Source organism: Ochotona curzoniae, unplaced genomic scaffold (assembly GCF_017591425.1).
Source record: "Ochotona curzoniae isolate NIBS_2020 unplaced genomic scaffold, NIBS_Ocur_1.0 contig_3190, whole genome shotgun sequence".
Taxonomy (NCBI): domain Eukaryota; kingdom Metazoa; phylum Chordata; class Mammalia; order Lagomorpha; family Ochotonidae; genus Ochotona; species Ochotona curzoniae.
Genome location: NW_024465751.1, coordinates 14,796,253 through 14,940,431, shown reverse-complemented (window position 1 = coordinate 14,940,431; position 144,179 = coordinate 14,796,253). Strand labels below are relative to the sequence as shown.

General features: G+C 42.0%; 1 protein-coding gene across 1 annotated transcript; it reads right to left on the bottom strand.

Annotated features, from left to right (window-relative positions):
* Positions 1 to 51,062: 51,062 nt before the first annotated feature.
* On the bottom strand, positions 51,063 to 138,880 carry EIF3H (eukaryotic translation initiation factor 3 subunit H). The gene is made up of 8 exons (XM_040979388.1): positions 138,710 to 138,880; positions 113,545 to 113,701; positions 66,193 to 66,360; positions 64,553 to 64,652; positions 63,302 to 63,451; positions 55,247 to 55,367; positions 52,931 to 53,063; positions 51,063 to 51,319 (listed from the first exon to the last, which is right to left on the bottom strand). The coding sequence occupies exons 1-8, from the start codon at positions 138,839 to 138,841 to the stop codon at positions 51,222 to 51,224; spliced, it is 1,059 nt and encodes a 352-aa protein (XP_040835322.1). The 5' UTR covers positions 138,842 to 138,880; the 3' UTR covers positions 51,063 to 51,221.
* Between the last annotated feature and the right edge of the window lie 5,299 nt (positions 138,881 to 144,179).

Here is a 144,179-nt window from a genome sequence, read left to right as displayed (position 1 = left end):
GCCTAGACATCAAGCAAGCATCAAATGTGTATTTATTGAGAATCAAAAATCATGACTTCCAAAGTAGCTATCCCTAGAAAAGAATAAGCCAGGAGTAACTTGCAGTGTTTGTACTTTGGGTCCTCTCCAGGGTGGGATAGGTACAGGAGAAAGTCTACCACGTCTGCTTCACACCAAAGTTACACAAAAGAGAGACTTAGAGGCACATACTCTAGAACCAATCAGTGTAGAGTCGATTCCTAGTTCTGTCTGCTACCATTTGTAAGTCATATGTTGCTCTTCCTTCCTCAGGATCGGCAGAGAGGGGGCTCTTCATAATGCCTTGAGAAAATTAAATAGGATGGAACAAGCAAACCCTGAGCAAGCCCTTGCCAATGCTCACTAGTCCCATATATTATTGCAGCAACATAAACAGTCCTACAGTAAATGATGTTACTTCTTATCTTTGCCACCACAGCATACCAAGTAGACCATTACATGAGTCATATACCCCTTTTCCAGGCCAATCTAGGGTGTAATGCAACTTCAGCTCATTAAATGATCTGGACATCAATCCAAATCTTCCCAAACAAGCTCAATAGCATTTCCAAAACAAGGTCACCCTGCTAGAATACACAACCATCATCTGTGATTGACACATTAGACTAGCATGACTTGAACATCTTCTTGAAGATGAACTGTATTGGGATAAGGGGTGGGAGTTGGAAGAGCCAGGATACAGAATTGAGAGCACGTGGGCAGAAATTTGGAAGGGCAGCTGTGCTCTGATCAGATCCACTTCAAAAGAACTGTCTATGATTTCCTTTCTGATTTTTGAGAGCCAAAGTAAGGACGATGATTGCATCACTTTGGGGTATTAAATTTGTCTTTTCTCTGGGTGAACACGATGCATGAACTGCTCACAGGGAAGCCCACTTTCTAGGTGCTACAAGTTCAATGGAACTTTCACAGCCTGTCTCTCTCTAGAATCCCTTTGGGTATTTTCTTCACATTCTAACACCCCACTCATTTTCTAAGAGCATCACATTTCTAGTATAGAGTCATGCACCACTTACCAATAAGAATGTATCCTGAAAATTTTCTGCTAATGCAATTTCTTCATTGTGCAAATATCATGGCATGTACTTATACAAATTAAAATCACTCTTTTGCCACTACAGGGGAGTTTATCTTATGGAATTATCATCAAGTATGTGATCAGTTGTTGACCAATTTCCTTACACCATGCATGAATACACCTCCATACCTTAGTCTGTTCAAGCTGCTATAACATTTTATGTCTTAGGTGGCTTAAACAATAGATAGTTACATTCTCATAGTTCTCAGGAGAGACAAATCCTAGGCCAAATTATTGACCAATATGATATCTAGTAAAGAACTCCTCCTGGCTAACAGAGAGCCATCTACTTCCTGTGCCCTCATGTGGCAGAGAGGTCTCACCTTCTCTTATTTTTTAATTGATTTTATGTATCCATTTAAAAGATTTACTTATCCATTTAAAAGTCATGCTTACAGAGATACGGAGAGACAGAGAGAGATCTTCCAACCTCTGGTTCATTCTCCAAGTGGCCACAATGGTCACAGCTGAGCCAGACTGAAGCCTGGAGCTTCCTCCTTGTCTCATGTAGGTGGCAGGAGCCCAAGCACTTGGACCTTCTTTCTTTGATTTTCTCAGGCCATTAGCAGGGAGCTGGATAGGAAGTGGAATAGCCAGAACATGAACCAGTACCCATATGGGATACTGTTAAAGGTAGCAATTCTACCTGCTATGCCACAATGTCACCCCTCTTCCTCCACTTACAAAGCCACTAATCTCTTACTCTTAAAGGTCAACCTCCAAATATCATCAGATTTGGAATTAGGGCTTCAACATAAGAATTTCGAGAGAAGTAAACATTCATTCCATAGCTCTCTTTGAGGACTGAAAATTGATCTTCAAGGTTTAAGAACTCTGGGTGTCATCACTTAGATTAGTGTTAAGATACCCATGTCACACACTAGAGTGCCTGGGTTCCATTCCCAGCCCTAGTTCCTGACACCAGCTCACATCATTTGGTCCCTACCATGCATTCCCAGTTTCCAGCTTCAGCCCAAACCCAATCTCAGCCCTCCAGGCATTTGGAAGGTGAATCAGCATATGAGAACACTTCACTGCCTCCCTATCTCTCAAATAGGAAATAGGAAGAGCCAGGCATGATGACTCAATTGGCTAATTCTCTTCTCAAGCACTAGATTCCCATACGGGCACCAGTTTGTGTACTGGCTGCTCCCTCCACGTCCCACCCAGCTCCCTGCTTGTGGCCTGGGAAAGCAGTCGAGGATGGCCCAAAGTCTTGAGGACCTGCACTCTCATGAAAGACCCAGAAGAAAACTCCTGGATCCTGGTTTCAAACCAGCTGAGCTCCTGTCATTGCAGCCATCCGGGGAGTGACCAACAGATTGGAGATCTTTCTGTCTCTCCTCTCTGTGAATCTGCCTTTCCAATAAAAATAAAACACATCTTTCAAAAAATAGCAAAATTATTTTTTTTAAGATTTATTTTATTTTTATTGGAAAGGCGGATATACAGAGAGGAGAGACAGAAAGGAAGATCTTCCGTCCAATGAGTCACTCCCCAAGTGAGCGCAACGGCCGATGCTATGCAGATCTGAAGCCAGGAGCCTCTTCCGGGTCTCCCACACAGGTGCAGGGTCCCAAAGCTTTGGGCCGTCCTCGACTGTTTTCCTGGGCCACAGGCAGGGAGCTGGAAGGGAAATGGGGCCGCGGGGATTAGAACCAGCGACCATATGGGATCCCGGGCGTGCAAGGCGAGGACTTTAACCACTGCGCCACCGCGCCGGACCCAGAAAAATAGCAAAATTATTAAAGTCTCTTTGAACATGATTTGGAAAGTCTAGTTGATTTAAAGTAATCTATTTTCTTCTTTACTCTCCAAGTATTTATAGGTATTGAGTTTGTGAATGATACTATGCTAGAAATGAAAGGGATACACTATGAAGGAAACATGATATTTGCTCTATTAAAGCTTTACCACTGAATTGAAAACCAGAGACAGATGCTAAAAATGCTAACAATTTCAAATTAAAAGGAAATTTATTCACGTAGCAAAGGAGTGAAGCGTGGGTACTCCAGTAGCTTCAAAGGAAAAAGAATTCAGGCACAATGGGTGGGAACTGGGGGCGGCAGGGGGAGTTGGATGGAAATGGGCTGACATCCTGGCTCTACTATTCCTTTGCTATGTGATCTTGAGAAAATTAATTAGCCATTCTAAACCTGTTTCTCCACCTGTAAAATGGTGATAATAGCATTACCTACATCATAGGGCTGTTATTATAATATCCATGAAGCACTTAACACAGTGACAGGCCTAGAGTAATCACTCAATAACCAGTAATTACAAAACAAGTGTAGGTGGGGACTCATTTCCAAATGAGACCTGGAGAGGGAGGGGAGTGACTCCCAGAAGATGGCAAGATTTTATCTGAATGTGAGATTCAAGATTAAATCCGGTAGGGGTGCAGGAGGGGGGCATTGTAGAGTAGTTGGCTGGAAACACAGGGGGTGGGAACTGACTACACGTGTCCAGATAGAATGGATGGTAAGGCTAGACTGGGGTGTTTTTCCCACAGTCCTCTCTTAATAGAATGAGGTGCCTAAAATTCAGTGCTTATGAAAAATATTTTAATTCAAAGTACATTTTCCTAATAAACACAGTTTGATCGTGAAAAAAATTACTTTTTTTTCCATTCACATGGTAGGAGCAAATCCAAATTTGATTTTATATTCAGAAGCTTATTCTATCCTAATGTTAAAAAAACATATAATGGGACTCAAGTGGTACATAAAACTATTTCAAAAGAATTCTAATCTTAAAAATTTCTAATGAAGTCCTTTATTGGCCCTTAAAACACCAAAGGTGAGTGAATTCTGGCACTTTCCTTCTATTTTGCTTCTTCTACAATAAAAGCTTCTCTAGCACAATAAATATTTACATCATGTTTGTTTAATTTGTACAAGCTATTTTGAGTTACTGAAATCTCTGAATTGTTCAGTATGCTTAACAACACCTTAATACTTATTTGATAAGTGTGAATCATAGATTAACAAAGAGCTTTTCAGGTGGGCATCCTAATGAACAGAAAATCATTGGAAAGTGTGCTTTAAAGAGTTCTATATAAAAACGTTGTGTCAATGCTTTGAAGAATAAATAGAAAAGTTCCTTGCCCCTAGAATATGACCACTTACCCTGCTCGTCAGTAATAGTCACAATAATGAATGAAACAGAATCATTGCAGGCAAATCGTACCAATAAGCTTCAGAGAGGCCCATTGGCTGTTTGGATTATTACTTTTAATAAACCTCACCTTTACAAGGTGATGCTAGTATTCTAAGATTTTATATCCTTATCATAAATTCCAAATAAGTGGATGCAAAGCATGTAATCTCAACATGTCTAATATAAAGGGCTTCAAGAAGTTCATGGAAATTTCATGTTATCTTTTCATCCCATCTTTCCATGAAGTTTTTGAAGGCTCTTCATATATCACATCCATATTTTTAAAAATCTCACCAAAAGAAATACTCTTTTGCTCAACACTTCTATGTTTCTTTCTTGTCTGAGACCTTTGACTTCGACAGCTTAGAAGAAAAATAAGGGTTTACATGTCACCAAGAGTTTCATGATGAGACCATTGCAGTGTCAGTCTCCCTTCATTCCCTAGAAACAACTGACGGATCGGAGAAAAAAGAAATGATAGGTTTGAGTGAGGAAGTGAGTCACTGGGGAGGGGCACAAGGCTTTGTCCAGAGAATAGCCAGTTAGCTAAGAAAATTTCACCTAATAACATTATCATCAGCATAAGTGTTAACGACAATTCAGTGTTCATTGTATGCTTTATTTTCTTCTTTGTGCTTTATTCCTCTCCGCTTCATTATACACAGGGTGCCTTCATTTTGCAAGTGAGAGAAACGGATACAGAGACCTTGTACTATACTAAAGAGTTTGTCAGGCAGCTGCACGGTCTCATGAGGCTTGAAAAAACTCACACCTAAGCCTGTACACAGTTGTTTGTGTGTTTCCTAGGGAGACGAGGCATACATTATTCAGATATCACAAGCGATATTTGCTTTCTCAAAAAAAAAGTTGATATTTTACATGTTTCAATTCAAATCAGTAATTGTTGAATGAATAAAATAATCACCACACGAAACTAACTATACATCTGACAGTGGAGTAAAATAAAAGCTTTCTAGACTCCAACTAAATTTACTCCAGGCTGTCTCTGAAAAAAATAAATGCAAAGACCAGAAAGAGCCTTGTAGTTCAGCCCAATTTCTCCAAATGTCTTATCAGACATCCCCACACTACAGGACAAAGGAGAACATGATCAAGAAGAGCACACCTGTGGGCGGAGGGGCCCAAGGCCTGCCTGCATCTCCTCAGGTCTCCCTTGTGTCTCAGCAGTACCACAGACCTGACCCCTAGCCAGAGACCCCACTGTCCCTCACTCACCAGCCCTATTCCTGTCTCCAATTGTTCTGTTTCATTCCTGTTTTCTTAAATGAAAAGTGATCGTCAAATCCCGGTCCTTAACAATGTCTTCTTTACATTTTGTCAAAACTCTTATCTGGTCAACAGCATGAGCCGCTCTAACCCAGCAACTCCCAACAAAAATCTTTGAGGGTCATTTCTGACCTTTTTCCTAAGAGAGGGGGTCTCCTACGACCTTTCAAAGGCATACTTGAAACCTCCAATCAATCTCATATTCCAAAATCAAACCCAGTACTTCCGAAACTAAACTCAACTTAAACCAACTCCCTTTTTCCTTTTCTATTTCATCAATAACGCCACCATTATTGAGACTGTGCTTCAATTCAAGAAACTGCCTGGTGTGAATTTTTAATTCATTTCTACATATCAAAGATACACCTTTCACATTCACTCTAATCCAGAACTTTCTCATAGCTGTCAATCTCTACTCTGATTTCTTGGATGTGTATGTTTTCTCCGTGCCTCTTTTGGGATTCAGCTCTTGTCTCACCTTTTTCAAAGGTTTTCTCAAAGAATTCTGCAAAGACACCTTTTCCACTAAATGAGCGAGCTACTCCATGAAGTTTGGAGAAGATTGGGCTTCAACCTTTACGACCTTGGGCTGGTGCTATGGCTCAACTGGCTAATCCTCTCCCTGAAGCGCTGGCATCGACACCAGTTCAGGTCCTGGCTTCTACACTTTCCAACCCACTTCGTGCTTATGGGAAAGCAACAGAGAAAGCTGGATGGGAGTCCCAGAAGAGGTTCCCAGTTTTGGATGGACTCAGCTCCAGCCCTTGTGGCCATCCGGGGAGTCAATCAGCGGATGGAAGATCCTTCTCTCTCCTTCTCTGTAAATCTGCTTTTTCAATAAAAATAAATATCTTAACAATAGCAACAAAAAGCTTGTATGATCTCCTATTTTACAGATGACTTAACAAAGGAAAAAAAAAAATTAGTGACTTGTCCGAAGTCATACCACTGATTAGTGACAGAAAATTTTGAAACCAAAAGTGCTGTACTCCTGGTCCAGGATGCAGTCCCCAATCCCAAACTGTAAATTCCACGGAGGGTAAAAACAAGTGCTAACTTCTTTGTAGCCTCCAATATTCCCAGCACAGCATTCAGTAAATGGGAATGATAAGGAGTGGGAGAGAGGGATCCGGAACAGGGAAAAGAAGAAGAGAGACAACAAAGACCATGGCAAAGCTAAGATCCCCACAGGGAACCTCGCTGGCCAGGCAGCCAAGACCCACCACCCAGGCTAGCACTGTCCCGAGAAGACAAGGACAGCTAGCATCTGGATCGCACCTGGAGACCACAGGAACATCATGTCCCTGCCTCGGAGTTGCTGCCTGCCTCGGCCCAGCACAGGGACTTTCCCAAACCTCTGGCTTGCTCTGCGGTTGGTGACTCAAAACTGTGGCTGTTGGCGGAAGGGTCATTTGTAAAGTAATTTCTTGGAAGAGACGCTGTTTGGGACAGCTGGATGGGGTGTCCTGCGTGCGGGCCACAGGGGCCTTGTTGTGCGCTCTGTGAGAACACAGCCTTCTTATTTCCCTGTCTCTTCCCCTGGGCTGTGTTTATTTAAAGCTCCCCCTCCCACTGTGGGGGTGCATGGCCAGGACTTGAGGCAGTGCCCTTGGAAGCACCAGGGAGCAGGCCCGGCACTTACTGGAGGGACCGCAGCAGTCCTGGACACAGGCCTGGGGCCAGGCGTCAGGGAGTGCAGCCAGGACAGTGGGAGGCATTGGGAAAGACTCGTTATTGTGTCTTTGGCAATCCTGTAATTATTGTGTTTGCTGTTACAATTTCTGTCTCTGTTGCCATTTTTCTTTGTAAATCTGTTCCCACTTGTGTCTCCTGCAAAGGGACCTTTCAAAATATATATGGAAAAAAAAAAAAAAGAAGAAGAAATGAAAAGATAAGTTTCTTTGGGTGCAAAAACATTGTGAAACCCATGCCTATAGGGAGTCTTCCAAAACTCCATGACAAATGTATATGATGAAAAAAAACCACAAATGGATTTCAAAAAACAATAATTGCATGGATAAGAAAAAATGAGGACCTCAGCTGGTCTGGTGTCCCCCCAACTCCCAGCCCCTTCTGCTCAGCGAGCACCACCCAGTAGATTTACTGCCACCCACACCGTACAGGCAGGGGACATGCCAAGGGTCTAGGCATCCTTACCACATTTTGTTCTCAGTAAGGAAATGAGAAGGGGCACAGGAGGGGTCAGGGTCTCTTTTTGCACCCCAGCACAAAGGGACCTCAACAAAAGGGCCCAGGTGGGACAAGCAGCAGCCGGTCACTCTTCCCCTGTCAGTCTCTCCCCATGACACCAATCATATTTGTAAAACCCTCACCTGGGCTCCTTCCTGGGCCACCTCTGCTTGCCAGTGGCAAATATTACTGAGGCTTGGTTTTCCTTTCATCATTTTTTCTTTTTCTGTTCCAAGAGACGCTCCAACAGTAAGCAGGATGAAGGCTTTTTAGAGTGAGGAAAATAGTCTTCAATAATCACCATAGTTCACTTTCCAGCCCGGGGCAGGAAAAGAAACTTATGTTTAGATAAAAAATGACCTGATGTCCCAGCGTCAGAGATGGTCAACAACAGCCAGACTTTGCCTCCACTTTTCCTGGTGAGTTTAAAACAAAATGACACTCTTTTTTCAGTTTTACTATGCCAATAGCTCTTGAAAATGTTGGGTATACAAAAAGGAAATATTAACGATAATTTATTAAGCATTTCTCAACTTAGCATCAGTGCTTTTTTCTTATTAAGGTGAATAATGCAATGAACATATCCTTATGTATAAGTTATTCTTTGAATTTAATTTTCTCCCGGAAATAAAATGTTAGGATCAGTGTTACTGGGCCAAAGGATAGAAACATTTTCCAGATCCTGATTTTATACACTGAAATGCACGTGTGAGGCATGCATAGCTTTTACATGATAGACATTTTCCATGAACTTTTTGAAGACTAGTCATATGCATGGATTTCAGAAAATGTTGAACCAAAAACCTTGCCATCAATTCCACTCCCCACCAACTTCTGAGATATCCCCATCCGCGTCTCCTCACACAGCTTTCTCAAAGAGTTCTACCAAATAACAATACCACCAGTTGAGTATGCATTTACAAATTTTTCTAGGAGGTCATCAAGGGCATTAAATGTATCTCAGGTATGTTATTTTACATTCCTAGCTAATATCTATTGGGAGCTGATTTCCCCTACTAGGTGTTCTTGCCTGAAATTGTCTCAGTCATATGTGTTATTATTTTATTAAATCATTATTTAGAAAATTTGAATGATTCCCAGGGCAAGAAAACTATCACAATTAAAATTATATACTTATAAATTAAGAATATAAATCTATAGACTCTTTAAAATTAAAACAAGTCTTGAAGACCTCCTGTTCCCATTCAACAGCAGCGTGGAGCCATCACATTCATTTTTGTTCCTGCTGCCTTCACTGCCATGTCTAGAGAAGGCCGATGTAATAAGGGTGCTACACAAAAACCCAATGGCCTCTGCTCAACCTGCTTCTCCTCTTTTCTGGGTTCCCCAGAAACACAGCCTGCTCAAACACCTACTTCCCTCTTACTTCCCAGCCAGATGCAGAAGTGCAGGTCCAGGGGCCCCAGAATGACAGACCCGGACGCCTATCACCACAAACCAGCCGGCATGGCAGCACTACAATGGACCATCATACAAGTAGGGAAAGACATTTTGTTTTTAAAGATTTATTTTTATTATGTTTTTATTGGAAAGGCGGATATACAGAGAGGAGAGACAGAGAGGAAGTGAGCACAACAGCCCATACTATGCCGATCAGAAGCCAGGAGACTCTTCCGGGTCTCCCACGCGGGTGCAGGGTCCCAAAGCCTTGGGCCATCCTTGACTGCTTTCCCAGGCCACAGGCAGGGAGCTGGAAGGGAAGCGGGGCTGCCTGGATAGAACCGGCGCCCATATGGGATCCCGGGCGTGCAAGGCGAGGACCTTAACCACTGCGCCACCGCGCCAGGCCCGGGGAAAGACATTTTTAAGAGGTTATATTTGGAGGATATTAAAGTAGGTGACTTGCTCTAATACAGTAGGATGAATCCCTATCATCCAAGCTGAAAATTCAAATTCTCTTATAGACGGCTCTCCAGAGAAAGTTAGTGGAGGACAGGAGTCAGGGCTGGGCAGCTTATAAATAACTGGCTCAGGTACTTATGGGGACTGGAGAATTTGAACTCTGCAGGCAGTCTAGCAAGCTGGAATTAACTAAGCATTGATGTTGCAGGTCTTGAGTCTGAAATCTGCAGAGCAAGCCGGAAGGCTGGAAATACAGTCAAGTTTCTATATCGCAATCTGGAAACACAATTCCATTTTGTGGAAACCTCAGGCTTTGCTCTTCGGCCTTCAAATGATTAGATGAGAACCACTCACATAATGCAGAGTAACCCGCTTCACACCACTGATCAGAAATGTTACCCACCACAGCAACATATAGACTACTGCTTGGCTTAAACAACTGGGATCTAGAACCTAACAAAATGAACATTAAGTTAACCGTGACAGTGCCCAAGTCAGAAGCACCTTCAGAAAGAAATTAGAGACCCCATTGTGTAGTAAAAATAGTATCAGGTTTTCACACAGGCATATCCATTTGAATTTGAACTCAAGACCTTTTTATTATATCATCAGTTTTCTCATCTATAAAATAGGGATAATGCAATATAGCATGAAACTGTAGGTAAGAAAATTAAAGGGGATTCTGATTGCAAAGTCATAGCACAGTGTTTATGAAAACAGGGGCCCCTCCTCTTCCTCTCAGGAGGAGCACGGTGTCCTCTCAGCCAGCAGAAGCCCCAGGTTGTACCTTTGCCCTCAGTCCTCTCATGTGCTTGTTCTGTTCAGGCTGCCAGAGCTTCGCTGATGCGCAAAGAACCATGACAATACCAGAGCAGAAAGCCTTGTAGGGCTATATGGCAGTAAAATTTACAAGCTCTTAACTCCATCAGCATAAGTATGTCTTGAACCCAAACACCTTACACGGTTGTATCAGCTTCCTGTCTGTTCTAGTTTGCTGGGATAACAAAGTACTGCCCATGAGGAGGGTGGCTTAAAGGACAGAAATTCATTTTCCTACAATTCTGGAAGCTGACATCCAAGATCAAGACAGTGGCAGGGTTGGTATGTTCTGACGCCTGTCTTTTGCTTCTAGAAGCTCATCTTCCCCCTGTCATCACAAGCTCAGCTCTGTGTCCGTGTCCCAGCACCCTCCTCTTGGAAGGAGCAGGCGGATCGGATGAGGGCCTGACCATAACAACTCGATTTTTAACTTCACTACCTCTTTAAAGGTCCCATCCCAAATGCTGTCACATTCTCCAGTACGGGAGGTTAAGACTCCTGAATTTATGCAAGCTGTAATACCAGCTCATTTCCTAACCACGTCCACCCCTACCATCCTCACACAGTGCAAAGGCATGAAGCTCTGTTCTTAACCCCTGGTGGTACAAGGGCTCCTGACCACGCTTTTTTTTTTTTTTTTTTTTTGGCCATCTGCTCATTACAGGATCTAATAAAGACCTGAACTGATACAAGTGTATTTTCCTCTCTCCCTTCCCCTGACTCTCTCTCTCTCTTTCACACACAGCCTCCTGTGATCAGCATCCCACATGATAGACTTTGCATTGCAGGGCTCAGAACCTGACCATGGAATTGAGCCATGGAGGAGTTAAATTGGTGACCTTGTTAGCAGGATTTGCCAACAACTCGCAAATTGAAAGGGAGCATATTGCAAAATAATAAGAGCAGGTCAGAACATTCCTCTGAGCCCACTTATGCAGGGACACCAGCCATATTGCAGCTTACTAGAAATAACCAATACCTAAATTAAATGGTTCAGAGTGCATGAACTATACCAATAACGAGCATGCACTTTGGATGAAAAACACATACACATTTAATTATCACAAAAGGCAAAAGGAAAAGCGTCCAAAGACTGTGCTAACAAAGAGGGAGACTCCAATCAGAATTTTGAACAGGTTTCTAAATCAAAAAGGGCAGTAAATCATGTTACTTATCATTTAAAAATAACTAGGATTTAAGAAATGAAATTAGACAAGTGATTAATGCATCAACTTCAGCCAGAGTCCCTTTGATAGTTGGAAGAAAATAAAAGCCAGCCAAGAAATAAACATTTCAAATTCAGGTGCTTTGCAATCTGTGCCCCAAATGTTTTCCCTGAGCTTGTGAAGGGGCGCCTGTCTCTGCATAGACAGCAGTCAGATTGCTGGCTCGAGCCGGTTCGCTTCAAAATAAGAGCTCTAGCACCAAAGAGAAACCACAGTACTCAGTGGACACAGGTCCACTGGAGAAGAAAGGCCTTTACAGGAGAAAAGATAAGCACAGCGAAACATATTGGCTAAGCAGAGGGATTGTCAAGATGAACCTGAGAGATGCTTGAGGTTTGCTTTTTCCTTTGCTATTTCATTTATATTGAGAATTCAAGAACGTGGTAGTGCCTTCTGTGCTGAAATTGAAAAATGCTGAAGGTAGAGTAACAAAAAAAAAAAAAAAGTAGGTGACAGGACAATGTGTAGAGAGACAGCAAGAAAGAGACAGAAAGTGAGAAAAGAGCATCATGCATTGTGACGGATTACAGCAATGTCCTAGGCATAAACTTCCAGGGTTCTAATCCCAGCTCTGCCCCTTACTAGCTGTGTCATCCTGAATGCTTTTTAAATTAGTTAGTTGGTTAGTTAATTAGTTAGCTAGCCAGCTATCTTGAAAGAGTTTCAAAGAGAAGGAGAGACAGAGAGAGACATCTTCCACTGGTGACAACAGCCAACGGCAGGATCCAGGAGCTTCATCTGGATCTCCCAGAAGGAGTGGCAGGGATTCAAATAAATGGATCATCTCTGGTACTTTCCCCAGGTCATTATCAGGGAGCTGGATTGAAATGGAGACAGCATCACAGGCAGTGGCTTTGCCCACTATGCCATAACAGCAGCCCCAGCTATGGGCACTTTAAATCTATGTTTCAGATTTTCGATTTACAAGGATGAAATAATGTAAACAATATCTACATCATAGGAGTTAGGAAATTTGAACTGATACATGTAAAGCAGGAATGGTGATTCCACTGAATTATATACTAAATGTTATACCAGTGTAAACTACTCTAATCATAATGTTTTTTAAATTTTATTGTCTTATTTTTATTTTTAAAGGCAGGGAAACAAAGAGAGAGAGAGAGAGAGAGATCATCCACCTGCTGTTTTACTTCCCAAATGCCCATAAAACTACAGCTGGGCAAGGTGGAAGCCAAGATCCAGGATCTGCATCTGGGTCTCCTGTGTCAAAGGCAGAAATCCAACCACATGGACCACCATCTACCCCATTCCAGGCACCTTAGCAGGAAGCTGGATGGCAAGCACACAGAGAACTCGATCCCAAGAACTCTGATAAGCCATATGAGTGTTCCAAGTTGCTGAACCACAATCTCTGCCCCTCAATGAAATGTTTTAGAAGTAAATTCAATTTTAAAGTACTCATAATTTTAAAAAATCAAAATTTTCAGCAGACATGATCAACATTATTGATTATTTTCTATAGTCTCAGGATTGAGCATTGTATATTCATTCATATTTAGTAATAAAGTCACAAAATCACACCCCAAGCTTTTACTTACAGAGAGGGAAATTACATAGGATTTCTTGGTGTTTTACATTCAGTGGTTTTGTTGTGTTGTGGTTGGTTTGTTGCTGGTGTTGCTGTTTGGTTTTTTACTTTTTTACCATGAAAATGTATATTAAAAAGTTAATGTTCTTTCTTGTTTTCATTTATTACTTTATTTCAGAGACCAAGAAAAAGAGGCAGTGAGATGGATAGAGAGTTCTCATCCTTGTGATTTATTCTCCAACTGCCCTGGGCAGCCATGACTTGGCCTGGCAGGAGTCAGAAGCCGGGAACCAAATGCAGGTCTGCCCTATATGGTCCATATATACGAGAGTCAAATATATTTAATCTTTCCAGATTGTAAGTGGAAGGAACAGGCTGGCCTGCAGGCTCTGTTCGGTGTTTCTCTCATGCTGAGTGAAGGTTGGCCTTGGGCCTGCTGGTGTAGCCCATCTCACAGAGGCCCACAACCTGGTAGCTGAGGAGCCTCGGAGCCTGGACTTGTGAACCATTGGCAGAAGCTTAATGACACCTTCTCTGTTCAAAGGGACGCTAGTAAATCCTGCCTGCACCTGCACAGCTGCTTGACTCTGAAACTTTCCCGGAATCTCTTGGATTGTTTCCCCATCTGCAGATGAACACTGTAACTCTCACCTCACACTGTAGCCATGAGGATCAGGTGACAGGATACATGTAAAGCACTCAGTACACTGAGGCCCTCTCTACCTAGAATTCCATCCCTTTCTTCTTGGGTCAGAGTTTTAAAACACTGCAATGCAACAACTTTTGCTGTTTTAGGGGAACCACAGCAAGTCAATATGCAGTGGGAAGAACTGAAAAGAGATTGAAATTTCACATTGGAGAAGCTGTGTAGTTTCTCATTTGCAGTAAGTTTTCCTTCCTAACCACAATTCCTTTGGACAGTCAGTGCACACAAATGCTGATCTGAGAGTGACACAGGAGCCTGCTGCTAACAGAACTTGGGCTAGGATTACTAATTTGCTGTTTGGGGCTAGCATGGTGGCACAACAAGTGGATCCTCTACCCTGCAGTGCAGGCATACCATATGGGTGCCTGTTCATGTCTCAGCTGCTCCACTTCCCATCCAGCTCTCTGCTAAGGGCCTGGGAAAGTAGCAGAGGATGGCCCAAGTCCTTGGGAGCCTGCATCCAGGTGAAGGGACTAGAAAAAGCTCCTGGCTCCCAGGAACAGCTGAGCTCTGTCTGTTGTAGCTTTTTGGGGAATGAGACAATAGATAGACTCACTCTCTCTCTCTCTCTCTCTCTCTCTCTCGCTCTCTCTCTTCTGCTTTCTTTGTAAAATACAGCTTTCAACTAAAAATAAATAAATCTTTGTAAAAATAACTTGATATCTGTTTAATCCCTAAAGCTGATCAACAGAATGCAACTGGTCAGATGTTGACAGTATCTGGGTTCCCCTCTCTTTTCTGCATTACTTCCAATGAAGAAACTATCCTACCTTAGGTCACCTGTCCGGTAACATTTACTAAATCAAAATCAGACCAGCAAAACCTAGGGATATTGATTATGCAACTTTATTTCACGTTTTTTTCAGAAACCACTTATATGCCATAACACAACTAAAACCAGGAGAAAATTCACCAAGAATCCTTAAATCTCCCCACTTATGTGCTGTTTTTACTGTTTTCATTGTTTCTTTTCTAGGATATAAATTTTAATACTGATATTATTTATGTAGCTCTCCAGTAGAAAAGTGAAAAGCAAAAATTAAAATAGGCATGATACATATGTTATTGAAGGATTGCAGTAATAAATCATAAGCAATGTTTCCATGTGATTTTTAAATATAAAAAGGCATGAAAAGTAAAAAATGGGAGTTGTCTTCAACTCCACACCAGTTTCTTTGTTTTTTTACACTAGAAATAAATCTGCTCAAGAGTTCGTTGGACAGCTTTGTGGACAAAAGTTCAATGCATATGCCAACCTTCACATATTTTCCAAAAGTATGCCTAAAAGGTGACCCCAATCCCAAATTACCCACCTTTATTTCTTTCCTATTATACCCTAAAATGTGAACCCACTAAAATTGATTTACTATAGTCCTAACTCCCCTCAAAATGTGAGCATACTTGAAAAGAGGGTATTAACAAGACAAACAAAATTAAGATCATTAGGGTAAACCGTAATCTAATCTGCATTTTAAAAAAAAAGAAAAATTTATTTTACTTGGAAAGTTCGAGAGAGACACAGAGAGAGAGAGAGAGAGAGATCTTCCAATTGCTGGTTCACTCCTCAAATGTCTCCAACAGCCAGAGCTGGGCCAGTCCCAAGCTGAGAACCAGAAGTTTGTTCGAGGTCTCCCATGTGGGTGCAGGGACACCAGCTTCTGAGTCATCTTCCGCTGCTTTCCCAGGCCACAAGCAGGGGGCAAGATGGGAAATGGAGCAGCTGGGACAGAAATGGGCACCCACATGGGTTCTGGCACCTGCAGACAGAGGATTTGCCTATTATGCCACCATCCCAGCTTTCTAATCTACCTTATTAGCAGAGATGAGGGCCCAGAAAAAAGACACTAAGTGTGTGGGACAGTCAGAGAGGCCAGAGAAGGAGCAACAAGCCCAGCAGAGAGGCTTCAGAGGAGCACGACCCAGCCAAGCATCTTGATCCTGAACTTTCAGCCTCCAGACTGTCACAATCAGATTTCTGTTGAAACTACTCCTTCATCCACTCTGTGGTATGTTGTTATGGAAACCACTACAAGTTAAGGTACTTTATTAGAACATGTTTGTGATCTATCTGCATCCGTGCTCGTGGACCTCACTTCATCAAACGAGTTAACCTGGTTAACTTTCATCACTGTCATGTCCATTAACATTTACACTGACTCCACTTTCTAGTTTTCAAACAGCGTCAGAATGAACTTTCTTATGCTGATATCTTGGTACAATTCTGTAAGAATATATCTAAAGTAGATTACCAGAAGTAGAATTGTTACCATCCCATGTACAAATGCAAGCATAGTTCATTCCAAAAGGATCAAACTGACCCTGAAGATTTTTCACCTCTAGCAATGGACATGTGGGAGAGCAGTTCAGTGACTGCTTGGGAGGTCACACAGCACACTGCAGTTCCTGGGCTCTGATTGGGATCTGGCCCACTGCTAATGCAAAGTCTGGGAGGCAGCAGGTAACGGTTCACGTACTTGGGCTCCTGCAACTCACATGGGAGACCTATGTTGAGTTCTGGATTCCAGGCTTGGTCTGGCACAGACCTGGCTGCTATAGGTATTGGGATCTGAATCAGAAAATGAAAGATATCTGTGTGTGTGTGTGTGTGTGTGTGTGTGTGTATTTCAAATAAAATAAAAACAGATTTAAAAAAATTCTTCCCAAGTGTATAAAAGTGATATTTTTTGAGGCAAGAGTTTGGACTATTAGTTCATATGCCATGTCTCATACTGTAAGTGCCCGAGCTCAGTTCCAAACCCAGTTCCTGATTCCAGCTTCCTACTAAAGCAGACCCTGGAGGCAGCAATGGATCAAGAAATTGAATTTGTGCCACCCGCATGGGAGGCCTGGACTGTGTTCTCGGCTCCTGGCATCAGCTCCAGGCTTTGCTGGCCTCTGAGTAATGGTACAGTCTGCAAGGGCATGCTTGCTCGCTCCTGCTCCCCTCTTCACCTCTCACATATTTTTAAATATCATTTTCCCCACATGCTTGATGCACTATACATATTAAGTTTTTCAATTTTTAACAATCCATAATTAAAAACAATGCTGGTATTAGTCTAGTAGGTGCATGTGAATAGCTCTGAGCATCTCAGAGAACTGACATCACAGGCTCAAGAATCAGTCTTTGAACTTGAATTCTAACACTGTCATTTCCTTGCCTAACTTGCATCCAGTTCTTTACCTGGCTAACAAAGAAATGCAAGCCATCAAAGAGTTCTTGCAAGGTATACATGAGGAATAAATGTCAAGGGCTTAGACCAAACCTTGAAATGCAGTAAGCCCCAAATTAGTGTTGGCTATTACTGTGGTTCTTAAAAATAATAATAATACACATTGACTGACCATTTGTATTGCTCTTTTTGTGGATATAGCGTGCTATGGACTGAATGTTTGTAGGAGGCCACAAGATCAAAATTACTCATGGCCTTACCATGGTGACCTTCAGATTGACCTATACGTAGCCAATGTGTATTCTTCCACAAGAACTGACCTAGGCAAAGCTGCTGAACAAGGATATGGTTAATTGAATGAAACTGGATGTTTGCAGTAGCATGGAACCTTTAACATGCCATTCATCTAGCACAGACTCTGACAAAATTATCGAGACTGTGGAAGCCAAATATACATGGTTTAAGTATACTCCTTCACACATAACTATAACACTCTGAGATCACAAGTAGCAACGGGGCCCAGATTTGCCACATTTGAAGCTACCATGTGATAATACCTTCTCACAAACAGTAAAATGGGGGGGGGGGCAATCATCTGTAAGCCCTTCTCTCCTTGTCTGAGCCCTTTTATTTCTAAGATTGTATGATCCATCTAAGAATCATAAAATTAGTACTCAATTCTAAGAACCCACTACCACCCTTAAAAGACACGAAAGAGAAGAACATGGCCTTCAAGAAACCTGTAGGTAGGGACCGACATCAGGGTGCAGCAGGTTAAGCTGCTGCTTGGAATGGTAGCATTGCCAATCGAAGAGCCTGACCAAAGTCCCAGCGCTGCTACTAAGCATGCAGACTTGGAAGCAGCAGTTGATGACTTAGGTACTCGGATTCCTTGCCAGCCTTGTGTGAGACTCACATGGTGATCCTGGCACTTCAGCTTAGCCCCGTCCTTGCTACTACAGCCAGTTGGGAGAGAACCAGAGGATGGAAGAGTCTTTCTCCTCACACCTTTCATCTTTTATGTCACTCTACCTTTCAAATAAGTTAACAAACTTTTGAAAATAAAATTGCTTCTAAAAGAAAAAGAAAGGTATGGCATGGTAGCCTAGCAGCTTAAGTCCTCACCTTGCATGCGCCAGGATCCCATATGGGCACCAGTGTGTGTTCTGGAGGTCCCACTTCCCATTCAGCTCCCTGATTGTGCCCTGGGAGAGCAGTCGAGAATGGCCCAAAGCCTTGGGATCCTGCCCCCACATGGGGGACCCAAAAGAAGCTCTTGACTCCTGGCTTTGGATTGGCTCAGCCTTGGCTGTTGTGGTTACCTGGGGAGTGAATCATTGGATGGAAGATCTTCCTCTCTGTCTCTCCTCCTCTCTGCATGTCTGACTTTCCAATAAAATAATAAGAAGAATAAAGAAAAAGAAACATGTACCTAACCCAGGAGAGTATACAAAAAGTAACTGATGAACAATGAAAGGCAGTGAAAATCAAACAGGTCAACACATAAACGCCACTGGAGCTTGAGCCTGGAGGTGTCTGGGTGCAGAAGGAGGGAGAGTGCTTTCAAACAGTCCAGGCAGCAGTCACTCACTCACGCTGCCTCCTCACCAGGCTGTGCCTGAGCTCAGGGGGCTGCAAAGTCCCATCCTTGTGATCACAGAGCAGCACTCCTTCCTCAGAATGGCAGGATGGGCACAGCAAGTTAGAGCCCCTGGAGGGTGTGTGTGTTTTGTGTTTTTACTTATTTGTTTTTGGCAGATGGCCTGGGAGAGGGGTGGAGGCATGCTTTCACTGAACCTATCCTGTCTCTTCTTCCCATGGTATGACCATGCAGGCTTATGCACTGCTCTCTGCACAAGCCGCCTGAGCAGCGGCAAGGCTCTCAAGGCTGCCCTGGGCTTTGGCTTGGAGTTCCCGTGGCCAGGAGTCTTGAGCTCTCAGTCACCGTCACACTTACACTGAACAGTCAAAAGAACACACAACACATGGGAGTCATATGTTTCCATGCACCCTGTGTCAAAGAGAGGCAGCAAAAATCATAAAAAGAAACCAAACCTGCATGTAACATTTGGACAGGACCAAAAAGAAAATCTATCAGAATGGGAATCATGATACATCCATATTCTTTAATTCTCTGTGGCTATAGATCATGGAAATAGAATTGTAAAAAGCAAAAGAGCATTCGGCTACCAACAGGCTCTTCTTTGCAAAAAAAAAATAGCAGAGAGTGTTTTAGTTATGACCACCCAAAACATAATGGTTAAAAATAGCAATATATTTTCTCTTCTAGTTCTGCAGGTTGACTGGCACAGCTGGGCCGGTCTGCCTTAGGAGTTATAGTAGTCAGTTTGTGATTACCTAAAATACCTGAGAGGGGTAGGGGTTCCTAAGGAACATATGTTTTTGTCCCAGTGAGATGGGACAGCCCCATTATCTGGCATCTTGTGGAGGCTGGCCACGGTGTGCTCAGACGAACAATCACTTGGTAGGCTCAGCAAGCACACCTGGCTTAAATTACCAACTTCTGGGCCCAGCGTGATAACCTAGTGGCTAAATCTTCAACTTGCCTCCACCAGGATCCCATATGGGCACCAGTTTATGTCCCACATGCTCCACTTCCCATCCACCTCCCTGCCTGTGGCCTGGGAAAGCAGTAGAGGATAGTCCAAAGTCTTGGAATCCTACACCCACATTGGAAACTCGGAAGAAGCTCCTGACTCCTGGCTTTGGATCAGCTCAGCTCCGGCCATTGCAGCCATTTGGGGAGTGAACCAGCAAATGGAAGATCTTTCTCTCTGTATCTCCTCTCTGTATATCTGCCTTTCCAATAAAAAATAAAATAAAAATAAATCTTAAATTACCAACTCCTGCGAGAACTACCTACATAGGGGTCACTCCCAATGACCTAAAGACCTTCCACCCAGCTAACCTCTCAGATTCCTTTAGGAATCCAAGTTTCAACCCTTCACCTATCAACTGTTAATGTAATATTTCAGGATCTTAGCCTCTGTATGAGTTTGAGGAGCCCAGTCCTATTTAAATCATAACAAGGGCTCTGAAGCATATGCAGTCACAGAGCTGGTGGAATGATGCGCGCTGGAAGGTATGATGATGGGACCACCTCACCAGAATGTCTCCTACAATCAGGGGTCCGCACTTGCTCCCTGGCCTCTCTCACATGGCATCTCATCCTCCAGCACCTTCCCACTTGGCTTGGACATCTCCCAACATGGTGGCCTCAAGGGAGTTTCATTTTCCCCATGGCAACTGATCCCCGTGAGTATACAAATGGACACTGCTTGGCCAGGTAGGTACTATGCCTGGAGTGTTAGTGTTGCATCTGCCATATTTTATTGCTCAAAGGACAAAAAGAACAAATTAGAATCAAGGGAGCAGAGAAATGGCATCCACCTTCAGAAAAGGCAGAGGCAAGTTCATGTTTTCCGAGAGCGTGCAGGTGAAGATGCTGCAGCAATCAGCTCTGAAACATGCCATGGGCCATGGTTTGTTATCACCATCATCGATGCTGCTGTTGTCCACAAGAATCTTTGCTTATACAAAGTGATGCATGAAAAAGCAGAAAATCCTTGCAACTTTAAATCCCAATGCCATGATGACTGGTGGCTGAATCACAGTGAGACAAGGATGTTCCCTGGGACTCAGGCTGTCCCATGCACCCTCAGTATCCTAACCAGAACCCTTTTCCCACTAATGAGGGTGTTGGTATAAATGAGACATGGGAAAGCAAGACAAGCAGCCTGAGGCAAGGTGCACCTACACAGGTCAAGCCTTGCTCCCAGCACGCTGCTCCACACATACCAAGTCTGCAGTAACAAGCTGGTAATTAAACGAGCGGATCACAGGAACCCCTATGTCATCCATTCTACAGAGTGGCCTACAGAGTGGACAAAGTTACACGGGCAGCGGCTGAAAGATAGGCTCCTTAAGTCGCTCAGCTCCAAGATGAACGGCAGAAATCTACTCCCGAAAATGTCCCTTAAGGGTGATGGCAGGGACAAATGACAGAACATGTGCAGCTGAATGGAAGGCAGTCCACCTGCAGCCTGGAAACAGGCTAGTGGCAACTAGTTAATCTCAGAGAATCAAAGAAGGAAGGACCAAGTTATTTACTACCTTAGTGGGGTGACATGGCCATAAAAATAGTACCTTCAGCTTTACCAGACACATAATTTTTCAGATACATAGTTACTTTTTCAGAATCATATAAATCACTGGGATGATTTTAAAGCATGGCCCTTTGCAACTGCAAATTACCATTTGTGGGTGTTTGACTTATCTGTTGCCTTATTAAATCAGACTTTCTTTTTCTCCCTTTCCAAGCTACAGTTATCAGTTCATGATTAAACATTGACAGGGCGTTTGCCTTGTCTTCATAACAGCCCAGAAAGCTAACCAGCTGCAAGGAGAAATTTTTAGAAGTGGCATGCCTTTAAAATTCCTTTTCTTATAAACAGAAAAATCAATGTTACTACATACATTTTTTTTCTCCCCATTCTTGTATCTAAAGCTCAAGTTAGCATCCACTGAAAGTGTCTGCAGCCTCTATCCCAGCTCCTTCCATGACAAGTGTGGTCTCCAGGCCCCAAGGAGAAGAGCCTAGCTACAGAAACGTGCTCTGCATCAAGCCCAGGGTACCTATGTGCATCAGGTGGAGCTAAATCAGAAACCCCAGTGTCGCTTGGACTTGGAAATCCACCAAATCTCTCTACCCACCCAGTATTTCCGGGTACATAAAAATGTAAATATTCCATTTCACAATTTATATGGGGTGTTTTATAGCACGGAAAAATTAGAACGCCCCTTCTGTAGTACTATAAACTCGTGCTGCTTTCATATCCCTCAGCTGTAGTCCCCCTTCCTGCCCTTATCAGTGGCTCTGGGGAACTCCTCTATGCGTGAAAGCTGCTCACATTCCTCACCAGAAGTTCCTGGGAAGACTGAGTCCTGAGGGTGAACCTGTGAGTGCGAAGGAAGGCTCAGTGTCTTCCCTCCCCTGAACTGACAAGCATCAGCTAAAGCAGGTGGCGCAGAATTCAGTGCAGCAGCCTTACGTGCAAGGACCTACACGGTGACCTACAAAATGGGCACGCTGGCTACTCTATCAACAGTAAATATGCACGCAGTGTGGGTGGGAGGGTACCCTGGCTATTAGCTCACAGAATCTCCTCAACAACTACATGAGGCGAGAAGACCATTAAGATCTTAATCTGAGGAGGAAAACGTAAGTGCAGGGAGCTGTAACAATTTGTTCAAACTTACACACATGGGAAGTCAAGGGATCAGATTCTTACAGCCAGTAACTTTTAACCATTATTCTAACTCACTTTCCAGGTGAGGAAACCAAGGGAAAAAATAAAAGCAGTGTGACCACTGTTGGTATCTTGATAAGGCATCGTATGGCATCCACACCAAGTAATCCTGGCTCTGGAGAATAAGTTCTACTGTTAGTGACACACTGACAGAACAACTCAACTGCCTTTCAATTTGAATGATTCCCTGGCTTTGGCTGCCTGTGGACCTGCTGCTGCCATGTGGACCTGCCTTACTCCTGCCAGGCTGTCAGTACCAAGCACAGCACTAAGAAGGAACAGCTTTCAGCATGGCTGAAAGGAGCAGTTGCCTGTGCTACATAACTTCAAGAGTATCCAACCACATGCCCCTCCCCAAACTTAAAGAGTCACTCCCTCTATTTATGCCTTTGTCTCTTACAGATGTAAAACACTACATTACTTGAGCAATCCCTATCTCCAATGTCTTTTCCAGAAGAGAACGCAGAGGAAGAGAAAAAACAGAAAGTCGCCACAGCCTAAGCTATGGCCCCTCTGGGATTCAAAAACATCTAAACAGATTTAATGAGCTGGTCAGGCTGGGCTGCCAGCAGGACATTTGCATAAGGGACTGAGAAGCCTCCTGGGAAGGTTCTCACCCTAAGAGGAAAGAGGGTCAGCAGACAAGCTTGGCCCAGTGACAAAGCCTTGTCACAGGGAAACAGACACCATTGTGAGCATAGTACTGGGTTCCATCACTTACATATGTCTCCACTTGGCACCTGAGAGAGGTGGGTTGCAAAGGGAACCAAGGGACTACTGTAGTTGAGGTTGGCCAGATATTAGTAAGGGAAGGAAGGTTAATTTACCAGTTATGAAACAGTCCAGCACAAAGAGAGGGGAGGAGGGCTCTAAAACTGGGTTGCCCAGATTCCTTAAGGCTCCAACTTACTGGTCCTGTCCCTGAACACGAGGCAGCCCAGGCTGACAGGACTGGTGCCATTCTGAGAAGATGGTAAGAGCACTAAGACCCAACAATGCAGTTGCTCCAGAAGCAATGAAAACCTGTGATGGGGAAAAGTGATAAGAGCCAACAAACCCTGCCCAGGCAGTGATTGCTCACGTTACCTGCTCTCCACTAGAATAGGCCTATAGGTCTGTTGCTCAAAACAAGCACACTGGTAAGAAGATAAAATCAACAAGGTTGCTGATTCTTGATTCTTCAATAAAAGCTGCAGGGCACTGAGCAAAACAATACACAGACATGGTCCCTGCCCTCTGAGTGACGCTGGCTAATTGAGGCTTATGGACAAAAGATTGAAGATTTTCTGGAGGACTCATTAGAGAAGATCACATGGAGGAAAATTAAGGTTCCCCTGTTTGCCCACAGAAAACAGGCAGATGGGAGATGGGTGAGGCAGCCTGTCCTGTGTGTGCCAGCCACGGGTATGCCTGCTGCTACCCACACACACTCAGAGCAGCCCAGTAGAGACCATCTGCCCTTGACCAATGCAGAGAAACCTCAAAGGTAACGCACAGAACCTTGAGCTCAATGAAAAGTTTGTTTCCAGCCAGTTAGTCCTGGGAATGGTTTGTAACTAAGCAAAAGCTGAATTAGCAACATAGGTTTATAGTGCGAGATGCTGCTGTGCTCCTCTCTACCAAAAACAAACAAACAAAAAAAAAACAAGACACTGACTTCAATCATGCTGTCAATATGACATGTCATTGACCAAAATGAATTCTCCGGAGAGGCACCAAAAGTTGCTATGGTGGCATGGAAGACCACAAGGTTAATTCTGTCCATAGAGGTTGGTGGGAAAGAGCAAGTGTAGTGAGGGTGGAGGCACAGGTACATCACCAGGCAGATGCTAGTGAGGGAGCGTCAGTCATCTGGAATCTTCATGTGAACCCCCTGTTCTGGTCTCACCTGTTGCCACCCTACTAACCCCTTCAGCAGGCCTTGACTTAGACCTCAGGTCCTCTGGAAGCCTTCCATCATGGACTAAATTACAACTACCCCTCACCTGTTCATGTTAGAGCACTAGCCCCCAATGTGATGGTGTCTGTAGAAAAACTGGATTTAATGAGGTCACCAGGGTGGGTTCCCTATAATTAGGACTCAAGTAAGAAGAGACACCAGAGCTGCCTCCTCCACCTTTCTGCCAGGAAAGACACAGTCAGAAGGCACCACTGACAAGCCAGGATTAGAACCCTCACAAGGAACTGAATCGGGCAGCACCTTGATTGTGTAGTTCTGGTTTCCGGCTGTGAGGTACTGTTTGCTAAAGTCACCCACTGTATGTCTTGTCATGCAGCCAGAACAGACTCAGTCACCCTCATTGACATGCTCACTTCCACCTTGCTACCAGGCACTCTCCTCTTAACTTCTCTCTAGAACTGCTTCCTGCATTGGATGACGACTCTCTCTTCCTTGTCTATATCTCCCATCAGACTGGGCTCTCAATGAGTGCAGTGACCTTGTCCAACTGCTCCTCTTTCCACAGTGACCCGGACTAGGTGTTGAATAAATGTGTGTTGAACAGATGCCCCAAATGTGCCTTTCCATACAGCAGCCAAGGAACACATGAAATAAAACATTAGCTAACTTTTTGCAAAGTTTACTATTTCTGCTATTTAAACCAAGATAACTGATTTAGGAACATGTCCTAATTTGCTGTTTAAAAGGACAATATTTAGCTTGTAACCTAAACCAACCCACTCTTGAATAGTTTGTTTTATGATCCATAGTAACCTGATCTCTAAACCCTCCAGGTGGCTTTCCTTACTCTAAACATAATCTTTATCTATCCACTTGCATATACAAGCTTTATAGACTTCTCGGAGTTCTAGAATATTCAGCAGTATTTATATCATTCTCATCAGTCATTTTTTTTTTTTTCAGATAATGAAACTGAAGCTCCACAAAGCTAAAGGCAAAAGAAGAAAGGCCAGAATCTGGGCCTCCATCTGTTGTTGAGTATATTTGTTGGGAGGACCCTGATTTAAAATATAGAACATGTGTATCTCTCTGTTATAATGGTTAATTTGGGACTAGTACCAAGGAATAGTAGGTTAAGCTTCTACTTGTAGTGCGGGCATCCCATGTGGGTACCAGTTCTAGTTCTAGCTGTGCTGTTTCTAATCCAGCTCCTTCTGATGCGCCTGGGAAAGAAATGCAGGATGGTCCAAGTCCCTGGACTTCTGAACCCACAGGGTAGATTCAAATGAAGCTTCAAGCTCTTGGCTTTAGACGGGCCAAACTGCAGCCATTGCAGCTATTTAGGGAATGAAGCAGTGGATGGAGGATCTCTCTCTCTGTACTTCCTTCTCTCCCTAAAAACTCTGTCTTTCAAATAAAAATAAGTAAATCTTTTTTAAAAATTAATTTTATTAATTAAATTTATACAAGATTATATTTTAATGATTTTTATGTGAGGCCCAGTGTGATGGCTCAAAGGGTTAAGTCCTCCTATAAGTCCCAGGAAACCATATGAACATTGGTTCATGTCCCAGCTGCTCCACTTCAAATCCAGCTCCCATACTGTGACCTACAAAAGCAACAAAGGATGGCCCAAAGCCTCGGGGACCCTGCACTCACATGGAAGACCTGGAAGAATCTCCTGGCTCCAAGTTTCAGATCAGCTCAGCTCTAGCCACTGCAGCCACCTGGGAGTGAATTAGCAAACGGAAGATTTTTCTGTCTCTCCTTCTCTCTATAAATATGACTTTCCAATAAAAACAAAAAATATTTTTTAAAGATTTTATGTATGTGTATTTACATAAGCATATATGCATGGAAGGAGTGAGAAACGCCTATTAGCTTTTTTCCCAGCATGGCAGCCTAGTAGCTAAAGTCCTCACCTTGCATGCACCAGGATCCCATATGGGCACCAGTTCTAATACCGACAGCCCCGCTTCCCATCCAGCTCCCTGCTTGTGGCCTGGGAGAGCAGTCAAGAACGGCCCAAAGCCTTGGGATCCTGCCCCCACATGGGGGACCCAAAAGAATCTCCTGACTCCTGGCTTTGGATCAGCGCAGCTCCGGCCGTTGCTGCCACTTGGGGAGTGAATCATTAGATGGAAGATCTTCCTCTCTGTCTCTCCTCCTTTCTGTATGTCTGACTTTCCAATAAAAATAAATAATAACTCTTAGAGAGAGAGAGACTGAGCATGACTGTATTTCTCTAACCTCTCGCCGATGTCAGCGCACTGACACTGCTGACTCTTCTGAGATGAGGACACCATACTTCACGTGCCAGGGCAAGCATTGTGCAGATCTGTTCACAGGGCAAACTGCCAACCTCCCTCCTACCCTCCATGTCATAGATTCCAAGGTGATCTACTTCATTTCTTTTCTTAAATTTTATTTGATATTTCATGTATTTGAAAGGCAGAAAGAAAGAGGGGGAGTGTATGAGAGATTTTCTACACACTGGATCACTCCCAAAATGACCACAAAGCCAGGGCTGACCCTCATGAAATTGGCATCCTGGGACTCAATCTGGGTCTCCAACATGAGGGCAAGGACCCCACTGCCTGAGCTGTCATCTGCTTTCCAGCAGGGTGAGCACTGGCAGGAAGCTGGAGTCCAAAGCAAGGTAACACTTGAACCCAAACATTCCAATACAGCAGGTGTATCAGGCAGCATCTTAAATCTAAGAGTCACACTCACTCTGCTCCAGGACAGAAAACAGAGACAAAAAAGGACAAAAGTGGTTTTTTTAAAAAATCTGTTGCTGTACAATGTAATAACTGTCTCTATACTACCTTCTTGCTACAAGTTGGTGGCTAGATTAATGAAGCACTCAGAAGGCAGCATGCCCCCTTGTTTCCCTCCCCCACAGAGGCAGGACCAAGTGCTTCTGTCAGGTCAGGTGCAGGGGTTCCGTTGGTCAGACTCCTGTCTTTATCAGTGAAGACTGTCTTGTTTACCTTTTCACGGAAAGTCCCAGAAAGCAATGGTCTCATGGGAAATGTTACTCATGGGAGACTCATCTTTTCTGTGATTCAGCCAGCCATGAGAAACACTTCATCTTTATAGGCCAGATCATCCAACTTTAGTCAAATCTAAGAAGTAAAACAAGGAGATGAACAGCGCCAACGCAGAACAAAAGCAGAGATGACACAGCTGACTGAAAGGGTGTTCAGCCAGTACATTGCCCAGCATGTCTGCATGCCTGTTGGAACTCTAGATGTCAAGTGCATCTGCTGTGTCGCTGCCTCACCTCTGTCACTGGTGGGTTCTCTCATCCAGGCAGGGGCTCCAAATGGCCCCTCTATATTCACGATCCCAGAGCTACTGTCCAGCCCTGACCTCCCACTATGAGCTCAGACAGTTATTTAGCCAACTGCCTCCCCGAAAGCTCCACTGCGTCTCTCGGAGACAAATCCAAATTCAGCATTTCCAAAAGGAAGTTAAGGATTTCTTGCTCTGCTTCCAAATCTGCCATTCTCTCATCCAAAAATCTAGGAGCCATCCTGGGTCACTCTCTTCTCATTGACCCCAACCTCTCACCTATACCAAATATACACTGAGTCTGTCTTCTGGACCCATATGCATATTCTGCAATGTCAAGAACAGAATAATTCACGCCTGCCTCTCCAGCTGTTGTCCTAATCCTGAACACCATCCTGTTTCCCTGAACCATCATAAAAAAGCTGAATGGGTCTCCCTGCTCCCATTCCAGACTTTCTGTGGGCCATTCTCCACAGAGCAGTCAGAGCAATATTCTCAAACAGAGCTCAGAACATTTCTTCCCTCTATGAAAAATCCAGCGACTTCTCCCTACACATAAAATAAAATTCAAACTCCTCATTTTGCTTTTACATTGTGCAAAGGCAAGGTCCCATCCTGCTTGCCTACCTGCTTCTATCCACCATGCTGCTTGCTCCTTGCTCTATGGCTCTAGCCACAGTGGGGTTCTTTCTCATCCTCAAACAAATTCATTCTGGCTCTGGCTTTTGGCCCTAGCTGCTTCTTCTCCTTGGTACTCTCATACGTAAATCTCTCCAACTCCTCAATGGACTGGCTCTTTCTCAGCCTTCAAGTCATGACTTACATATTACTTGTTCAGAGAAATGATTTCCCTGGTCCTTTTCACACAATGACACTTCAATCCACCCTGAATGGCATCGTTACGTTCAGCCCCTTCACAGAATGCTGGCATCACAACGTGATGGGCTAAAGTGGCATGTCAGTTTACTGGCTAAGCGGCCTTCTTTCTCAGTAAAATTTAACAGCAGGAGGGCGGAGGCCATACCTGCTGTCAGTAAGTACATGGCGCCGGCATCCCAAATGAGCACCAGTTTGAGTCCCAGCTATTCACTCCACTTCCAATCCAGCTCCCTGCTAAGGCACCCGGGAAAGCAGTGCAAGTAGTTACAAGTGCTTGGGTCCCTGAATCCATATGGGAGACCTGGAACAACCTCCTAGTCCAGCTCAACTCCAGCTATGGCAGCCATTAGGTGAGTGGACTAATGGGTAGATTTTTCTCTGTGTCTCTCTTTGCTACTCTTTCAAATAAATAATCTTTCTTAAAACTTAAATAATCTATATATTTATAAATCAATCTACAAATGCCTTCAATAATTTCCACTTTATTATTAAAATAAAATAATGGCAAAATACAGAAAGGCAAATCCCTCTGGGGGCAGTAGAGTAAGATTTGAGTGCACATAGGGCTCCAAAATACCTATCCTTAGTCACAACACGCACCACATGAAAAGCTCCTGTCACAGATTTCATGAGGAGGAAATCAGCTGCAGGCGGAGCTGGCTCGCAGACAGCTCTGAGAGGCATCTGTCTTGGTTCTCAGCCAAACACTAGGGGAACACGTGAGAGATTCAGAACAGCTGGAAGTCAAAGATGGGTGTATTAGTTTCCTGCAGCTACTATCAACAATCACCATAGTCTTAGCCACATAAAACAACAGGCCTATATTATCTTGTAATTCTCTAGGTTAGAAGAGTGGGAAATGATCTCCTGAATTAAAACCAACATGTCAGCAGGGCCACTCTCTTGGGAGGCTCCAATGGGGAATCTGTTTTCTTGCCTCTCAGTTCCTAGTCGCCATGCATGCCCCATCTCCTGGCATAGCCCTCCATCCTCACAGCACATCATTCTCGCCTCCATTCCCACCATTTTAGCTCTGCCTCATTTGGACCCACCCATAACCCAGGGTAATCTTCTTAACCATTTACGCAAAGCTTCTTTTGCAATTTGATGGAACCTCCTGACACTCTCAAAGCATCATTGAAATTCCAAAAAACTACTGCTCATTTGTATTCTGTGAAGTCACTACATCAGAAATTAAAACAAAATTTCCACAGATTTCAAAATAATAATAAATCCATGGCATGTCAAATTAATAAAATATTTTATGAAAAATAGCTATGTTACCAAACTGCAAAAAAGTCCACAATGAATGATATTGCTTTACATTATTACAAATATTGTAATTGTCGGGCAAAATAGCATACAGCTCAACTCCCCGATCTGCTTCTGCATTTAATCAGTTGTGAGCTCATGTTTCATGTCACACTTGGAACACTCCATTATAAATCTATGAAAGCCTGAGATGATACAAACCCTCTGAAAAGACCCTAGGGACCTGTGACGGTTCCCTTACGATGTTTTTCCAAAGCAGTGAGTGGACCCCTTTCCATTCATCTTCAACTTAAGCACTTCTGCTTCAAGATTTAGATATGGATTCTTCTAGAAAGTTCTTCCTGAGTCCTACAAACAGGCTTGTTAGATGTCCTCGTTCAGGTTTCTGTTAGCATCTTCTGCTTCTCATTGCTCCTGCCCTCACTTCATTCACATTACCCTGTCCCACTGGATTTAGTTCCATTTAGAAGGCTATTAACCCCCACATTGTGAATTACCTGAGGACAAAAAAATATATTTTTTTTCTATTCATCTCTCTGGCCCCATAGAAGGGTGCGCAACACATATTTATTGATTGTAAAATAATGAATCCTTCCTTCTGGCAATCAGCACGGAAGACAGAAAGCAGGATTCGGTAGGCAGTATGTGCTATTTCAGACTTTACTTCTGCCTCTTGGGGCACATCCCAACTAAAAGGCTTTAGCACTTTCACGGGGCACCTACAGCTCTGGAGAACTCTGGGCTATTGCTGAGCAGAAGAAATTTTTTCAACCCCTTACAAAGTTTGGATCCTTGTCTTGCCAGATGTTCTGTAGCATTCTGAATCTCACATGAAGGTCAGAGGGCATGGCACACAACACATGCTTATGTCCCCTGTAATGGCTTACAACGAGAAGAGGAACATATGTATACCTAGTTATGAAGAGCGTGAAAGAAAGAAATTATTGAATGGCACTTGTTGATGCACAGTAAGGCAGGCCTTAGGCTTTATTCAGGATCCTCTTAATAGCAGTAGAGCCTATTGCAATGGGATTTTTTTTTTGCGATGGAGAAGAGAGACTGGGCTCAATTCCAAATATAGCATTGAGAAGAAAGAAGTTACAGCCAAGCAGTAGGGAAGGGGTTAGTAGATGGAAAATTACTAAAAGGTAGCATGCACAGTATAGGGGGTTCTGGCTAAGCCATCCTCACAGCATGCCTTCTGAACAAAGCCTGGCCAGTATCGGGGGAGGAGGAAGAAGGTAGAAGATGAAAAACCTGAGCAGAAAGCAAGAGTGGCAAATTCTTGCAAACTAATTTAGCAGGATTCTGGCTAAAAGCAGCTCATACAAAGAAGCGCACTGATGGCCTACGAGAAGGTTCAGGAGCCTGGTTAGTTTGGTCAAGAAAACAATCTTTATCAAGAGTTTTCTGCATGCCTACTTGCTACCAGTATTTGCATAAATTGCATATACCCTGTGGATTTGCCCCCAAACAAGTGTAGAAAAGACAGATATAGCACAACTGCTTTTCTTCTGTGGTCCATCTATAGGGCCATGTCCAGAGGTTCAATGACTGGATATCTCCCTATCATAGGGTGTCTCAGTGGCTTCAACTCTGTGATTCAAAACCCACTGTTAAGTCCTAGGAAATGTAAGCCTCAGCTGTGTCGATCCCCATGGAAAGAGGGGATCTGAGTAAGCACTCATGACTAAGAGATGTCCCGTACTGCTCTGTCCCTTCTTCTCTATGAAAACACTGAGCAGGTGCACATATAATAAATTACATAAACAAGGCGACAGATAATCAATGCCGGACATGATAGCCATTAGCCTACACCTTGCAAACCTTCAACTACAGGATGCACAACTGTTGCTACATGCTAATTTAATTACAGTTCTCGAGCTCCTGCAGATATTTAGAAGTTGAAGTCTTAGGTAAGAGCTGGCACGGTGGTATGGCAAGCTAATATTCCACCTGCGGTACTGGCATCCCATGTAGGTGCTATTTTGTATTCAGTTCCAATCCAGTTCCCTGCTTATGATCTGGAAAATCATCAGAGAGTGGCCTACATCTGTGAGCCATCTGTGTAGCCAGGTGGGGAGCCCAGAAAAAGCAGCTGGCTCCCAGTTTTTTGGAATGGCTCAGCTCCAACCATTATAACCATTTGGGGAGTAAACCAACAGATGGAAGATCAATCTCTCTCTCTCTCTCTTTCTCTCTCTCCCTCTGTAAATCTACCTTTCAAATAAAAAGTAAATAAACTTTAAAGAAAAAGTCCTAGGCAAGTGATGCTAAAAGGATAGACCCTTAATCCAGCTCTGATGGTTAGAGGCAGTGCCTTCGGACAGTGACCGACTGGATTAGGACACTGGGTTGCCGTTCTTTGTACGTAGACAGACACAGACATGCGCACTCCCTCTTGCTAAGCAATGCTCTGTATCACCTCGAGACTCCACCGGAGCAGCGTCCTTTCCAGAAACCACCACAGTAAATTCTGGGAGTATCTAGAGAGGATTTGAGGGAACTCACCGTCTTCACCAACTAGCCTCACAGAAGGGAAGTCCTTCGTATTTGATGAGTGACCCCACACTCATCAAAGACCTAGGTTCCACTCATTTGATTTTGGACAGAGGGAGCTGCCAGAACTCCGGCTATCATGGCTGTTTCAGACCGCAGAACACAGAAGAGGAAAAGGGACCAAACTTTCCCCTTAAGCACATTTCCTAGATTTGTTTCCTGATCCCCTAGCTTGGTGATTGCAGAGAGGAGGTGAGACCCTAACTGGGTTAATTATTTGTTGCTATCTGGAAGTTTTTCTGGAAACCCTATTCTTCCTGTCTAGCCATCCAACAACTATATGAGCACTTCATTTCCTTTCCAATTTGAAATAACTTGAGTAGTGTATGTTAGCTGCAACCAAATCTTTTCTTTAACGGAAAACAAATATCTAGGAGCATTAAGTGATTCACCCAAGTTCACCCCAAAAGTGAATTCACTGCAGGGTTAGGACCTAAACCCCGTTCTTTCAACACCGAGTCCGCCTGGTTTGGTGTCTACTCAACTGCATCTATACAGGATGAAAACAAGAGAGTATCAAGTCAAAGGAAATATTAAGACAAATTTGGGATGATGAGGGATGCTCAAATCTATCCCCGAAGTTCCTTCTCTCTTCCAGACTTCTTGCTAAGGAAGCATTCCCATGGGGAACAATATAAAGTAACAGAATGTTGTTCTTTATAAGCGAACCAGCCTTGCACTCCCATGAAAGGGGGCTTGTACAGAAAGCTAAAGGACATGAAGTGAGGGCCTCTCCCCTCTGAGAGATGATGAAACCCCTAAGGCAGACCCCAGGCTTCTGATCCCAGCAGCCAAATGAGTAAAGAGGTCAACCTGGATCAGGGGTCTCCAAGTATGGTTACTTCGTGGGAATAAAAACTGCAGGAGGGCTTATCATAGACATGGGATGCAGAGACAATGGATAATAGGTACTGCTACTAAAGTCTCTGGCTGCTCAGATGGGCAGATCTTTCTCTGGCACGGACACAGGGGGACAAGGAAGAACACTTCACCTCTTCTGGGTGGAGGTGAGATCCTAAGGAGAAGATGCTGAACTGTTTTCTCTTTCTCATCAAAGTAGACCTCAGGCTCACTGCAGGTTCTAGAGGGTAAGGTCCCCGGAGCAGCAGGGAAACCAGCAGGGACCATATCTTGGGAGAACTGGGAAAGAATTCAAGAGAAACATTGGCAAAAAAAAAAAAAAAAACACCAGGTATTTTGTCCTTCAGAATTTGGGGTGCTTGCACAGGATTAGCTGTGCCCTATGGACAGATACTGAAGGAGGCCAAGGACTCAAGCCTCTTGCTGGGCTGGTTCAGCTCCATCCCCTGCTCAGTGGGGCCTGTTAATAAGATGGCATCCATCTTACTCTGCTGAGTTTATTTTATCTCAGACTCACTGAGGAGGGGAAAAAAACAAAACATTGCAACTTCCCACAAGAAAGCAAATATCACAAGATAAATGACAATGTTGGAATGGAACCCACTTAGGGACCCAGAACGGTCAGATGCAAACAGTTTCAAGACTATTAGCTGTTAGAGGTTATGCCTTATGTCACCCGAAAGGGTTCTACCCTAGATTTATAGCGTGATCTAATGGAAGATTTATTGCCATCTTAATTTTCCCCCACTTTAGCTTTATGAACAGTCAGCTTGGAATTCCTCTTAGGTCATTTTGGAATGAGGAGTTTCTGGTTTTCAGGAAATGCTTTGTGGTATATTTTCTGCAATAGAAATACTTGTATTATGAATCAAATTATGACTAAAGCATCTCAATTGATTGTAGATTCCTTCTCTGCCCTGTCCCCTTGTTCTCTGTCCTAGGAAAATGACCTAGAGAGAACAGAGAATAAGCTCTGGGGTCTTTAGCTTCCACTTGGCTACAGGCACAGGGAGAAGTGATCAGAAATTGGTGGGTGGGATAAGGACTTGGGGCATGTATTCCCAGGCATCCCATCTCCCCAGCTGGATGCAGCCTGTGGCTTACTCTCAGATCTCAGCTCCTGCCAGCCAGCCGCCTCCTCCCAGCTCGTCTGCCTCTCTACCACTAATCCCTCTCTGTGATAGTCTGCAACATTTGTTCACAAAAACTTACATTTTTCATGATTGTATCTGCTTTATTTTGAGTTTGAGTGTGGGAGAAGCCACACCCAGCCTTCCACCCATCCCAGGGTCCCCGACGTGGGGCGTGCTCCAAGGGTCCTACTCAAGTGGTTTCAATAGCTCAACAGTTCTGAATTGTTGCCAATCTCGTCATTACAAACACAATGAAATCTCTCCAGAATCCACCGGCTTTCATAGTTCACCTTAGAGTCTCTGTTTGCCAAAAACTCATTCCTTTACTCTGGCAGCAGAATACCACACACAGCTTCCTGAAGGGTGGACTTGGTTTTCGACCTGTATGGTCTGTGGAATGTGAGCATGCGAGAGCACCTCACCAGAGCAGCAGCTTTAAATGTGCTGTGGTGTGGGTGGCTTAGCCACTCTCATTTGTGCCCTCCATCAGCAGGTGCCAACAAGAGAATCCCATCAGCCAGAGTCCCAAATGAGGGACCCACTGGTACCTGTCATGCAAAGAACAGACCTGAATAGGAGGCTACCTGATCAAATATGTCACAACCTCAGCTCCAGCTCTGGGTTCAATTTTGCCTCACTTTCATGAGTCAGGATACAAATCCAGATAATGGATGGACAAGTAAATATCCAAGGTTACCCTTCTACAGGCCATCTCGTGGTCCTAGGATTTTGTCTGCATGGAAGGAATGTTTTTGAAAAATGGCTCACAAGTCTTGGGAACCTGCACCTGCGTGGGAGACCCAGCAGAGGCTCCTGACTCCTGGCTTTGAATTGACTCAGCTCCAGCTGTTGCAGTCACTTGGGGAGTGAATCATGAGATGGAAGATCTTCCTCCCTATCTCTCCTCCCCTGTGTATATCTGATTTTCAAAAAAAATCTTAAAAAAAAAAAGGTAAGTTACAAAAGCATCTACCTGCAGCACCTGTAGAAGGAGTCTTTAAATTTCCATCTTCCATCTCTAATACGATGCAGACACTGCCTTAGACATTGTGTTTTCAAGAGGAGGGGTACTAAGGAGAGAGGAGAGGCGACAAAGTGAACAGAAGGTGAGAGCTGGCCCGCCCATCTTCTCTGGATCCAGCCATCCTTCCTCCTAAATCGTATCTAAACCACAGTTTACATGACGTGCCATGCTACAAAAACAGGAGTGCCCCTCCTCACCCACTCTTCCCTTTGCTTTTAGGATTCTTGCTCTTAAAGGATTAAGAACAACTGAGGCTAAGAAAAAGAAAATCAGAATTGCCCTCGTCAGCACTCTGAATAAGGAATACACAGGGCCAGGCTCTGGGTCTGCAGGATCAACTGAGCAAGCACAAGCCCGGCCTATTACTTCTTCACAGCTCTAACAAAGCTTCTTCCTCTCTTGCCCTTAGCTGATTTATCTTTCTCCCTCTTTCTTTTTTCCTTCCCTTTCTTATTCGTTTTTTTTTTTCATACATATTCTTGGAAACATTCTTCCACCCATCACTGTCAGCAGCCATGGGGGCCTGATGAGGGCCCTGGCAGATGCTACACAAGATGTGTAGCCTTGGCAGTGAGCCTCAGGGGGTGTGTGGGAGGAAGCGCTCCTGGGAAAGAGCAGATAAAGCACTCAGCACTCACACAGCCCCAAATTCTAATCTAATCAGAATCAGAGAGTGGACAGAGAATGGAATTGAATGCTTCATCATACAGAACTGATCGCTTTTAAGTGATATTAGGAATGCAATTCACCTCCAAGAGAAGGCTGCTGAGATTTATACAAATTGCTAATATAGTTAAGGTTGGAGTGGAAAAAGACAACAGTTCTGAAATTGAAGGGAAACAGACCATGCCAGGGCTCAACCGAAGCTCCAGCCCCCAGAGGAAGATTCCTGCGGGGATTCAGATGGTGGGAGTCTGTCCTGCCATCCCTCACTCCACACCGGTCAGGGCACACAGGGCTCCCCAGGCTGTCTCCACAATGACTGGCACCACGGAGCCCGCCACGCCATGACAACACTGCATGAGGTGGCAGCACGGGACAGGGAGACTCGTGTAGTTAATCTATGGACATTAAGGTGCTGTGTGGAGTCCTTGAGACACATTCACTGGAAGGTTCTGTTACCTGTTTGAGCATTTAGGCTTTTCTTAAATACAGTGCAGATGACTGGGAAGCCTCTTCATCTCAGACAGGCCCTTGGTATCCATGTCTTGAACAAAGTTTACACCACTGAGGCCAGCAGGTCCCACTCCTCCTTAAGGAGCAAATACATCTCAATGACTTCTTCCTCCTCCTTTTCCTCTTCTTCCCTTTCTTCCTCCTCCTCTTCAATTTGTTCAGAAGACTCAGATCTCCTTAGATTGTAGGTTTTGAGACAGTTGAGTGGGAAATTTTTCTTCTTACAAAACTTTATGCAATCGCTGAATTAAAAAAAAAATTAATAACAGAAGTCAGACTTTAAACATGCGTTTGTTTATTTGAGAGGCAAATAGGACAGAGATCTTCCATGTGCCAAGTCACTGCTCAAATGGCCACCTCAACCATGGCTGGGTTTGGCAGGGCCCAGGGGCCATTAGTGCTGAGTGGAGGGTCCGTCTCACAGGCCCCTTGGTCTCGAGGACCCCCTTCTCACTAGGCCAGAACACCTTCCCAACTGCTCCTCCTGGTCCTCTCTCCTTCCCAGGGTAGATCTGTATGGCAGGCTGAAGGCTCCCTCCACTCTCGCCAGCCACCTTCCCTTTTCACTGGCTGGGAACCTGGAGGACCTGCCTTGAGTCATTCCTATTGCTTCTCCTGGTACGGAACACGTGCTCACAGACATGGTGAAACCAAGAGGGTGTGGGTGACTCAGAGCACGTTAGACACAGTCTCTGGGAAGCCAATTCCAAGGGCATGCCCTACAGAATCATTCTGAGGAGGCTGTGCAGCCCAAAAGTGACAGTTGTAATGGCTGAAGACAGTAACACAGTAACACCACCATCAGCACAGCAGCCATTCAGTGAGCACTTGTTATGTGTTAGGCATTGAATGGCAAAATTTACAAGCATTGATTCATTTAGTTCTCATTATAACAGTATGACATCAATTGCACTCCCATTTTACAGATGAGAAAACTGAGGCATCGTAAATCAGATTCATTTCCTGTGGTGACAAAAATCACCAAATTTTGGTGGCTTGAAACTCTCCTACATTAACACAAGTCCTGTTTAACATCCTGCACCCACCTTATCTTTCAAGGAAAGATGCTCTTGCACACGAGTATAAAGCAGGTGTAGCTCTAGTTGGCATGCAACTCCCACCACACAGAAACATCACTGGTACACTTGCTGGGATTGAGATTAAGGGACCTGCAGGCATGTCCTTGTATGTAAGCTCCCTTCTGCCTTCACTTCTCCAGATTTCCAAATGCGTGGGCTTTTCAAGCACAACACAAATCCCAGTGGCTGGTGCATCCTTAGCCTGATGAGAACTGGCATTTGGCCCCTTCAGAGATGGCCTTGCCTCTGTGACTGTGGCCAGAATTTCTGCGCTTATTGTTTCAGCCAGGCAAGTAGAGACTATTTCTAATCCATTCCTCCTCCATTTTTTAAAAATTTCATGTTCCCTTTCAACATACAGTAAAATTGTCCCATCTCCCAACAATTTTAAGAATTGCCAGCTATCCCAAGAGACAGAAAAACTTGGACGGCACTTCAAGACAGGCCAAATTGGAAAACCGATAGTTTCTCTTTTTTGCTTTTAATTCCAAAAAGACGAAATCAAAGCATCATGTAAGCTGTGCCTAGCACTGTGGCCGTCCCAACTGCTCCATCGTGTTTGGAAGCTCTGGTGTGCCATCTCAGGCAGTGAACACAGCCAAGGACTAGAGACAGGAAATAAAACCACTGCTTCCACTCTGGGCGCTCTTGCCAAAACTGAGAGCAACAAACGATTCCTACTATCTAGACAGGAATCCATTTTTGGTTGGAGGACACTTTCTCCACTGAGACAGCATTTATACAGGCCACTCAAGGGACAGAATAACAGCCGGTGAAGAGAAGAAGAGAGATACTGTTTCCGGCCTGTGCAACTTGTCCCTGATGGACTGCAGCCTTCCCGCTCAGCACAGACGCTGCCAGACATCGTTTGCCCTGCACGGCATCTGGTTTCCTGCTTCAAGCCCCTCCTTTGTCCACACAGTTCTCCCCCAGCAGGATCTCCAGGCCCCCTAATACTTCTTAAGCTGAACTAGAGTCGTGGGTCTGAGATGTCTCAGCTGCCTTGGAGACCCAGGGAGTCCCAGGGAGGGAGACCGTGGTTTTGTTCCTACGCCCACCGGTTTTGTTGGCCTGGATCCTGCGGCCAGCATCCAGCAAGCTGTGATTCGAGCCAATCCCATAACCACTTCAGTACCTCAGTTTCCCCACCCATAAAACTTAGCTCTGGGACTTGGGAGTCTTAATGAGCATGGGCTTTTCCTGGATAAGTTTGCCAGGTGCCGGAAACATCTGTGGCTGGAAGCGGAATCTGCTCTATAAACAGAATATAGTATTCGTATACACAAGACTGTAGCTAAAGTCCAAACGTGAACCAAGCCTTACTGCATCCAATTCTGTTCAGTATAGGTACAGAGGGAAAATTCCACCGCTTCTCTTGCAGTGTAGGTTATATTAGAAGAGCTCTATTTTTTTTTTTCCTTAAACATTTTTAAAGATTTGCTATTTCTTTCCTGAAAAGCAGAGTTACACAGAAAGAGGGAGAAAGAGAGAGAATCTTCCATCTGCTGGTTCACTGCTTAAATGGCTGCAACAGCTAGGTCTAGGCCAAGCCAAAGCCAGGAGCCGGAGACTTGTTTAGGATGTCCCATGTGAGAGCAGGGATTTAGGAATTTAGGCCATCTTCTGCTTTCCCAAGCTATCAGCAGCTTAACCCACTACACAATGATGCCAGCCTCTATCATGCTCTTTTGCTAAGACAAAGGTTTTCAATTAGAAAGCAGAAGAACCCATAGGTCACACAGCAACTCCTTTAAGTCATATAAAAGACTCCAAAACTATAAATACTCCAGAAAGAAGGTATGTCATATTTATTACAAGATTCCTAAGCTCAACACAGTAACGCTTCACACTGAAAGAAGAATTCTTCATGAAGTCACCGAGAGAAGCATTGTGGCATAGCACGGTAAGCCGCTTGGGACACCTGCAGCAGAGTGCCAGATGGAGTCCTGACGACTCTGTTTCCAATTCAGCTTCCTGTTCATGAAACTAGGAGGTACAGGATGACGACTCGTGTTCTTGGGTACCTGCCATCCCTGTGAGAAACCAGAATGGAGTTTCTGGTTCTGGGCTTTGGCCTGGTCCAATCCTGACTATTAGAGCATTAGCGAACAAGTAAGCAGAAGCACCCTCCATTTCCTCTCACTCCCCCAACTGCCATGCCAGTCTGCCTTCCAAATAACACAAGTAAAGCTTTAAAAAAAAAGTGTTTGGCCAGTGTTTGATACAGTAGTAGGATGCTGCTCCGGACACCTGTGTCCCATATGGAGTGCCTGGGATAAAGTTTTAGCTCGTCTTCCAAACTGGCTTCCTGGCAATGTGCACCTGAGCGGTAACAATTACTGCCCTAAACACTCGGGTCCATGCCACCCACAGGAGAGCAGATGGTGATTCTGGCTCCTGCCTTCAGCCCGGCCGTTGTGGGTACTCAGAGACTCAATCAGTGCATGGGAGAGGGCTGTCTGTTTTTCTGCCTTTCAGATACATAAAAATAGAAAAATACAATTTTTTTTTTTTAAAAAAGACAATTACAGCTTGGGACCAGATACTGACCAATATTTGATTTTGCCAAACCAATGCATTTACATAGTGTGTATAAAGACCACAAAGTCCCCAAATATTTACTGCCCAGCATTTTACTGAGAGAAGAAAAAGGGGGGGGGGCGGGTTGGGGAGCCTCCCTCCCTGAGAACGTCCTCTTAGCCCTTGGGCTATTGCGGGAAAGCAGACTCTGTGGTTGCACTGTGTCAGTCATGCAGCCTTCCTCAACAATGCTTTAATGAATGCCTGATACTGTGAGTGCAAAGTGCTTCACCGTATCAGTTTACTTTTATTCCTTCAGGAATCCTGCATTGTATAGAATTACATGTGTACATCATGTGATCATAGATTAATATAAAATTGCCAGATTTCTTTAGAGTGAAAACTAGCAATTTCATATAAATCAAACTAGTGCTATTTCCTTTGTTTTACAGATGAGAAAACAGGTGCAACTCCTAGGTACTTGGTTCCTAGGTGAGGGAGCCACCTGACAGCCACTTCCCACCCTGCTTCTTCCTAAGCACTGTACAAGTCCCTCTATGGAACACAACTTTTGCTAATTTTCAAGAACCCAGTCTAATATTGTTTAAGCAAGACTCACCAAATTTAATTGACCACAAAATGATTTCTTTTTTTCCCCTTTCTAAATTAGCACCTAAGAACATGGCACAAAGCAGGTGTATTTCTGACAGGTCCACTGCCTCCATCTGCATCTAAAGAGCCTGGAAAGTGTACCTAGGCACCCCCATCTCTGTCTGCCTGGCTCCAGTCCTCTCCTGCCTTCACACAACTGCTCTGAGCATGCCCAAGTGAGACGCATTGCACATTACTCCATGGGCAAATCAAACTCCATTTTCACTAAAACAGCCTGCGTAGCCTACGCTATTGCTGCAGGCTATTTTCACTTACAGGCATAACGCAACTCCTTCCTTGTGTGGTGCTGCCTGGGTGTTCACTTCATATACTCCAACTACCCCAGTACCTCCTAGTTGTGATGTAAGTAAACTACGTTCCATCAAACTGCCTAACCTCCCTCTATGCTGAAGTATTTGGATTTATGCAGACTATTGCCAATGGATTTTTTTATCCAAAATTTGACATGACCTTCTAGTCCAGGTCAATACTCATGCAGCTGCGAGTTATTTTCTTTTAATCATCAATACCCTTTGTTCCTTGGGGAAAATATTTCAGTACATAACATATTAGAAGCGTCCTCACCTGCCCTCTCGTTAAATATCGACTTGGTAGGGTGGTTAGAAATCTATCACAACCAATGACAGACATTCATGCACAAAAATAGCACATCTCAAGCTTAATATTTTATTGCCATATTTTGAAACAACTGGTTAGGCAGCTGCTACTGTTATCTTCCAATTACTTTTCATTTTCCCAAAGTTTCAGATGCAAACTGTAATGAATTAAATTTCTATAAGCTCTTTTTGAAAGGAAATAAAGATCATTCCAGAAAGGACGGAAAAGAATGGGGAGGGGAGGAAGGGAGAAGGAAGCTGAGGGGAAGAAGGGGATATTTGCAGAAGGAAAGCGGAGGCTTCTATCCCAGTGCCTCCACTGACGGCTTCAGTTGCCCTGGGGTGTGCATACACGGTCCTCCTCCGTGTGATGTAGGGCCTCTCCATTTTCAACAGATTGAGCACTGAGAGCTTGCAGCTTGTTAAAAGCTATCTCCCCATAATTTTGTAAGTGTACTCAAAGAAATTCTTGCACCAAAGGGTGGATTCTTGGTAAGGTGCTGTTACATTTGATCAGCGTTGCTCAAATACATGAGAAATCTCTTAAAAAGACCAGAGGTCATATTTGGGGGGAATGTCAGCTGAACAAAACTGCCCATGATTCTGATGCAACAGCAATGCAGAGAATGATGTGAATTCCTCCCCATGTATCAGCGTGTTTCTGCTTTATAAAGTATGAGGTTTGTGCTTAGACATTCTATTTTATTTAAAAACTATAAACTGTCTTCATTTTTGTTTGAGACACTGGCAGTGGAAAAAGTACAGTCTCCTCACTAGTTCAATAACCAAAGACCTTTTAAGGGTTAGAACCCATACAAGGTCCCAGGCAGGCTGCAGGAACACAATCCAGGTCCCTCCCCTCAGGGGAGGAAGTCTCTGACCTGAGCCGTCAGGTGCGTGGGCAGGGAACTGGAGTCAGGAGGCAGCGGAGTCAAACCAAGGAAGCACGGCGTGCAACACAAGCAACTGTCACATCTCATCTGACTCACTGATCCTAATTTTTTGGAGTTTAGCGTGAGGATAGGAGGCAGCTTGTCATAATTTCCCTTCCTTGCCTTTGCCAGAATTCAGCATAGATGTGACAAAAGAATTAACAGCATAGAGGCTGTTGTTGTGTAGTGACATGCATTTGCTAATTTTTTTCACTACACACAGGCTCTGTCCAGCTAACAAAGCCCTACTGTTGTTTCAGGCTTGGGGCATAAAAGCTCTGTGCAGCCATGGGTCTTGCCAGCCTCTTGCCTTCCTCCTCCTCCTCTTCCTCCATGTCCTGACAGAGTTCTAGAACTCCTAACCTCTACATCCAGGTGGCTAGTTATAATGCTTTATTGCATTCTGTCTCACTAATATCATCTGGCAACTTAAATAACACTAATAAAATAAAAATTTTCCAGGCCTTATTTCTGACCTTAATTTTTTAAAAGCTCCCCAAGCTACACCACCAGATTCCTGAAGCATTGCACAGAGCAAAGTTGGGCAAGCAACACCATGGCAGGGGTGCCGGTGATACTGTGCCTCCAAGCCCCCGACTGAGAAGGTCTGAATGGAGGCCTGAGACATATTTAATTTCTACCTGATTTGCAGCTGATGCTCACTCAGGGGCCACATTCAGAGCAGCTCTTGTGGAAGCTGCTGGAGGATCAGGACTTACCACCCTCTCATCTTCGCACGGTTTGGTCCCATTTGAGGAGCAGACATAATGTCCTCGCAGGCACACATGGTACAGAGTGACACCCCTGGTGATGAAGACCCTAAAAAATGCCAGTCTGTCATTCCACCGAGGGCCTATGATAGTGCTTCAACAGCAACGCTGAAAACCACTTATGTATTACAGATGGGGACAGACTTTACCTTCAAAGCATCAGAAAGTTGGGGAAAAAAAAGCCAAATCCAGAAGCACTGAAATGACAAGTACACACCATAGGTATTTTCAGGTACAAGTGCCACTCCCGGGGTCTGACTGATTGGTCTTTTCTCCTCAAGGCAATGAGGGACAAGAGTCTGGTATGTACCAGCATCAGAGGAAGAGAATCCTGAAATTGGGAGCAATGACTAACTACTAACACTGAATACATCCAAAATCCGTGCAGGGTTTCATCAGCAGCCTCTAACAGCTTCCCGGCAGAAACCCCCAAAACCGCTGCAGTCCGTCAGTCCAAGATGGGAAGACTATCATCTGAGACTTGCCACATCAGGGCTTCATCAAAATGCAAAATCAACACCTTCCCTTTCTCCCTCTCCTACACCAGATGATTTCTGAATTTCTGTGCATTTGTGAATTCACAGAAGCATCAACAGAATGACAGGAACATCACAAATGCAAATGTCTTTGTTCCCTTAAAAATGACTGCAGTTCCCCTTCTCACTGAAGTGAACAGGGAACGGACTCCACAGTAGGATTGCCTTGAAGCCACAAAACAACGAACTGGAATTTTCCCAAATAAGGTGAGCCTGTGCTACTCACACGCCTTCAGTCTTTTCTTTTTCCAATGTAGATTTGTACTTTAATAAAACTGACATCTGCATCTCTCAAGAAATACGTGTCAAAAGGATCCAGCTTAATTTTGTTTGCCTGAAATGTTTTCATCCCAGACCAAATTTAGAATAACCCGCCACCTGTTTTCCTCACCAATCCCAGCAGAGCAGCAAAAGCTCCCCTTTTACATCCACTTGCCAGGTGGAAGAGCCAGCCTGGGCGGGGGGTGGGGGGAGGATTCCAGAGATGCTTAATTAGCTTCTGAGACCATGTTTCTTCTGGAGCTGGTGTGAATCTTCATGCTCTACATGCAACAAAGAACACATCTCATCCATGGTATAGCATAGTGTGTTTCAAAAACACCGTTCAAGAAATGCTGAGGCACAGACTAATTCAAAAAAGGGTAAATGACCTAAACTGTTCTGGACACAGCGTTTATCAGTAGCTGATTCGGCACTGATGTCAAGTGCAGTGCAGGGTCTGTTAGTGGTAACAGACAAGGGGGCTAGGCCATCTCCTGCTCTATTATCATATTTACATAATCACTTTTATCCTCCTAGTGCTTCTTCAGACTGTAGCCTTCATCTACTGAATCTGTTGTAGTCTTGAATCTACTGAGGCCTAATGGCAAATAAGTCTTGGCACATACATGGGTTTGGTTAGATTCTTTTGAAGTGGAAAACAAAACCAACAGCAACCAACTCAAAAATCGCTGAAGGCCAAAAACGAGGAAGGGAGGGAAGGACAGATGACAGTGTTCTTTAGATGATTCAAAAGTGTTTTTGTGAGATGCTAGGGCAGAGTCTGAACAGGCCTCAGAAAGGGACTCTAACAAAACCCAAGTGTGTAGGAATCCAGGAAGAATTCTGTTTCTGGTTTCTGCCGCCTCTTCCGCTAACCTAGGGTGGAGAACCTTCACTCCCCCCGCTCCCCCGCGGGTCATTTGGATATTTATAATATCATGAGGGACAAATTATCAACTTTAATAATTGCCCTGCTATAGATGAACTGAATTTTGACCCTTTCTTGCAGTTGCCTTGGCAGGGACAGACCAGACGATCTCCAGGGCCGTATGCAGCCAGCAAGCTGTATGCTGCCCCCTACCGCAGACCTTGCTTTTCTACTCAATCCAGAACCAAAAGTCAGAGTTCAGATAGTGTCAATTTAAGAAATCTGCCAGACACTAAAGACTCAAGTCTCCATTCTAACTTATCAGAAAAGGGTCACGGATTGGGTATGGTGTTAGCCTGATCCAATTATAATAACAGCCGCTTGCGGCTCACACTGGGATCTCATGAATCCAGGGGATCAGGTGGATTAGGAGAGAAAAAGTCCCTTGGCAAGGGGAAAGCAGGGAAGAGTTCACAATGGAAATGATGCTTTCTCATCAAGAGGAAGATACGTTGAACTGTTTTCAGAGGGTCAAGGTAAGGAGGCAGGCTACACTGTGCAGAGGCTGAGTTCCGGTCCTAATCCTATATTCAGGGCTGGCTTAGCTTTTTCCTGATATCACTTTTTGACATTTGGTTTCATCAGCACCAAGCAAGAATGGTGCTGTCTCGTTCTCTTAGTATTTATTTTCAGTACCAAGCACACTGGCTTCACAATGCATTTATATTCCAGATGAGAAAATAGGTGAGCATGCACTATAGGAAATGTAAAATTATATATTAATGGAGATCTCTCTTACACAAGCTGCCTTAAGATATGGTGTAATGTGTCTATTTTGTTTTTTTTTTTTCTCCAAGTACCTGGGTCTTTTGCCTCCAATTACAACAGGGCTCCCCTTCAGCAGGTGTAGAATGTCAGAGACCACAAGCCCGCTCATTAAGACCAGAACAGAGGTTTCACTTAGCACACGCATTTTGTACTTCTTTGGCCCATTGCCTCCTCAGAGTGCATTCCTGTCATAGTACAGTGGGTTAGAAGTGGAAATCATCAGTAGCAATTCCTCTCTGTATCTCATTAGAGGTCTAGCTTCTCCATAATGCACATGAAGACCTTTCATTAGCAATAACAGGAGCTACATGCATCACTGAGAAAAATAGCCTTACCACTGCGATCCAGATGAGGTTATTGGGACACGTGCCTGCCTGATTGCAGAATTATGACACGCAGAGGCACATGATTAGATTATGGAACAAGTTAAGATCTTTGTGACTATCTTAAAAATGAAATGCAATTATGAAAATTTCAAAATGGAAAATGGCAAGAATCAAAACTAAAGTATTACAAGCAGATGGAAATGAGAAATGAGTTAAGCAAGGGAAAGCCAAATGACAAGATAAACAAAGGTGGAGAGATCACCCGAGGACCTGACAAAATAAAAACTCTCCAGTACACACAAAAGGAAGATATTGGTAGGAAAAACTTGAGTACAAGAGAAGGCAAGGATCATTTACCGTCTGAAGTGGTAAACACTGCTCAATGAAAGTTAAACAAATCCTTTGCCTCCATGTCCACAAAATATGGAAAGTGCCAGAAATGGCTGTGCCCTGAAGAAGGGTCAAGGAAAAATTACTGAAGGAAACAAAAGCAATACCTGAGTTTGTGTCTTATAGGATAACATAATTGCCAGAGTAATAGGAATATTTTTTGCTACTGTAGTCAAGTTTAAATAAGCGAGCTGAGAAAAAAGCCATGTTATGCCAATTCTAATCGTGGCAGCTCCACTTCCCATCCAGCTCCCTGCTTGTGGCCTAGGAAAGCAGTCGAGAACAGCCCAAAGCCTTAGGACCATGCACCCGCACAGGAGACCTGGAGGAACTTCCTGGCTCCTGGCTTTGGATCGGCACAGCACCAGCCGCTGCAATCCCTTGGGGAGTAAATCAGTAGATGGAAGATATTCCTCTCTGTCTCTCCTCCTCTCTGTATATGACTTTCTAATAAAAATAAATCTTAAAAAAAAAGAGCCACGTTAAAATTTAGTCTGATGAAAAAGTTGTAGTCTTTCACTTTTGTTCAAAAGAATGAATTATTGGATAAGAGAAACCATCTTTTCCTTTTTCTTGCAAGACAGCCTCAGAAAAATTGGATTTATGCTAGTTTTGGAGAATGATAACACATATGGAAATATACCTGAAACCTTTTTAAAAGTACTTCTAGCAAACCCTAGAATCGTCATGAACTAGTCATTACCTATATGATCCCCTCACTCATGACAATTCCAGGGCATACTGAAGTTAGTAAGCCTGAGGTTATAGCCAATCTTTACCAGACTTCTTGCCACTGATTCAATGAAATGATTAAAACAAAGAAAAAACAAAGGTTGCATAACCCATTCATAAGCAGATACAAGTGATCTCAACATCTAATCCCACATAATAAATTTGTGATTCTACGAAACTGCTCATATGATCATGAATGCTGAAGGCTTAACTGTCTATGAGAATAAGGAAGACACAGTGCAAAAATGTCTGGCCTTGAACAAAATCCTTTGCAATAGCCCAAATTCTTCAGACTTGGGGTCATGGCTCGTGGAGACCACTGTTTGCATTGATGAACTGTATTCCTATAATTAAGGCTCCCACATATCCATTCTGAGTTCTAGAAGTGCTGTGGTGCCAGACAAACTTGGGACATGTTATGCACTTACGGAAAATTCATCTCAAGACAACGGGCACCATGGGTTGCACTCTGCTCCAGCAAGATACGATTCCCCAGCACCTTTGGCTCTTTCTCCACTGCCTTACCTCAAGAAAAAACGAGGAGTCAAACCAACACATTCGAATCCATTCAAACGGGTTTGGACTCCAACTAGGGAGTTACCACTTAGCAGGTGCCAACTCCAATATGGCAGCACTATGGGATCCAGAAACCATGTACTGCTTTTCCCTTTCCTTTCTCAGTTTTAACAGAGCCAGGTATGTATCTATCCTTCCTTTACCCTTTCCATTCTGTCCAATTGAGAAAGGATCCTCTGTTGAGATGGCCTAAAGCTCTCTTGCAAGGAATTAATCTGGCATTTGGCTTGGTTTTATTTTCGGCTCCTGCAGCATTTGGCATTAGATTAAAGAGTTCAAGGACAGAACCTGTATCTTGTCTGTTTATATAACCCCGCGAGTGCTTACCATTACCTGTACTTGAATTAGCTGTTAAAAGAGAAACAAACAAAAAAAAGAAGGGTTATCATTTGTGTGTGTGTGTGTATATATATATTCATATATACATATATATATATATTCATTCCATGAGAAAAAAAATGTGACCAATGGTGTTGAGAAAAAGTAACACTGGAGCATACAATAAAAAACAAACTCATAACTTTATGGTATCTACACAGAATTCAACACTAGCACAGTGAAAAACTGGCCAATTTCCTAAAGGATGTTATAAAAACCACAGCGTAGTAACAATTGGGAAGACACTAAACTTCAAATATTGAGATATTGTAAATGAGAAATCAAATCACTCTTCATTTTAGTTATCAGATATCTGTATGTACATTTCCAAATGTCCAAAAATGGAAAAAAATACTTAGTTTACATTGATACCAAAGGCATTAGGGATCCGGGTCAAGTTATGGAATCAATCTAAGGGTTTATCAACAGATGAATGGATTTTTTCTTAAGTCCGAAAACCACACAAAATTGAATACTACAGTCTTTTAAAAATGGATGGAATTGCAGAGTACACAGCTAACTGAATTAAGACAAACTGAACTGCACTCACAGACAGAAAGGATGACGACAAGCAGAGGCCGAGGTATTGGGAAATGGGGAGATGACAAAAGGCATAAACCCTGTTGGACAGCAGAGTAAGCAATTTGTGGGTTTTCCTTTTTTGAAAGACATACTGCACAAAGTGGCAAATACAGCCTTACAGCTGAGTACTATAACATCTCAACGTTGCTTAGAGATGTTGAATATTCTCATCACGGATGTCAAATGTCCAAATGACAGCTAAGTTGGCTGGCTTGACATGGTCACTTCACATTGGATCCTAACACCACTTTGTGTCCCATAAATATGTACAACTACAATCTGCCAATACACTTTGAAAATTAAATAAATCTCAAATAAGAATAAGGTATTTCAGGCAAGCTAAAGTCATATCTCTCAGATAATTAAAGCGTTCTTTATTTTCCAGAACTTTTTATACAGCACTACCAATGACTACAGAATTAATGTTAAGATGTTTTACTTTCTTGCTTTTTAACATCCAATTTACCATTAGAATAACATATTAACTTTTCTGGTCTTATGCTTTTAAGTAAGTGAATGATTTACTAGAACTGGTACTTCATTTATGGGCTGCTCTCATCCTAATCTGAAGGAACTGCAAATATTTATAGAAGATGAGCCACATATATTTTGTTCCTGAAAAATGTCAGAATACAACACCCCAATCCAATGCTGAACAGAAGTTCTTTCCTAACAGCACAGACTGTGGCAAATTCAACTTCCATTGACATGTTTTCCTAAACAGGTTTTTTTCCCCAGTACAATAGTTCCTCAATCAAAAACTACTGAAATCTTCCATTAAACATGTACTCACATATCATCACTGAATTATGGAGACTGAATAAATCAAAAGGAATTCAAGAACTACAACTTTTAAAAACTAGATTATTAATCTTATGAGAAAACAGTAATGAAGGCCATGTGTGAACAGATTTTCTTTCCTTTCATTTTGCTGTGATTAAAAATACTTTAACTCAACAATAAGATTTCAAATCTAGGCAATCAGAATGCCAGGAAATGAACCATCATAGCATGGCGTCCACAGTACGAGAAGTTTGACTTCTCACACACATCTCCTTAGTTCAAAGTCACACACATAAGGAGTCAGTACTAGCAGAGGTGCAAAGAGCAGCACCTTTTCTGAATGCAAGTTAGCAATACACCTAAAATCCCTTAAATTTCACATACCCATTGACCTCTAAGTCCACATTTAGAAATATGCCCAAGGAAAATGGTTACACTGGCAAGCAAGTATTTGGATACTGGAAAGCTCAAGGAACTCAAATTAAGAACAACCCAGTTTAATATCCTGGGTAGACTGCCTGCTTACAACCCCTCATGATAAACATACAGCAAATGTCTGTGTCACAAAACCACTACAGTATAATACTGTAAACCTCACGATGAGGACGCTCACTCGTTCCCACTTCTCAGCTCAGAAAAGTGAGGAATTTGTTTCAATCTGATCTGATTGCTGATTCCAGACTCAGGGGTGCTTTCAAACAACGTTGCCTCAATGTCGCGGAGCCTCTATCTCCCTCTGTGAGTCCTTCACGGGTTTCTACCCGAGAGTCTCCCAGGCACACCCCCACCAGCTGCTAGACCCTCAGCAATCTTAGGTGTTAACATACACAGCAACATCTGTGATAGTCTTTCAAATACAAAATCATTAAATCCCATCTTTTTTCCAATTCTTTCTTGGTTCCATTCAAAACACTGACAGCAGAATCTATTTTTAATTTTGCTTTCAAAGTTCATTTATTGAATTGAAAGGCAGGGTTACAGAAAGTGGGTGGAAGAAACAGAGAGACTTTCTATCCACTGATCCATTCCCCAAATGTCCTCAATAGCCAGAGCTGGACCAGTCTGAAGGTAGGAGCCAGGAACTTCACCAAGGTCTCCGTAAGTGCAGGGGCCCAAGCACTTGGGCTTTCCTCCAATGTTTTCCCAGGCCATCAGCAGGGAATTGGACTGGAAGTGGTGCAGTCAAAACTCAAACCAGCATTTATATGCTATGTTGGTACCCATAAGTAGCAGTTTCACCTGCTAACACCACAGAGCTGGCCTCAGCAGTATTTTTCATGGTAAAGAAAGACCAAAAAAAAAAATGATTTCTAAATAAAATATATTAAAGTGGGTTTTATTTTTACATAATTTCTGGCACTTTTTAAAAAATTCCTGTGGCCAGTCAGTATTGGGACTGGCTGGCTGTCACCTGAATAAATGAACAGTTCAACCTATGGAATACAGGTCAAATGATTCCAGGGCCAGGATTCCAGAGGTATTCATTTAAGAACAGCAAAGTATAAAAACTGACAGTGGTGGCCTCCAGGGAAGGAGTTGAAATACACAGTGCTGGACAAAGACTGAAATGCGGCCCCCGAAGAGTAATCAGGTCAGTGAAGTCTTTGGCCTCAGCCTCTGGTAAACTTCTGTTTCACCTTTTGCAAACAAGTTAAGTATAAGCAAAACAACACCCAACTATATAGAAAAGATATCTAAATATCAAACAAGAAATCAAGATTTTGCTTTATTTTATTTTATTTTGGATTACAAAGACAGTATCAGCAAAAACAACAGTAAAGCAATTCTCTGTGCTTCTGATTATGCGAGTGTATTTCTCCTCAGGGTTGCCAAAGAGTCCGTGTTAACTCCTTTTCTGGAAACTTCATTTTCTTAGTTGTTGTATTCTTGGAGAGCCTGCGCCATGAAGAGTTTGCCCAAGTTCTGGGCAGTGAACTCCTTGATGTTCTGGCAGTAAGTGTTGATCTGGCCTGTGCATTTGAGAGAGGGAGACAGTCGGAATGTTGCACAAATGGTAACACGAGCCTGACAACTGCTTCATATACGATCAGTACTATTTTGCTTGGTTTCTGAATGCAGAGTTCACAGTAAGAATCAAATTTTCAATTTTACCATTAGGAATGAAAAAGAGAGTAAGTTTTGGTTTGTTTAAATAAGCTACCTTCCACTCTTGCTAACAATAAGAATGGAGGGAGAGCAGCAGCATTTGAAAATGGCAATCAGTCCTGAGAACATGTTAACCGCCCATGACTTCGCAATGCCTAGGCAGATGAGAGCAACTCTGAAGGAAGACAACGGAGAAAAGGGAACTGGCTCTCCTCAGCAGGCTGCAGGCAGCTGCCCACACGAACACACGTCAGCAGTGTTGAGCACGTGCTTTGAAAATACGTAAGTGCTTCCAGGCAAGACAGCAAGAACGAAGAATTCACTCAGGAGCAGGGAACTAGAACTGATTTCAAAATCAGTGATTTCCTCTGACACCGCAGGTACATAGTTCCTGAAGATACAAGCATAATTCTTCCTGGAATGGACCTTGAGAAGGGAGATTTGTCTCAGCTTCCCAAATTTAATTGATAGAAGTACTAGCAAGTTTTAAGATTTTCCATATACACACTAAAAATGTTTCAACAAAACCAAGAAAACTGTGAAAAATTCGATTTTTCTTTGAGAAGGATTTTCACTCTGATAAAACTAGCTGAAAGAACCAAATTGTGCTTGATAACATTTGTACAGAAACTGAGTTCTCACTGAAACAGTTGCATAAATGCTATATACCCAAATCAAGTCTTAGGACACAAGATCACTTAAAAGAGGTGATAAGGGCCAGTGCATGGTCAAATGGGCTAATAATCCTCCATCTACCAGCACCAGCCCCTCTTATTTGGCACCATTTCATGTCCCAGCTGTTGCATTTCCAATCCAGCTCCCTGTTTGTGGCTTGGGAAGGCAGCGGAGAATGGCTCAAGTCGTTGGGACCCTGACTCCTTGCCCTTGGCCTTGGCTTGACTCAGCTCCAGTTACAGCAGCCATTTGGGAAGTGAACAAGCAGGAAAATCTGTCTCTCCTTCTCTCTGTAAATCTGTCTTTCCAATAAAAACAAATGCATCTTAAAAAAAAAAATAGTTGATAAAGGTTATGTATCTTTAGGCAATGTTTATTCAGAATTATCTCCACAATGTCACCATTTAACTCAAAGTAAGGGAAAAATTGGAAAAATCAACAGAAGTACCCACTGTGCAGTGTTATAAAGAGTAAACAGGCTTCAGCTACATGATCTTCTGTTATAATCTTTCTCAGCATCTTTTTGATTCAATGGAAGATGAGTCAAAAAAAAGTTCTCTTTAAAACAGCTTATATTACCCATCTCAAAAAAAAAAGTGAAAAGGCAACTCGTGTGAAGCACGAGTAACAAAAAATCTCCAGTTGCAGAAATTTAAGTACTAAATTCAAATTAATTGTTTAGCCATCTTAAATATACTGGCTTTCATGCAAAGCATATTCTTGTGTTTATCTGTTTCTCAGTGTCTCCTGCTTCCTAAGGAACAGAGAGAGGGAGCTGTGTTTTACAAGGTTAACAGTACCTGCAATAAGCAGCGAGTCCATCCTCGCAGGCGGCTGGGGTGGCTTGAAGAGTTTGGACAAGTCCTCTTCTGGGAGTGGGGGTTCACCTCGACTCTGACGCTGCATGTTCTCCTGCTGGCGCCGCTGCTGATACTAAAATTCAAAAAAGAGGGGGAAAAAGACCTCCTTTCTACATCAGCAAAATCTCACTGATCTCAATCCTATTTCGTAATTTGCTAACTTGTTTAAAGACAAGCTATGTTACCTGAATATATCATTTTGAGCTCTAAGTTTATTTAACTAATGACCTAGAAAGCCAAACGGGTTATGTAATTACCAGAGGTCTTAGAGGCAAGGAAGCTCTTAACTAGTGAGTCAAAGGGAGTACCTTCATTATTAAGACCAATGGGATAAATGCCTCAAATTAACTGTAGCAAGAAAGAGCATACTGAGCAACTACTCCCTTCTGACTTAGAGCAACAGTATCGATCATGTTATCTCTGCAGCTTTTACACACAACCACCTGTGCCTTCACTCTATAGTCAAGGATCAATGCTAGCTCAGAAAAAGACTCAGGGGCTTAAGTGTCATGACTTGGTGGCTAAATCCTTGCCTTGTCACTATCCAGATCCCATATGGGCAATGGTTTGTATTCCGGCTGTTCCATTTCCCATCCAGCTTCCTGTCTGTGGCCTGTGAAAGCAGCAGAGAATAGCCCAAAGCTTTTGGACCTGTCCCCAAGTGGAAGAACCAGAAGAAACACTTGACTGCTGACTCTGGATCAGCTTAATTCCAGTCATTGCAGGCCCCTTTGGGAGTGAATCAGTGGATGGAAGATTTTTCTTTCTGTATCTCCTTCTGTCTCTAAATCTGCCTTTCCAAGAAAAAAAAGAAAAAAAAAAAAAACTTTAAAAAAGAAAAAGACTCAATATTTCCAACCTCTGGATGTCTGTGATTCTCTGAAGAGAAGATGGGGAGAGCCATACTCAAAGGCACATATCAATGCAAACATGTACATACCAATTACAATTATGGACCTTTCCCACCAGTGACAGAGCTATCATTCCATAAACAAGTTTAAAAGGTCAGGCAATAAGAAAACAAATTGAGCTTGTAGAGTCCCTGGATTCCAATGAAAATTAAGAAAAATTACAGTTCTTCCTAAAAAGGGGGGAGTAGTTTAGCTTGTTTTGTGAAGATTTCAGTACTTACTACAGGGTACAAGACTGGAAATAAGACAACTCTAAAAAGGATTATAAAGGTTACAAGGTGGGAGTAAATATCAAATACAAAATTTTAAGACATCAGAATTTTGAATGGTACCTATAAGAGCATTTTCAGATCTAATTGTCTCATAGGTAACTGATACTCAATTTGATCCCTTAAGCAAATGTCCTTTCTATGGAAGAATATGACCAAATCAATCTGGAGCGGCCCTCTTACCTCACGAGGTTACCAAAGATTTCTAACAACCATCTTTTAGTTTAAAAGATACTTTACAGATTTACATACTCAAACATAGCAAAATCAAAGTTTTAAAATTTTCATTCTATACAAACTCCAGTGTTAAAAAAAAATGCAACCCAGTACTCTCAGATCAATGTAGTTATGCTAAGAAGTCTATATTTAATAACATGTTTAAAGCAGATTTTAATGAACACAGAGTAGTTACACATACAAACACTACTTCCACAGATAAGCATTTCAGAACCAATGTATCTCTTAAGTCAAGTACTAAGAATATTCCGAACATTACAGTCCCAAAATAATACTCCAGGAACTGTGCAAAATATCTAGGCTTCAGGCAACACTAATAAGGAAAAGGTTAAATGGCCATAGCAGGACATGTGTGCTACGTTAGAATATTCAGGTAATTCTAACTTTTTTGTCTGTATTATACTATCTATTTTTCACAGCAGTTGGTCTACTATTTCCTATCAACATTACCTACTCTTAATCACAATCGCTGAGTTTTTTTTAATGAACAGAAGATTGCTAACTATGCTGCAATGAGCCTATACCAAACCAATTATAGTTAGTAAAGAAATGGAGCTGTGACACTCTGAAATCTCTTTGCTTCTGATTTTCTCAATAAATGTATCTCTTATTTGCATAACTTTGGCATTATCCTTAGCTTAATATACCACTTCTCTTTAAGAAAAGCTATTTTTTAAGTTATAATGTAAATAATCTATCAGAAACACATTGTGTAAAAATAATGTGAAATATGATAGTTACCAGGGCACAATGCTTCACCAAAAGTAATTTAGATAATTCTGAATATGACCCCTGAAGCATACTATTTAGAATACTTGAATTTTCCCATTAATACCAACCTGATGCTTCTGCTGCTGCTGTTTACTTGTATTCCTCATGTAGGTGTTGTATTTAACAATATCTTGGCTCATTTCATCCACTCTGTCCATCAGCAACTGTAGATTCTTCCCCAAGTGATTGCTGAAACATAAAGGAACTAGAATGGCAAATTCTGCTTTAATCCATGGCTTGTCAGGACTGTGAAGTCCTGAAATGTTAACTTGATCTCCCTTTTGCTAAAAAATGAAGGCACCCAAACGTGTATAGTCAGCATGGGGGAGAGAACACAGCCTGTTTAAATTTTTCATTTTGAACCAACAACTGCAATGCGAGAAGCACCTAAAATAGCTTAATTTTTCATGGTGACATAATAAGTATGTCAAGATAGGAACTGCCACACACACCACTGAGAAGTCCCACTAAAACCTGAATTGTTCCCCTCAACACCTCCTCGCCTGCAATATATTCCAGAGCCTAGGCAAGTCATGCAGACACCTCACACCTGACTACTATGCTCACCAGGTGCTACATAGGCAACAATGGTGTTAATTCTGCAAAGCCATAAGAGGTTCCTTTCTTCCTGTCTTTTTTCTTCTAATGGTAGCAGAAAACTTCTGTCTAGAAGTTTCTGTTGTGTCTCACATACTGTAATCTCTTTATAAAGTGAGGCTGATTATTGTTACAATGGCTACTACCATCACTAATTTCAGCCTACAACTACTCCACTTTGGGAAAGACTGAGCAGCCACCACACTTGTGTGCTAAAAATAGCTTTCAAACAAAAGTAGTGGCACATTCATTAATTTAAGACATATTTAGTAACCTCCTATGATGTGCCAGCTTTGGTATTATGAAACAGAGGGAGAACAGTGAATGACACAGGATGGTCTCTATCTTCACTGAGCATGTAACTAATTAGAGTTGGAGAAGAGGAGCAGCTTTCGTTAAAGCACAGTCACATCTCCTGCTTGACAAGAGAACAGGCTGAAAGTGAGACTGAGAATCAGTCACACCAAAGTATTCTTAGTAGAAAACACCAAGTGAAGAAGGTCTCTGATGGGCAAGTAAGCACATCTGCTACCAGAAAAGGCCACCACATTAGGTGCACATGGGAAGCCCATCAGCATCACACACCTCCACACACTAAACAACGGAGATTTCCCAATTCTGATGCGAATGACTGTTTTGTTTTCAATTTTGAGATCATCACTCTGCTACAATATAGAGAGACAATGAAATCAAAACCTGGAACCTTTCTGTAGGATTCCACTGATAAAGTTCAGAACAGACAAATCTACAGGGACAGAAAATAACTACTGTCTGTAAGGGACAGGGAAGAGTGTCTGCTTAATGGTGACAAGGTGGTGAAAAGATTCTGGAATTAGTTAACATTGTCAAACACCGTAATATGCTACAAATCACTGCCTTGGGACAGTTTAAAAAGGTAAAATTGGTGAATTTATCTCTATTTAAATAACTGTAGTTCCTTAATACTACTGTGACACGCCAAAGATAAGAAGTGGTAGCTTCAACTAGGTTTGTGGGCAGTGCCCAGAGTGAAGGGAGAAGAACTGATCTGGAGGCAAGCTGGTGATCTCTGACAGGGAGGGGAAGTCACAATGAATGCTTCATTTCCTGGCCTGAACAGCCAACTGGGTGGTTATCACATTTACAAAAAAGGAAAGGCCTAAGGAATAAATGGCTTTAAAATAACAGGCATGAATATAAATAAGTCTACTTAAAATATGGATTCTGTCTGTAACCTCAACAAAATCAGAAAGCTCTGCCTTCTTCTCAAAGTGAAGAAAGAGCACAGACCTGATATGGAGGAGAAATTTATCTCCTCATCCCCGTCCACCATTTCCTCAGTAACTAGGGCCCAACAATCATGCTTAACGACTTCAACTGTCTAAAAAACTAAGTTTTAATGTTTAGCTGTATTTCATATTTATCTTATTTCAACAGTTTTATGAACCAATTTTAATGTTAAAACATTAACCCCCACCTAGGATGGCAGGTGAGTACTTATTCCTATCTCCTTCCAGTTAACAGTTCACCGTTTTACAGGAAACTCTAGGAAGAGTTTAATAATACCACATCTCACATTGTTTCGGCCCATATTACTCAGGACATACTTTCAAGTCACTGCAATATAAACCAAGCATTAAATTATAAAAGATATTGTTGACCTTAACGCTACAAGAAGAAAGGAATGCAAACATAAAAATACAACAGAAAACCAGTAAAAGCTACAAGAATTGTACCACAGAAGAATAAAGAATACTTCGGTAGCATTATGTCAAAACTTTTCCTGATTATAAGATCACTAAATTTTGGGATTTTGAGGAGGGGTTAGAGACAGACGGGCAAGAATGGAAAAGAATATATCAAAGATAATGGTCACAAACCCCATGTTCCCACTTAGAGAACACCCCATGAAAAGTGTCAATAATTAAATACAGCAGGAACCCTACTGGGAACACTGAGAAGAACTAGGAAAAGCAGAAATACAAAGTAAGGGAGGCAAACAAAGACCACGGTCTACAGACCTGGAAGCTGGACTGTATGTTTAGCTCTTACTCTAAGAACAACAAGGAAACACAAAGATTTTAAGCAAAAGAGCAGTATGAGCACACAACTTGAATTTACTAAGATCACTTAACTCAGGGGAAAAAAAAGAAAACTCTAAAAATAATCAGCAAGAAAAAATTAAAAGGTCCCAGCCTAAGATAGCGAAGGACACAGCAGACAAAAATTACCCCAGTAATGCATATGGGTTGGAGTAGGAGAGAAAACAGGTCCTGAAATATCTAGGGATTGGCAACAAAGTTCACTCAGTTAGAGAGAGAGAGAGAGAGAGAGAGAGAGAGAGAGCCAATCTACAGAGCAAAATTTTGAGAGAAAAAAACAACCAGGTTGGAAGATTGGGTTATCAATGAGATAAGGCCTGAGAAACAACAACTGTGACAAGGAAGCACATAAGAGGGAAGTAAAGGTTAAAGGCACTCCTGTAATTTGGTGAGAGGTCAATGCTGCACAATGGTATATGGTGTAGTACGAAGTGTTGGGGACAAGTGGCAAATAAGGAAATATGGTGATGTATAGAAATTCCTATGAAAAGTTCATCTTAAAAAAAAAAAAACAGGTGAAAATACAGCAAAATGGCAGGAGATCAAAAGTTATTTTTTGAGTGTTTAAGTTTTAAAATGAGGTAGGCTTACAAGTTTACATGTCCTTACTTTATGAAATGTGCACTTAAGAATTTAGAACTTGAAAGTCATATCTAAAATTTACTTCAAATGGTTCAGAAAAAGTTATCTAGATAGATAAAGAGGTGTGGCTGTAGCAAACATACAACTGATGAATTCATGTAAAGGTTTTAGGTTGGGTGGTCACTGTATTCTTTCTTCATGTCTAAGGAGCTGAACATAAAAAACAACGATTTTAGTGAGAAAAGTCTAAGAAATAAACAAACAAAAAAGAGAAACAAAATCTGAGGGAAGGCAGGGAGGATCAATAGGGCAGGAAGAGAGGATGCCACTGGCCTGCAGAGGCATGGGCCAATCAAAGAACTAAGGCCTATAAAGCTTCATGAAGTCAAAGAAATGCCCCTAGCCACAGGATGAGTTTCTTATGTTGAGTAAGTTACTTATGGCCATTTAATACAAAAGGAAATCAAAGAAAAAGTTGAACTCTGTGGTTGGGAGGCTATATAAAGATAAATGACAGAAGAGAAAAACAAGGGAGAGAGTGCAGCAAAGTGCAGAGGAAAAGCTATTATTTGTACCAATTTTTAACAGACAACAGACACTAATTTTAGCAATGATGTAGTATTAAAACAGATCCACCCTTTCCACTAAAAATGCTTTAAATATAAGGTGTACCCAACCTTGCTCTCCCGCTATACAGTTCACATGCAGACCAACAGGTGTTGTAGCCCTGCCTGGCCTGCTTTGTCCCAGTCATATTCCCATGGTTCCCAGTGAGAGCAGTTGACCAGCAGCAGAGCCCATGCTGCCTGCCTACCAGGCTCACACTCTTTCCACAATATTTCAGATGGACTGGTGGGTGCTGCGGGCCAGTCTGGCATGGCCAACCTTACCTCAGCATTTGCTGGCAGGTAACCTGGCCTGGTCTGCACTTGCTGCCAGCTCATACAGGGGGGTGCTGCCACCCAACCTGGCTCAGCCCTAATGTGAACTAGGCTAGTGCTGTGGCCTGACCCAGCTGTCCTGCACCTTATCCTGCCCCCAGACATGACCCGCACATATGCCAGCTGGTACTGTACCCAGCCTTCATTCTTGCACTCAGCTGCAGGAACCGATCCTTGACAAACGAGTTCCCCAAGCTCCTCTATCAGCTTTCCTCTTATCCACAGATGTCGCACACACCAGTGGGTGCTTGGCCCAGCCTGACTTGGCATACATCTTGGGCTGGAAAGTACCACGGCTCTGTTCAACCAGCCATCCATCCCAGTTCTTACTGCTGGGAGTTACAGCCCAACCACACCTGATCCACGCCCCAACACAACTCTGAAGCAGTTCAGTGGGAGCCAAGACCTATCGCAGCCTGTTTTACACCCATCCTGGCTCTCCTGAGCACCAGTGAGTGCTGGAGTCTAGCCTAGTCTGGCACATCCCAAACTCAGTCCAAACCTATATTGAGGGACACTACAGCCATGTCCAGACCAGACAGCAGTTCCCATTCCAACTCTCACACTCACCAGTGGGAACCACAATCCAACCTGGGCATCCCCTTAGCTCCCCAATAAGGCCTGTTCCCAGCCACAGATCTCATGCATGCCAATGGTTGCCTGGCACAGCTCAGCAGAGCCCACTCCCTCTCTCAGCCACTGCCATCTGATGCTGCAGCCTAGTCCCAATCATCCCCTAGTCCCAACTCTTGCTGAGAGGTACTGGAGCCCAACCCAGCTCCCATCCCTGACTCACGCAAGCTGGAAGGTGTGACAGTCTAGCCTGGCATGTTCCATACTCCAAGCTGGCTCCTGCACATGCCAGTGTCCTAAGGTTTGGCCCGACCCTGCCCAATCTGACTTCTTCAGAAGCAACTCACATACTTGCCGGTGGGTGGAACTGCCTTGCCCAGCCTGACCACTACCCAGGCCTGAATCATGCTCATTAGCAGAACTATGTCCCACCTGCCAGCTCAAGCTTCCCCACCAGGCTCACTCCCTGGAATAGTCTGTGCCCTCCCTCCTGGCCTATGTCTGAAATGGTAGATGCTGCGGCTTGGCTCAACCCAGCCCACAACCTATTCTTGGGTGTGCTGCAGGTGCTACAACATGGACCAGCGCAGCCTGTACCCAACCTCAGTATCCATGAGTGTTTGAGGCATCCAAGGTCATGCCTAGCTCAGGCAGTCACCACCCCCAGCTCTTAAGTGAACCATCAGTTGGGAGACTGGATGCAGCTTCTCCACATGTCTACCCCCTTTCCCCAGATACTGGAGAACAAAAAACAACAAAAAAAAGAAAGAAACAATGGTCTCACCCACTTTCCACTGACCCTGAATCCTTCCAACCTGATCAACTACATGAATACCATCAATCAATAAACAAATAAGGTATTACCACGCTGCTATAAGCACACAAATGTGGGTTTTTCAAGATATTGTAAGCATTCATAATACAAATCAGAAACACTTTAAAAAAAAAACTCTCATACAATATATGTGTTGAAGGGCACCAGGAATTAAAATAAGTAACTATTTCAGATTATCCACAGAAAATTAGACCCACTACCAAGAACAATTTGGTGTGGATTTTTTCAGTATTAGTTCAACCAGAATATTCAAACAAGGAGTTAACTGTTACAAGTTTCTATAACATAGTCTTCTATTTTATTGCCAAGGAAACAAAGAACTAAGAACAGTTAAGTTAAACAGATGCGAACCAAGACATGGAATGTTAAGTCTGTTTGGGCCAAAAAATGCACTTACACTTATTATCCTTAGTGGGTGATGCCCTCCCTTCGTTGACTTTTTCAAAGGAAGAAATAGAAGCAGAACTGCTTTTCATGTGTGAAAAGCTCAAGGCCTCTATTACACAGAAAATAGTGAAGGCTATTGTGGTAAGCATTACTAGAATTTCCACATAATAAAATTAAATTTTGAAATTAGGGTTTGCTTTCCTTTAAATGAAATGGAATACAGTGTTTTGATGTTTTTTTTTTTTTAAATAACATAGGACAAATTTATCAGGTAAATCAGAGAACTGGTATCCACAAAATGAGCTGTGAGGGGAAGACCAGCAGGGGCTGTGAAAGGATGATTCTGTGGACAACTGGCCCAATATCAGTGTGCTGCTAGCTTGCATTAGGAAGCAAGAACTGAGAGGCACTGAGTCCTGAACAATGCTGTTATCAATGGGACTCCACGGAACTGCACACTGATAGGAAGCACTGCTTCAAGGATGCTTGATTCCGCTCTCCCAACAGGAACAGCAATCACCCTCCCTGTCACTTCAGGTACACAGCAAAAGGCTCCACAAAAAAACACAAGACAAAACTGTAACGAAATATTTCTCTAGATTTTAGCTGCTCTGACAAACAGAACATTATAGATCAGCTCAGAGGCAACGGACGTGAAAGCACAAAGTGGGCTGTTACTTGTTTTGTGGCCTCAAGAAAGGAGACCTGAGAAAAAGGTGAAGACATGGATTAAACAAGCCTGAGTTTTCAAGTAGTAAATTTAAAAGTATTACATAGCTGAAAACATAATAGATCAAATTGTGACCTTGCTGGTTGAAAAAAAGTTCTTAAATCAATGCTTTAAATATAGGTGTGATGAGTGTGTTTGTAAAAGTAACACAAAAAATATGACCTTCTAAAATACACAAATTAGAAAACTAGTCTGAATATATGTTTGTAGTCAAACAGCACACTCTGGTGCTTTGCAACCTGGTTTCTTTGGTTAGCACTCTATTCACCATTCAGTTTCCACCTCCCTGCCCAGTAAAGACTTCTTGGTGCTTGCAATAATGGATTCCTGGGCCAGAAGGTGGTACTCCACCACTGCTACCCACACCAAAGCATGAAGGACTCTGGATTTGGTCCTAACAAACCGCTACCAAAGAGGAACAAAGCTTGCAGGCTCTTTTTCACAAGCTTTTTTCTAGGACAACTTCAAGCCTGACAAATAACTTTTTCTGCTACAAACTGGTTGCTTAGGAAAACACATCCTGTTTCTTCAAAGACCAAACATATATTGATTGCTCACTCTTTCATGTCATTTTATAGGTCTGCTGCTACTCCTCTGCCGTCACACAAGCATACACACATATATGTGTGTCACACAAGCATACACACATATATGTACACAGACACGGAGCTGAAAGAGTATTTAAGGGGAACTCTAGAAAGCAACTCTGTTCATGTTTCTACTAAGACTAGGAGTCGGGAAGAGGGAGGGAAGGGAGAGAAGAGGCACTAATAGCATATGAATGTCCAGTCAGCATTGTAACCAATAAGCTTAATAGTATCTTATCAGTGAGGCAGCTAAGGTAGTTACGTTGAAGCAAGTCATGTCATTGTTCTGTAAGACAGCAAAAGCCAGTGTCAGAATCAAAAAAGCCTGCTTTTAGCTGGAAACTAGAAGTTTACTACTGACAGAGGTTGTGTGTGAGCAAGTGCAAATGTAAGAGAGAGCAGAGCTCCTTTTTCCCTGAGCATTATTAAATACCCAGACACAATGCCACAGGCCTCCAGGGAAAGTGCACAATAAATAAAGCTGAGTCAAATAAAAAAGCCCTCCCCTGTGGGCATTTACCCTATCCAAGCACAAATGATACTGCAAAGGCAGCAGCAGATCTTACAACAGGAACCGTTAGCATTCAAACAACCGCTTCACTTCATCAGTCCGGCACTGCCCAAGGATTCTAAGACGGCTAGACAAACATTACACAGTTTTACACACATCTTGGTAGCCTCAAAATGGTCTTTCTTAAGTGATTTTTTTTTCTTGTTTCACAGATAAGCTCTAAGTAACAGGATGGTTTTTGCAGCAAGTGACTGGGGGTGGGGCAGCACCCATGACTTTCATTAGGTAGGGCCACTTACCTGCTGGCAAGACTGAGCAGCTCATGCTTGTCTGCCACAGCCGACTTCTTCTCAAGCTCCCACATTAGGACATTGATCAGATGTGAATTTTTAATTACGATCGGCACTTCTTCAAACATGTGCTCAAAGGTGATATTTGCCTTCTTCAATCTGTGAAGCATGTTAAAAATACGTTAGCCGGGTGGTCAGAAGTAAGTGCTAAATTGACTATTTCATACATTCTGCCTAATTATGGGTCCTCTCTAAAATCTTTGCCTTACTAGCAGTCCTCAAAAAGAGGGTTGGGGGGTGAGTGAGCTTGGGGGGAAATAGAAACTAGATCGTACAGAGCCGAAAGTAAGTGAAAATGACCCGTATTTAAGCTGTTAGCCCAGAACATAAGAATCCTGGCAAGAGTCTATTCATTCTTCATAATCCGGCACTTTAAAAATGTTACTGATACTGAAACATACACGTCACAGTAAGTTATGCTACACAATCTATGTTTAAAATATTTAAAGTAAATAAAAATAACTCCAAGTTTTGCAAAGTTAATTTTAAAAGCCTCCTAAACTAAAACAAGCACAACTAGATCACTCACAGAAGATACAACAGTTCAAAACCCACAAGCATGAACGTTTTTATAGTTTAGCCTTCCTGTTTTAATTTTATGCACCTTAATTATTTTCAGGAACAAACAGGAAACTGAAGATGAATAGTTCTATATCAAGAACACACACAACCATATACTTTATCACAGAAATAAAAATTAACATATTCTAAATACTTCAACTTTTAAGGCAAACATTTAAGTGCCATTAAGCAGCATCACTAAAACAGGGCAATTAGTTGCATACTCGTCACTGACACAATTTCCAGTAAGCCCCATTCTTTCATAAATTCGCCCCATTCTTTCATGAATTCTTCGTTTCTAACTCCATAAGTTGGTCCCACTCACAGGAGACAGGAGCCCAAAAGAAGAGAGAGAGTTCACAATAGTGGCCGCTGGCTACTTTTTCCATCTCCCCTTATTCAATCATTTACTTCTTCAAATCCAACAGCTAATTAATCACCCTTAGTGAGAACAAAAAATTCCATAAACAATTTAAACATGGGAGGGGAGAAATCAAGTAACGCTTGGCACGTAGGAAACTTCTGCACTCCACTCCACATGGCGAAAGCATTACTACCCCACAACAGTAAACGTGGCAACCTAGTCTCAAATAGCCAGTTCTTCATCACAAGTCTCACAGGCCCCTCAAAATCACTTACGCTTCGGGGGAAAAATCCTTCTCTTTACAAACTTCCATCAGCTTAGGAGTCAGTCTGTATGCCTTTAGCGACAGAGACCCTTGGGCCGTTTTTATGGGATCTTGAATAAGAAAAAGAGAAATTGCTAAGAACTGTGTTATTACCAGTGCTCATACGAGATGGATTCTGCTGTTTATCACACAATCCTTTAAGATGAAAATCAGAACACAACTTCAAGCAGACTGAAAGCAGCATAGCAACCAGGTAAAAGCAAAATTCTAAGAATCACTTTATCTTTGTAATAGGTAAAATAACTTGCTCCCATTAAAATAAAAACAGAGGATCCAAGAGAATTGATGTTTCTGGATTCAGTCCTCACCAAAAAGCAGGCAGCTGTTGAAAACAACATCAGATTCTATACATCTTGTAAAATTAGAGAAAATACTGAAAAGTACTAAACATACAAATCTGTGCTACATGTAGCTGTGCTCTTCAGTCAACTGCACTGAAAACGTCAACAAACTTTATCCACCCAATAATCACTGTTCACATTTCTTAATTAAAGCAGATTCTAAAAACACAACCACTAAGTCAGAATGTTATCACAGAAATGTGTTTTTAAGTTTCAGAGAATCGAATTTTGTCAAAACTAACTGCTTAAACACTCCATGAGTAAGGGAGCTTAGCACTTGCAGCATGATAACGGCTCTGGCATGCCAATATTCGCCTAAAACCTGTGTTAACATTCATGTTGTCTGAAATTTAACACAGTGAAACTTTTAGCAATAGGTGATAAAATGAAAACCAAAATAGATTGAAACAAGTGGAAAATTCATCAAGGTCTGATGATGCAATGTTTCCAGCCAATATAAGTACACTTTAACAACTTGTTCTTTACTGTAATCCAATTGTTAACATACTGAAACAATTTTGGGGCAGCTCATAAGACTGATCGTATTCATTAGTATTTTTTCTGACAGATACTCAGGACGTTACATTTACTTCTCAGCTGGAAACTATATGCAAGTCTGCCAGATATGGCAAACTGCGAGTGTTTGGGGAGGGGGAGGCTATAAAGCTGTTAAATTGCCTACAGTTCTGATACAGCACAGAACATCTGGTCTGGAGAGCTTGAGGAAACACCATTAAATAGGCCGAAAAGAAAAAAATCTTTGTGCTAAGAAACAGTCCAGGTTTTGTATGCTGCTGTCAGAGGTATTAAAAAGAGAGAGAGAGAGAGAGAGAGAGAGAGAGAGAGAGAGAGAGAGAGAAAGAGAAAAAAAAAATGTTGGCAAAATGTGTTATGATTGGTCAGTCACGTACAGAGCCAGACACTCGAGCAATCGGGGTTTGTTAGACATCTGGTCTAGTTCCACCAGCCCCTTCAATAAGGGAGGGGAGGTGGAGGAATAAAAATGAAGCAGCTACTCCAGCATTCCAAAACGTACACATCAGGGCTCTGATAGCAAGAAAAACAAACAGAAAGAAGGAAACCCTGTCTAGACGGAGCTGCTGCTCGGGCTGCTGCAGAAACGAGCTTGGTATTTACTTGAGAGGGCCTGCCAAGCTGCTCTCAGAGAGAGAGAGAGAGAGATGGAAATCAAAAATAGTAGTAGTCATATTAAAGCAAGAAAAGAATATTAGCGGAATCTCCTACTGACCATAAATGAGAACCACAGATTCTTCTATGGCATGCTGGTAACTGAACTGAGAATCCAACAGGGCCCGGGTGACGAATGAGCCGTAGTACGTGGACTGGTACCAGCCCACGTGGAGGTGGTCGATGTTCACATGGCGGAGGCTTCGCATCATCTCCATCTGATACTGAACTGGATGGCAGGAGGGGGAAGAGGGAGGGCAGATAAAAGGGAAAACAAAACCTTAATGATGCCACAAATAAGTCTTTCTGGAAATTTTTTTTTAATGTTAACTATTTATTAGCTTTAAGGAAAAGTTTTCCAAATTTAAAAGTCATTATTAACCTTTTAAATCACCAAGGTTTTCCCTTCTTAATGAAAAAACATTTTTAGAAAAAAATATTAAAGGCACAGTATTAATGCTTTGTTCTAAACAGTAAAGTATTTATTAAATGAAATTTCCACTCTCCTTTTCAAACCTTTAAAAATTGCAAGTATGTAGGGGAAAAAAATCTATACAATTATTAAAGTAGTGATTATAAGAAATTTCGTTCTTATATGGTTCTAAGAATTTTTTTTTTTGGAATTTAAACAAAATCAAGAAAATTAAAGGAAAACAATTAGCTGCGACATCACACACACACACAGATACAGGCCGCAGCTGAGTTAAAATGCAAGCATTCATTTTTGCCTTCATCTGGTGCCCCCTGCTGCATAAACCAAGTGTGCAAAGGGATTCCAACCCTTGCAATCCTCTGTGTAAGTAACAGACATTATTCCTTCCTCGCAGTAGAACCACATCTCTATCAATGTATGGAACAAAAGTTTACTTATCTCAACAAGTATAATGTATGGTACTAATTTAAAATAGTATTATTAGAAAAAAAAGGTGCAAAAATAACATTTCTAAGACAGATACACAATATAGGAGAAAATTCAAGTTCTTTTCATCCTAAGGAATGCATAACCATGCTGAGTAAAAATGCTTAATGCAAAACCCAATCATTTCACAGATTTTAGCAAAAGTAAAGTTGTATCTCATTCCTTTGATTACAGTGCTCCAGTTTATTAAAGAGTTCAGATCACAAAATACAAAAGAACCTCCCTCAAGTGAATACTTTCATCAGCAGTCATTACTAGGCAAATAAATATTACATCTGCTTATTCAATAGAGGTTTGTAATTTCCAAGTCAAAAGGTGGTAGCCAACATACCAACTACTCAAGAAATAACACTGTTTAAGTTTCTCTTTTGCTGACCAAGTTAAGAGGAAAGACACAGATCCTTTACTTCACGGGGCTGAAGAGGGGCCTTCTTCAGCCGCTGAGAAGGCTGCAGCGCAGCGGGAAGCTCTACCACTCCCAGACGTACTTCAAGTGGCTCTGTTGAGGAAGTAGGTTCGGCTCATTCATAAAAGGGGGTAAGTGTTAACATAGAGATGATCTGACTAGTATCTCTTATTTTTCCATACCTAAGCAGTATTTCTGGAAATAGCTTAAAAAAAAAAAAACAGAACTTGTGCTATATTCTAAAGCACTATTTTTAAAAACTTAACCATCTTGTAAAACTTTTTAAATCAATATGATATCCTAAAGCTGTATGCAATTATACCATAAGCAAAGGTCACTTTCAGTTAAAAAAAAAAAAAAACAATCTGGAATAGAGAGATGTGGACCCTCCCATCTCACACGGAGGCCTTTCTGCCCAATGAATCATCATCCCCCAAAGTTTCGTCTTCCCATCTTGAAAGAGATTCAAGAACTCATTCATGTCAGTCAAAATGCTATAATCCCACACTGTTCACTGGAATACACAAATTATTATAATAAGAATTTTTCTAAAACAGGGCTTCATATATTATGATATGAAATAAAAACAAATTTCTCAGGAAAATATTTTGTAATCTTGCTACACCTCTCCTCAAATAGCCTGAATACACTAGATCTCCTAACAGCACTAAGAATTCACGAATTAAAATGGTCTAGGACCGTTCATTTTACGTAGCATCGTGGAGGAATTTTTAAAAATTTAAAGGTCAACCTCAATGACTGGTGAATAAGTGAAATTGCTTTTAAAAATTTACAATTTATTGGAATTTTCCTGTTAAACATAATAAAATACACACGGGCCTCATCTATGTAAACTGTCAGGACATTCTCTATCAGGGCTTGGGCTTATCACTCAGATTTTCAAAATTAAAAACACACCATTAGATAAAGGCATCCCTCAGAGGCACTTCCCAGCATATGTTAACAATTAAATGTCCAAATAAGGGCTGCAAGTTAGTCTTGAAAAGGTGAGGACATGCTAGAGCTACAAAGTGAAGGTACAGTGTGCCAAGGGCTGGTCCAAAACATACATGCACAAAGAGGTCACTAGGACTTAACACAATAATTAACAAAAGGAACTGATATACTTTGATGATATACTAGCCAAGAAACATGAGCTACAGTTCCCACTCAGCCCAGACTTCCAGGAGCATGGTCTCCACCGCACTGCTGACATGACTGGGCAATGTGCATCTCCCTTCACTCAGCATTTTTCCTCCTCCTGCTCTCACCTAGAGTTACAAATAGTACACAATCAGCCCCAGCAAGTTTTCAGTGGTAAACCTAGGTAGGGCTAAGAAAAGCACAGCTGGCCTGTCCCACGGAAAATGACACTCCTAGCAGCCACAATCAACCAAATGAACCAGCTGCCATCCACTTAACCCTCCATCCACACCGGTGATTTGACACGGGAAACAAAGGCTGGTCAGTCAGTCAAGAGCCTAATCATCTGAACAACATCTTCTATCATAGTTTTTGGGCTAGGATAGTGGCTCTCAAGAGTTGTATTGGGAGCAGATGTGTAAGATGAACGCAAGACCCTAACCGGCTGGAACACTTAGTAAGGTGGAGGAGGGAGGAGCCTTCCGCTACCTGAAAGTGGCTATGGTTTTGATGCCCCATCACGTGCAGCTCACAGGCCCTGACGAATGTCAGGTGGTGCTATCTGCCTCCTTACATGCAGTCACACCTGCATAAGCGCTGCAGTTTTTCAAAGAGTATATAAAACAAAGAAAGAGAGCATCCTACATAGAGCGGCTTGCACCTCAGAAAGAGAATCACACAAAGGCAGCCCCTTGCCGGCAACGCGCCCCGCGGCTTCCACTGCCTCCGGAAGCTCAATGCACACGGCTGCTCCGGTCACTCTACCGCTCACATCCACCAGAACCCAAAACAATTCAATGACATTCCCTTCTGTGCTATAGTTAAACATTACTGGGGGGAAAAATCCCAAAGATGGACAGAGAAGAAAAAGATCCTTTTAGGGAAGAGACTATTTAAAACTTTCCAATAATGTCCGGCAGAAAGAGCTTAGGATATTACAATAAATTTAGGAAAGAACCTTTTAGTATTCTTGTTTAAAGAAGCAAACATCCTACTGAGAAGCCATATGCAGCACATGAATTATGAAGACAAATTAGTAGTTCCTACTAAGCCAACTCAAATTACAAAATTGGGAATAACTGTAAAAATGAGCTAAAGTTTTGGAAATATCTTCAACGTCTACAATTTTCTGAATTGGGTAAGCCTCTCCCAAGCAGAGCAGGGCCTGGTCTACAACAGGGAAAGGGCTCCTTGCACAGCACACTCACTCACTGTTTCCGGATACCTTCTTTGTCAGACAAATCTAAAATGCCCAAAATGAAAACTGCCTTAATTGAGGCTGAAGGCCTAAAAACCATTCCTTTCAAAAAATCTACCACAATCCATAGGCTTTGTCTTGTTTTATCTGCCAATACAAAAATACTGATTTGAATGTTGCAGCTGGAGTTATCCTGACAATCACCGGAAATGACAATGGGTCAGACATGCCCAGTTAGGTAAAACAACTAACCAGTATTCTTTTTACCTTAATTCTTTACCTGTTTTGAAAGTATTTTTTTTTTAAATCAGGGAATGGGGGGGAGGGGGTGGTTAATTGGAAAGGCAGATATACAGAGAGGAGGAGAGGCAAAGAGGAAGAACTTCCGTCTGATGGTTCACTCCTCAAGTGACCACAACAGCTGGAGCTGAGCCAATCCGAAGCCAGGAGCCAGGAACCTCCTCCAGGTCTCCCATGCATGGATGCAGGGTCCCAAGGCTTTGGGCCATACTCCACTGCATTCCCAGGCCACAAGCATGGAGCTAGATGGGAAGCGGGGCCATCGGGATTAGAACTGGAGCCCATATGGGATCCAGGCGCATTCAAGGTGAGGACTTTAACCACTACGCTATCACGCCGGGCCCTTAAAAGCTTTTTGATACTATGATTTTTAAATTTTTGCCCCCAAGGCAAAACTGTTCAGTGAAGAAGAATGAAGAACAAATACTGCCACCACGGAACAGACTGGGACGAGGTAGGAGGAGGGGATGAAAACTGCAGCACAGGGACCTGTGCAGTGGCATATGGAGTAGTCCTCCATAGGCTGCACCAGCACTCCATAAGGGCGCCATCCCACAACTTCCATTTCCACTTCCACCCCAGCTATCTGCTAAGGGCCTGGGAAAGCAGCAGGGATGGTCCAAAGTCTTGGCCTCCAGCACCCACGTGCCAGACCTCAGAGAAGCTCCCAGTTTCCGACCAGTTCAGCTCCAATCACTGCAGCCATCTGGAGAGTGAACCAGGAGATAGAAGCTTTCTTTCTTTCTTTATCTTTCTCTCTCTCTCTCTCTCTCTCTTTCTTTCCCTCCCTCTCTCTCCCTCCCTCCCCTCTTCTTCTCTCTCCCTGACTTTCAAGCAAAATTCATAAATCTTAAAAACAAAACACAACTGCAACAACCACAACAAAATGTTGCAACACATCCAACAAGCAAAAATCTTACCTAGAACCTTAAGAACAAGTTCCTCAAATTTCTTATTAGAGAACTCATCATGTACAAAAAGCAATTCAAATTTAAAAATATTTAAAACACTTTAAGAGCACTATTGTTTTAGTGAGTTAATACTTTATCACATCTGGATCATTTAAACATACATTAAAATAAAAGTTATTTTTTAAAGGCACAGAGAGACCGGAGGGGTAGGAAGGTGGAGGCGCAGGAAACCAGCACTCGCTGAGTGCAACGCGCCCTACACGTGTTCTCCATGTTCTCCACACCAACCACCGAGCTGCCACAGCCACGGGCCCTGCAGCAAAGCTCTTTGCTAAGGCTTTGACTCCAGCTGGTCTTCAGACTCACTCCAAAGCCCAGGCCTATGCGACTTGCTGGCTGCTTATTAGTGAAGCACGTCATGTTTCTGAATCAACACACAGATATCACAGACCTGTGCAACAAATCACAGTTACTGAATACCTGCTCAGGAAATCAAAGGGAGAACTGCCATTGAGATCTTTAGCAATTAAACTAACAGTTTCAAATGCCAGAGTTAACAATGATCACAAATACATAATCTAACTCCTGAAAAACTTCATTTTTTTTTTTTTGTGCTCTCTGAAGCAAATAAGCACTGGTTCAGATCTCAGATGGCCTGCACAAGCCAAGCAACTAGAACAGAGTCCAGACTTAGTGCACATCTTTCTGCAGCAAGCAATAAAGCTCATTCAGGAGATGCTAACAACGGTTTAACAAGAAAGAAAACAAAACCCCACACCGTCTCTGCAACAAATCAATGATGCTGACAAATACAACAGGGAAGTGGAATGCACAAAACTCCCCTCTGTTCTGGCAGTGGTGCTGTGAGAAAGCGAATCACAAGGCCCTTCCCAGCAGGGCCACAGGAGGCTGGTGAGCGCCAGGGACTGGGACTGGGAAGGTCCTGCAGCGACACCTCACAGCACACACTTCACTCTGCGCCTTCCCCGGCTCCTAAGACTTTCTGCCAAGCTGCACATACGTTTCAGGCAACGCTCAAAGCCAGTAGCAGATGCAGATCTAAGCAAACAGAATGTGCATCTGAAAAAAGGAATTAAATGGGAGTCAGCTTTGGGTGGAGAATTAAATAGTACACACACTGCTTAAAATTTCCACATTCTCTTTTTATTCAGTCTATACCACATATTCTTTATTGTCTCAATTAATACATCAGTCATGAGTTTCACCCTGTGAATATTGAACAATTTCAGTAATTCAATATAAATTTAGTGGTTCAGTACAAATTCCTCTTTATCTGGAAAATTACCCATTTAGAAAGAATAAAAGAAGTCCTGTCTTAATTCTATAGAATTTTTTAAAAATAAAAGCAGCCCATTTAATCTAGATAGTTTAACTTATTCTTTGAAATGTTCGAGAATTCTAACAAAATAATTTCTTTTGAATGATAAGCGGGAATACAGGACTGGTACTTGAAAGGAATCAGTGTATTTTATCACTCTTGTAATTTATATTATCTTTAAAACTCACAGAGACCATCACAGCTAGGACCTGGGTCTCGCCTCGTGTGGGGTGCAGGGTTCAGAGACCTGCACCGGCTTCTCGGCTCATTTCAGCAGCTGCGGAGTCAGTCAGAGGTGGGGACGGCCCTGCCCCCTTCTCTCCCTGCCCCTCCTCCATACTTCCTCCCTCTTAATTTTTCAGAAAATATATAAAATCCCATAAAGCCTTGACAACAATTAAAAATGCCTTTTTGGAGGTTTTATTGTGTTTCCAGACGTCTTCTATGAAATAAACAGGATTTATAAAATAACATGTACATCCTGGAAACACATTATCTTCTTAAACAAATCAAGAAACACAGCCAAGAGATCTTATTTCTCTGAGGTTATGAGACTCTAGAACACATACACATTTGTGCCTTCGGTCACGAAAACACCTGCAGACAGTGGACGGCAGACAGCCATCCGTAAGGTAATTATGTGTCACTGGAGATGTGCTGATGCAAAGTGAGTTCACCTGACGGGCCAGGGACCCAGCGTTCTTCACTCCTTATCATGAAGAACTCTTACAGTAAGAATAACTTACTGATCGTTACTTGAGCTGGCTCACTACAATTAAGTAATAGACCCAGCACTCGTGCAGTATTAGCACAAAGTCGGGCAAGAGAAACTACTCAGAGAAGGAAGTGGTTTAAAAGCTCGCTTACTATCAATGTTCTAGAAAAGTTCATAGTTATCACGAAATCTGCTCTATAAGCAAAGGGCTTGAAGTAGCCCGAATTAAACTAAATAAGCAGCAACATCAGCATTAGAGAATGTCTAAATTACAAATAACATGGTAGCTGCTTCAAGTGCTCCAATTCCAAACCAGCTCCCTGCTGCCAGCCCGGGCAGAGCAGAGGAAGGCCTGAGGGCTCGGGCACACACCGCCCTCACAGGGGACACAGTGGACGCTCCCAGCTGGCGCCAAGATTCAGACTAGCACAACCTTGGCCGCCGCAATCATTTCAGGAGTCTTTCTTTGTAACTCTTTCAAATAAATATATATATACACACAATATACACACACAGAGAGACAGAGGGAGGGAGAGATAGAAACAACTGAAGGTGAGGCAAATGTAAACAAACTAAGTACAGACAGTCCCATTAAGATGCACAGAACCGCATCAGCATTCCAGAATTCAAACCGAAAAAGGGGGAAAAAACCAATTAAATTATCCAAGGGGAGAAAAAAAAGGTCATCAAAGCTAGTACTTAGTCCTACCATGAAATATTATTGCAGCACCCAGTGAAAGACAATTTTTTTATTTAAAGATAATTCTGTTTGCCTTTTTATAAGTCTGAATTTTAAAATGTATAAGAAAGAGAAAAATCTCACAGATACTTTTCCAACATGGAAAACATCGTATACCAACTATAAAAAAAAAACTAAACAAAAAAATCAAGGACTATAAAATGAATTACCATTCTAAAGCATGTGAGTTATGCTATAGTAGGCAAAACTCTCACTTGGCAAAGCAGCTGAGTACCCGTTCTGAGTCGTGGCTACTCTGCGGCTACTGGGGCTTCCTGCTGGGAAGGCAGCAGAGGATGGCTTACTTACTGGGTGTCCGCAAGCCATAGAGACGCCAGCCAGCACTGAGCTCCTGGCTCCTGGCTCCTGTCTAGCCCAGTGCTGGCGATCATGGATTCTGGAGAGCTATCAGAAGATGGAAGGTATCTGTTTCTGTGCTTTTCCTTCTGTCATTCTTTCAAATCAACGTCTTTTAAAAACTGTTTTCATACTGTAGGAAATTACAAATTTTACACTAAAAATGTATAAAATCAGAATGATATGCGTAGATACTGAGCACTAAATATTCGAAACAGAACAAAAAATCATTTTATTAGAGGCAACATTTGTAGGATATGCATATAAGTCAGTTGGTAGATACTCCACAGAATCACTTCACTTTATTCATTCTGAAATAATTTAGTGAGTACTACATTCACTAGGATCCCCAAACTGCCATCTTTAACACTGCCAGCCAGCAGTTAGCATATCTGTGTCTGCAGGCCGTAACTCCTAAGAAACATGCTTTGAGTCTGGAATTTGTCTTAACAATGGTTAAGACACATTGTGAGACACCTCCATCCCTGACTGGACTGCCTGGGTTCACATCCCAGCTCCACCGGCAATTACAGCTTCCTGCTAATGCATGCCGTAAGAGACAGCAGGCTATGACTCATGCACTTGGTCCCTTACATGGATGGAGATTCAGGCTTCTGGCTTCAGCTTGGCCCAGCACCACTACTATAGGCTTTGGAAAGTGATTCAGTAAATGGAGTATCTCTTTCAAATAAAAAATGAAAATACTAGCAACTTTTTATTTTTATATATACTTTATAAAACAAAATAATGACTTCAGCCTCCAACCACATGATATAGCAATTCAAAAACTTTTACTCTAGGGCCCGGCGCAGTGGCGCAGTGGTTAAGGTCCTCGCCTTGCATGCCCGGGATCCCATATGGGCGCCGGTCCTAATCCCGGCGGCCCCTCTTCCCTTCCAGCTCCCTGCCTGTGGCCTCGGAAAGCAGTTGAGGACAGGCCAAAGCTTTGGGACCCTGCACCCGCGCGGAAGAGGCTCCTGGCTTAGGATTGGCATAGCATCGACCGTTGCGTTCACTTGGGGAGTGAATCATCAGACGGAAGATCTTCCTCTCTGTCTCTCCTCTATGTATATCTGCCTTTCCAATAAAAATAAAATAAATCTTAAAAAAAAAAAAACCTTTACTCTAGCCCAGCTGCTTCTTTGCATTCCTATCTTCCAAATCTACTACATCCGCATTTTCTGTCTCAGTGACAAAAGACACGTGTTATCAGTCCTTTTACTTGCTCCTCATACAGTTCATATGGTTACTACTTTTGAAAGTGCAATTTGCCTTCTCCAAAACAAAAGTAATTTATAATGTTTTATTGAAAAACAAAAATCAAAAGACCCAGTGCAATGGCTCAGTGCTAAAATCCTCGCCTTGCAACCACCGGGATCCCATACGGGAGATAGTTCGTGTCCTGGATGCTCCACCTCCCATCCAGGTCTCTGCCTATGACCTGGGAAAGCAGCAGAGGATGAGTCAAAGCCTTGGATACCTGCATCAGCGCTGGCGATGTGAAAGAAGCTCCTAGCTCCTGGCTTCAGATCAATATAACTCCAGCCACTGCAACCACTGGGGGAATGAACTGGTGGACATAAGACGTTCTCTGTCTGTCCTCTCTGTAAGTATGCCTTTCCAATAAAAATAAACAAATCTTAAGAGAAAGCGAGGAAGAGAGGGAGGGATGGAAGGAAGGAGGGAGAAAGAGACAAAGGAAGGAAGGAAGGAAGGAAGGAAGGAAAGAAGGAAGGAAAGAAGGAAGGGAGGGAGGGAGGGAGGGAGGAAGGAGGGAAGGGAGGGAGGGAGGGAGGGAGGGAGGGAGGGAGGGAGGGAGGGAGGGAAGGAGAAGGAGAAGGAGAAGGAGAAGGAGAAAGAGAAAGACAAAGAGAAAGAGAAAGAAAAATAAATAAATGACGGGGAGAGCTGTACAATGCCAAGAGGACACAAATGAAGGATATAAGCACTACCCTTACAAACACCATATTTTAACAACTGTAGCTGCACTGCACTTTCTGGAAAGACTAAGAAGAGACCTAGTGGTTTTGCTTGTTTGTTTGTTTACTTTTTCACACTATTATTTCTCCATGACCTTTGGTAAAGGGAAGAATTCACACAAACATACTGAACAGAATTTTAACACTGCCTAGCTAGCCTACATTTCTCCTGTGACCACTTAATTACCAGGGTACCAACACTCCTTCCTAAACTGTGAAAACAGGGCAAAGCGTGTGGTGGCACCAGCTTGCTCAGCTCTGCAGCAGCCAACCTAATGTGGACTCATGTATTTCACACACATTAGCTGTATAAACTGACAAATGATCTCAGGCTAGGTCTCCTTTAATGGAGGGGGTGAAAAGTCGGGATGGGAGAAGCAGTACACACTTCATAAGGCAATTAAAAACCTGGATGAATTAGGAATGATCTCTAACCCAAGATGAATGGCTGAATAACCTTAGGACGAAGCTAACTGGTTATCACCATGATCTAGTCTTCAAAAACGCTATTTAAAATCCAGAGAATATACTACTTCTGTGGGTCAAGAAATTATTTTTAGAGAACTGGTTTTAACTTGGTGGCCCAATAATATTATAGGATTAGATCTATGACTACCAAAGGAGAAAGCCTATGCCTGTTAACATTCATTTCATGAAATAGAATTCATATGTATAATATAAATATGATCAAAATAACAATCTACCATGAGAAAGGATTACAAAAGGAAAAAATATGTCTTAGGTACTAAAACTATAAGCTAATTATGTTCGGTACAATAAAGAACAGACTCAATATAAAAAGAGACAAGCTACAGAAATTAGATTTCAAGAAAAGGTAATCTTGGGTGTTCTATTATTACTGTGTATATAACAATCTAATTGCATTGTACTCTATCTATAAGCTTCCATCTCCGGATTCCATTTATAACTCTTCCAAAGAGAGGAAATAAGCTTTCTGTCCCCTCCCCAAGAGGTGACTTCTAAAAGAGAGAATGGAGTGGGGAAAGGAAGGAGGAACAAGCTGCAGTGCCAGCTCCATCAGGAGACTAGGTGAAAGTTATCGGAAACAGGGTTCACCCAAGTTAAGCAGCTAAACTCAGTAATGCAGATACCAACAGCCTCGCGGAATGAGCCACGCCAGCTACCTCAACTGCCCAACTGCATTTCCTTCACCTGCAGATACCAGGACAATTCTAAATTTTAAAAAAACTATTAAAAATGCTACATATGAAGAAAGTCTGAGAGATACAATTTTTGAAGAATGCAACCCAAAAAGGGGGGAAAGTGACAAGAGGTGCAGACAGGGTCAGGAAAGGGAAGCAATTTTCTATATCAGCCCCACCTCTTTTACTGCATGTTCTGTACCTTCCAAACAGATTTTTAGAGTACAAGAAATACAGAATTTCATGTGGAGCAAAATGATCAAGCAGAAATCTCGATGGTAGCTCACAACAACCAGAGGTTACGAACCTAAGGCTTATTTTTCAATGACGCCACATTTCCTATTGAGTTCTCCTTTTAGGGAACAGTGCTGAAACTAGGAGTCCTCAGCCTGGAAATTCAAAGGATATGTAAACTTCCCCAAATCATGGGTAGTCACATTTTCCCAGGAGCCAAGTCCAAAGCTCTCAGCAAATTCTCCAAGGGGCTGAAGTCTGAAGCCAGGGCTGCTGACTTGGGCCGCAGCGGACAGCACGGCACAGCTGCCTCTCCCGGCACTTGCGGGTCTCCTTGATTTGTGCTTATGAGGAAAAGGCAGAACACAGGCCAGGGATGAGACAGCAATTGACTCAGTTCAGGAGCAGTCACAAAACAGAGCAACCCTGAAATGGTTAAACTTAAAAACAAGACAAAACAAAACAAAAAAAAACAACACTTCAGCAAGAGTACAATAGCAAGAGTAAGGGCACAGAGAAAAGGCCAGCTTTCAGTAGGAGAAAGCTGTTTTAACCTTGTCCTACCAGGGACAGGAAGTGAGCTCTAAGGAAACCTGGATGTAGGGTTCTGCCTAACTACTCTGCAATCTAGAGGAATATTTCCCACAGTGGATAAGAGAAAGTACACACTTTTAACTTACCAAGTGAAATAACTAAAGCTAGGACAAAGTGATCCTGACTGAGAGGTCCACATTTGATAGGAATCAGTATTTGCAACTGGAGGGAGAAGCTGTTAGCTCTTAGCAAACATACTACCGATGGCAAATCTTATTCTGCTATGCTAAAAGTGTAACTTAGACGTAGATGGGCCTACACTCACGCAGTAAAACTTCTTAAGCAACTGAAATCCTGTTGTTTTCGGAGCTTTCACGGGGTCTAACAGCCACTACCAAGACATGTCTAACCAGTTGTCGTCTGAGGCTTATGACACTTGTCTATGGAGGGCTGCTTGGATGAAATGAAGTACATTGGGGCATGGCAGGCAGAAAATAAAATTTATTGAAAGGCCAAGAAAATCACTACAGAAAGATGTTGGAAAGCTACAAACCGACCAAATAATTCTCATCTGCAATTGGCAGGCAGCCTCCTGCCAGATGTTGGAAATAGAATTAATTTCCATGGGCTACACTGATAGAAATAAACCACACAACTGTAAATAAATAAACATCTAAGGAAGGGGTTTCTTTGTTTTACTTTCCATAAACTTGCTTTGGATGGTTTGTACCTAGCCCCACCCCAAAATAAACAGGTCACTGTCCGCCCTGCCAACACTGAGCATGTCATGTATCCTGAGGTTGGGGGGGGGGGGGGGGGGGAGAAGACCACGACCAAAGGCAGAGCAAACAATACTTGCACACAAAGAGCTAAGTTTAACCAGTCTGCTTCCTTGAAGAAAAGCTTTTGATGCTCAAATAAAGATATTAAATGGTTTACACGCCTTCCTTCCTTAACTTCAGGGGAGAAAAATTTCAACAAATCACACTTGCATTCCTTCATATTTCATCAGACAAGTATTTGCTGAGTCCTACCTTCACGGTTCAGACCAACACAGGGTAGGTGCCTGAGGCTCCGCAGTCTAGAAACAGGAGCAGGTAGCGAGCAGAGTGACTGCCAGCATGCCCAAGTCTATGTAATCCTTGGTGTTCCCTGAAGAAAATATCTGGGTAAGCCCTCAGAGTTCTCTGGGCCTTTAAATTCACCAAACTCTGTCAAAAATAACCAGGAATTCAATCTTAGGAGGCAAAAGCCTGGCTTCATATCTTGAAAAATAACAGAGTGTAAAAGAACTGTTACAGGCCACAGAAATGGGAGACCTGGATTGCAAATTTGGCTCTACCAGTAAATTCAATGAAACAATGAAGAGGAAACCCTCCTAATTCTCTTTAAAATGAATAGCTTGCAAATCATCTAATTTTTAATTTATACTAAATTAAAAACTGCTTTGCTTTAGCACTTATTACATGCATCTAGTGATAACAGCAAAACAGCAAAAACTACCTTTGCTAAGGAATACTGACATTTTATCAAGTCAGGCAGTGACCGGATAAAAGCATTTTGTGAATTAAATTCTACACATATCTTGGCTAAGTTTTGAAATTGGAATCAAGCATCCGTGGTGAGCCTTCAGGTGCTACTCTTCCACTGAGATAGCAACAGCAATCCTGTTTAAAAAGTGACATGCGTTCCAAAGATGAGGGCAAACAGCAGACAACAGGCCTTGGGCTAACCCGAAGAGAATGAGAAGGTTTAAAAGGTATTAAGAAAATTTTCCTCCTGCTATTTCATTTCAAACAAAGGAAATCTAAAACATTTCTAATCTGCAGAACCTTAAATGCACATTACGGCATTCATGGAAAGCAATGATTCCAAGTTTTTAAAAAGCTAAGTTACTGGGTTCCAATACCAGTCCTGGGTTCCAATACCAGTCCTGGGTTCCAACTCATGTACACCCTGGGAGGCAGTGGTGATGGCTCGTGGGGGTACGACATGAACTTAGCTCCAGCCTGCTGCCTCCATCCCCCAGTCCATCACAGAAATTCTCGGAATTAGACTATGGAAAAGCATTCTCTAGTCTCAAATCAATAAATATTTCTTGAAAGTTAAACTATCACAATTTCAATTCTATAGCTAAAAGTTTTAATGAAAACTATTTAAAAAAAAAAAAAGCTGTGACAGAAATAATTGGCATCAATCCCAAGTGTTTCAATATACACAGAGAGGCAGACGGCTTGCATGACCAACTCCAGGCCTAGGAGCTGTTTTCTACTTCTCCTATATCAAAAGCTTTTACTCAGACTTGTCATTAGCAAAAGCAGTAAGCATAAGATCACATCAGATGAACTTAAACATATGATTGAAACACAGATTCCAAAATTATGAAGATGTGACACTAGATGTCTATTTTAATACATCAATTAAGGAAGTGACAGGGGTTAGAGTCTCATCTTTGACTTAAAGATCAGGGTCATTTATATCCTACTTCAGTATTTTAAAACATGCCAGTGATCACATCAACTTCCTCCTCTAATACATTAAATCATCAAAGTTTGATAAAATGGGAACACTTTACTAATAAAGGATGATAGTCTCAAAAACTGTGAGGTATTTTCACTCAGCAATAATATCAACAAGCCATGCAGAGCAATATGTTCAGGTAAGCCAGCCCATTTGAATACACTATCTGAAGGAAAGGAAACAGCTTTACTGGCCTTCAGTGTATCATATAAAAGGTTTAAGAACGTGATCTCTTATCTCAGATCAAAGATTCCCATGTCCATCTTTCTCTCTACAGACCCTCTGGGAAAGTAGGGTAAGACTTGCATCTTTTGCCATACATTTTTTCCATTTATTTCTCTTTTAACAATGAACACTCACACAAACACCTGAAATCTGAAATCTTATTATTTTCATCATTTCACAACAAATTGAGATTCAAAAGCATAATACTTATTTCATCAGGTCTAAAACTACACTGGGTATAGTATGGAAGAATGACTGGCAATTTTAAAACGCCATAGATTGAAAGGCATATCCCAGTTTCATAGATGTTCAAGTTCAAAAGATGGTAAGAGAAATTCTAAACCAATGCAGCAAAAGCATCTAGAACTGGGCAGACATTGGGGTAGCAATATCCTAAAAAATAGAAAAGGATATTTATCTATCTAGCTATTTATTGAGATTCAGAGTTACAGAAAGGGAAAGGCACAGACAAAGATTTCCATCTGTTGGTTCATTACCCAAATGGCTGAAATGGCAGAGCTGGGCCAACTGAAGCCAGAATACAGGAGCTGTTTCCAGTTTGCCTGCATGGATACAGGGGCCCAAATTTTCAGGTCATCTTCTGCTATTTTCCTAAATGCATTAGCAGAGACGTGGATCAAGGTAGAGGAATCAGAACCTGAACTGGTGCCCACATGAGCTGCTAGTACCCAAGGCCATGGTTTTACCAGGTGAACCACAACACTGATCCCAGCAATGCCCTTTTCTAAATGCACAGCCATGCTCTATCAATATGACTCTAGCATTAACTCTTCAATAATCCACCTTCTTTTAAATCACATATTCTTCCACAATGAACAGATAATACTTTCACATGCAAGATCAACATTTAACAGTATATTCAAAACAAAAGACAAACTGCTCAGTTCACAAGCTTGAATATACAGTAACTCCCTATTAGCCAGTGTGTTTTTGCATGCTGTATGAGATATATATTAGTATTATCCAACAATCATTTTTGTAGAGAAAATTATACAGCCACTTTGCTTTCTCTCTAAACATAATCTGGTATTAACTTTGAGACTGTTTTTCACAAAGTTCCCTGAGTAGTGTGACATGTGCTTGCCTCAACTATAAAAAAAAGTGCTACTCTGAATGATGGTCTCTGGTAGTTGACTCCTCTCTGTATTTAGAGACAAAATTCATTATTTTTTGGAAATAAATCCACAAGACATTTTACATTTGTCCAAGAAAGAAAAGGTACTTTATTAAATTATCTCCTAACAAATCTTTAGCGGGTGCTATGCTACTTGATAACGTTTCATCAACAACCAAAATTTTTGAAGACTAGGGGGCAAATGACTCAGGAAGCCAGTAAGACCTATATTTTCTTTTCCAAACTGGAATCTTATTCCCGATTCCACTTTGGGTCAAGCAGCTGTGGGGAGATGCCTGTGCACTGTGGCACTTTCCCCACGTTGCCTGGCCTCTATGCTCTCAATGTCCATCAAGACACACACTTCAACTCCAAATCATAACATTTCCAAGCCCCATTTGAAGTCCCCTGGTGAGCAAACTCCAGCACCCTAACAACACCAATTTAGGCACTGGAGTTTGTTCAACTGTCACATTCATATTATTCGGAGACAACAGTGTTTATATTTCACTGTTTTTATGACTAAGTTACCTACATTTGATCCATACTTGGTAGGTGACTATAGATGTCACAATAAGAATGAGAGCTTTAAATGTAAAATAGCTGATGTTTAAATGTCAGCCAATCTACTCTTCACTATTACCAGTCACACACAGAACAACTGACCATCCTCTACAGTACATCTACTACCTGTAAGCACCTAACAGTTATTAAGAATGCAAGATGTACATGACCACTGCTTCAACAGCTGTACCTTGAAAACACCAAATTTAAGGGGCAGACAATGAAGCTAAGTGTTAAGAAAAGTTAGCTTTCTAACAGGAATATACTACTGGATATACTACTATCAAACCGTGATAACGCCCAGGAACACTCAGGACTTTTAAGAGGTTAGATAAGCTAACAGATATATGTTCAATTAAGATCTTCAAGTGGGTTGCCAGCTACAGCAAAGATGCTCTCCCCTAATTTGTCTCTTAGTTAATATTACTAATATTGATTTAAAAACACACAGGAGGTGGGTAGGCCAAAAACTACAACAGGACAGTTTTAACACCAGTGGCAGGTATAGAAAAGCTGGGTCTTTGAAGTCTTGCATTGAGGCTCCCTCTTTCTGGAAACTTTCCCAGTTCTGCAAGTGCAGGTTAAGCACCTTTACTTCACATACCACATTTCTTTCATGAAGGTTATCCCACTAGGCTATAGTTGCCTTATTGTGTTTCCATTTTTCCAAATTGGTAACTATACCCCCAGCACTAGGTTGTTGATTGCTCAGCCACAGTGGGTGCTTCAGCAGACCCTTGCTACAAAGATGCAAAGGAATCCTGTAACAGCACTCAATGGTACAAAGAAATAAATGACAATATGCACATACACAAATACATCCCTTCTGACTAAGAATATCAAGGAGAGGGGTGAAAATAATCCCTGAAAGGAACCAAAAACTGTTGCAAAGACTCAAAGGTTTTAAAAACATCATACTTCACTATAAATATACTTGGAAGGAATAAGCAGAATTGACATTGTATTATGTAGCTAACTTTTCATATGACTTTTTCAGGAAAATATATTGTGAGAAATAATAATTTATATTTTAATTCAAAATTATAGCCCGGTAGGCTTATTCATAAGCAACTCATGATTTAACACTTACAATAAGAATGAAAAATGCATGTTATTTAGAAAGCACAATGGTGAGTAAAATATGGTACAATGTGCAGCAACACATGTTCCAGTGTGGCTGGGTCCCAGTTGACATTTGTCCTAAAGTCCATGGTTTAGCATTGTCTAAAGTACTGCAGTTTGTACCATAAATTATATGGTCACAGTAAAATGCCATTCTCAAATACTGAAAAAAATAAACCCCAAGGGAAAACATTGGCACAAACAATATCTCCCATTTCACGTGTATATTCTTAAATCAGAAACTTTGTAGATTTCAAATGTAAGGCAGGTGTCCACCAACTGTTTCAACAGCAGCCTGTGCACATCATAACAGATTAGTGATAATCATGTTTCAGGGCCAGATGTTCTCATAGCTACCAAGTTCATGTTGTTTCAGTATATTCTAAAAATGTTCAAATCTGCTGAATTTAATTCCTTTGATGGTCACAACATAATTATTTCCTTAAACACTTATGACCTAGAGTGAGATCATAATTAACAATAAGAAGAAAGTTCAATGATCAGCAAGTGCAATAACAAAGTTATAAATTTATGTCTAACAATAGTAAGATGTTAAGTAAACTGATACATTCACACCTTCAAGAGTTTACACTATATCCTTAATGGTGGTGATGTAATGTACTGTTAAACACAAAAGGTAAACAAACACTGAAGATTTAAACTATATTTTAAAACTGTAGGAGGATATATACTTAATAGCTATCAAATTACAACAGATATTTTTCTTCTATTTCTTTCTCCCTGAAGTACTGCCTTAATAATTTTATTATTAAAAAATTTTTTTGATGGGATGGGCCAGAAGATCAATCAGAGTACTTTTGGTTCTCTAAATTCATAACAAAATTCACATGCTCACAAAAAGCGATAGTTAAGTTTAAAGGTAGGGAAAGAAAAAGAGAGGTGTAAAAATTTGAGTTTAGTAACAATAGTATTTCAAGAAGTAAGCCAAATGTTCCTATGGGAGCGTAGCAGAAAGTCTGCGTTAGAAATTCAAAATGTCAAAAGCCATCCTCAGGTCAACAAGCATAAAAGGAAGAGCAATCTACGATCACTTGCTCATTACACCGAATAAATCAAGCCACGCTGTATTTTCAGTGAAACTCAAAATTAAAAACAGTTGAAAGTTTAAAATAAATTTATGGCAAGACAAAACTAAAGCACTACATTATACAAAAGAAGTTGGGGGTGCAGAAAGTCAGCAATCAGGTCAGGGCACAATTGAAGGGAGAGCAGGCTAGTACAACTTCTATGGAAATCAGTAATGGGGAGTGCTTACAGAATTGCAAATGAACCTGCCATATGACCCAGCTATCCCACTCCTAGAAATATACCCAAAGGAAATGAAAACTGCATATGAGAAAGGAATCTGTAATCCCATAATCACAGCAGCACAACCTACAATAGCAAAGACATGGAACCAATCCAGATGCTCATCCAAAAGGAGTGATTAAAGAAACTGTGGTACATCTACTTCACGGAATATTACTCAGCCATTAAAAGAATGAAATTATCCCATTTGAAACTACATGTTCCCACCATTATACCATTATACTCAGTGAAATAGGTCAATCCCAAAAGGACAAATAACATGTTCTCTCTAATACAACGAAGCCATCATGCAAATGATAAGATCGATAACCCTGTCCATACTGTTTTGCTGCATCCCACATGTTTTGATGTGTTTGATTCCATTTTCATTTCTGCCAAACAATTTCTCTTCTTTTATTGAATTCACTGCTGGCTCATGAATCACACAATGGCATTATTTTACCCAAGAGGCTTTTGCATTTTCCTTTTTGTCACCCAGGCAATGGTTATTCAGTGGCACATTTTTTGACTCCACAGTACTGCAATTTTTTGTTGTTGTTGTTTAACTTCACACCTATTTTTCACTTTGTTTCATAGCCTCTCATTTAAAGAACTATATAGTGATGGTGTAACAGAGACTACCAAATTCAGATGTGAAGATACAACGCAATCCCTACTTCCAAATCAAAGATGAACTCCCAATGAAACTTTTGGACGTATTTAGACAATGGGATGCTGGACTGTCTGACATCGTCTGTACCAGCAAGGTCGGAGCACACTTAAATAACAGACTGATGGAATTATAGCTCCTTATGAAGGATTCTATTATTGTAATAATATGGGGAAATCAGTTGGGGGTGGGAATTTAGAGGAGGAGATCCCAGACTGTATGAAATTGTGCCATAAAAGTCAAAATTGAAAAAATAACGAGATAAATTTACCTTGTGGCCATACTAGTTCCCCCTCCCCTTTTCCGTCCAATGATTCACTACCCAAATGGCAGCAATGGCTGAAGCTGGGCCAATCTGAAGCCAGGAGCTCCTCCCATGTGGGTGCAGGGTCCCAGGTCTTTGGGCCATTCTCTATTGTTTTCCCAGACCACAAGCAGGGAACTGGATAGGAAGTGGGGCTGCCAGGATTAGAACTGGTCCCCATATGGGATCCTGGCACATATAAGGCGAGGACTTTAGCAGCTAGGCCACCACACTAGATCTCATACTAGTTCCTTTTATTTATTTATATATATTTATATAATAATATAAATAATAATATAGATATATTATTTATATTTATATTTATATATTTATATATATAATCAGTGGCAAAATAATCAAAATAATTTATATATTATATATATATAATATATATATAATCATGCATTCTTCCTTGGATACTGTTGTTAAGTTTACTAAATAATATTCTAATAATAACATTATGTAAAAACTGCTAGATCATTACTAATGAAAACAAAAAAAATTAAAAACTTGAAATATCATAACATCTATTCCAGACTCAAAATTATGACCACTGCAAAAATTCAAAGACTGAATAAACTGATGACAAAAGATTCTTTTTACTGTGATATACAGTACAGGAAATATGCACAACATGAAAACACAGAAAAAAAAACCCAACATAGCATTTTACAGTTTATAAATCAAAATATTACAGATGATATAATTCAGAATGTACAAATTTTGTTCAATTTTAAAATTGTTTAAACTGTCAAACTCACAAAGATTTTGTATCTACCTTAAACATTCTGGAATGAGTACTGAAACCCTAAGTATCTGTTGCCATGTTAATAAAAAGTACTACTTAACTGCTACAGTTCACAAGGACTACTTCCTGAAATACAGCTTACCAAATTTTTCAGAGAATACAGATAAGTACAATATCAGCCAGAAAAAAAAATTGTAAAATGTATCTGCAGAACAACTTACTTGGTATGCTACCAATCACATTTTTTAATAATAATAAACCTCAAGGGACCCAGCGCAGTGGCGCAAGTGGTTAAGGTCCTCGCCTTGCACCCCTGGGATCCCATATGGGCGCCAGTTCTAATCCCGGCAGCCCCGCTTCCCATCCAGCTCCCTGCCTGTGGCCTGGGAAGGCAGTCAAGGACGGCCCAAAGCTTTGGGACCCTGCACCCATGTGGGAGACCCGAAAGAGGCTCCTGGCTTCGGATCGGCATAGCATTTACCGTTGTGCTCACTTGGGGAGTGAATCATCGGACGGAAGGCCTTCCTCTCTGTATATCTGACTTTCCAATAAAAATAAATCTTTTTAAAAAAAATCAGGATTTGAGTTTTTTTTTAACAGTTTGGTCTCACAAACTAACCAGGAAACTGCTCCAAAGAAAGCATGACATCCAGTGAAATGTGCCCCATGCCTCAGGACTATTTGTGCTGCCACAAGTTAGCGTCCAAGTCAGAGCAGCAGTGTTCAGACTAAGAGCAGAGCAGAGCAGAGCAGAGAAGCACCAGGACAATGTGGGAACTGCTGGGCTTCAGACTACACTGAGAATCGTTTCTGTAAGCACATATCACAGTTCAAACCATGTTGGCTGTTCACAGACTGCTCCAACCATGAGAACGCTGGTTGCTCATCCCTCCCTCAAACACAGCAACACAGGCATTCATCAAGGCAGCAAGTGGACAAACTATTTCTTGGCTTTGGTTTATTTTTCAACTCAATAATAAAACAATCTGGTATGGAAGAAACAGGGAAGGAACGCTGTAAAGAGAGAGGACACTACTAACTGCAAAAGCACACCATGCTCAGCAAACTCTGTCCTGCACTTACTTTTAGCTTTTCATTTTCTGCCTTGTCCAGCAACACAAAAGTCTTCGCTTACTGCAGTATAAATTGCCTTAACACATGTGACACTTTTAAAAGTCCCTACCATGCCATGAAAGATTGCCAAACAAGGAAAGATCTGCACAGCAGGAAAGGAATCCACTTAGATTCCTGTCAGCTGTGAAGGATCAGTCTCCTAGAGTAATAGAACTCAACTTCAAGTGTTTAGAAATGAAATGTCTCCATCACCTCACACTATCAGCTCCTTCCATTAGTACCTGTGAGAGAGAGAGCGCCTTCTACCTGCCACTGCAATTCAATAAACTTTACTGACAGTGGGAAGGAGAAAGCAGCCACAAATTCATCTTACTACCACTAAACACAGGAAGTCATCAGTGAAAAGAATGAATACTTCTGCCCCTTCACTGTCTGACTAAACAACTAATCACAAAAGCTACAGAGAATAATTTACACACATAAATCTTATTTGGGGTTCCATTTCTGGAATTAAAACATTAATTAACATAAAAAAGACATTGAGAGACACATTAGAAGTTGATTTTGAAGTCAATTCTAATAGAGTGGATTTTGTATATTTGCATATGCTGTGGATAATTTAACAGCTACAATCAGAAAGGATACTACAGTCTAAATAGCCAAGAAAGTAAAAGATGAGTGTCCAACTAGGTTCAAATGATCCTTACGATAAAAATAGGAGGATGTACAGATATTTAAAGTCACTGCAAGTTCGAATAAACTGAAGCAACAGGACAATTTCTACCTGTATTTCCTCATTATCCATCTCTATTTCTCATCAAAGGTGAAACCTGGCCACCAACCCTAAAGTAAGACACTAGCCCTGCCTTTAAGAAGTGCACATAAACAATATGAGGTGAAAAATCCCAAACTCCGAAGGTTACAGCACCGACGCAAAGGACACCATGAGGGTAACTGGGTAAGACTGCAGGAGGGGAACCCCGAGTTGGAGTTTGCAGGATGGATAAGAGAGCTGCATAGAAACTATGACAGTGGTATTCCAGTCAGAGGAAACCACTGTGGGAAGGCATGAAAACGGGAAGGGATTGTTAGAGTACCATTTAAACTTCTGTTTTAATATAACACATACAAGAGGAAAAATTTTAAAGGTTGGAAATGCAGGTCTTAGCCATGAAGGGTTGATGTTAAGTATCGCAGACGAAACAGGGTTAACACAAACATGGGAATATGCTCAAGAATTTCATGTTGCCTTGAAAAGAACTCATCCAAAAGCAAATCTGTCATCAAGAAAACACAATTCCAGTGTGTAACCGTCAACAAAATTTAAGCATTAAAGAAAATCAACAGAAAACTATATCTGCCCTGTCTCAACTCTGGAGTTCGGCAAGAATCAACAGTGCTGCCTGCAAATTTCCAAACAGCTAACACAATTGAAAATTATACTACTATGTTGTTAAATTGCACAAATATAAACAAGAACAACAGGTTTAGCTATAAGCTTTATGAAGTTTTCTGTGTGACTTTTTCCAGTTAGAAGGATCAGGAGATTTAATTTGGGACATTTTTATAGCATTTTTAAGCTGCATCATTTCCAAAGCATTCTTCTTTTCATGACTGCATTCATTTCTGGAATAATTGTCAAATCTACTGAAAAACCACACAAAGCCCTTCTAACAAGGTAGTTTTCTATGTTTTATTTTTTTCACTCCATCATTTTTTTAAAGCATATTTCTAACAGCAACTCATTCACAGAATCAATCGCTCATTAAAGTAAGAACCTAAAACGTCAACACATCAATCTAGAGGAAGTCAGGGCTAAGTGTTGCCCACTCATAATACAAACTAAAGCTAGCTAACTTTAGGACAGAACATTCTGCCCTCGCCTGAATGCAAAGCAATGCTTCTGTCAAAAAAACATAGACAACATGGGGAAAAACCACCACATTCGCTCCATTTTACTCATAATTTCCCTCACTCCTCTCATATTGTTACAGAATATTAGAAAAATGCATTTCAATTTCAAAATAAAACTTTAAAGAATATGTAACAAGCAACTACAATCAATCTAGCATAGGCCAGGCATTAGTGAAATTAAAACCTTCTATAGTACTCAGTACTCAGGTACCGACTTTCCAGACAGAATCACATCAAATCGCCCCAGAACTGTAACCTCAGATACAAAGTGTAAAATGGCCAAATCCATATAGTATTTTCAGCATGCAGATGTTCTGACATAGTACTTTTTTAAAAAAAATCTAGAAGCCCTCTATAAAAAGGGACCATTTTTTATGGGGCAACATAAAAATGCCATGTAAAAACGACAAATCCTTCGTACAGTGTATCCGTGCCACAGATACCACAGCACACTTTGAATGAAATGGGTCAAACAGCACTAATAGCTAACTCCAAATGCTAAGACCATATGCCAGCTTTTGCTTTTGATTCACAACCCAAGTCACCACAAATATAGTAGTTGTTGCATTGCAGGGGTGGGCATTTCCACTTAGAAAGCCGATGGACACCAAAACAGGAACTTATAGTGTCCCTCTGCTTGGTCCTTTACCATGTACTAAAATAATCTCCCTGTGATTCCTGCCTGACACACCACAGTATGTCTTCAGTAATTTAAATCCTGCCTCACAATACAGCATCCAGAAGCTCTACTATTAAAAACAGGGAGGGGGACAGCTTCACCCTGAAAAAAACCATGTGCTTTTAGTTGAAGAGAGTGATGAAAAAACAGCTTAAATTCCTGTTTTTATATATTTTTTTCTATTCCTCTTGGAGCAGACCTTTTCTCACAGCTAGTGCAAACACTAGCACAGGGTACTCATTCCCCTTGTCGGCAGGGAAGGCCATGGCTTCCTGGATTAACAATCTCCTCACCCCAGAATTCCACGGCGCCATCATTGCCTTGCCACCTACCGGACTGAATCAAATCTAAGAGACAAGTACAGAAAGATATACAGTAGCTCCCTATCACGCTGGTCCCCTGGCTCAGCTGTTTTCAGTCCCCATAATCAACACCGTCTGAAATTACTGAAAGGAAAATTCCAGAGAAAAAAATAATTCCTAAGTTCTAAATTGTGCTTTGTGAATAAAAATGTGATGAGAACCATGCTGTCCTGCTCATTTCACCCAAGAGAGGCTGTGCGTCATTCCTTAACGTCCTGTGTAGCCTGGCAATAAACATTGCCTAACCGTTGTTATGTGGTAGTCATCTTAATTACCAGATCAACTATCATGGTATCAATGTTATAAATGATTTATCTTACTACTGGTGTTTCTACTCTCCCACTATGATGTATAAACTAAACCACATGACCAGCACATATACACAGGGAAAAAAACCAGTAGAGAGAGAGTTCTGGGATCTCAAAGCTTATCTCACCCAACACATAATCCCTACAGGTACTCTGAAAAACTTCCTAAAAGATAAACTAAATGGAGGTAGCAAAAATAATCATTCTGTTTATAAAGACTTCCCTAAGATTTCTCTGAAAGCCAAAGTCTCCACATATTTTAAAAACCTATCAAGTTACAAAGATACAAATTATGTAAGATACAAACTATGTAAAATACAGCCTTGAAAATAAAAAGCAAAGCAGAAGTATGGTAAGAACAAATCTTCTGATACACAGAAAGGACCAGCCAGACAAAAATTATCTTAGGGACCCATGCAGTGGCTTAACTAAAAGCTAATCCTCAGGCTGCAGTGTGAGCATTCCATATAGACATCAAGTCTAATCTGTCCCACTTCCAGTAGAGCTGCCTGCTTATGGGCTGAGAAAACAGTAGAGGATGGCTAAAGTCCTTGGACCCTATACCCATATGGGATACTCAGAAGTAGTTCTTGGCTCCCAATTTCAGATTGCCTCAGCTCCAGCCATTGCAGACAGAAGCTCCAAGCTCCTGGCTTCAGATCAGCTGAGCTCCAGCCACTGCAGCCATGTGGGGAGGAAACCAGCAGATGGAAAAGTTCTTTATTTCTCTCTTTGTATCTTCTTTTCTCTATTCATCTCTCTTTCAAATAAAAATAAATCTAAAAAAAAAAAAATTAGGGACCAGCGCTGTGGCCTAGCAGCTAAGGTCCCTACCTTGAACACGCCAGGATCCCATATGGGCGCTGGTGCTAATCCCAGCAGCTCCACTTCCCATCCAGCTCCCTGCCTGTGGCCTCGGAGGGCGGTCGAGGATGGCCCAAAGCCTTGGGACCCTGCACCCATGTGGGAAACCCAGAAGAGGTTCCTGGTTCCCGGCTGCAGATGGGCGCAGCACCGGCTGTTGCGCTCACTTGGGGAATGAATCATCGGACAGAAGATCTTCCTCTCTCTCTCTCTCTCTCTCTCTCTCTCTCTCTCTCTCTCCTCTCTGTTTATCTGACTTTGTAATAAAAATAAAAATATTTCCAAAAAATTTAAATGGTAACTAGCCTGGAACTTAACACATGTAGAGTGCTTTGATGCTATAAACTACTAAGACTTAAGTCAGTATTCCAATGAACAATTAGACAACACTCAGGGAAACCGGAATATGCCATCAAACAAAAATCCCTTTCCTATCACTCAAATTACATTTTCCATCTTACAATGTGGCACTAATGTTTACTTTAAAATGTTGTAGTCATAATATTTATGCTTAATGAGTTTATTCTCCAAGTTAAAATATTCCCTTATTAGTCTAGTATCAAATTGAAGACACAGAGACAGCAGGTCTTCTCTGTTCGGAAGTTCTCTTCTTAATCAAACCCAAGTTACAAAATCTGCCATAAACCTTAAAATTATTTTTATTTTTCTGTCAATATCACATTGTCTGTTTACCTTTTCCTACTTCGGAATAAAAAGGAACTAATTTATATGCCAAAGTAAAGAGCCTTGAATATTTATTTGTTTGAGAGGGAAAGAAAAGGGGGAGTCGTGACAGAGTCATCTTCCCCAACAGAAGTGCATTACCCAAACGCCTGCGGGTCCCGGGGCAGCCTCACCAGTCCAGTCAGCAGCCAGCAGCTCCGCCCAGGTCTTCCTCCTGCTGGCAAGCACCTGGCTCAACTACTTACGCTGTCACCTGCTGATTCCCCCATACAAGGAAGCAGGACTGACAATAGGAACCTGAGAAGGGAGGCACACATTCCAAACACCAACAATGCTGTCCTACAGGGAGGAGTTCTTATGGTTCAAATCTTTACACATTCAACATTCATGTTCAGAAAACCATAAACTTTTTGCCTTCAATGAAAATGATATGAGAATATATTGGGAAGTCAAAATATTAAATCTGGCGATAAAGGTTGGCATTGTGGGAACAGCAAGTTAGGCTGCAGAATGCAATGTCACCATCCCAAACCAACCCTTGCTTAAATCCCGGCTGCTTGCTAACAGGCCCGGGGAGCAGCAGAAGACAGGCCCGAGCACTCGGCCCGGTCATGCACAAGGCACACCAGGATTGAGTTTTCAGGCTCCTGTCTTCAGCCTCGTCTAACCTGCCCGTTGAGGGCATTTGGGGAGCAAATCAGTGGATGGCAACTCTCTTACTCTTTGCCTTTCAAGTTAGTAAAATAGGAGGCCTGGCGCTGCGGCGCAGCAAGCAAAGCTCATGCCTGCAGTGTATCAGCATCCCAGGTGGGCATCGGTTCAAGTCCCAGCTGGTAAACTTCTGATCCAGCTGCCTCCTGGTGGCCTGGAAAAGCAGCAAAGACAGCCCAAGGATTTGGACTACTGCACCCATGTGTGAGACCTGAAAGAAGTTCCTGGCTCCAGGACAAGCCCAACACCAACCATTTGGGGGCTGGACCAGGAGACAGAGGTCTCTCTGTGTCCCTCTCTCCATAATTGAGCCTTTCAAATAAAATAAATATTTTAAAAACTGATAAGATAAATACTAATAAACTTGATTTTGTTGCAGCAAATATTCAATCTATGAAAACCATATTTTTAATCTTATAACTAAAATAGTATCATTTACTTTAAAAATTTTGTTAACTCTGTGTTCAGGTCTATATGTAATAGCTAAACAGAACAGCCTATATCAGGGATGTGCTATTTTTCTTTCCTTTCTGTATATCTAACTTTCCATTAAAGATAAATCTTTTTTAAGATTTATTTTGTTTGTGGGCCTGGCGTGATAGCATAGTGGTTAAAGTCCTCGCCTTGAACACACCGGAATCCCATATGGGTGACGGTTCTAATCCCAGTGGCCCCACTTCCCATCCAGCTCCCTGCCTGTGGCCTCGGAGGGCGGTCGAGGATGGCCCAAAGCCTTGGGACCCTGCACCCACATGGGAGACCCGGAAGAGATCCTGGCTCCTGGCTTCGGATTAGCTCAGCACTGGCCGTTGCAGCTGCTTAGGGAGTGAACCATCAGACGGAAGATCTTCCTCTGTTTCTCCTCCTCTCTGTATATCTGCCTTTGCAATAAAAAGAACATAAATCTTTTTTAAAAAGATTTATTATGTTTTTATCAAAAAAGGCAGACTTATATAGGAAGAGACAGAGATAAAAGAGCTTTAGTCCAATGATACACTCATCAAGTGGCCACAATGGCCAGAGCTGAGTCAATTTGAAACCAGGAGCCCAAAGCCTCTTCCAGGTCTCCCCATGCAAGTGCAGGGTCCCAAAGCTCTGAGCCGCCCTCAAGTGCTTCCCCAGACCACTAGCAGGAAACTGGATGGGAAGTGGAGCAGCCAGAATATGAACAGGCACCCACATGAGATGTCTGCACTTGGAGGTGGACAATTAGCTAGTCAACACAGTGTGCTGGCCTCAGTCTTCATATTCTTAACAATCCTCTTCATTGTTTTAGCTACTACTAAGAATCAAAGTCCAATGGAAAGTATGACCAACTGCTTCTGTTCCTAGTAGCTAACGTCACCATTATTTTGAAAGGAGAGGAGAGATCAGAAAAGATGTATAGAGTTTGAAAGGAAGCCAACTGGCATCCATAAGCCAAAGTGGCATCCACTAAGGAAGCGAAGTTCAGTGCGGCCGGGGTTCAGAGTCCATTTACCATGCAGCTACTTAAACGAACAGCAGTGCAGTTAAGCACCATTCTGAGGAAATGGGAAGGAATGTTTCTATCACTGCTGATTTACTTACAAATTATATGCTTTCCCCCAACAAAGTCCACCCTTCTAAACACACGTTAAGCCAAAAACACCTAACCAGCTATCTTTAATCATGAAATAAGACTTTTGGTCTCAACTCATACTGCTCAACTCCTTTTAATCAGTTTTCCTTCAAGACCAAGAAAAAAATGTTTTCTAAACATTGTACTAAAATCAGGGAATAAAAATCCCTCGATTTCAAGCCAAATTAAAACAGGAAACTGAAAGCCTTTCTTAAAAAAGATTTACTTATTTATTTGAAAGAGTTAAACAGAGTAACAGAGGCAGCTCTCCTTTGACAGCTCATTCTCCAAATGACCACAAGGGCCAAGTGTGGGCGCAAAGCTGCTAGTCTCACACAGGGACCCAAGGGCGCAAGGACTCCAGTCACCTGCTGCTTTCCCAGGCACATCGGCAGGGAGCCGGGGCAGTCAGATACATTCATACCAAGTACTTAAGAAACCAAGTGGCACAGGACAATCAATCAATGAATATAAAGCTGATACGATAACAATAAGGACAATGACAACCAAGACGACTGTCTCCACATCGCTAACATTTAACTGCCAGCTCCATCTAATGACCAAGAAACACGTGACAAACCCAAAATGAAGGCAATTTCACAAAATCTTACAACGAGGGACTTCTCAAAACAACAAAGATAAGAAAAAGAAGAAATGAGTCACAGGTCAGAAGGGATGAAAGCAACATAACGAATAAATGTGATGCTACTGTGTTAGATTCTGGAGAAATCTGGTGTTGTAAAGGAAAACTGGCAAAATCTGGATAAAGTCTGAAACTTCATTAACATAAGGTAACTATGTAGGTTTCATAGTTAAATCGATATATGACATTAAGATAATAGTCTATTGTATCCAGTAAAACTAAAATCATTCTACAATAAAAGGTTTTATTTCAAAAGAAATACTCTAGGGTCCAGCAAGGCAGCCTAGTGGTCCTTGCTTTGCATGCGCTAGGATCCCATATGGGCACCAGTTCATGTCCCAGCTGCTCCACATCCCTCCCAGCTCCCTGCTTGTGACCTGGGAAAGCAAAGGAGGACCCAAAGTCTTAGGACCCTGCACCCATGTGGGAGACCCAGAGGAAGCTCCTGGCTCCTGGTTTCACATCAGATCAGCTCGGCTCCGGCTGCTGTGGCCACTTGGAAAAACCACTGCATGGAAGATCCTTCTCTCTGTCTCTCCTTCTCTCTGTAAATCTTTTAAATAAAAAACAAATCTTTAAAAAGAAAAGAAATATTCTAGCCCACTTGTTTATGAAGGTTATCTAGTCAAAATAAGCTTCCTTAGAATAAGCATTGCTGACAACAAATTCAATGACCATGCCTGCTGTCCAAAAATATTTCAAATATCAAAAGCAACAACAGTAAGCAAAAACAAATCTTAGACTGAATCATGAAATTATAAAGAATAAGACAGTCACTGTTCCAACCATTAAAGAGAGCTATATGTCCCGCCCACCTTCCTCCATACCTGACCATCCCCACCCTTACCAGAGGTCCACATGAGCATGTATCCGCTCAACTCTATAAACAATATTAAAATAAAACTAAACAACAGGTCTTTAGCTGCATCCGTGATTTACTGAACCTCTAAAGATGTACTAAACAGTGTTGAATTCATCCCCATCTCATGGCCACTCATCTGGTTTTCCTATTCTAACGGCACTTTCTATGCCTAGCTCCTTCTTGCTCTTCAGGCATCAGCTGTACGCACTTGAACCAAGAACTCTCCAAACACCCTGCGTAAGGCAGGTGCCACTCATTAAAAAGCATTTATCTCTTCCACAATTTCTAGCATAACTTATAATTATTTTATTTGGTTTACTGTCTTCTCTCTCTCCCATTTGTCCATCACATCAGCCCTCAACAAATCAGAGTTCCTGAGATTCAACGGATTGCACAAACTATCCTTAAGATGGAATATTAACTAAAGAAATTCCATGCCACGCACGCATGTTATTCTGTTGGAAATGTGAAGTTAAGTCCAATTCACTTGTCTACTTATAGTAATCTTAACTCTATCCTCTAATGCTCAATAATAAAGACACTATGCCTCTAGAAGTCATTTCAAACAATGAGTTCACACTTGTATCTCAAACTACTTCACACACTGTATATGTTTTAAAAGGCTTAACTCCCCTCAATTTCTAAATTGAAAAATTATTTCAAATTTTACTGCGGCAGGTATTGTTTTAAGTGCAGGAATCTCCCTGTTGACACTTTCCTGCACCCATCCACTCCGTAACAGACACCAGCAGCACAAACAGTTGCTTTTCACACAGTATTCAAGAGGTAAGAAATGGAAAAATTGTATTCTTCCAAGATGTATCAGATAGTAAAGTTATTTGATAATAGTTAATCAAGCCCTCAACATGAAAGCACTGCCTCTAACAGAATCTTTCATCATTTCTTCCAAATCTTTCACTCTGTCATTTTCATTTTTACCAGTAGTGCCCATATTTGCATCCAAGTACTCGTTCTCCTTCTGTTTTTCCTGCCTCCAGCCTGAAAATACCGGATCTAGACTACCACACTTTGGCTGGGGAATCTAGATTAACTCACACGGACTTTAATCTAAGCTTGACTTCTAAGTGATCAAAGTCTTTCATATTTCATGGAAACACTGTACTCTGCTCCATAAAAAGTACAAGAACTACAAGTTAACCCAAAGCAACATTTAATGGTAGCCCATGACTATTCCTCGGCATTGTTCTTCCAGCCCACCCTCACACTCTGCTCTGACAGAGCTTCAACTGTCCTACCTGCCTGATCCTTAATACATGTTCCACCATCCCTCAATCAATCCGTCAAATCTCTCTGAAAGTCTGAGTGCAAACTCTGCTTTCAGGAACAGGAGCATTACAAGCTCTTGGTAGCCAAGCTGTCAATCTCTTCCTACTTTTAATAACTTTTGTCCTTACCTTATCAGAGAAATCAAAGACTGTCGACAGTTATTTCTTTAAATTCTTTGTCACTATCAAGAGCAAATCGAAAGACTTGATTTTCTAAAATACCTTTAGCCAGGCTTAAGTTACACTACAATACAGAAAATTCAAGGCAAAATCACAACACTTAAAACAGTGTTCATTTTAAATGTCAAAACTGCAAAATACGCACATGAGTGCAAAGCATTTTACATGTAAATTTTCAAAAATGGAACTTAATCATTATTATTATGCTTACAACAATAGTATCCTGAATTACTAAATAATCTTCCCTCCTTTAAAATTGATGTTTTTCCAAGCCAAAAGCTGGCTTAACACATAGCAAAGATACAATTAAATACTTGCTAAAGATTATTTCTATATAAAAGAAAAGTAGTGAAAGGAAACTGTTATGATCTTAATTTGGCTACCTGAAGTTTAAAGATTTCAAGTTCAAAAGCAAAGCAAGACAATTTATTAAGGAAATTAAATTCTGTGATGAGTGTAACTTATCCACTATGAGTGGAGTAGTTGAAAATCTGTCTATAAATTCTCAAAACATGATCATTAAAATCACTTAATATCAACTGAAGGAAATCTTATAGCAATACTATCTTTTCAAAATCTGAAATTTTCTTTTTTTTTTTTTAAGATTCTTTGTATTACAAAGTCAGATAATACAGAGAGGAGGAGAGACAGAGAGGAAGATCTTCCGTCCAGTGATTCACTCCCCAAGTGAGCATAACAGCCGGTGCTGTGCTGATCCAAAGCCAGGAGCCAGGAACTTCAGGGTCTCCCACATGGGTGCAGGGTCCCAAAGCAATGGGCCGTCCTCAACTGTTTTCCCAGGCCACAGGCAGGAAGCTGGATGGGAAACAGGGCTGCTGGGATTAGAACCAGTGCCCATATGGGATCCTGGCGCGTTCAAGGCAAGGACCTTAGCCACTAGGCCATGCCGCCAGGTCCCAAAATCTGAAATTTTCTAAATGCATACATTTATATAAAACAGTAATTGACTCACATCAGACAATCACCATAGTCCAGCATTACATGATGCAAAAAAAAGTGGGATTACAACCCAAGCAAAAAACAGAGAGTAAGGTCAAACACACTTGGTATTAAAATGCTATACTTGCAGGCCTGGCACGGTAGCTTAGCGGCTAATGTCCTTACCTTGCATGCGCCTGCATCCCATATGAGTGCCGGTTCTAATCCTGGCAGCCCCGCTTCCCAGGCAGCTCCCTGCTGTGGCCTGGGAAAGCAGTCAAGTATGGCCCAAAGCCTTGGGACCGTGCACCAGTGTGGCAGACCCAAAAGAGGCTTCTGGCTCCTTGCTTTGGATTGGCTCAGACCCAGTCGCTGTAGCCACTTGGGAAGTGAACCACTGGACGGAAGATCTCCCTGTTTCTCCTCCTCTGTATATCTTACTTTCCAAGGAAATAAATATTTTTTTTAATGTTTAGTGGTTTCTCTTGTTCTCAGATTCAATTAACTGCTGGTCCTTCACCTCCTTAGAATCTTGATTTGGCCAAGCTATTTGTTTTGCAAAGTCTCTTTTCAGTCAAAGAAATCATGGTCTGAATCACAAAGATGACAAGAAATCTTAGCAATTTAAATAGACAAGCCTTGAAATAATACTGTGATCATCAAAGTATCAAGCGGCCTAATAAAACCCACGTGGCTCCAGCTTATCATATATGGTACTCATTACCACAATGGCACTATTACACCTATTTTGTGGTGTTAACAAAAACTTTCTGTTATTAATTCCTCAGCTATGGAACTGCTTAAGTTATTTTGTTTTCTGATAAGACAACTCTTTGTTCAAAAAAAATTTTTTTTAAGGAGTGGGTCTGTTTTTAAAATTTTTTCAGAACTATAAATGTGGCTCAGAAAACCACACAAACCACTGTGGCTTTGTACTATTAACAATTTACCGAAGTTGTGCTAACTCCTAAGGAGGTAGCAGAGAACTTGTAATTAACACAGTTTAATAAAGGCTCACATTTTCTATCCGAAAAAAGTAAGCACACACAAAAGACTGTTGTACAAATTTCTTAGATTTAAGAGATTTATGCACTGACAGAGGAAGGCAGTTTAGATTCTTTCTGATAATTCCTTGTATTTACATCCAAGTCATCTATCACTCTCTTTTCTCCTTTGGTTACAGCTTGCAGATCAATTTTTCCACCTCTTAGTCATACCACCTTTAAAAGAGGTTCCTCAGGAAACTTGTTTCCTATCACAACACATATCCAAGAGATTCCAATTTGGCAAAATAAAAAACATTGGGATTGTTAAATCAAACTCAGTATTTGTGACCAACACAGAGCCAGCAAAAGAGACAGTATGAAAAATAAAGAGAAAAGTAAGAATAGTACGTTCCTAACTTTCATCGCTGGCCCATGACAGCTGTAAGAGAAGCTGTGTGAGCTGCTCAGGTGGTGTTCCTCCATTTCCAGTTAGAGAGGAAAGTCCCCACTGCTCAGTGTCCCACGAGTGGCACCCCGTGTTCACGCACACTCCTCACAGATCACTGCTCCATCTCTTCTCCATGCTTTTCTTTCACCCTGCTTGCCCAGATCGCAGTCACGGCAGATTGGAAGCACTGCACAACACAGCATTTAACCGTACTCACTAAAGAAGGAAATTCACACGACAGGCTGTTTAAGCCATCAGCAGAGCAATATATTTTATCAAGTCTTCCTTCGTCAACAGCCAGGCACTGATTTGCTAAGTCAAACGAAGCCAGCTATTTAAGATTATTTGTAGCTGCATTCCGTAGCATTCAGTTTGGATATTTTTCCTTCCCTGTCCTACCCTGCTCGATCTATACTTGAGTTAGTCTCTCCACTCTCCATAACAGAACAGTAGGCACAGTCTGCGCTTTCAGTCAGAGAGGATTAGAGTGTCCAGGCTGTTCACATACATTTAAACACTATTCAATTTCTGTTAAGCTGAAAGTGAGAAGTGCTCATATTTTTGCTTAATATCTATACTCACACTTAGGAAATTTTCTGAAAACCTAGTGTTAAATTCAACAACTGTCTGATTCCAGCTGTGTTGGAATAACAAAGCAGCTATTCAGTGAATGCATGGAGCCTTCCAGTCACCACTGCAGTCAGCTCCACCACTCACCGCAAACTTCCCAAAGTGTGGCGGGTCACAGAGGATAAGCATGCTGACCTCTGTGATGTGGGGTGCAGCACTAATTTATCCTTGGGCTTCTCCTGGCCTCAGTTTCCCAAAGCTACACTTAGAAAGTGCCTATTGCGACTCACATTGCAAATACAAAAACTGAGGCTGAGGAAATCAAAGTTTAAAGTAGTGGTAAATCCAGAACTTGAGCCAGAAACCAGTCTAGACTTTATATCTTTGAATACAGTTTGCAAGATATATATATATAAATGATTTGAGCAATTTTCTCAATTAAGAGTTATAATGTTATATGTGTACAAACATTATTTCCATAACGGCCTCCTAGTGTTCTTTTGAATCAAGCGGCCTATAAGCACAGAAGAAAATTTTGAAAGAAATAGAAATACATTCAGACTAGTATTAATTTCACTGTTAGTCACATCTGGTATCTCTTAAAGGAAGAAATAATTAACTCAGATACAGCTTACAACAATTTTAATACTTTATGGAACGCCTATCTCATTTCATTCTTTGTCACAAGAGAAATGGATAATGCCCAAAATGTGATACATCACTATTCACACATATTCTCTTTTAGTACTTGCATCAGATATTTTTAAAGGTTTAAGGTGGCAGAAGAAAGAGCTTTTCTTGATTAAGAAGAAGTAATCCATATTAAGTATTTTTTAAAAGATTCACACATATTTATTTCAAAAGTGTATTTAGACAGAGAGGCAGACAGAGACCATGAACAAGTGTCCGCGCACTGGTTCACTCCTCAAACAGCCACAACATCCCGAGCTGCGCTGGTCTGAAGTCAACAGCCTGGCCCCATCCTGGTCTCCCACAAGGACGCACGGTCCACACTCGAGCCATGCTTTACCATTCTTCCAGGCACATCGCCAGGGAGCTGGATTGGAAGTGGAGAAGCAGCCAAGATGCCCACATCAAAGGGAGCTGTAGCTTACTTTGCCTCACACTTGTCCCCATATTAAGTCTTAGTAATACTTTAAAACTACATGAATACATTTTAAATAGTAGGAATTGACTACCAAAGATGCACCAAAATAAAAACAGTTCTTTCTAATATGAAAATTAAACAGCAGTTTACAAACTTTTTTTAAACAACAAAGCTAATTTACAGAGCAAATATACCCAGAATCACTATGAATTAAAACTGGAGCTATACAGATCTATAGACACATTTGTAATCCCAACTTTCACTGACACAGTAATTAATATTCATTCCACAATAATAATCTGGGCCACCAAAATGATGCACTAATGAGGCTCTGCACACATCAAGTCAAATGCACTGCTTAGGGCTGCTACTTTAAGTAAAAGATTTAACAACAACAACAAAGTCTGTAATAAAAATACAGGCAAGCAATGGCCAGAACAGCCAGCACACTGTTTCCTATCAAATATCACCTTGATGAGTGACCAACAACAACAAACAAACAAACAAAAAAAAAAAAACACAAAATAGCAATTAAACTGACAGCAGATGAACCTGGAAGCTACAGTAGCTTGAAACAGCTGACACAGGTGGGACAGCTGCTACTGCTACTGCCTTCGCTGCCAGCTCCAGCCAGCAGCAGGCCCAACACAGCTCTGCGGCTGGAGGTGGAGTTAGCAGTGTGCCATCAAACTACGTCCCTGCAAGGTCGTCAACTGTCCAGTTCTATAAAACAGATGAATACAACTCTGCAACGACCATGGAAATTATCTCATGATTCTTTCAACCAATCAAGTTGGAAACAAAGCTTTCTACACATTAAAAGACAATGTCTACAGATCAGACACTTGAAGATTAAAAAGGGGTGAATGTGTCTGAGGGTAAGGGACAGAAGATTCACAGAGTTGCATTATAAATTAACACCGTTTTACTGAAGCCAAAATAGTCTTGGCTTTCAACTACATCAGAGTCTAAAATATACTGACTAAAACTTTTTAAAAAATAAATAATATTCATGGAGGAAAAATGGTAATAGTATGAAAATATAACTCAGACACTGACAATAGGTAAACTAACCTCAAACAGATAAAAAGTTTTTAATACTGTAAAAATTTCTCCAAACAAAATACTTCACTGGCGTGACTAAGACATCACTCTTTTAATATAATGTACAGTTTGAGAAAACGCAAACATTAGTACCCAAAACATCAAATCTAACTATAATTAATCTAACAATCTGTAAATCATACAGATTGGGTAATACAATTAATTTGGGAGTGAAACAGCAATACTTCTAAGCAAAATAGGAAGCAAGCTTGAACCTGTTCCTTAGAACAATTTTTGGAAAAACAGAAATAGCAAGGAACTTTGATTACATAAGGTAATTGTGGCTTTTTGACATTTTAATTAGTGCTAAAACAGTTCATTTTTAATGGCTATTACCTTGAAGTTCAGTAATAAATCCAAATTTCTCTACCAAAAGCTGCTGTGGGTGAAAAGACAGTTTTTATTTAATTAAAATTTAAACCACTGGGAACAGTAATTTACGGATTACATTTTTAGACTTGGGAAACTTAGGAATTTTAAATATTATTTAAGTACTGTATCCACCTGTAATTTTCAAATCTTACAGTCTTACTTTAAGTCTGCACAAAATGTGAACAGGTTTTCCTTGGCTCCTCTCCAAACCAGAGCACTTACGCTTTGGGGACCGAGGGAGCGCACAGTGGAAAGCGCGCTAACTTCGTTCAGGAGGAAACGCTTCCACCTTGACCACATTTTCAATAGCATGTCCTTCCATGCACGAGAGGCTCGCAATTCATTTAAAAATATGTTTCAACTAAACTTTAAAGCATGAAGTAAATGCACAAAAAAAAAAATTAAATCCTTTCTGCTCTTAAATTTAAAATCTTGAATCAACCAAACAGAAAAGGATTTTAAAATACTTCATGTCTGGGTTGTATTTCTCATATCCGGACACTCCTCACAAACCAAAACTTAAAGCCTCTAGAGTAGCTTTAATGTTTTACGCTAAAATTTTAATTCACAAATGATTGGCTTTGGCATTATCAAAATAATCTAAATAAGCAATAATTTGAATCATTAAATGGAAATGATTTAATATTTTTAACATACTACCACAAACAGTAACAAAAAACATCAACCAGGGGACTTAGGACAACAATAATTTATTGTTCAAAACCTCTCTAGTCACCTGTCTACACTTTCACAACATTTCAAAGAAAGCTAAGTGCAGTGTGGGTACCAAGTTTCCACAACCATAGCACTACTGTCGCGTCTTTCATGTCTCGAGAGTGCACACTGCTCACAGCTCAAAAACAACATCCCTGTCTAGAACTAACACGGTGACAATATCTGAAAAATATCATGAAATGTAACTGTATCTGAGCAATAAGATGCCAAATCAATTTCATCAGAAGTAACAACTAATTAAAATTGCGATTGACATGATCCACAAAACAAACTTTAATTTCTCCTGTGATGTCATCCCCCAAAAGGAACCGGTAGCTGGTATCTGGGAGTTTTTCTTCATTTTTTTCCTTCATCATCCTTAATATCCAACAATGCCAATTCTTTATTAATATACTCTCTTCTACTTTAAGGATTTCAAAGCAGTAACCAGGTTATCGTATCTTGGTGTCTTTTTCACCACCTACTTAATATAACTTGCAGAACAAACGCTAAAATTAATTTACTGAGGTTATGTGAAGCATTTTTATCATATCTGCAACTAATGATCATTAAGTAAGCATGCCATTTCCTTTTAGTAAGTTTCAAAACAAATTCAAAATGAAGCACATTTTCAATATTTCTATTAAGAATAACTTCCCCCTTTCCTTGCTGTGAACCAGAAGATGGGAATCCTGTCAAATGGGTAATTTTTAAAAATGAAATAAAAAGCATTAATAAAAACTCAGAAAGCTTTTTTATAAAATCTGTGCAGCTGATCACCGTGATCACTGACCACTCCGACAGAGAAGAAAACAACGAGTAAACCCCACAAATGTCCCCATCTGTCTTTGAAAACATACGCAAAGCCTCCTCTTTCCTGAACTCAAAAACAACACAAAAAGACAAAATGGTAATTATCAGATCAATTTTAAAATACGTATATGCGCGTCCCTTCGGGGTGTGTGCCCACGTTAGCACGCATACACACTGCACACACTGACATCAAGCGAGGCACCACGTCATCTTCCTGACCACAACGCAGCAGCACAGCAGCCTTCAAGCTTTCTTTTGAAAGAAACCTATTTTGAGGCCAAGGGCCATCTAAAGACTAAGTCAGCAAAACAAAACAAAACAAAACAAAAAATAATCTATACATATATACATATACTCCAAAAATAAAACTGCAGGCACGTCTTTGATACGGAATAAAGTAAGCATTCTATATCACCTGCAATGTCAAACTGCTCTAGTCTGCTGAAAAACAAGACAGTGAGTTATTGAATTTGTGTTTAATTCAGTGCCATTTAACACATTAAAAGAATTCAGCTGTATAAAACAGTATTTGAATTTTATCTATGAAAATATTTTCCCTTTCAGCAAGCCTCTAGTTTCAAGTCTGAGAAAACCAATTAGTTTCCCTTCTCCTATGCTTGATAATAGTGCCCCCTAATGGGAATTTTAATGTGAATTTGTTCTGACTCAATTTTTTTTTAATGTGTATGTTCTAACATGAGTAACTTACCACACTTTCAACTAGGAAATAAAATAAAAGCTTATCAAAGGTCAAATCATTCAAAGGAGTGGTATCACATACAAAAAATAAATCATGAGTTAATAATGAGAAATAAACTTCACAACATGGCAGCTTCCTAGTTGTTGAAGCATCCCGTACCTGCAGAATCCTACATGGCACCACACACACACAGCCAGTCTCAAAGAATTCACCCTTTTCGCTACGTTATCACCACTGAACAAGTGAACTGTCAGTATGCGCAAGCTGTAGGATCTCACCGTCAGGGAAAGAGAGAACTGGCCTTGAAGCTCCCGAGTTCCACTAAGCCCCGGGGTACAAAGTGGTCTGTCCCCACCAGCTTTCTGGTCTTGGACTGCTCCCTCTCCACAAATCTTCAGTCACAACTTTACAACTATTAATCCAAGCCTTTCTTTCCCATCATCCACAGATAACTGCTCTAAACATAATCAACTCAATATGCAGCTTTATTTCAAGAGAAAAAATCAAAATAATGTCAATATTCAACATCAGTCCTCATGATACATCCTAGACTCAGTTAATATCAAGTGAAAAATCTACAAGAAATTAAACAATAAACAAAAATCATCTATTTATTAGGGAAAGGGCACTGCCTTACTCCTTAACAATAAGTAGTAAGAACTATTTCTCTGTATAAATAATGGGTGATCAAAATTGTTTCCACAGCCACAGGGATTGGGATTGACACAGTCACAACCACAACTACTCAACATCTCACTCCAACTACTCATGTGCCACTCAGACAGGAATGCAGTCACAGGACTATGAGACCAAACTGCCGGGCCCAGTGCAGTAGCCTAGTGGCTAAAGTCCTTGGCTTGCACACCAAGGATCCCATCTGGGCACTGGCTTGTATCCCAGCTTCTACACTTCCCTTCCAGCTCCCTGCCTGTGGCCTGGCAGAGCAGTCGAGGACGGCCCCAAGCCTTGAGACCCTGCACCCACATGGGAGACCAGAGGAAGCTCCTGGCTCCTGGCTTCAGAATGTCTCAGCTCCAGTCATTAACAGATATTTGGGGAGTGAACCAGCAGATGAAAGATCTTTCTCTCTGTGTCTCCTTCACTCTGTAGATCTGACTTTTCAATTAAAAAAAGAAAAACAGTTTACCAAAAACAAACAACAACAAAAAATCCCAGCCATACAATGCTGTAATGAAGCTATACATCCAGTGACGCTGTTAACTAACTCACCTCTAATTTACACTGGTTGCTAACATATCAATTATAAATCATATCAAAATTATCCACTTTACATGAGAAAAAAAAATAAGAATTCATACCCAACCCAAATAAAAAATATTAAGCAACTCAATATTTAATTACCAAAATTTTGAAACAGTTTTTATCTCATGCAAACAACAAAAACAAAAAAAGATCTCTTCCTCATCAGTGTTGGCTTACTACAAGGGCATAAAACAATGCAAAGTTAGGAAGCACAGCAATGCACCTTTACCAAGCTTTCAAGCCAGTAACAGAGAGAAGCCAGTGCTGATCCCAAGTGCACAGGTTCAAGTCCAAGCCGCTCCACTTTGGATCCAGGTCCCTGACATTGCCCCTGGAAAGCCACACAGGACAACCCAATTGGCTTGGTCCTTGCACCCATGTGGGGGACCAGGAAGCTGCTCCTGGAAGCCCTTCTCTCTGTAAATCTGCCACTCAAATAAAAATAAAAATAAAACTTTGGGGGAAAGAAAGTCTTTGTAAGATCTTTCTTCTTATCTCTGTAATTCTGCCTTTTACATTAAAATATTATGGACCACAAAACAACTCTCCGCAAATCTGAAAGAATAAAAAATAATACCATGCGTCCTCTCAGACCATAATAGAGCAAAACTGGAGACTAACCAGTCCAAACATCCCAGAAGAGATGCAAATACTTAGAAACGGAACAACATGCTGCTCAACAAGCAGTGGCTAATAGAAATCAAAGAGCAAACTCAAAAAATGAAGGCCACTGACATAACATTAAAATTCTGGGACACAGTTAAGGCAGCGCTAAGAGGAAAAATTCACTGTAATCATTGCCTACATCAAGGAACTACAGAGGCACCAACCAGGTAACCCGGGGCACAATACATCTGAAAGAGCTAGAAAAACGAATGCAATATAATTCCAGAATTAACACTGGAGAGAGAGAGAGAATATCAAAATAAAGGAGGAAATAACCCAGAGACCACAAGAATATAACATGAAAGAATCAAAGTCGTGATTCTTTGAGAAAATCAGTAAAATAGACTCTCCACTAGCCCAACTAGCCAAAAATAAGTAGGAAAGATGATATGAACCAACAGGATCCGAGATAAAAAAGAAAATGTAGGGCCAGGAGTGACAGCCTAATGGCTAAATCCTCATCTTGCAAGTGCCTGGATCCCTTCTGGGCAATAGTTCATATCCCAGCTGTTCCACTTTCCATCCAGCTCCCTGCTTGTGGCCTGGGAAAGCCGTCAAGGATAGCCCAAAGCCTTGGGACCTGCATCTGTGTGTGAGACCTAAAAGAAGCTCCTGGCTTCGGACAGGCTCAACTCTGGCTGTTGATCTTTATGTCTCTCCTTTTCTCTGTAAATCAGATTTTCCAATAAAAGTCTAAAATTTTCTATAACAGTAACAGTAAGGATGGAAGGAGCACGGGAGGAAGGTAGGGAAAAAGAAAAGAAAAAAGACAAGGGAAAGAAAACAGAAAAGAAAAATTGCAACAGTAAATACCTCAGGCATACATAGAATAATCAAAAACTATTACAAGCAACCGTATGCCAACAAATCAGATCTACAAGAAATGGATACATTTCTGGATACATACTATTTACCAAAACTGAATTAAAAAGTAATAAAGCTTAATGTATTTGTAGCCAGATGGAGACTGAATCAGTCCCTGCCAACAAAGAAAAGCCAAAGATGGGATGGCTTCACTACTGAATTCAAACAAACAGTTCAAGAAAGTAACCCATTCCTCCACAGGCTATTCAAAACGACAGAAAGGGAGGCAATCCTTTTTAATTCTTTCTATGAAGCCAACATCAACTTATACCAAAGCCAGATAGAAACAAAAGAGAAGGAAAACTACAGAACAATATTCCTGGATAAGCACAGATGCAAAACTCATCAACAGAAGACTAGCCAACAGAATCGAACACATCAGAGCTACAACCGGACCAGGGCAGGATTTATCCCTGGCATGCATGGTTACTTTAACATATGCAAATAAATAAATGTGATATACCACATCAACAAACTGAAAAATAAAAATCATATGATCTCTATGGATGCAGAGAAGGCGTCTGATAAAACCCAACATCATTTCATGCTGAAAAGATTATACAAGATTAAGTAAAAACAAGTTAAGCAAGATTATGAATAGAAGAAATTCTTCTACACAAAGATTATATATATATATAATACATATATATATATATAAATTTTAAAGCAATTCAAACTGGAAACAAGGAATTAAAATTATCACTGCTCACAGGTTAATGATTCTCTACATAAGACAACCAAAAGACTCAATTAATTAAAGAGAATATGGGAACTTGCAAGAGAATTTCACAGAGTAGCAGGGTAATCAATGAACATAAATTAATGGCTGTGGTATACACAAACAACTCAATGGCTGAGAAAGAACTTACAAGTACAGTTTCCTTTAAAATAGTGGAGAAGAATTTAAAAACTTTGGAATAAATCTAACCAAGACATGGGAAGACCTTTTTGATGAAAATTACAAACCATTAAAACCAGAAATAAAAGAAGACATCAAAAGATGGAGAAATTTACCACATTCCAGGATCAGCAGACTCAATCTAATCAAAATGTCCATACACTGATTTAATGCACCCCAATCTCAGAAAAGATGACAGGCAAATTCACCAAAAACACAAGATGAAGAACAGCCGAAACTATCCTGAAGAATTAAAATCTAGCTGGAGAAATCATAATTCCAGACCTCAAGACATAGTACAAGGCAGTGGTCATCACAATAGTCTGGTACTGGTACAGACAAGAACATTAGTGGAACAGAACAGAAAGCCCAGAAGGAAGCCCACATGTGTACAGCCAACTTGTCTTCAACAAGAGAACTGAAACTAATCCAGGGAAAAAGCCTAGACTCTTCAACAAACGCTGTTTGGACAACTGGATAGCAGTCCTGTCACCTCAAACAATAAACAGCTTTAAAGGGGTCAAAGACTAAATCTTTACCCAGAAACCATCAAACTATTTTAAAGGAAATCATAGGAAGCACTTTGTAGACACTAGGAAAGAATTCTTACCAAAAGCACACCAAAGCCAAAAAAAAAGGCACTACATCAAACTGAAGCTTCTGAACAACAAAGGAAACAAAGTGAAGATGCAACCAAACGAATGGGAAAAAATCCTGGCACACTACACAAGAAAAGGGGGATAATATCCAGTATTTACAAAGAACTTCAGAAACGCAACAACAAAACAAAATACTATTAAGAAATGGACAAAGAAAATTAACAGGCATTTTTCAGAAGAACAAAATCAAATGGCTAATAGAAATATGAAAAAATACTCAGGCTTCCCAGCTATCAGGAAAATACAAATAAAAACCTCATTGAGGTTCCACCGAACTTCAGTTGGGACTGGCCAACACTCAGAACTCTACTAACACCTGCTGGCATGGGTGTGGAGGAAAGGTACCCTACTTCACTTGTAATGGCTGTCAGTATGCGAAGTACTAAGACAACTAAAAATTGACCTATTGAATGACACAGCTATCCTACTCCTGGAAATGTATCCAAAAGAAGCAAAACCTGCTGATGAAAATGTGACCCGCAGTCCTGTATATACAGCAGCACAATTCATTACAGTGAAGACATGGAAACAACATAGATGCCCATCAGAAGAGGAATGGATAAAGAAACTGGTACATCTAGTCCATGGAATACTACACAGCCATTAAAAAGAATGGAATTCTACCATTTACAACAAAATAGTCCCAAATTAAGACCATTATGTTCAGTCAAATAAGTCTCAAAGAACAAATACCATACATCCTCTCTGCTATAAGGTAGCATTTATGTAAACACAAGATAAATATCTGTAAACATGTATGTATATATATTCTCACAATGAATTGTAGAATGGAGACTAGCATACCAGGGAGTGAAAATACACTGCAGTATGCATCTCTACTCCCAAGGAAACTGTTAAACATATCTTGATAATACTATACAATTTTTTTCCGCCATTGCAAATGACTACAATACCATGATATACCTAAACAGCAGAGTTTTGGACTTGTGACTGTTGCTGAAGGACTACACTATTATACTAGCCTGGGGGAAGATGGCAGGGGAGGGAGACAAGAGGGGTAGAGGGGAGGAATCCCCATAATTACAAAATCATATTACGGAAAAGAGCAAGAAAAAATTTTAACACTTCTGTACAGCAGAAGTTTATTAACAGGATGAAGAAGCAAACTATGAAATAGGAGAAAATATATATTGCAAACTATTCCACTGGAAGGGAATAATATCCAAATTCATTAACAAACTCCAACTCAGTGACAAAATCCTAACCATTCAATTTTAAAACAACCAGCTTCTTGTATAGACATTCATCCACAAAATGTCAATCATCAAAGAGCAATGTTTACTTCTGCCTCCACAGGCTCCACTTTCATGGATTCAATCAATTACAGAGGAATTCAAAACAAAACAGAAAACTTTTATCTGTAGACAACACGTACAGATTCTTCCCTTACCACCACTCCTCAAACAAAACTAAGAAAACTATAATAAATAGCACTTACATTGCCCTAGGCACAAGTAATCCAGAGATGTTAAGTATTTGTATGTATCTGCAGGAGGGACGATAATATAGGAAGATACTGAACAGCAACAATCAGCAGAAATGGACCAATCTAAACCGCTGGACCGCACCACTAAGATGCTCAGTGACGAAAAATCCCAAGTTCTTGTGAATATGCTGAGAATATTGAATCCTTTTTCATGGTAAAATGATATTGCTGCTACAAAAAACAGTATAGAAGTTCCACAGAAAGCTAAAATGTGAATTCCTACATAATCCAACAATACTTCCGGAGATATTAGGAAACATATATATAAATATATATATATATACACACACACACACAAGCCTTAAAATCAAAATTTCAGAGAATTTCGAAAACCATGCTCACTGAATTATTACACTAAAGATGAGGTGTGAGCAATCTAAATGTCCAGAAACAAATAAAAAAAAATGTAACATAAACAAGGAAATATTAAGCACCTTTAAAGGACAGGAAATTCTATCATGTAGTGTAACACGGATGAGCTCTAGGAATACTGCATTAAGTAAATATTCCAGTTACAACAAAGGGCATACACTATACAATTCCACTTCCAAGAACTAAACAAAGCAGTCAAACAGAAAAAAAACCTGAATGATGATGCTTAACCTAATTTTTAAAGTTATATGAAAAATGAGTCTTGATGATTTAAACAACTAGATATCCCAGTAATCTCACAAGCTGCGGGGCTTTGGTACAAGCTTTGAATACCAGAAGCCTGTGCTGACGGAGCAAGGCCACACGCAACAGAGCGACAACACGCTTCCGAGGCGCTGCCAGCTCTTCCCTCCTGAGCAGACAGCTGAGTGGATGTCTTCTGAGGAAAGCACGGCAAGCCGGCACCGTGGCACAGCATGTTCAGCTGCCACCTGCAATACCAGAAACCTAGAGGTGACATTTCACGTCCTGGCTGCACCACGTCTGATCCAGAAGGTGGTCCCCAAGTGCTTCAGTCCCTAAATCCGTATGGAAAACCTGAAGGAAATTCCAAAATCCTGGCTCTGGCAAGGCACAATTCTGGCCACAGCAGCCAGTTACAGCAGCGAAGCAGCAGATACAAGACACCTGTCAACAACTTCATCCATCTACGTGTCTGTGTGTGTGTCTCCCTGTTCCTCTGTGTGTGTGTGTATGTATGTATGCAATTCTGCCTTTCAAATAAATGCTTAAAAAAATGTAACTAAAAAAAGAAGGAAGGGGATAGATGTTGGATACACAGGACGGGTTTGCGTCTCTAACACGTCTGCAAGCTGACTTCAAAAGTGACTCTCAGTACAATTCCCGTCCGATGGCCCCACCATGTCCATGATTTTGCTTTCTGAAATCTCAGTTGCCTAAAGTCAACTGTGGCCCAAAAATATTACATGGGAAAAATTCAAGAAACAACTTAAAAATGTTAAATACTTTCACTGTAGTTCTTACAAATTATCCTATTTTATTATTAATTAATGTTGTTAACCTCTTTATTGTGTCCAATTCATATACTAAATTTTCTAACAGCTACATGTTTAAAGGAAATAAAATACAAGTATGTATGGGTTGATTATCCACAATTGCAGATACCCAGGTGGGTCTTAGGACTATATACCCTTCAGGTGAGGTAGACACTTACCGTACTACAAATCAGAATCACAGAGCCAAATATGGAAGACCAAACTAACAAAGTACATGATACAATCCTCATTTCCTAAATTTATGGTAATTCTTCCAAGCAACTTAGAAATCAAATAACAAATTATCAAAAATTATGATGAGGGGCCCAGAGCAGTAGCCTAGTGGCCAAATTCCTCACCTTGCATCTCCACTTCCCATCCAGCTCCCTCGCGTGGCCTGGGAAGGCAGTGGAGGATGGCCCAAAAGCCCCGAGACCCTGCACTCACAAGGGAGATCTAGAAGCTCCAAACCCCTGGCTTCAGATCGGCTCGGCTCCAGCCATTGCAGCCACTTGGGGAGTGAATCAGCAGATGGAACATATTTCAGATCTTTCTCTCTGTCTATCCTCTCTGTAAATCTGACTTTCCAATTTAAAAAAATAATAAAAATTTTTAAAGATGGTAAGAATGGTACTACTATGCACATGTGTAGACACATGGGGTGAACAACCTTACCTTCATCAAACTCGTTATCGTCCTCCGTATGCTGGGGAAACGGAAAGCAGTTGGTGATTTCAAGCCGGTCTTCTACAACCAGGCCCAAAAGCACTCCTTGAACCACCTCGGTTCCTTGACCTTCTTCCTGATAATGTTTGATAATCTTTAATACCACCTACAAGAAAATACAGAAAGGTGTTTAAAAATCACCCTTCTTTATTTCTAAGAAAAACAAAACATAATAGCAGGCTGCAAAGCACAAAGTAAACTGAATTAAACCAATGTCTATCTAGCACACCATTCCCTTTGCCATGGTCTAAATTATACAGCTCCCAGGAGGTAAATGCAGGTCATGAAACTCCGCGAGTTTGAAATAATGTCTGAGTTTTGAGGTCAAGGTCCCCAAGACAGTCTAGCCAATCAAATAACACCCCTTCAGCCTGAGGAATCACTGAGGAAGTGATCCTCTTATCAGAAAGATGACGACCTGACATGAAGATAAGGCCATCAGTAAACACAGAGCGCAAGCCCTCGATTCTCCGGACGCGGCGCTGGAGGACCTTTCCTTCATGCTCAGATCCCTCACAACAGCAGGGAGAAACGCCGGGAAACCTGGTTGGTGACCGGGAACACACAGAGAGCCTGCTATCCTGTACTTCCCACTGTCCTCAGCAAGAGGCACACAATAAATAATCACTACCAGAATACACACTTCTTGAATTACTGTCTGCCTGAAGTGTCACACAAACGTACCACAATGTACAACTGCACAGTTCATACTGCAGTCCATAACAATCGCCCCTAGTGATTCCTCCAACATAGGGCTGTTGATATACGCAAAGTGCTTTGACCACTAGCTCAGCACCTACTTGTTATTATTAACATTAATATTTAACAAAAGCCAATGACCTTGAGAACTAAAAGGCAACACAGCCTAAAATCTAAAGTTCTCACAGGGAAATTAAGCCTAACAAGAAAATAAAAACGTATTAGCATTTTACTAATTAGTGCTCATTTCAAATACCTTCACAAAAACTCTAATTAAAAAAAAAATTAAGGGCCCAGCGGCACGCTAGCGGCTAAAGTCCTCGCCTTGAACGCGCTGGGATCCCATAACCATAAAATCGGGCCTGGCACACTGGCCTAACAGCTAAAAGTTCACGCCTTTTACATGCCAGGATCCCATATGGGCGCCGGTTCTCATACCAGCAACTCCACTTCCCATCCAGCTCCCTGCCTGTGGCCTGGGAAAGCAGTCGAGGACAGCACAAAGTCATGGGACCCTGCACCCGTATGGGAGACCCGGAAGAGGCTCCAGGTTCCTGGCTTCAGATCGGCACAGCACTGGCCACTGCGCTCACTTGGAGAGTGAATCATCGGGCGGAAGATATTCTCTGTCTCTCCTCCTCTCCGTATATCTGACTTTGTAATAAAAATAAATAAATCTTAAAAAACAAAAGACAGTTAACTCCAAGGCATACCTTTACAGTCTATACTGAAGTGACAGGAACGGAATCCTGAGCTTTTGCATTGTAAATCTTTATTTAAGTAATTGGATCAGAATCCTAAACACTGTAAATTTTTATCTGCTTTCCGCTCTATGTCACAAAATAACCCATTATGTATTTACCCAATATCATGTAGCTATTGATAATTGCTATACAACCCCCCATTTATTTTGTTCAATGCGCTTTTTGTTTGCAGCAAGAGATGGCCGCCCAACTGGACATTAAAATCATTTAACTCGCAAAAAAAAAAAAAAAAAAACCTAGTTAATAACCACTTAGCAACAAGGTACACTTATTGACATTATATGCCAAACAACATTCTACCTATTTTTACATGTTATTACTCACATAACCAACCACCTTTGGAGAAAGGCATTATAACGGTCACATTTACAGAAAACACGAGGCAGAAGAAAGAACGGCTAAAGGCCAGACATTTGGAAAGTGACAGCATTTAAACCCACGCAAGCTCTAGTCTACCTGTATACTTTAGTAACAAGGCACTGACTTCCTACGAGCACCTGAACTGATAATTGAAGCACTGAGTTAGCAGGAAGGACAGGCATCTGGCCTAGCGTTAAGACTCCAGGTGAGTAGCCCACACCCTCTACACACTGCAGCAAAGTCTCCGCTCTGTCCCTAACGCTGATCCCAGGTGCCAGCAGACAATGCCTCAATCTGTGGGTCCCTGATAGTCATGTGACAACCCAGACTGAGCTCCCAGCTGCCAGTTTCTGCCTGGCTCTGCCCAATGCGGCTGGTATTTAAGGAGAGTATCAGTAAATGGGAGTTCATCCATTCAGTCTCTGCCACTCAAAGAAAAACACCTTAGGTAAAAATAAAAAATACAAGTGTGTTAGCAAAGACCTTACTACAAGTACACTCAAAAACTTTTAAGACAATACATTTCTGGAGCAGAGAGCGCAATGGGCAATATTAAGGAAGAACACCAACTGCAGGCACCAGCAGACCTTCAACACTCTGAAATGAAGGATGGGCTCCCACTGGCAACAGTGGGCCAAGGAACACTGGCATCCCCTATGGGCGTGCTGGCTCCATTTCCAACCTATCTTCCTGCTGACCCACCTGGGCAGCAGTGGACCATGACAGACCAAGTACTCGGAGTCCTGTCACCCAGTGGGAAGCCCAGGGAGCGGTCCTGGCTCCTGCCATTAGACTGGCCCTCTCCTGGCCTCTGCAGGCACGTGGAAGCTGAACAGGGCACAAGAAAGCGCATGCTCAGGCACAATCTCTCGCTCTCTAAGTCTCCCACTGTCTCTGTCACTCTGTCAGTCTTTTTTTTTTTTTTTAAGATTTATTATTCGAAAGTCAGTATGAAAGAGGCAGAAGAAAAAAGGAGAGAAATAGAGGCAACTTCCACTACTGGCTCACCCTGAGATGAGCACAATGACCAGAGCTGAACCAAATTAAAGTCAGGAGCCAGAGGTACATCTGGGTCTCCCACACGCATAGCAGCATCTCTCAAACTCTCAGGGCACCCTCCGCTGCTTCCCCAGACACCAGCGAACTGCACTGGAAATGCAACAGCCACGACATGAGGTTGATGCCATGCCCATATGAAATGCCAGCCAGGAATGCACACAGCAGCTTTACTTGCACCACAACACAAACCTTCACATTCCTGGAGGAAACATCTCCCCACTGTAAGAATGGCTATCAGCCGCAGCTCCAGCATCCACTAGCAACACTCCTCAGAAAGCTATGCAACCTTCCAAAACTAATCTTCCAATCTGTAAAACGGCCTAACAGCATGATTGATATTATTAAAGATGAGACATGCAGAATACTTCAGCAATGATACACCAAGCTGATGAGTTATTACAAACACTTCTACCAGCTTGCACAGATAACCTAGACTCCTGAGTAGTTACCCTTACACTGGGATCATTATTTTGGCACAGTTTCACAAGCAAGCCAGGTCAAAATATCCTTATACAATTTTAATCAGGAAAAAGACAAAAGATTATCATACTTATTTCAATATAAGTTACTGCCATCCAAAACAGACATTTATCTCACCCTTTTAAGTATCACTGGATTATTACATTCCTCTTTCTAAAAAAAAAAAAAAAAATATTTGTATTGGAAAGTCAGATTTAAGAGAGGAGAGACAGAGAGAAAGATCTTCCATGCACTGGTTCACTACCCAGGTGGCCACAACAGCCAGAAGGGACCAAGCTTAAGCCAGCAGCCTGGAGCCTCTTCCAGGTCTCCCATACAGAAACAGGGTCCCAAGGCTTTGGGTCGTCCTCAACTGCTTTCCCAGACATCAAGCAGGGAGCTGCATGGGGGGTAGAGCAGCTGAGACACAAACTGGAGCCCACACAGAATCTCAGCAGTTGCAAAGCAAGGAGTCAGCCACCAGGCTACTGCACAGGGCCCTATATTAATTTAGTAACAACAACCAAAGAAGAAATTAGTGAGAGGACCCAACCACTGAGAATAAAGCACAGTGGTTTGATTACCTGTCACAAACCATAAACACAAATATGAATAGACAGGAAAACTGTAAAGTCTTAATCCATGTGACAGGAGCACTGAGAAAAGCACACCTAACACCAGTGAAGGATCATCAGGCATCATTAGACTCACTCTGAAAGGCAAACCTGAGGACCACCAGTGGCAGTTTCAGGAAAGATGCCAAATGTAAAAAATAACTCTCTTTGACATTCAAGGGACCACCACCCCCTCCCCCGCCAAAAAAAAAGCCAAAAGAGAGGCTAGATTATTTAAGTAATTTCCAACTCTAAAATTTATAACCTTGCCATTTTAATATCTGGTGAAATAAACCACTGAGAAAAACATTATCACTGAAAGTAAGTTGACTCATCCTTCATTTTGACATTTTATGGTCTTCTGCTTCTTGGAGACACACGAAAGTCTCAATTCTTTATTCCAAATTATAATGTAGATGGGCACCATGCTTGCTGCAAAAGTTAGTTTGCCACTTGGAAAGCCCACATCCCGTATCCCACGGCCTGGGTCCTTGTTGTGGCTCCACACTCCAATCGAGCCTACTGCTCACGCACACCTTGGGAGTCAGCACGCGTGGCTCGGGTGGCTGAAATCTCCATCATCCATGCTGGATGCCCAATCTAGATCCGGGGCTTGTAGATGCTCACCCATACCTGGATGCTGCAGGCACTTCAGAGAGAGAATGCACAACAGAAAACCTCAGTATGTCCCAATTTCTATGGTCTCACTGCCATTCCAAAGTAAGACTTTTTCCCCCTAGTTTTAAACAAAAAAACGGATATACATACATTCTCTATCCTATCTAGATAACCAAGAATCTGCCAAGAATCTCTGCGTGTCTGTGTATAGACCCACGTGTTTTATGCATTAGCAGTCTGTGGGACAATCCAGGTTCTACTTGGTGTCACATCTTTCAAAAAATCTCATGAAGAAGAACAGATGTTTCACTGGCCAAGTCCTCAACACCCAGCTCAAGTACTAGCTCACAAAAGATCTGAAAAAATACCTACTAAAGGGCCTGGCATGGTAGCCTAGTGGCTGATATCCTGCCTTATATGCTCCTGTATCCGATATGGGTGCCCATTCATGTACCGGCCACTCCACTTCCCATCCAGCTCCCTGCTTGTGGCCTGGGAAAGCAGTCAAGGACAACCCAAGGACTTGTGACTGTACCCACATGGGAGACCCAGAAGAGGTTCCTGGCTCCACTCCTGGATTCAGATCAGCACAGCTCCAGCCATGCCGCCCATTTGGGGAGAATCAGCAGATGGAAGATCTGCCTCTGTCTCCTCTCTGTATATCTGACTTTCCAATAAAAATAAATAAATCTTTTAAAAATTATTAAGAGCCCAGTGCAGTGGCATAGAAGCTAAAGTCCTCGCCCTGTACACACTTCCCATCCAGCCTGCTGCCTGTGGCCTGGGAAAGCAGTTGAGGGAGGATGGCCAAAAGCCGTGGGACCCTGCACCCATGTGGGAGACTGGAGGAAGCTCCTAGTTCCTGGCTTCCGATTGGCGGAGCTCCGGCCTTTGCAGCCACTTGGGGAATGAATCAGCTGATGGATGATATTCCCCTCCATCTCTCCTCTTCTCTGTATATCTGATTTTCCAATAAAATAAATAAATCTTTAAAAAATTATTTTAACAACTCTTCTAAGAACAGAACAGCACTTAAGCAAGATTTCCTAAACACTCCAGTAAGTACGCCTTAAACGCAAGCAGTATTTAATCCTTACAACCAGCCTGGGAAAGCAGTTACATTATTTTCCCATGTTACTCAAAGATACCAAGGTAATCTGACAAGTACACTCATATGGAAGACAGTGTGTAGAATCCTCAAAATCTGAAATTAGATTTACCAGGACCTACTCCTGGGAATTTACTAAAAAGGAACTAAACAAATTTTTTGTACTCCCATATTGATATAGCAGCTCAATACACAACAGCTAAGATATGGAATCAACCCAGAAGCCCATCAACAGATGATTCACAAAGAAAATTTAGGGGCAATGCTATGGCATAGTAGGTTAAGCTTCTGCCTTTAGCACGGAATTCCATATGTGCACAGGTTTGAGTTCCAGCTGCTCCACCTCCAATTCAGTGCCCTGCTTACCATCTTGGAAAGCAGAGATTGACTCAAGCCCTCTCCTGCAATTGAGCTCCTGGCTCCTGGCTCCTGGCTCCGGCTTCAGATCAGCTGAGCTTCGACTGTCATAGCCAGCCGCCTGGGGAGTGAACCAGCACATGGAAAGATGGATCTCTCTCTCTCTCCTTCTTTGTAATTTCGTCTTTCAAATAAAACATCAGCAAATTTTTCTAATTGTTACAGCCCATGTGACACACAAAAAAATTTTTTTAAAAGGAAAATGTGGGGCCTGGCACCGTGGCGCAGTGGTTAAGGTCCTCGCCTTGCACGCCCGGGATCCCATATGGGCGCCGGTTCTAATCCCGGCAGCCCCGCTTCCCTTCCAGCTCCCTGCCTGTGGCCCGGGAAAGCAGCAGAGGACGGCCCAAAGCTTTGGGACCCTGCATCTGTGTGGGGAATAAAAAAATAAAATAAATAAAAACAAACCTGTCTTTTGCAACAAAGTGGATGTAACTGGAAATTATGCAGACTTCAAAATTTTTACACCACCTTAATTCTCTTTCAGCTCTGTATCTCCATGAACTTCGTGAAGTGTGCTCCAATATCACCATGTGAACAAACTCCCTAGAAGTCAGTTAAATGATCTGGGTCGGGTTTTCACTGGATTTAGGAGTTTTCATTTCTTTCTGATCTGCTTCTAGGTTATCCAATGATTCTAACATCCTACTAATGCCAGTGTTTAATAAAGCAAGAAGGCCCAATCTTCCTTTGATTTGGTTTTATTGTATGTCCTCAGGGAATTGAATGCACATTGCTGATTAAATCACAAGTTTTCTTTCCTGTGTTAAAACTAGAGTTGCTGGGCCCCGCAGCGTGGCCTAGAGGCTCCAGTCATTGCAGCCACTTGGGGAGTGAGTCACCTGATGGAAGAACTTCCTCCCTGTCTCTCCTGCTCTCTGTATAGCTGACTTTTCAATAAAAATAAATAAATCTTTAAAAGCATAAAAAGAAAACCCATTCCTTAAAAAAAAAGTTGTGACTAGGTTTCTTAAACCTATAAATTTGAGAGGAAATGAGGATTCTTCCACCAATCATTTCTCAGAGGACAGAAACCAACAGGCCAGCAGAAATGTATTATTACCCAATTCTACGCCTGCAGACACTCTGTCCCATTAGGGGTCTCAGCCTACCCTACCTTCTTCGCTCTCCGCATTACAAGATCTGCTCTCAACAGGCCAGTCTCCCAAATTTCTGAGGACTGCCACCACCCCGAAAGACGTTTTGTTTGTAGAAATTACCTCAACTGAATACTTTTTCCTGCTCATGTTTACCATTCATTATACACTATTTGAACACAATACTACTGTAAAAATGTCTGGCCTTAAAAAGAATAAAACCTAGCTTTGCCCAAGTCCAAAGTCAATAAAGGACTTAACTTCTAAGATGGAACTATTGTAAATGTTACAGGATAAAATATAAACATCAATCTAAGAATCTCTAAGACTCCTGTAATAAAAATCTCAAATATTGTCAGTTCCATACTGCAATCAGATTTGTGGCCCCTTTAATGGAGTCTTCTCTTGACACTCGCAAAACTCCACAGTCCTGTTTGCTCCACAAGTCCTGAGAACCTCCGCTCAGTTCTCCACACTGTGAGTTCATAAACCCAGACAACCAAATCATTAGTTCCGAAGTTCATCATTAGGTCAAGTATCCACCACTGAGCAGCCTACATCAGACCAAAACTGAGTAGCTGACCACATCTGCACAAAAAGGACTAGAACTCAGAACTGACAGTTGTACCCTTGCACGGACAAAACCCTCGCAAGCAAAAACTGGTGCAGCACAAACACATTAGCGGGAAGCTTCAGAAAGCAAGGACACCACATGCTGACTTAAACCTGGTCCTGCTGAGGGCTCCAACACTCAGAAGTTGCCAGGACAACCTATCTGTAACCAGACTTCTACTTCCTGACTCCATGAAACTTTCCTCAGACACCTGACCAGAGACAGAGCTGGTTTTCATCCATCCTCATGCTCACAGCCACTACTTTATAAAACTTTCCTTTTCTTAAGAGCAAAGCCACAGATCCAGGTTCTGTGTGCATAAGGCAACAAACCCACTTCATACACTAACAACATCAGTGAACATTTTACAATCGCCAAATCACATGCTTTTTGATTAGTTAGACCAGTAACCACGGCAAACATGGAACATTCTGCACAGATCATCAGGCTTGTTATCCTCAATCTCTTTCATTTATTTGCTAATTCATTCAATTATATATTTACTCACTGGCTTCTCCAGGCCAGCCCATAGCACAATCCTGGGAATGTAAAACTAAATCTAAAACTAGAGCAAATGCATTCACTTTCAAGAAGCTCCTATTTCCAGAGTTAAGCATCACACCCTATCCACACTTTTCAGAATATTTATGGCACCAGATGCTATGTACTCAGTGATTTCATTTATATGGAATTCAGGAAAAGACAAAACAATGAGAGAAAGATAAATGGCTGCCTGAAGCTAGGACAAGGGCAAGAATACAGACCAGAGGGGACCTGGACTCCAAGGTCTGAACTGTACCTATCAGTTACACAATCATCTAGCCCTTGAAATTCATCAAACTTTTTATTTAAAATGGACTTTACTGGGCCTGGCATGATAGCCTAGTGGCTAAAGTCTTTGCCTTGAACACACAGCGACCTGGGTGGGAATAGGGCCACTGGGAATAGAACTGGGTCCCATATGGGATCCCTGTGTTACCACGCTGGCCCAAGAAAAGATGTTTAAAGTCTATAAGGAATGAATTAATCCATCTATGAATCAATATGAGTTTTATTCTCAGTTTCAGAATTCAAATATACCCTGAAATCTTACGAAGTCCCAGGAACTAGGTTAAGAATCACCACTATATCCTTACATTGTCTATAATGTAAAATACATAAAATATTAACTTGTGCATAAGCCTAGGTCATCAAAAACAAACTGTACTTTATTCTAAACGAAAAAAAAATGTTGCAGCTAAATTTTTTTCTGCTACACTCACTGTAGGTGTCTGGGAATTGAGGTTACCCAGGGAGAAATCCCAGACCCTATGGAGTTAAACCATAAAATTCAAAATAAAAAATAGTAATAATATTAAAAAAGCAAGGCACAGAAACACAAAAAAAGATAAAAGATAATTTTAGTTTCTAAAAGAACTTGTTTTTATAAAACATTTACTTCCTCCCAACCCCAGAAAGACACCTATGCTACCCAAAACTCAAAGTATATTTTGTAAGTTACACAAACTAAGCAAGCACTCAAACATGAAAACCACACACGTACTTGAAGAAATCTACGAAACCCTTAAACTCCTCTCCCCTGTTTTTTCTCCACATCTTTAAGCATTTTCCTGCAAATGTCATTCATTGAATTCCCGGAGACCCATGACTACCAAAAGCTTCAAAGTTTAAAACCTTAATAAAAATTCACTACATGTGCAGGTACATACTCTCACGATCAACAGCAGCACAGAAAGCAATTCTTCCCTAACTGTCAAGTTTCGTTTGTTTTTAACTCCAAAGATCTCAAATAATGATAAAAACTTAAGAAAAAGATGTTTCCCATTTATTTTATTTTTAATACTGTTTACATAGTTGAGAGGGAGCAACACAGTCATGCTGTAACACCTTAGAGACCCCCATGTGGGGAAGAACGTTCTGCGGGTATTACTGGAGTGGTTTAGGCAGTTCTGACAGCCATCTGCTTCACTGCACCAGGGTTCAATGAAATGTTTTCAAGTTCTACCGGCTAAGCAAGTCCACCTTAGTGTACCCACAGACCCTCTGCTTGCTGCAAAACTTGGCCAAGAGAGTGGTTCAATCTGTTGTGCCTTCCATCCTCCAATGGGAGGCACTAGACATCCTCTGCTAGCTTAGATGAGCTGACTCAGGACCCCATGTGCATCCGGACATGCTGCCCACTGCACAAGCATCAGCAACTGCAGAGGCTCCATTCTCATACGTGCACTCCAAGGTTGCCCCACATGTTGTGATTCTCCCTGTGCTTAGGGTTTCAGTCCAGCGATCTAGCTGGGAAGTAGTCCAGGAAACCATGCTTGGGGTGACTTCAGACATGACTCTTACATGCACCAGAAGGTAGGGCAGGGTCAGTTCAATCCGTCTCCTGCACCAGCCAATGCACATACCAGTGGATGCAGCTACCTGAACAGTTCTCCTTCCAGTCCTTTCTTTCACGTGAACCAATGAGAGCTGCAGCCTAGCCCAGCCTGGCCCAGCTTAAGCCCAGCCTAGCCCAGCCTAAGCCCAGCCTGGCCCAGCCTAGCCCACCACAGCTCCAACCTTAACATATACCAACAGGCCTAGCCTGGACAACCCCCCAGTACCTCCATCAGGCCTGCCCCCAGCCCTGGCTACCATTACCACAGTGAACACTTCTCTCAGGATACGCCACCCTTTGGGACACTCACATACCACATTAGCGCACCAGTGCCAGTCCTGCTACTCTTTCAATCCAGGTTCTGCCAATGCACGCTGGCTCAAATGTTTGGAGACCTGCGACCCCATGGGAAACTGAGACAGCATTATGGGCTCCTGGCTTCAGGCTGGCCCAGCTCCAACTGTTGCACACATTTTGGGAGTTAACTGGAAGATGAAAGACTCTCTTTCTCCTCATGTCACTCAGCCTTTCAAGTAGATGAAAACGAATGAACATCTTAAAATTATACCTGGCCCAGCAGCGTGGCCTAGCAGCTAAAGTCCTCTCCTTGAATCCCCGGAATCCCATATGGGTGCCAGTTCTAATCCCGGCAGCTCCACTTCCCATCCAGCTCCCTGCTTGTGGCCTGGGAAAGCAGTCGAGGACAGCAAAAAGCTTTGGGACCCTGCACCCATGTGGGAGACCTGGAAGAGGTTTCTGGCTCCTGGCTCCGGATCAGCACAGCACCTGACGTTGTGCTCACTTGGGGAGTGAATCATCGGATGGAAGATCTTCCCCTCTCTCTCCTCCTCTCTGTATATCTGACTTTCCAATAAATAAATAAATATTAAAAAAAAAATAAAATAGGGCCCGGCACGGTGGCGCAGTGGTTAAGGTCCTCGCCTTGCACGCCCAGGATCCCATATGGGTGCCGGTTCTATCCAGGCAGCCCTGCTTCCCTTCCAGCTCCCTGCCCGTGGCCCGGGAAAGCAGTCGAGGACAGCCCAAAGCTTTGGGACCCTGCACCCCCATGGGAGACCAGGAAGAGGCTCCTGGCTTCGGATCGGCATAGCATCGACCATTGCGCTCACTTGGGGAGTGAATCATCGGATGGAAGATCTTCCTCTCTGTATATCTGCCTTTCCAATAAAAAATAATTATAATAAAATAAAAAAATAATAAAAATAAAATAAAATTATACCTTACCAATTCTTATTCTTCTAGGTATCCAGTGTGTCTAGTCAAGGAGTGATTAAATTTTGACAAATTCCCTCATGGCAATGACATCTGTCACCTCAAAATGCTTACAATCTCCAGACTTGCTCAGCCTAGTAAGATGCAAGTCATAACACTAAAAATCATTTGAGACAGGCATTCAGCCTAGAGGTTAACACACCAGCTGAGATCGCACATTTCCCAGCTCAGGCTCCAGGTTCCAGATTCCTGCTAACGCGGATGCTAGGCGGTGCTGAGATGGCCCAAGGACTTAGGCAACTACCTAGCACACTCAGACTGATTCCAGCCCCAGGCTTCTGCCCCAACTGTTAGTTATTTGAGAAGTGAATCAGCAAATGGGGACCATTTTCTTTCTCTTTGCTGTTACACTTAATCTTAGCCAAAAGGCCAAGAAGTGACTGTCTTTGCCTCTCAAAAAACAATTTTAAAAAAGGGGGTAGGCCTTAATGAACTGTCTGACATCAAATTTCCACTTTTGCTAAGTGTTACCAGTCATCTGGACCTGGAGCTATCTCTTTTAACAAAAACACCCAAGGTTTCAGGACTTTAAATCTGCATTAAAATCAAGACAGTAATTACACTGAGTTACTCAAACTATTCTGTATATATGTAGGTGAAATTTTCCTTTAAGGCATCATCCTCGTTATAAATAAAAGCAAGGTCCATGTCTAAAGGTATAAAGGCAAAGCTTGAACTGCACCAAGAGTCGGGCAGTTGAAAAATAGGTAGGGCAGGACACAAAATTCCTGGCTGGCTTCAGTCCAGGTTTGCAGCTTCTGGGAGGTAGGGCTAACAGCCTGAATTTCTCACATCAATCATCGTCAAAGAGAGCTATTACTGTAAAAGAATTTTATTCTCAAAGAAACGGTAATGCCACAAAATCTCCCCTTAGCATATTCTGTAAAGTCAATACCTAACCTTTCACTTATTCCTAGCTTCTATCTGTGAACTTGGCAGTTTTCTTATTTGGTTAAGCCTACATCATTTTTTATAACATGGAACAAAGAAGGTAGTTACTGCCAAAGTGTAAATTCAAAAAACAGAAAGTTGCATTAGTCTTAAATTTAACACATTTTATGACTCAACTGGGATAGGAGTTCCATTTCATAACTGGCTGAGTCAAACAATAAATGGGATTTAAATCATTGCTGTTAAGTTTTGATGTGAAAGAAATTTAAGTAACGTCAATGGAGGAAAAAAATTATTTTGCTCCTGACACACATGGGATTAGTTACAATGCTCCAATATACTTAATCAATATTACTTCTGTAATGTTTCAGTTTGAAAAGGTCTTTTCATTATTATTTTCTTAGATTTAACACTCATTGATGGTCTTAATTTTTAAAGTTGAATCAGCTAGTACTTATTGGAACAATGGTGAACAGCAATGAAGTCTCGAAAACAATCATGGAATGACACTGTTCTCATAAAAATTAGTCCTGTGTGGGCATGAAGCTAGTCATGCAGTGACGCACTAAGCTAACCCTCCACCCTGTGGTGCCAGCACCCCGGATGAGCATCAGTGTGTGTCCCAGCTGCCCCACTTCCCATCCAGCTCTGTGCTTGTGGCCTTGGAAGGCAGCAAAGGATGGTCCGAGGCCTGAAGCCCCTACGCCCACATGCAAGGCTGAGCTCCCAGCCTCCGGTGAATTCAGCTATGGTTATTGTGGCCATGGGGGGAATGAACCAACCAAGGGAGGACCTTATCTCCCTCTCTTTCCTAGCCTTGTAAAAGCTGCCTTCCAAATAAAAAAAAAAAAAATCTCCTAAAAATATGAAAAATGATCTAACAAATGCATAAAAAAAGGTCAGGATATTAAATTTACAAATTTCTATTTTACCTACTAAATCTACATAACCGGGCCCGGCAGCGTGGCCTAGCAGCTAAAGTTCTCACCTTGAACGCACTGGGATCCCATATGGGTGCCGGTTCTAATCCCAGCAGCTCCACTTCCCATCCAGCTCCCTGCTTGTAGCCTGGGAAAGCAGTCGAGAACGGCCCAAAGCTTTGGGACCCTGCACCCACATGGGAGACCTGGAAGAGGTTTCTGGCTCCTGGCCCCGGATCAGCACAGCATCGGCTGTTGCGCTCACTTGGGGAGTGAATCATCGGACGGAAGATCTTCCTCTCTGTCTCTCCTCCTCCTCTCTGTATATCTGACTTTCCAATAAAAATAAATAAATCTTTTTAAAATAAATAAATAAATAAATAAATATACATAACCAATTCACTAACGTTTCCATGTGTAGCTGGAACATAATTTTCCTGAAATGAAACAAGTACAGATTTAACATGATCCTAACCAAAATCCTAACAACAATCTTCTAAGAAACAAAAAAGATGATACTCAAGGTCATCTGGAAACACAACAGTCCAAGAATAGCCAAAACTATCCTCAAGAATCAAAATCAAGCTGCAGGAATCACACCACAGGGCAGTGGGCATCACAAGAGTCTGGTACTGGTACAGAAACAGAGAAGATCACTGGAACAGAACAGAAACCCCAGCAGTTAGGCCACACGTGCACAGCCAGCTGATCTTCAAAAAGAGAACTGAAAAGGGATCCAGGGCAAGAGTCTGGTCTCTTCAATAATTGCAGCCGGCAGAGCAGCACAGCAGCCTGCAAAAGCAAGGAGCAAGACCCCGACCTGTCACTGTAGAAAAAACCAGCTCTAAATGGATTAAGGACCTCAATCTGCACCCAGAAATCAAAAAACTATTGAGAAAAACATAGCAAGCATTCTCCAAGATATGGGAATTGGGAAACAGTTAAACCAAAAGCACAGGCAGCCAAAGCCAAAACAAATAGGACTATAATCAAGCCGAGAGCTCCTGTACAGCAAGAGACGATCAACAAAGCAAAGCAGCAACAGGCAAAATGGGAGAAAATCTTTGTTCACTATATATAAGATAGATGTTATAACCAGGATTTATAAAGAACTTCAAAAACTCAGTAAAACCAACAACCCTATAAAGAGATGAGTGAAGAAAGTAAACAGGTATTTTTCAAAAGAACAAATTCAAATAGGTAACAGACATGAAAAAATGCTCAGGCTCCTAAGCATTCAGAGAAATACAAATGAAAACCACTCTGAGGTTCCACCTAACTCCAGTAAGACTGGCCTATATTCAGAACTCTGCGAACACCATGAGGCATGGAGGTGCAGAACAAAGTATCCTCTTTCACTGCTGGTTAGAGCTGAGGCTAGTAAAACCACTGTGAAGTCAGTACGGAGTGTGCTAAGAGAAATCAAAACTGATCTGCTGTATGACCCACCTTTCCCACTTCTGAAAATATATCTAAAGGAAATGAGATCTGCATATGAGTAGGGATCTGGAATTCTATATTCACAGCAGCACAATCTACAATAGTAACGACATGGAAACAACCCAAATGCCCAACCAGAGAGGGAGTGGGTAAAGAAATCTGTGGTGCATTTACTCCATGGAATACTACTCAACCACTAAAAAGAATGAAATTCTACCATCTACAACCAAATGGTGCCAACTAGAGACCATTATGGCTCAGGGAAATAAGTTAATCATAAAAGGATAGATAACATGTTTTCTCCATACAAGGCAATCCTCACAAAATACAGGATCGACAGCCCTTTCAATAGCATCTGTGCTACATCTCAGGGGTTTTGAACTTTTCACTCATTCAGAAGTTCTCTTTTTCTTATTTCCTGACTAACTCATAGGTCACATAATAGCATCGTTTTCTTCAAGAAGGTTTAATGTTTTATCAATTTCTTCAGCAACACACTGGCCATTCAATAGCATGTTATTTAACTTCATTTGCTGTAAATTTTCTATTTTTCTTTCTGTTCTTGATTTTGCTTTATGGTCTTTCATTTATTTCAAGGGAAGTATAGTAACTGTATGATAGAGATTATCATTTCCAGATGTGAAGATACAATGCAGTATGCATCTCTACCTCCAAATCAGAGACGGACTCCCAATGAAACTGTTCAATACATTTTGACAATAGATACTGGGTTACTATCCATACTACAATGTCAGGACACACTTAAATAGCAGAATGATGGACGTATGACTGTTTGTGAAGGACTATACCTCTGTAATGATTTAGGGGAAATCAGTGGAGGGGGGGGGATCTGGAAAGAGGGTGGGGAAAAGAACTGCATTATAAAATAATAAAATAATTTTTAAATGTAAAAACAAATACATAAATAAGTAAAAATGAGTGATAAATAGGCTGAGAAGGTGGTGCATTTGATACGGTAGTTAAAATGAGCCTGGAGTACTCTATCTAACATCAAAGTACCTGGGTTCAAGTCCCAACTCCACTATTGATGCTAGCTTTCTGCTAATGCAAACCCTGGGAAAAAGCAAATCGTAACTCAAGTACAGGCGGGTCCCTGCCACCTCTGTGGGAGATGAAGAATGCCTTGTCAGGTACCAACTTTGGCATGGCCAGCACTGGCTAGCACTTTGTTCTTTGTTCTTAAAAAAGAAGCTTACCTGAGTAAAATGAATTTCCTATCACACAAAACAAAAACATTGAAAACTGCTATGAACACGCTTACTCAGGAGCACTGACCACACCTAAGCAAGCACTTAAGAAGTCTTTAGGTAAGGAACACATTTGATGCAGCAGGCAAGGTGCCATTGGGAACTCCTCCACCCCACAACCAAGTGCCTGAGATGGAGTTCTCGTTCCAATTCTGACTCCAGCTTCCTGCTAGTTTACCCTGAAAGGCAGCAGGTGAAGCTGACACCATATAAGACCTGGCCTAAGTAACAAGCTCCGGGCCTGGCCCAGCCCCAACTGGTGCAGGCACTGGGCAATGAACCAGCAGGTACAAGATCTCTGTTTGCCACTCAAACAAAATTAAAATAACCTGCACTTGCAAAATCTGTAATATGTACTAAGAGACTATACTATTGTGACAATATGGAGGAAAACTAGCAGGAGGGGAAATGAGAGAGCAGGAAGGGAGGGAAAGGGATGAATCCCTATACCTACAAATACGCATTGCTGAAAAACATAAAAAGATAAATGTGTCATTAAATGAGCAAAAAAGTTTAAGTGAAACATTTTTTAAAGGGTCTTGTGGTAAGGTTGTGGGCATTTAAATTGTGAATTTTTTCTGCCTAACACAGAGCAAGATTTGCTAGAATAGGTCCAGAAAGAGGGGGGAAAAAATTAAAGCGTAGTAACTGTCATTGACTCTGGAAAGACGGTTACAAGTCAACGGACGACAATGAGACTTTCTGTTCATTATCTACTTTTTTCTTTCAATTTGTGCTCATGCACATGAATTACCCAGAATAATGGCTGTGTTTAATTAAACAGCGTTAACAAATCAAAAGGCTTTTATAACAATGAGGTAATAAGCCATTTTTTTCCGCTGGAAGTCCTTCAGAATGTAACTGAAGGTTATGATTTTTTTATAAAATGTAAAATATGAAGTTTTCTTCTTTCCAAAAGGAAAGTATTTCAACTTTATTTGTTTTTAAAAGCTACCAATAAGCCCAATTTGGAAATAATGTTCAGGCAATGAGTCTTCATTTTCCAAAGAGGTTTTTTGAGTTACATAGTTATAATCAAGAAAAAGTGGTAAGCAGGCAATCTAGGGAAATCCTTAAGGACTCTGAAGATAACTCAGATGTCGGCAACTACCTAGGTTGCCTTATAACTAGGCAAGCATTACACTTCTGAAGAAAAGCAGACATTGCTGGTGGGTATCCTGGACCTGGCTAACACCAAATCTGTGTTAACTATACCAGTGTGACAGCAGAGCTGCCTACTTTTTTTTTTTAAGGTGTGCAGGCAAAGTGGGGGACACTGGGCCAGGACACATCAGCCCAGCCCCCAGGCCCACCATGTTACTGCCAGAGGAAGTAGGTCATGTTGGAGTGGCAGTGGCTGCGGGCATGTTTGACAGGTGATGGGTGATTCCTAGGAGCTTCTACAGACCAGGCAACTGCAGTCTCAGGTAGGAAAGGGAGCCGAGACCAGTTGGTTTAGAGGGATCAGATGTCAAGCCAAGGCATCCATACGCTCAGGAGACCTGGGCTGAGCAGAAAGCACATGCCTGGCTCCTGCAACTGCTGGAACAGAGGGTAGACCATATCAAGGTTGGGCTACAGCACCACCAGAACTCTGGAGGCAGATTCTGTAGGGGACTTGTAGGCTCATCTCTGTAAGCTTGCAGCATCCTCTGGTTTGCAGTAAGAACTAGAGGAGGTGACGGGTCTGAACCAGGCTGGACCACAGAACTCACAGATACTCATGGAAGCTATGGGAGCTTTGGGACCTTGGCCTGGGAAGCCAGGCTGTCAGGCTACAACACCCACAGCGCATGCAAAGGTCAGGACTAATGGCAGATAAGCCACAGCACCCACCAGCAGACACAAGATCTACAGCAAGGAGCTGGCCCAGTAGGGGAACTCCCTGCTAGGCCACAGCTTCCACTGGTGAGTGCAAGAGAAGGGGCTGGGGACAGTCCAGGCCAGGTAGACCTGTGACACCCATGGACGTACATGTGGACCAGGTCTGGGGGGCGGGCCAGGCCAGACCAGTCTGCAGCACAAGCTGTCAAGAACAAGAGCCAGGACAGGACGCTGGCAGAGAGGACCTAACAACCCCCAGTTCCTATGAGGACCAGGGCTCTGCTGGCCAAGCATTGCAGCAAATGGCAGGGTCTGTGGGCATACTAAGGTGGACTCTGGCAGCCAACAGACCTTGGCAACGTTTCATTGCAACTCTGGTACAATGAAGCAGATGACTCTCAGAAATATCCAAACGACTCAAGTAGCAGACCATGTGTCCCCACATGGGGTCTCTGAGATATTATCAAATGACTGTTTCCCATCCCTGGCTGCTGCTGTAGTCTGACAGCAAGAAGAAACCCACTCCCCTTAGCCTTAGACACAGGAGCAAAAAAGGACTGAAGCACTTTTCCCACCCACCTTCCTCCATACCTCAACCCTCCCCTCCATAATCAGAGGTGCACATGGGGGTGCAGCCCTCTCAACCACATAAGCAACATCGAAAATAAAATTCAAAAGTTAAAAAAAAAGTACTAAAGATATAAAGGAGATAACAGAAAAACTTAAAGATCAGATGGTCAGACACGGGTATCACAGAAAAAATTCACTGAGTTAAATCACCACAATAAGCATACTAGGCAGTGCACTGAAAATTATTTTTTAAATGCTAACTTAAAGATTTTTAAAAATCCTAACATTCAGTTAGCAATGGTGCCAAAAAAGCAGCACTCCGATACCCCGCAGGTAGAAAACACACTATGTTACAGTGTACAACGTGACTCTTCAGAAACACAATCTGCCAACAAGCTTAAAAACATGCCCACCTTTTAATTCATTAACTTTAATTCTAGGTATTTATTGAAGCACAGAAAACATTACACGTCTCTCCAAGATCTTAGAGACAGCAAAAGCTCCTGTTGATGAGCTTTAAAAATGACAAGCTATCAAGCCCGGCACAATGGCTCAATGCTCACCATATTAAGTGCTGAGATCGCACATGGCGCCAGTTCAGGTCCTGGCTGCTCCACTTCCCACCCAGTTCCCGACTGGTGACCTGGGAAGGCAGCACAGAATGGCCCAAAGCTTGGGAACGCTGTACCCACGTGGGAGATTCAGAAGCTCCAGGCTCCTGGCTTCAGATCAGATCAGCTCCAGCCATAGCAGCCACTTTAGGGAGTGAACCAACAGAAGAGATCTTTCTCTGTCTCTCCTTTCCACTAATCTGATTTGCCTTTCCAACAAAAATAAATAAACCTATAAAAAGAAAGAAGACTAGCTATCTTCTTTGTGGCCTGTTTTTTCTCCAGGTTTTAACATTGTTTTATTTTAGCACATCTTGCTGTACCATAGTATTTGTCACTTAGAAACTGGTTGTGATATTGTGAACAGGGATATGAAAAGGTACAATGTAAGGAGGAACAAAATATCAGCAACAATTGCCATGAGTAACTGCAGAAAATAAGTGTAGCAAAAAGTGCATGTATCATTTTAGAGGAAAATAAAGTCTTAAAATTTTATGCCAGAAGACAACTGGTATTTAGACTCAAGGAACAAGAAGAAAAGTATAACTGTAAGTTTAAAACTAAGTTACTACTATTTTTCCCAAATCCAATCTTTCTTAATACCGTTAAGCATGGTAAAAAATTAACAAAACAGTAGCATTCTATTCTGGCAATATTTAAAGATATGCCATTCATTTCAGACATTCCATTTTTTTTAATATTTATTTTATTTTTACTGGAAAGTCCGATACACAGAGAGGAGGAGAGACAGAGAGAAAGAGAGAGAGCAAGATCCATCCAATGGTTCACTCCCCAAGTGGCCACAATGGCGGGAGCTGAGCTGATCCAAAGCCAGGAGCCAGGAACTTCTTCTGGGTCTCCCACACGGGTACAGGGTCCCAAGGCTTTGGGCCGTCCTTGATTGCTTTCCCAGGCCACAAGCATGGAGTGGGATGGGAAGCGGGGCTGTCGGTATTAGAACTGGCACCCATATGAGATCCTGGTGCATTGAAAGCAAGCACTTTAGCCACTATGCCAGCACAGGGCCCTCAGCACTTCAATTTGAGAAAACAGCAGTTTGTCATCATATAATAAATAGGCAAATTACACAATATCACTATTAAATCTAATTTTTATAACCATTTTATTATCTTCTATAGCAGACAGTACTACATCTTAGCAAGCCATTCTTCAGCTGTGGTGCCCGATACCCATAAGGGTGCCAGTTTGAATCCCAGCTGCTCCACTTTCAATGCAGCTCTGATACTGCACTGCGGAGGCAGTGAATGATGACCCAGCCACTTGGGCCCCTGCACCCACAGAGAAGACCTGGAACAAGCCTGGCTCTAACAGCAGTGGACATTACGGGACTGAACCAGCAAATGGAAGATCTTCCCCTCCTCTCTCTACCTCACTTTCTCTGTGATCTGCTTTCAAATGAACATTAAATAAACCGTTAAAAAACACTTCTATAATTATCAGTTCACTTAAAACAAAAAACCTATCTTTTCTTTAAGTACATTATTTCATACCTTCCCAAATAAAATAGCCAACTATCATATAGTAAATGTTGCAAAGACAAAATCATAAGCTAATCTTAAAAAAAAAAAAAAAGGAACCAAGTTTCCATGTAGGTGCTACAAAAGCAGCTTTCATTTAACCGTCTAAGGGTGGAAAAATCTGGCCACAAAAGAACTTGCAGACTCTCCAAAGGTTACTGTTCTGCAGGCTTTCTCCTCTAAGTCTGAGCTAGAACCGAGTGAAGACCCAAAACAAGGCCCCCAAGACTTAAAATATCTGGAGATGCTCACCCAGCTCCTAAAGTCTTGAATACTAAGCAGAAAATTAGAATTTAGTCACACTGCTTCAGACACAGCTCCCTGCTAACACACCTGGGAAAGCAGCAGACGGCTCAGCCACCTGGGTCCCAGCCCCACATTGGAAACCAGAAAAGCTCCTGGTTCCCAGCACTGGGAGCCATAATCATATGGGAGCTAAAATCACAGAAAACAGAAATGAATCAAGGGTGCCAAGATTTGCTTTGAGCGCAAGTTCTAGGAAAAACTTTTCTTCTCTTTGACGTCACTCAGCTTCCAAGTAGGCGAATCATTACGCAGTTAACATTAGTACTACAAAGGCAGCAGGAGCTGGTAAGACATAACACATGTCAAATGCTGCTTTTTCTAACAAACCACTTAGGAGCAGACATTTGGCCTAGCAGGAAGATGCCTGCAGCTCACCTCAATACCTGGACTCAACATCAAGCTCAGTCCGACTCCACTTCCCCGCTAACGCAGACCCTGGGAAGCAACAAGGCGGCTCAGTGATTGGGCTCCTGCCGTTTCTGCACAATACCTGGACTGACTTCCCAGCTCTCGGCTTCAGCACAGGCCAGTTCCAGCTGTTGCAGGCACGTCCCAGTGAACGCACAGACTCAAGTCCTCTTTTTCTGCCTGGAAAATAACTTTTTAAAACTTACTCAGAAGGAATTACTTCGCACTTGCCTAAGCAAAAAGTATAACTAAGCAGTCAACTGCCAGATTGCATACTTAATCTAATCCCCATTCAAGAGTATACTTAACTCTCAAGTAAAACATAATCCTAACAAGATTGCTTAACTGGGTTTTCATCCACAGTAAATAAAAAGCTAGACGTGAAAGGAGTTAAGAGATAAATAAATTTAACAACAAAAAAGGCAATGACCTAAAATGATTACTCAAGGTACCTAAAATTCAATGACAGAGTACATTTATCACGGAACAAAACAGACTAAATACTCTAAGGGACTCTGAAGAATCACGGTCCAGCATGAGCCAACAACTTACATTCTTAACACTAACTCATCAAGACGCACTTCAACTGTCCAGCAGCCTTTAACTAAACAGAAAACTAAAACACCTCAGAAAGACGTAACTAAAATGTCTAAAAAATAAAATTTCTTGTGACTGAGGGCTTCCAATTATCCAAATGAAAACGCCCACATGTAAAAGTTATTACCCAAGTTAGAAAACTGAAAGGGCGAGCCAAGGGCCATATAAATTCCTGTTGCCAACACATTAAAATAAATTACAGACCAAACTCTATTCTACATGAGACTAGGATTTCAAACAAAAGCTTCCATTTCGGGGCATTTAACGACTCACATCTACTCGGTAAGCCCCACTACGCCAGCGTTTACAAGGACTCAGGAGATCCTCTGCCCGCCCTCCCTGCCAGGCCCTTACAACTCAGAATTCTTCACCTCAGCCCAGAGCGCCTCCAGCCACTCACACCAGAGCTGAGGGAGCATCACTGAGGCAAGGCAGATGGCATTCATCCCCAAAGTTACTAGAAGAACCCGAAAACCTAGCCCGGAAATCTAACCGCACGTTCACCTACTGCACACAAGTACTAACCCCCGATTAACCCGAGTGATTTTTCTTACAGAAAAGAAACTGGTGTTAACAAGTTCACAGTTAGCCTGTCTCCTAGCCTCACGCTGCACTCTCTTCTAACACCTGAAACTATCCACAAGGCACTTACTAACCTAGGCTTCTTGTGAGTCATATGCAAGGAAATTTCTACACATTATATTCATTCATTCATTCATTCACATTACCCAAAACGGTAAAAAATGGTCCAAAACATGACATCTGAGCTAACATCTCAAGGACAAAAATGTATCTGTAACTCTGACTTTTCCATTTATCAATAACACACTCTTACAAAACTCAGAAAAATGAGATGGCTCACAAGGTAATGATATGTCCACTAACAGGATGTTAAATAAGTTAACTATGCAAAAAGCAAAAATAAACTTTAAAAGGTAACAAAAGTTAGTAACCAAGCTTATTTTGTTAAGATTTATTTCTTTTTATTTGGAAGTCAGAGCGAGGGAGAGAGAGATACAATTCTTCCATCTACTGGTTCACTCCCCAAATGGCCACAACAGGCAGAACTGGCCTGTCTAAGGCTGGGAACAAGGAGCTGCTTCTGGCTGTCACATGCCTTGGGCCGCTCTCCACTGCCTTCCCAGGACATTAGCAGAGACTCAGATCAGAAATGGAACTCAAAATTGGCGCCACAGGCGGAGCACTGACCTTCCACAATGCACATTTCCTTCAAAACAAAGGTATAGATGTTTTAAGACGACAGATAATACATGCTTCACTTCATGCACGTTCATTTACGTGAAAGTGAAACTGTGATGTCAGCATCTCATACGGGCGCCAGTTCAAGTTCAGTTACTGCACAGGGATCCCACTCCCTGCTAATGACAACCCAGGTCCCTGGGCCCTCCCATCCACGGCGGAGACCTAGAGGCAGCTTCTGGCTCCCGGTTTCAGATCGGACCAGCTAGAGCCAATAAAAAAGGGAAAAGAGTCACAAAGATATTAGTGAAGTCCTATTTCTCAAGTTGAATGATTATTTAAACTATGACTTATTTTACATGGTATTTTACACAGTTCTTCACTAATGTTATAATCATTCTACACAACTTGCAGGTGAATAGTAGTGGCAGATTGTGATAGTGGAGTTTATACTCAGTCTTTACTATTAACTTCATGAGAGGGGAAAAAGTGAGAACTAAAAACAAAACACAGGAAATGTTTCACATTGGGAAGTAAGAATGGTAAGAAAAAACAGGTTCAGAGAAGGGAAGGTTACAAATGGAGAGTTAATGCCAGCCTGGCGCAGCAGCCAAAATCTTCACCTGGCATGCTCCAGGATCCCACAAGGGCACCAGTTCCAATCCCAGTGGCCCCTCTTCCCATCCAGCTCCCTGCTGGAGGCCCTGGGAAAGCAGTAGAGAATGACCTAAAACCTTGGGACCCTGTACCAATGTGGGAGACCCGGAAAACACTTCTGGCTTCAGATCGACTCAGCTCAACTGTGGCCTTTGCAGCCACTTGAAGAGTTAACTAGAAGAAGAAAGATGTTTCTCTCTGTGCTATCTCCCCTCTGTAAAATCAATCTTAAAAATGGCGCTAACCTCTGGGTTCCTGTGAGACAGGCTGAGAGTTATCACGAAGGTAGTTTCTGTCCATTCTGCTCACCTGTGAGTGGTGCATGTCGTGTTAAGAGAGATCCACTGATAGTCATTAAATGAAACACACAGAGCACTCAAGTTAATCTCTTCCTCCACCAGCCAGACTCCACCATCCAATCACTGAACTCACAAAAAATCCCAAGTGGCTTCTGCAGGTCACCACACAAACACCTTCACCAAATCCAAACAGCTCCATGTGGCAAACCTACTTCACACCACCACCTGAAGATGAAGCAGAGCTTGGAAAGGCCACCTGGTCCCAAGTCAGACAACTGCTCAGTGGCAAGGAACCACCTGCCAGCTCTCACCATAAATCTACTACTTTTCAATCACCTGGCTAATGTCAACAGATCGGACCACATTTTGGATTAAAATTCTCAGACTCCACAACCTTAAAATGTTCGTGTTAATTTTAAAAAAATACTTCCTTATTACAAACGTCTAAGCTTTATATTGATCTAAGAAGAGAAACATCAAAACAGATAATGCTTTTTAAACAGTGAGGGAGGCAGGCTGGTTTACACTGGAACGTCAGGCTTCTTAAAAGCAGAACGGTAATTTCACATGATTCCGTATCTGCCTCTGCCCTGCTCAGTCCTTAGCTCACGAACCTCCATTACATTTCGGGCCAGCCTCTTTGACCCTCTTTTCCAATGTTCAGAGTAAACTACACGAGGGTTGATTCCCAATCAGTGGGTTCAGGTGGAGCGCCTTACTACCTGTGGATTCCAGAGTACCGAGAGCGAGGGTGCGGCTGTCAGACCCCAGCACGAAGCAACACTTTCCGAACCCCGGAGTGCGAAAGCCTCCCCGGCATCCGCATCACCTGTTGCAGCCGCAGCAAGGCTTTCTCCACAACTCTTCTCCCAGACTTCTCACCACGCCCCGACAACCTGTTACACACACCCCTGGCGTACTCAGCCCCTAACTCAGGCGCCACAAGACGGGACAAGCCCACAATGTCTGCTGAACAAGTGAAGGAGACGGGGAAACCTCAGCCCAGCCTCACCGAACCCAGCGGCGGCAAGGCGGCCGGGAAACACGTTTCGCCGGACCGGGCTGGGACCTGCGCGCCCCACGCGGGCCTGCGGAACTCGGACTCACCAAGCCATCAATCTGCACTTGCTTCACGGCCGAGTCTCCAGAACCACCTTTGCCTTTGCCCTTCCCTCCAGCGCCGGCGGCGGAGCTGGAAGACGTGGAGCCAGAGCCGGTACCTTCCTTGCGGGACGCCATCTTTCGAGCCAGACAGGAAGAAAAGGAAGCGTGAGTTGCCGGAAGCGGAAGTGACGCGGACGCGTAACGTCACCCGAAGGGCAGCGTTTTCGGGGCGGAACTGGCGGCGAAGAGCGAAGACCACGCCTGCGCTCCCCCGGGGGACGCTGAGCGCATGCGCAGCGTGTACAGGCTGTCAGTTTACCGCTGAGATTTTCTTTTTCTGGTTTCTTTTTATTAGTTTGTAACTTTTAGGGGTCTTTATATTAACACCTCCACAAAAAGTTTTGTTTCTGTACGTGTTTATATTCGCAATGCATTCCATGGGTCCTGAGAAAATACAAAATGTTCTGCATAATCATGATACCATTCATAATATAGATTTATTTTTTAAGTACATTTCAATTAATCTTTACGTACTTTGCTCTTCACTATGATAAACAGTATATATATATATATATATATATATATATATAGCTTTGAATTTCTAGTAAGTTCCACAATGATTATTAAAAGTTACAAAAGACTGGGCCTGGTGCGGTAGCCTATCAGCTTGAATGCATCAGGATCCCATATGGGTCCCGCTTCCCATCCAATGCTCCCTGCCTGTGGCCTGGGAAAGCAGTCAAGGACGGCCCAAAGCCTGGGGACCCTGCACCTATGTGGGAGACCTGGGAGGGGCTCTTGGCTCCTGGCTTTGGGATGACCGGGCCAGAACTATTGTGCCACTGGGGAGAGACAGAAGGTGTGAAAGATCTTTACCTCCCCTTCTCTTGGTATAATTTTAACTTTCAAATAAGTAAATAGATATCTAAAGAAAAATCTGTTGGATTATTTTCCAAACACCCATTGATAGTCACATTATAGCTCACATTTCTTTAGTGTTTCCTATTCAAAGATGCTTTTACTTCTGAAATTTTAAATTGCTATTCCTGATCTATCCAACTATCAAAAGCAATTATAACCATTCCCTTTGTAAATAGTAGGCATCTGATACATGATTTGCCCTGGGTTGTCCTGGTCATCAGTGCTGAGGTGATGTCCCAGAATGTCTTATCAAACTTGGGGTAGCTGGATGCATAGATTATATAAAAATTAATCGGGGAGCATTGTGTTACAGCATTCCAATCCCTACTGCCTGCTTTCAGTTCCGTTCCCTGAATAGTGTACCTAGGAAAGCAGAAGAGGATGGTCAAAACCCCTGGATCCCTGCACCTGCATTGAAGACCCGGAATCAATTCCTATCTCTAGATTTGGTATGGACCTGCTCCAGCCAGCTGGGAAGTTACCAGAGGACAGAAAATGCTCTCTCTCCCTGTTTTCTCTTTGTATAGTTTTTTTTTTTCTCAAGATTTTTCTATTTTTTTTATTGGAAAGACAGGCTTACAGAATGAGAGACAGAAAGATCCTCCATCTGCTGGTTAACTCCCCAAATGGCTGTAACAGCCAGAGTTGAGTCAATCCAAAGCCAGGAGCCAGGAGCTGCTTCTGGTTCTCCTATGGGGCTGCAGGATTCCAAGCACTGGCTCATCCTCCACCAGTTTCCCAGGCCGTAAGCGGTGAACTGGATGGGAAGTGAAGCAGCCAGGACATGAATCAGTGCCCACATGGATCCTGTATGAAGGGTGAAAACACATTCCCTACAAACCACATTGACTTTGAACCTGCCACTTGAAAATATATACTTCAAGTCTTCATAAGAACATGACACTTACAGGAAGTCATTTTAATAAAGAATTTAAAACATTCTATCTCTACTTCCAAATGAGTTTTTCTCTATACTTCTGAAATGCTTACTCTTACAATATTTATTCACAACTAATTGGGTGGTTATACTGTCACTGTCCCGCAGCGATGAACTTGGTGCACAGAGCCGATAATAACAGGCATGGACTCTGACTGATGGTTGAAAGCTGAAATTTCTTAGTGGCATCAGACTTTATACACTGAGGGTCATATGAGATAAGGGTGGAGGTATTGAGCTCATTAACAAACCCATCAACTGTTTCTATGCTTTTGTTTGGAAGTCCTTTTGTCTTGTATATTCCACCAAGAGTTCTCATACACATGCTGTCCACTCAGCTGTTCTCATACAAATGATATCTAATCAGTTATTTAAAAGGTATCCATTTGGCTGTTTTCATACAAGCACTACCCAATCAGTTGTAATCCTGCGCTCACCGACCTTCTAGGGTCACAGTGTGCTCCAATACCAACGACGGCCATAACCTTCTCTGCAGCTTTTTGCTGTTTTTGTCGCAGGGGTCTGGTTTTGTATTTTAGCCTAGAATACCTGTACGTAGTCTATAATTAGGTACATCTGCCAAATTTCTTTCCTCTTTGTCTTTCAACAATAAAGAAGATATTTAGTAAGGTGTTAAGAAATCACTTTAAAAAAATCATTTGATGTGGGTGGTGGATCATGTCTTGGCTGTTCCACTTCCTATTCAGCTCCCTGCTTGTAGTTGGGGAAGCAACAGAAGATGGCTCAAATCCTTGAGACTGTGCATCTACATAGCTTCGGATCAGTCCAGCTCTGGTCATTGCAGCCACTTGGAAACTAAGCCAGCAGGTGGAAGATCTGTCTCTCCTCCTCTCAGAACTCTGATCACTTCAGACACCTGCACACCATACCGATGTGTTTCGGTGGGGCTCAGTTCGGCTTCTGATTGCAGCATCCTTCTAATGCACAGCCATCCAGGCAAGAGGTGGTGGGTCGCACATGCTTAGGTCCCTGCTGCTCGCGGTCAAGGCTCACAGTTCTGTCCTGGGCCATCGCTGACTGCTGCAGGCGTTTGGAGAGTGAAACCACAGATGGAAAATCTCTCTGTGTCTACATGGCTCTGTCTCTTTCCGTTTTAAATAACTTGAAGATAAGTAATTGTTCCAAAGACCAGCCATTAAGAGTTCTGAGGATAGTTGCTAATAACTAAGAAAGAAAGAAAAAGGAAAGGAAATAAAAGGAAAAGAATGAAAAAGAACAAAATTTGTACAGGTAGTACAGAAGTAAGAACATGAAACAAAAATATGAGTAACTGTAGCAAACTTCCCTTCTTCTCTTAAATTTTCCAAAGTATTCTGGGCGGGTTAAGTTAACACGATTCTCCAGTGTTGTAAATGTGTGTGCAAGACGTATGAAAAATTAATACATCATAAACCAGAGTGGTTAAGAGTTATTATATAGGAACATAAAATTTCCAAACTCCACTCAAACTGATAAAGTGACATAACACTAAACTGGCCTAGTTATTTATCTCTAGTACAATATTAACAGAAACCACTAGAGCTATACAAAGAAATGCACTCGAAGTTACTATAAATCAACATGAAATTTTATTTATTATTATATTTTCGACAATCTTTACATAGTTAATTAGGGAAAAAAGGTTCAAGGGCTATAGGAAAGTGGGTAAGACTATTATTTCCATATTGTTTCCTTCATGTTTAAAGGGGGGTATTAAGGGAGAAGGCCCACCCAATTTCCCACCCTCCCCAAGTACCGGATGTAGGGCATGATCCGAGGTTCTTGCTCAAGTGGTTTTGATATTTCACCAGTTATAAATTGCTGCCAATCTTGCCACTCCAAGCACGATGAGGTCTTTGAAGAATCCACCGATTGACATAGTCCATCATAGAGTCTCCATTTGCCCCGTATTTCGCTACCAACACATAGCTGAGATGGTTGATTGACCTGTTCTATCTTCTGTCTTTTCTTGGTTAGGGTTCTTAGTCCAGCATTTCAATTGGGGAGATCTTCAAAGAAATTTTGTCTGAGGTGTTCTCAGACCGAATTCTTGAATGTGCTAGCAGGTACAGGGCCCGGCTCAGTCCATCACCCTGACCAGCTGGTGGCTGTGATGGCTGGGTTGGTTCTGTTTTCAGCCCCAACTTCCACTGGAACGAATGAGTGTAGCAGTCCAGCCTGGTTCTGCCCAGCACATTCTCAGCCCTCGCATAAACCAGTAGGAGCTGCAGCCTAGTTGGAGCAACCCACAATAACCCCCACCAGGCCCGCCCCCTACCCTGGATTGCCAGTATGTGTAGCAGTAGTCCAGTCTGTCTCACACCCCATTCCACCCCAGCCCCTGTCCTGGTTTTCATGCCCTCTTGTGAAAGTGGTAACCCAAGATGGAGGAGCCCACTATTTCCCTCCCAGGTCTCTCCCACTCCCGGATTATGCACTCTCCAGGTAGTTCTATGGTTTGACTTGACAGAACTAGGTCCCCAGTGCCAGCTTCTTCCAGCTGATGCTGTGGCTAAGGCCAAATAACCCTCACCCACTCTAATTTTGTTTGCAACAGTAGAAATAATCAGCCCAGCCTGGCTTTTCCCTGATCTAGTCCACATGAGGCACAGGTGTTGTAGCCCTGCTTAGTCTGGTTTGCCCCCATCCCAGCCCATGCTCTCCAGTGAGAGTAGCTGTCCAGCAAAGGAACCACCCTTATTCCCCTGCCAGCTCCATCCCTTCCCTTCCTGATTCTCAGGTGTGCTGGTTGGGCGCTGCGGTGACATCCAGTACAGGCAACCTCACCTTGGCATTCCATATTGTGCACTGGTCTTTGTCGCCACCGAACCCGGCTCGACCCACACTGTTCTGGTGCTTGGATTTGCCAGCGGATGATGTGAACAGATTCAGCCTGATCTTCCCCCAACCCCTGCCAAATGTGTGCCAGTGTGTAACTTTCCCTGGCCTGGTCTGGGCTTTTCCTGTCATGTTTCTTGCGCTTACCTGCAGGGTCTGTGTCCTGACAGAGGAGTTGGCCAGGCTCCTCCATCAGAACCTCTCCCAATGCCAGAGTTTGCACATACCAGTGGGGCCATGAGCCAGCCTACTCAGTTCACCTCCTGTCATAGCAGGAACAGTGGCTTTTCTTGACTGGCCTTCAACCCAAACTGGTCCTTGCTGTTGGATGTTTCAGCCCAGCCATGGCTCATCCATACCCACATATGGTTCACAGATGGCTTAGTAGGAGTTGAGACCTTGCCTAGTCTGTCCCACATCTATCCTGGTCCTCCAGGACACCAGAGGGTGCTGGATTCTGGCCCGGCTCGGTGCATCCAATCCCAGTCCACATTTGTGCCAAATGAGACTACAACCATTTCCAGATCAGAACGCAGCCCCCACTCCAGGCCACGCACCCCTTGGTGGGAACCTCAACCCAGCTAGGGTTGTCCCCTTAGCTCCCCAACCGGGTCTGTTCTCAGCCATAAATCACTTGCATGCTAGTGGTTGTTCTGGCTCAGCTTGGCTCAGCTCCTCACCTGACCCGACCTCTGTCTTAGAAATTGTGGCGTAGCATTCCTGGCTCATGCAGACCTGTAGATACAAGAGCCTAGCTCGGCATGACCTGTGCTCCAT

What these genes read in the sequence shown, in the direction of transcription:
- EIF3H (XM_040979388.1), bottom strand. Translation starts at nt 138,841, where the DNA reads ATGGCGTCCCGCAAGGAAGGTACCGGCTCTGGCTCCACGTCTTCCAGC. An exon ending in AAGTGCAGATTGATGGCTTG is followed by an intron (nt 113,702 to 138,709) that starts GTGAGTCCGAGT and finishes ATTTTCTTGTAG; the next exon opens with GTGGTATTAAAGATTATCAA. An exon ending in CTGCTCAGTCTTGCCAGCAG is followed by an intron (nt 55,368 to 63,301) that starts GTAAGTGGCCCT and finishes TTTATGTTTCAG; the next exon opens with CAATCACTTGGGGAAGAATC.